At 43.8% G+C, this 129,265-nt stretch overlaps 1 protein-coding gene across 2 annotated transcripts; it reads left to right on the forward strand.

The window, feature by feature from the left end:
• Nucleotides 1–25,986: 25,986 nt before the first annotated feature.
• On the forward strand, nt 25,987–114,147 carry LOC122564566 (importin subunit alpha-7). Of its 2 annotated transcripts, XM_043719656.2 has the most exons (14): nt 25,987–26,701; nt 35,994–36,127; nt 36,821–36,916; nt 37,895–37,994; nt 63,370–63,464; nt 70,644–70,775; nt 84,831–84,919; nt 85,406–85,505; nt 85,712–85,875; nt 87,905–87,983; nt 88,273–88,398; nt 93,905–94,032; nt 108,079–108,257; nt 108,353–114,147. In XM_043719656.2, the coding sequence occupies exons 2-14, from the start codon at nt 36,029–36,031 to the stop codon at nt 108,538–108,540; spliced, it is 1,575 nt and encodes a 524-aa protein (XP_043575591.1). In that variant the 5' UTR covers nt 25,987–26,701; nt 35,994–36,028; the 3' UTR covers nt 108,541–114,147. The 2 variants fall into 2 exon arrangements, with proteins under 2 accessions (XP_043575591.1, XP_043575590.1); XM_043719655.2 differs by lacking the exon at nt 25,987–26,701 and having other exon boundaries at nt 35,975–36,127.
• Nucleotides 114,148–129,265: the final 15,118 nt, after the last annotated feature.

Genomic DNA, 129,265 nt, shown 5'->3' on the forward strand with positions numbered 1-129,265 from the left:
GGAGGGGAAGGGGAAGGGAGGGGGGGAGGGGAGGGGGGGAAGGGAGGGGGGAGAATGGAGAGGGGGGGGAGGGGGAGAGGGGGGGGGAGGGGGAAAGGGGGGGGAGGGGGGAAAGGGGGGGAGGGGAGGGGGAAGGGGGGGAGGGGAGGGGGGGAAGGGGGGGCGGAGGGGGGGAGGAGGGGAAGGGGAAGGGAGGGGGGGAGGAGGGGAAGGGGAAGGGAGGGGGGGGAGAAGGGAGAGGGGGGGAAGGGGGGGGAGAAGGGAGAGGGGGGGAGAAGGGAGAGGGGGGGAAGGGGGGGGAAGGGGGGGGGGAGAAGGGAGAGGGGGGGAAGGGGGGGGAGAAGGGAGAGGGGGGGGAAGGGGGGGGGAGAAGGGAGAGGGGGGGAAGGGGGGGGAGAAGGGAGAGGGGGGGGGAAGGGGGGGGGAGAAGGGAGAGGGGGGGAAGGGGGGAAGGGGGGGAGAAGGGAGAGGGGGGGAAGGGGGGGGAGAAGGGAGAGGGGGGGAAGGGGGGGGAGAAGGGAGAGGGGGGGAAGGGGGGGGAGAAGGGAGAGGGGGGGAAGGGGGGGAGAAGGGGAGAGGGGGGGAAGGGGGGGAGAAGGGAGAGGGGGGAAGGGGGGGAGAAGGGAGAGGGGGAAAAAGGGGGGGGGAGAAGGGAGAGGGGGGGAGGGGGGGGAGAAGGGAGAGGGGGGGAAGGGGGGGAGAAGGGAGGGGGGGGAAGGGGGGCGGGAAGGGGGGGGAGAAGGGAGGCGGGAAGGGGGGGGGAGAAGGGAGAGGGGGGGAAGGGGGGGGAGAAGGGAGAGGGGGGGAAGGGGGGGGAGAAGGGAGAGGGGGGGAAGGGGGGGAGAAGGGAGGTGGGGGGAAGGGGGGGAGAAGGGAGAGGGGGGGAAGGGGGGGGGAGAAGGAGAGGGGGGGAAGGGGAGGAGAAGGGAGGGGGGGAAGGGGGGGAGAAGGGGAGGGGGGGAAGGGGGGGGAGAAGGGAGAGGGGGGGAAGGGGGGGGGGAAGGGAGAGGGGGGGAAGGGGGGGGAAGGGAGAGGGGGGGAAGGGGGGGGAAGGGAGGGGGGGAAGGGGGGGAGAAGGGAGAGGGGGGGAAGGGGGGGGAGAAGGGAGAGGGGGGGAAGGGGGGGAGAAGGGAGAGGGGGGGAAGGGGGGGGAAGGGAGGGGGGGGAAGGGGGGGAGAAGGGAGAGGGGGGGAAGGGGGGGGAGAAGGGAGAGGGGGGGAAGGGGGGGGAGAAGGGAGAGGGGGGGAAGGGGGGGAGAAGGGAGAGGGGGGGGAAGGGGGGGGAGAAGGGAGAGGGGGGGAAGGGGGGGAGAAGGGAGAGGGGGGGAAGGGGGGGGAGAAGGGAGAGGGGGGGAAGGGGGAGGGGGGGGAGAAGGGAGAGGGGGGGAAGGGGGAGGAGGGAGAGGGGGGGAGGGGGCGGAAGGGGAAGGGGGAGGGGGGGGGAGAAGGGAGAGGGGGGGAAGGGGGAGGGGGAGGAGGGGGAGGGGGCGGAAGGGGGAGGGGGAGGGGGGGAAGGGGGAGGGGGAGGGGGGGAAGGGAGAGGGGAGAGGGGGGAAGGGGGAGGAGGGGAAAGGGGGGAGGAAGGGAAGGGGGGGGAAGGGGAAGGGAGAGGGGGGGAAGGGAGAGGGGGGAAGGGGAGGAGGGGGAAGGGGAATGGGGAGGGGGGAAGGGGAGTAGAGGGGAGGGGGGAAGGGGAGTAGAGGAGAAGCGGGGGGGTAGAGGAGAAGCGGGGGGGGTAGAGGAGAAGCGGGGGGGGAAAGAGGAGAAGCGTGGGGGGGGGCGAAGGAGAAGCGTGGGGGGGGGGGCGAAGGAGAAGCGTGGGGGCGGGGGCGAAGGAGAAGCGTGGGGGGGGGGGCGAAGGAGAAGCGTGGGGGGGGGGGCGAAGGAGAAGCGTGGGGTGGGGGGCGAAGGAGAAGCGTGGGGTGGGGGGCGAAGGAGAAGCGTGGGGTGGGGGGCGAAGGAGAAGCGTGGGGTGGGGGGCGAAGGAGAAGCGTGGGGTGGGGGGCGAAGGAGAAGCGTGGGGTGGGGGGCGAAGGAGAAGCGTGGGGTGGGGGGCGAAGGAGAAGCGTGGGGTGGGGGGCGAAGGAGAAGCGTGGGGTGGGGGGCGAAGGAGAAGCGTGGGGTGGGGGGCGAAGGAGAAGCGTGGGGGGGGGCGAAGGAGAAGCGTGGGGGGGGGGGGCGAAGGAGAAGCGTGGGGGGGGGGCGAAGGAGAAGCGGGGTGGGAGTAGAAGCAGGGGAGAGGGGGAGGGAAGAGAAGCCGGGAAGGGGGAGGAAGGAGAAGCGGGGGAGGGGGAGGAAGGAGAAGCAGGAGGGGGGAAGGAAGGAGAGGCGTGGGGGGGTGGAGGGAGGAGAGGCGTGGGGGGGTGGAGGGAGGAGAGGCGTGGGGGGGTGGAGGGAGGAGAGGCGTGGGGGGGTGGAGGGAGGAGAGGCGTGGGGGGGTGGAGGGAGGAGAGGCGTGGGGGGGTGGAGGGAGGAGAAGCGTGGGGGGGTGGAGGGAGGAGAAGCGTGGGGGGGTGGAGGGAGGAGAAGCGTGGGGGGGTGGAGGGAGGAGAAGCGTGGGGGTGGAGGGAGGAGAAGCGTGGGGGGTTGGGGAGGGAGGAGAAGCGTGGAGGGAGGAGAAGCATGGGGGGTGGGGGAGGGAGAAGCGTGCGGGGCTGGAGGGAGGAGAGGGTGGGGGAGGGATGAGAAGCGTGGGGGGGGAGAGGGAGGAGAAGGGTGGGGGAGGGATGAGAAGCGTGGGGGGGGAGAGGGAGGAGAAGCGTGGGGGGTGGAGGGAGGAGAAGCGTGGGGGGTTGGGGAGGGAGGAGAAGCGTGGAGGGAGGAGAAGCATGGGGGGTGGGGGAGGGAGAAGCGTGGGGGGCTGGAGGGAGGAGAAGGGTGGGGGAGGGAGGAGAAGCGTGGGGGGGGAGAGGGAGGAGAAGCGTGGGGGGGGAGAGGGAGGAGAAGCGTGGGGGGGGAGAGGGAGGAGAAGCGTGGGGGGGGAGAGGGAGGAGAAGCGTGGGGGGGGGGAGAGGGAGGAGAAGCGTGGGGGGGAGAGGGAGGAGAAGCGTGGGGGGGGGAGAGGGAGGAGAAGCGTGGGGGGGGGAGAGGGAGGAGAAGCGTGGGGGGGGGAGAGGGAGGAGAAGCGTGGGGGGGGGAGAGGGAGGAGAAGCGTGGGGGGGGGAGAGGGAGGAGAAGCGTGGGGGGGGGAGAGGGAGGAGAAGCGTGGGGGGGGGAGAGGGAGAAGCGTGGGGGGCTGGAGGGAGGAGAAGGGTGGGGGAGGGATGAGAAGCGTGGGGGGGGGGAGAGGGAGGAGAAGCGTGGGGGGTGGAGGGAGGAGAAGCGTGGGGGTTGGGGAGGGAGGAGAAGCGTGGAGGGAGGAGAAGCATGGGGGGTGGGGGAGGGAGAAGCGTGGGGGGCTGGAGGGAGGAGAAGGGTGGGGGAGGGATGAGAAGCGTGGGGGGGGAGAGGGAGGAGAAGCGTGGGGGGGGAGAGGGAGGAGAAGCGTGGGGGGGGAAGAGGGAGGAGAAGCGTGGGGGGGGGAGAGGGAGGAGAAGCGTGGGGGGGGGGAGAGGGAGGAGAAGCGTGGGGGGGGAGAGGGAGGAGAAGCGTGGGGGGGAGAGGGAGGAGAAGCGTGGGGGGGGAGAGGGAGGAGAAGCGTGGGGGGGGAGAGGGAGGAGAAGCGTGGGGGGGGGAGAGGGAGGAGAAGCGTGGGGGGGGAGAGGGAGGAGAAGCGTGGGGGGGGGAGAGGGAGGAGAAGCGTGGGGGGGGAGAGGGAGGAGAAGCGTGGGGGGGGAGAGGGAGGAGAAGCGTGGGGGGGGAGAGGGAGGAGAAGCGTGGGGGGGGGGAGAGGGAGGAGAAGCGTGGGGGGGGGGGGGAGAGGGAGGAGAAGCGTGGGGGGGGGGAGAGAGGGAGGAGAAGCGTGGGGGGGGGGAGAGAGGGAAGACAAGCCGGGGGAGGGGGAGGGAAGACAAGCGGGGTGGGGGGAGAGGGAGGGAAGACAAGCGGGGGGGAGGGGGAGGAAGGAGATGCGGGGCGGGGGAGAGGAAGGAGTGGCGGGGGGGAGGAAGGAGTGGCGGGGGGGAGGAAGGAGAAGCAGGGAGGGGAGGAAGGAGAAGCAGGGAGGGGAGGAAGGAGAAGCGGGGGGAGGGGGAGGGAAGTGAAGCGGGGGGGCTGGGAGGGAAGACAAGCGGGGGGGAGGGGAGGAAGGAGAAGCGGGCGGGATGGGAAGGGGAGGGGGAGGGGAAGAGAAGCTGGGGGGGAGGGGGAGGGAGAGGGAAGAGAAGCTGGGGGAGGGGGAGGGAAGAGAAGCGGGGGTAGGGGGAGGAAGGAGAAGCGGGGGGGGAGAAGCGGGAGGGGGGGTAGGAAGGAGAAGCGGGGGGGAGGGAAGGAGAAGCGTGGGGGGGGTGAGGGAGGAGAAGCATGGGGGGGGAGGGAGGAGAAGCGTGGGGGGGGAGGGAGGAGAAGCTTGGGGGGGGTGAGGGAGGAGAAGCGTGGGGGGGTGAGGGAGGCGACGCGTGGGGGGAGGTGAGGGAGGCGACGCGTGAGGGGGGAGAGGGAGGAGACGCGTGGGGGGGGGAGCGGGAGGAGAAGTGTGGGCGGGGGAGAGGGAGGAGACGCGTGGGGGGGGGAGCGGGAGGAGAAGTGTGGGGGGGGTGAGGGAGGCGACGCGTGGGGGGAGGTGAGGGAGGAGACGCGTGAGGGGGGAGAGGGAGGAGACACGTGGGGGGGGGAGCGGGAGGAGAAGTGTGGGCGGGGGAGAGGGAGGAGACGCGTGGGGGGGGGGAGCGGGAGGAGAAGTGTGGGCGGGGGAGAGGGAGGAGACGCGTGGGGGTGGAGGGAGGAGACGCGTGGGGGTGGAGGGAGGAGAAGCGTGGGTGTGGGTGAGGGAGGAGAAGTTTGGGGGAGAGAGGAGAAGCGTGGGGGTGTGTGAGGGAGGAGAAGCGTGGGGGGGTGTGAGGGAGGAGAAGCGTGGGGGGGTGTGAGGGAGGAGAAGCGTGGGGGGTGGAGGGAGGAGAAGCGTGGGGGTGGAGGGAGGAGACGCGTGGGGGTGGAGGGAGGAGAAGCGTGGGGGGAAGGGAGGAGAATCGTGGGGGGGGTGAGGGAGGAGACACGTGGGGGGGGTGAGGGAGGAGACACGTGAGGTGGGAGAGGGAGGAGACACGTGAGGTGGGAGAGGGAGGAGAGGCGTGAGGTGGGAGAGGGAGGAGAGGCGTGGGGTGGGAGAGCGAGGAGAGGCGTGGGGGGGAGAGGGAGGAGAGGCGTGGGGGGGAGAGGGAGGAGAGGCGTGGGGGGGAGAGGGAGGAGAGGCGTGGGGGGGAGAGGGAGGAGAGGCGTGTGGGGGAGAGGGAGGAGAGGCGTGGGTGTGGGTGAGGGAGGAGAGGCGTGGGTGTGGGTGAGGGAGGAGAGGCGTGGGTGTGGGTGAGGGAGGAGAGGCGTGGGTGTGGGTGAGGGAGGAGAGGCGTGGGTGTGGGTGAGGGAGGAGAAGCATTGCGAGGGGTGGGGGGAGGGGAGGGGGTGGGGAGGAGGGGGTGGGGAGGAGGGGAGGGGGTGGGGAGGAGGGGGTGGAGGGGAGGGGGTGGGGAGGAAGGGGTGAGGAGGGGAGGCGGTGGGGAGGACGGGTGCGGTGGGGAGGAGGGGGTGGGGTGGGGAGGGGGTGGGGAGGAGGGGTTGGGATGGGGAGGAGGCGGCGGAGAGGAGGGGGTGGGGAGGAGGGGAGGGGGTGGGGAGGGGAGGGGGTGGGGAGAGGAGGGGGTGGTGAGGAGGGGAGGGGGTGGGGAGAGGAGGGGTGGGGAGGAGAGGGGTGGGGAGGGGGGAGGGGGTGGGGAGGAGAGGAGGGGGAGGGGGTGGGGAGGAGAGGAGGGGGAGGGGGTGGGGAGGAGAGGAGGGGGAGGGGGTGGGGAGGGGAGTGGTGGGGTGGAGAGGAGGGGGAGGGGTGGGGAGGAGAGGAGGGGGAGGGGTGGGGAGGAGAGGAGGGGGAGGGGTGGGGAGGAGAGGAGGGGGAGGGGTGGGGAGGAGAGGAGGGGAGGAGGGGAGGGGGTGGGGAGGAGGGGAGGGGAGGAGGGGAGGGGGTGGGGAGGGGGTGGGGAGGAGGGTGTGGGGTGGGGAGGGGAGGGGTGGGAGGGGGGGAAGGGGGTGGGGAGGGGGGAAGGGGGTGGGGAGGGGAGGGGTGGGGAGGGGGGAAGGGGGTGGGGAGGGGAGGGGTGGGGAGGGGGGAAGGGGGTGGGGAGGGGAGGGGTGGGGAGGGGGGAAGGGGGTGGGAGGGGTGGGGTGGGGAGGGGGGAAGGGGGTGGGGAGGGGGTGGGGGTGGGGAGGAGAGGGGGTGGGGGTGGGGAGGAAGGGAGGGGGTGGGGAGGGGAGGGGTGGGGGTGGGGAGGAAGGGAGGGGGTGGGGAGGCGAGGGGGTGGGGAGAGGGTGGGGAGGAAGGGAGGGGGTGGGGAGGAGGGGCTGGGGAGGGGTGGGGAGGAGGGGGTGGGGAGGGGTGGGGAGGAGAGGGTGGGGAGGGGTGGGGTGGGGAGGAGGGGAGGGGGTGGGGAGGCGAGGGGGAGGGGAGGAGGGGGTGGGGAGGGGAGGAGGGGGAGGGGGTGGGGAGGAGGGGGTGGGGAGGAGAGGGGGTGGGGAGAGGGTGGGAAGGAGGGGGTGGGGTGGGGAGGAGGTGGTGGGGTGGCGAGGGGAGGAGGGGAGGGTGGGGGGGAGGTGGGGAGGAGAGGAGGGGGTGGGGAGGAGAGGAGGGGGAGGGGAGGAGGGGGTGGGGAGGGGAGGGGGTGGGCAGGAGAGGAGAGGGGAGGGGGTGGGGAGGAGGGGAGGGGTTTGAGGAGGGGAGGGGGGGTGGGGAGGAGGGGAGGGGGGGTGGGGAGGAGGGGAGGGGGGGGTGGGATGGAGGGGAGGGGGGGTGGGATGGAGGGGAGGTGGTTGGGGAGGAGGGGAGGGGGGTTGGGGTGGGGTGAAGGGGAGGGGGTTGGGGTGGAGGGGAGGAGGTTGGGGTGGAGGGGAGGGGGTGGGGTGGAGGGGAGGGGGTTGGGGAGGGGGGGTGGGGTGGAGGGGAGGGGGTTGGGGGGGAGGGGAGGGGGGTTGGGGTGGGGTGGAGGGGAGGGGTTGGGGAGGAGGGGAGGGCGTGGATGGGAGGGGGGTTGGGTTGGGGTGGAGGGGAGGGGTGTGGGGTGGAGGGAAGGGGTTCGGTATGGGGGGTCGGGTGGGGGGGGGTCCGGTGGAGGGGAGGGGATAGGGAGGCGGGGAGAGGAGGGTGTTGGGTTGGGGAGGGGGGTGTGGAGGGGAGGGGGGTGGGGAGGGGGTTGGGGTGGGGAGGAGGGGAGGGGGTTGGGGAGGGGAGGGGTTTGGGGAGGGGAGGGGGTGGGGAGGGGAGGAGGGGAGGGGGGTTGGGGAGGGGGGTTGGGGAGGGGAGGAGGGGAGGGGGGTGTGGAGGGGGTTGGGGTGGGGAGGAGGGGAGGGGGGTGGGGAGGGGGTTGGGGTGGGGAGGAGGGGAGGGGGGTTGGGGAGGGGAGGGGGGTTGGGGAGGGGAGGGGGGTTGGGGAGGGGAGGGGGGTGGGGAGGGGAGGGGGGTTGGGGAGGGAGGGGGGTTGGGGAGGGGAGGGGGGTGGGGAGGGGGGTTGGGGAGGGGAGGGGGGTGGGGAGGGGAGTTGGGGAGGGGAGGGGGGTGGGGAGGGGGTTGGGGTGGGGAGGAGGGGAGGGGGGTTGGGGAGGGGAGGGGGTTGGGGTGGGGAGGAGGGGAGGGGGTTGGGGAGGGAGGGGGGTTGGGGAGGGGGTTGGGTTGGGGAGGGGGTTGGGGAGGGAGGGGGGTTGGGTTGGGGAGGGGGGTTGGGGAGGGAGGGGGGTTGGGGAGGGGAGGGGGTTGGGGTGGGGAGGAGGGGAGCGGGGTTGGGGATGGGAGGGGGTTGGGGTGGGGAGGAGGGGAGCGGGGTTTGGGAGGGGAGGGGGTTGGAGTGGGGAGGAGGGGAGGGGGGTTGGGGAGGGAGGGGGGTTGGGGAGGGGAGGGGTTGGGGTGGGGAGGAGGGGAGCGGGGTTGGGGATGGGAGGGGGTTGGGGTGGGGAGGAGGGGAGCGGGGTTTGGGAGGGGAGGGGGTTGGAGTGGGGAGGAGGGGAGGGGGGTTGGGGAGGGGGTTGGGGTGGGGAGGAGGGGAGGGGTGTTGGGGAGGAGAGGGGGTTGGGGTGGGGAGGAGGGGAGGGGGGTTGGGGAGGGGAGGAGGTTGTGGTGGGGAGGAGGGGAGGGGGGTTGGGGAGGGGGTGGGGAGGAGGGGAGGGCATGGAGGGGGGTTGGGTTGGGGTGCAGGGGAGGGGGTGGGGAGGAGGGGAGTGGGTTGGTGACCGGAGGGGGTGGGGAGGCGGGGAGGAGGGTTGGGGTTGGGAGGAGGGGAGGGGGTTGGGAGGAGGGGAGGGAGGGGTGGGGTGGGGGGCGGGGAGAGGGAGTGAGGTGTGGGGGAGGGGTGGGGGGGAGGGGGGTAGGTGGGGGGAGGTGGGGGGAGGGGGGGCGGGGAGGGAGGTGGGGGGGAGGGGGGCGGGGAGGTGTGGGGGGGAGGGAGGCGGGGAGGTGTGGGGGGAGGGGTGGTGGGGGAGGGAGGTGGGGGGGGGAGGTGTGGGGGGAGGGGTGGTGGGGGAGGGAGGTGGGGGGGGAGGGAGGCGGGGAGGTGTGGGGGGAGGGGTGGTGGGGGAGGGAGGTGGGGGGGGAGGGAGGCGGGGAGGTGTGGGGGGAGGGGTGGTGGGGGAGGGAGGTGGGGTGGTGGGGGGAGGGAGGTGGGGGAGAGGGGGGCGGGGGGGGGGGTGGGGAGGGGTCGGGGAGGTGTGGGGGTAGGGGGGGCGGGGAGGTGTGGGGGGGAGAGGTGGGGGAGGGAGGGGGGGAGGGGTGGGGGGGGAAGGGGAGGGGTGGGGGGGGAGGGAGGGAGGGGAGGTGTGGGGGGAGGGGGGTGTGAGGGGAGGGAGCTAAGGGGGGAGGGAGGTATTGGGGCGGGGGGAGAGAGGGGAGGGGGGGAGAAGGGGGTGGAGGGGGGAGGGGGGAGGGGGGAGAAGGGGGTGGAGGGCGAGGAGGGGAGTGGGATGGAGGGCGAGGCGGGGGTGGAGGGTGAGGAGGGGGTTGGAGGGTGAGGCGGGGGAGGGGGGTGGAGGGCGAGGCGGGTGAGGGGGGTGGAGGGCGAGGTGGAGGGCGAGGGGGAGGAGGAGAGGGGTAGAGAGCGAGGAGGGGGGGAGTGGGAGGAGGTGGGTGGAGGGCGAGGGGTAGAGAGCGAGGAGGGGGAGGAGGAGGGGGGGGGAGGAGGGCGAGGGTGGAGGAGTGGGGTGCAGGGCGAGGGGGGGGAGGAGGAGGAGGGGGTGGAGGGCAAGGAGGAGGGGGGAGGAGGACGAGGGGGGTGGAGGGCGAGGAGGAGGTGGGTGGAGGGAGGAGGGGGATGGAGGAGGGTGGAGGAGGAGCGGGGAGGGAAGGGGGGCCTTGGGAGGAGGAGGAGGGATGAGGGAGGAGGAGGAGGGGAAGAAGAAGGAGGAGATGGAAGGAACTGGGGAGGAGGAGGGGGAGCGGGAGGAGGAGGAGGGGGGAGGGGAAGGAAGGGAGGAGGAGGAGGCGGTGGAGGGGAAGGAAGAAGGGGAGGAGAAGGAGGAGGGGGGAAGAAAGGGGAGTAGGAGGGGTAAGAAAGGGGGAGGAGGACGGTGGCAAGGAAGGCGGGGGAGGAGGAGGAGGAGGGCAAGGAAGGCGGGGAGGAGAAGGAAGGCGGGGAGGAGGTGGTGGAAGAAAGGCGGGGGAGGGAAGGAGGGGTGAGGGGGGGAAGGAAGGAATGGGAGGGGGAGTGGGATGGAAGGAGGGGAGGGGGTAGGATTCGGAGGGCAAGCGAAGGAGGCAGCTGAGGAGTGGGAGGGGGGAGGGCTGTGGGCAGGCAAAGGGTGCCTGGAAGGGGGTTGGGAGGCGTGCAAGGGAGGGGGGCGGTGAGGCGAGGGTGCAACAGAGGGGGGCAGGGACGAGGTGGCGAAGGAGCAGGGAGGACATGGAGGCGGGGTGGCATTGGGGTAGGTGGTGGGAGAGGTCGGACGGCGAGGAAGGGGAGCAGAGTGGTTGGAGGTGAGCGGTGTGGTGGATAGGGGGGTGAGGGTTGGAGGAGTGGTGTAACAGTTGGAAATTGTGCACTTCGGCAGGAAGGATAGAACAGTTGAATATTAATTAAATAGATAAAAACTGCATCCCTCGTCCCTCGTCCCTCGTCCCTCGTCCCTCAACAAACGAGCATTCTGTTCAGTGGTTGTTAAGAAAGAGAAATCGAATGCTGGCTTTTATTTCACAGGGAGTGGAATATAATGGTAGTGACAATGCTCAACCTATACGGAGCACAAGTAGGTCTCAGTTGAAATACTGTGAACAGTTTTAGGCCCTTTATCTAAGGAGGCGGTCTGGGGAAGGTCCACTAGGCTGATACCAGATATAGAAATACGTCTTACCTGAAAAGGCAGGATAGTACAGCTGAGAATTATAATCAGCCAGGATGTCATGGAATAGTGGAACTGACTCGATGTGCTGAATGGCCTGCTCCTGCATATTATAGTACTGTGGTCATAATGGGGTACTGAGCTGGTTGATCAACTATGATTTTATTTGATGATGGATCAGGCTGGAAGAGCCGACTGGCTTATTGCTGCTCCTGTCTTTCTATGATTCACTGAATTAGTGTTTTGTATGCACTTATGCATCTGTTACGCTAAAACAATTTCATTGTCGTTATTGAGGTATGCAACTTGCCAATCTTATTTATCACATTCTGTACACTTACAAACTTGTGCTGTAACCCTAGTTTATTACTTTCCTGCTTACAATGAATATATCTAATGTCTTTCTCTTACTCTCCCCTTGAAGGGTTGGTGTGGACTTGATGGGCCGAATGGGAATTTTATGATTCTCTGTGTTGGAAGGAATGCTTCAGATATCTGGATCATTGGGATGTCTTCTGGGGCAGGTGGGACCTGTACAATAAGGATGTGTTGCACCAAAATTGGATGGGCATCAATATCCTGACAGGAAAGTTTACTAGTGCCATTCAGTTTAAACTAGTGTACAGTGTGGAGGAAACAGATCAGTAGGTCAGCAAGTGAAATAACTGAGGAGGAGTCAAAGACTAAGGCCAGATTAGGCTTAGAGAAAGAGCAGTCAGGGAGAGGTTACTGAACACGGCAGGATTGGTCATCTGAAGTGTATATAGAACTTAGAAAAGTACGGCACAGAACAGGCCCTTTGGCCCACGATGTTGTGCCGAGGTTTAATCCTAATGTAAAATATAGTAACTTAACCTACGCACCCCTCAACTCACTGCTATCCATTTGCATGTCCAGCAGTCGCTTAAATGTCCCCAATGACTCTGCTTCCACCATCACAGCTGGCAATGCATTCCATGCATTCACAACTCCCTGCATAAAGAACCTACCTCTGACGCCTCCTTTATACCTTCCTCCTAATATCTTCAAACTATGACTCCTCGTACCAGTCAGTCCTGCCGTGGGGAAAAGTCTCTGGCTATTGACTCTATCTATTCCTCTCATTACACCTCGATCAGGTCTCCTCTCTTCCTCTTTCTCTTCAGAGAGAAAAGTCCGAGCTTATTCAACCTTTCTTCATAAGGTAAACCCTCCAGTCCAGGCAGCATCCTGGTAAACCTTCTTTGCACCCTCTCCAAAGCCTCTGTATCTTTCCTATAGTAGGGCAACCAGAACTGGACACAATATTCCAAGTGTGGTCTCACCAGGGACTTGTAGAGCTGCAGCAAAACCTCGCGGCTCTTAAACTCGATCCCCCTGTTAATGAAAACCAAAACACCATATGCTTTCTTAACAACCCTATCCACTTGGGTGGCAACTTTGAGGGATCTATCTGGGATTGCACACCCAGATCCCTCTGCTCCACCACACTGCCAAGAATCCTGTGTTTAATCCTATATTCAGCATTTGAGTTCAACCTTCCAAAATGCATCACTTCGCATTTATACAGGTTGAACTCCATCTGCCATTTCTCAGCCCAGCTCTGCATCCTGTCTATGTCGCGCTGCAGCCTGCAGTAGCCCTCTATACTGTTGATGACACCTCCAACCTTTGTGTCATCTGCAAATTTACTAACCTACCCCTCAACCTCCTCATCCAAGTCATTTATAAAAACGACAAAGAGCACTGATCTCCAGGCAGAATACTTTCCATCTACAACCACTCTCTGCCTTCTGTCAGCCAGCCAGTTCTGAATCCAGATAGCCAATCTCCCTGTATCCCATACTTCCTGACTTTATGAATGAGTCTACCGTGGGGAACCCTATCAAATGTCTTGCTGAAGTCCATATACATCACATCCACTGCTTGACCTGTCTTGACACCTCAAAGAACTCAATAAGATTTGTGAGGCATGACCTGTCCCTAACAAAGTCATGCTGAACTGCCTTTAATCACACTATGTTTTGCCAAATAGTCATAAATCCTATCCCTCAGAAATCTTTCCAAATCTGACTGGTCTGTAATAGGATTTCCCTATTACCCTTCTTGAAAAGAGGAACAACATTCGCCTCCTTCCAATCCTCCGGTACGACTCCCGTGGAGAGTGAGGAGGCAAATATCCTCGCCAGCGGCTTAGCAACCGCCTTTCTCGCTTCCTGGAGCAGCCTAGGATAAATCTGGTCTGGCCCTGGGGACTTATCAATCTTAATGTTTTCCAAAATTTCCAACACATCAACTTCTTCAATCTTGATCTGGTCAAGACTGTATCCCAGTTCCTCTAAGTTTTCATTTACAACAAGTTCCCTTTCCTTGGTGAAAACCAAAGCGCAAAACTCATTTAGGGCTTCCCCTATCTGCTCAGACTCCACACACAAGTTCCCTCCACTATCCCTGATCAACCCTACCTTCTCCCTGATCATTCTCTTATTCCTCACGTATGAGTAAAATGCCTTTAGGTTCTTCCTAATCCTTCTTGCCACGCCTTTTTCGTGCCCCCTCCTGGATCTCCTCAGTCCATTTCTGAGCTCCTTTCTAGCACGCCTGTAATCCTCTAAAGCTGTGCTAGATCCTTGCTCCCTCCACATTACGTAAGCTGCCTACTTCCTTTTGATGAGAAGTTCCTCTGTTCTAGGCAAGGAGTATACCAGGTAAGGCAGATGAGCTTAGAGTTTGGATATCTATATATATATAAAACTATGATAGGCAGTAATGCAGAGACTCGTAACAAACAGTTCTGCCAACCATCCAACCCAAACTTTGGGTCCACTACACGGATGTTACCTTTGTCATCACTAAACAAAACAAATTAGGGGAAACCTTCAAGACCATCAATAATACCCTTACTGGCATACGATTCACTAACTAGGAGGAAGCCAAAAACAAACTGGCATTCCGAGATGTCACAGTAGAGTGAAGAGCCAATGGGGAACCTCAAACCAATGTCAGCTGGAAAACAACATATATGGACCAAATACTGAACTACAAAAGCAATCATCCCAATACCCAACTAACAAAGTTGCATTAGAGCGTTATTTCAACGAGCCACCCCACACTACAGTGCAGAGGAACTATGAAGGGCAGAGGAAAATCACTTATACAGTGTATTCTCAGCAACATTCCTAAAGAAGCAGACTAACACGTCCAGAAACCCTAGTCATTCTCCCCTACATCAAAGACATCTCGAAAATGACTGCCAGACTACTCAGACGTCTTGGCATAGTGGTAGCCCACAAACCCACCAATGCACTAAAATAGCAGCTGATTAACTTGAAAGACCCCATACAGACAATAAGCAAAACTAATGTCATTTACAAAATACTTGCAAGAACTGTAACAAACACTACATTGGACAAACAGGCAGAAAACTAGCCACCAGGATGCATGTACATCAACTAGCCGCAAAAAGACATGATCCACTCTCACTAGTATCCTTACATACAGATGAGAAAGGACACCACTTCGACTGGGGCGACACATCCATCCTAGGACAAGCCAAACAGAGGCATACACAAGAATGCCTAGAAGCATGGCATTCCAACCGGAACTCTCTAACAAACACAATGACTTGGATCTCATTTACCACCCTCTGAGAAAAAGAACAGGAAATTACATCACCACAGGAAATTACACCACCAACCCAAGGAAACGTAAACACATAAATAGAAAGCGGGTCACTAACACCAGTGCTTCACCAGAGGCTCACTGATGATGTTACCTAGTATGATGATGAAATGTCTGAAAGTGAACCTTCTGGCTCAGTGAGCAAACTTACATCCAGAACCTCAGCCTGAGCTAGAAATCTTCTCAAAATGCAATAACTATGATGATGTAGGTATTACAGAGACTTGGTTGAGAAAGGGATGACTGGCAGCTTAATGTTCTGGGATTAAGGTGAGAGAGGGATGTAACAGGTGGGAGAGTTGTAATTGGAGAATATGACAGATGTAGAAGGGGAAGACACTTTGGATGGCTCATCCAGCAACGCCTTATGGGTAGAGCTCAGGAGTAGGAAGAGTGTAATCATTTTGGGATTGTACTATTGGCTTTCCAGCAGCCAGCAGGTGTTAGAGGAATGGATCAGTGGAGAGATTATGGAAATTTTTTAAAATACGTTTGTTGTTGTGTGTGATTTTTAACTTTCCCTATTTTGGCTGAAAATTATTTAGTGCCAGGGGCTTGGATGGTGGGAGGCAGTCAGAGGCGCAAAATTTGTTGTGTATCGAGTACATTTTTAAAAACAAGATATACATAGACCAACTAGGGAAGAGGCCGTATTAGATCTGGTATTACAGAATGAGCCCAAATGTTGAAATTTCAGAAGGGGATGATTTCTTGAACCTTGGATGACAAGAGAAATTGAGAGTTTAGTCAAAAAGAAAAAAAGAGGCATTCGGAAGGTTTAGAAAACTGAAGACAGACAGCACTTAAAGAATATAAAAATACCAGGAATGAACTCAAACAGGAATTAGAAGGACTAAAAGGGACCATGAAATGTTTTTGGAAAATCCCAAAACATTTTATACACATATAAGGAACCAGAGGGTAGCTAGGGAAAGGGTTGGTCCCCTCAAGGGCAAAAGACGGTATTAATATTTGAGGTGCTAGATGTCTTAAAATGCATGACGGTGGATAAAAAAGGTTACCTCCAAGCATAACATTGTTTAGCCACTGTGTGCAATTCTGGTCTCCCTCCTATGTTGTGAAAGGGTTCAGAAAAGATTTACAAGGATGTGGCACGGTGGCACAGTGGTTAGCACTGCTGCCTCACAGCAGTGCTTCGGTTTCCTCCCACAGTCACAAAGATGTGCAGGTCAGGTGAATTGGCTATGCTAAATTGCCCGTAGTGTTAGGTACGGGGTAAATGTAGGGGAATGTGTGGGTTGCGCTTCGGCGGGTCGGTGTGGACTTGTTGGGCCGAAGGGCCTGTTTCCACATTGTAATGTAATGTTGCCAGGGTTGGAGGGTTTGAGCTATAGGGAAAGGCTGAATAAGGTGCTGTTTTCCCTGGAGCATCAAAGGCTGAGAGGTGATCTTTATCGAGGTTTATAAAATGAGGGGCATGGATAGTGTAAATAGACAAAAACATATCGGCCAGACCAGATAAAGCTCCCAGATTCCCTGAAGGGCGTTCATGAATGAGATGGGTTCTTAATAATAATCAACAATGGTTGCTTGATCACCATTAGACGAGCTTTTTTATGCCAGATTTTATTAAATTTAGATTTCACCATCTGTCATGGAGGGACTTGATCCCAAGGCCCCAGAACATTTGGATAAGTACATGATTAGGAAAGGTTTGGAAGGATATGGCCAGGAGCAGGCAAATGGGACTAGTTTAGTTTGGGATTATGTTGAGTATGGACTGAAGGGTCTGTTTCCATGCTATATGACTCTATGAAATGAGAAATGAAATGCTGGAGGAACTCAGTTCGGGCACTTTCTGTGGAGAGAAAAACTGCTAACATTTTGAGTCTGATTACTCTTGTTCACCTGTTGTATCTGTAGAAGTAAAGTATGGTAGAGTACTGTACAGCAAAGAATTATTTTAAAAAATAAAAGTCCACAGCAAATCTTCTACTTGCTGGCAGCACAACCGGTGGGGTTTTTGCTGATGATGCAATGATGTAACTCTCGTGATGCCACGTGAGACACTGACATGAAATGTGCTCGAGAACTAAGGCATATTAAAATGGATGGTGACACTTTAAATGAGGAAGGATATACAAAAAAGAAACAACTTTGAAGTGAAAGAAACTTTAAAGGGGAAATTTTTTTAAAAGACCAGACTTCCATGTAACTTGAATTTCAGAGAATTGTACTGTTCTGTCATTAAAAATCTCTGTTTATTGCTAATAGTTCATTTAAATTTTGTGACCAAAGTAAATTTGAATGTCTGAAACTTTTTAAGGATCACTAATAAAACTTATCATCTTTTATGAAAAAAAACAAATTACATCCTCGTGAAATAATGCAGCCCCCATTGTAGTACATTACATTAGATTGTTGGTATAGCAGTGTAACTGATCATTTATTCTGCTTGAATAGGTGAGAGTGGGATTTGCCTGACTGACGATGCTAATGGTTAAAAAGAACATTAATAGCTACATGAAGTTTATCAGGAGAAAGCGAGAACTGTGGATGCTGGAGATCAGAGTCAAGAGTGCGGTGCTGCAAAAGCACAGCGGGTCAGGCAACATCCGAAGAGCAGGAGAATCGAGGTTTCGGGCATAAGCCCATCATCAGGAATGAGGCTTGTGAACCAAGGGATAGAGAGATAAATGGGAGAGGTTTGAGGCTGGGGGGGCAGTTAGCTGAGAGTGTGATAGGTAGGTGAAGTTGGGGTTAATGGGAGTGAGGTCGATAATGCTCTTTAGCGTATTCGATCCACTTCCTGCACCTCCGCCCTTGAACCTCACCCCTCCAACGCAACAAGGACAGAACGCTCCTGGTCCTCACCTTCCACCCCACCAACCTCCGGATACGTTGTGTCATCCTCTGCCATTTCTGCCACCTATAAATGGATTCCACCACCCTCCCCACGCCTAACTGCATTCCCTTCTCTCTTGTCAGGTCCACCACCGACCCATCCTCCCCATCTCGGCACCTTCCTCTGCCACCGCAAGAATTGCAAAACCTGCTCCCACACCTTTTCCTCCCCCTTCACCTGCATCCAAGGCTCCAAAGGAGCCTTCTGTGTCTATCATAGATTTACCTGCACTTCCACACACTGTTGCTTCCAATGCGGTCTCCTCTACGTTGGGGAGACATGATGCCTACTTTCAGAACGCTTCAGAGAACATCTCTGGGACACATGCACTGAAGCAACTGTACTTCGCCGTGGCCAAACACTTTAACTCCCCCTCCCACTCTATCAAGGACATACAGGCGGTGGGCCTCCTCCAGAACCAAATGCCTGGAGGACAAATGCCCCATCTTCCGCCTTGGGACCCTCCAACTGCACGGCATCATTGTGGACTTCACCAATTCTCTTCTCCCCCCACCCCCACCCCAGATCCAACCTTTTAACTCGGCACCGCTCTCATGACCTGTTCTACCTGTCTATATTCCTTCCCACCTATCTGCTCCACCCTCCTCTCCGATCTATCACCATTACCACCACCTTCATCTACTTATCGCACCCTTGCTCCCTTCACCCCCACCCCCTCCCATTTATCTCTCTACCCCATTGGCTCACGAGTCTCATTCCTGATGACTGGCTTATGCCCGAAATGTTGGTTCTCCTGCTCCTTGGATGCTGCCTGACCTGCTGTGCTGTTCCAGCACCACACTCTCTACGTGAAGTTTATCAGGCTATTTATTTTATGAAATACTCAGTCGCAACACAAGTACAGTGGGAGGAAAACATAACAGTCTAGTTTATTAAAGAAAGCAAAACTTGCATTCGTTTAGCATTGTATATGTCCTCATGACCTCACAAAGCAAACCTCAGCCAATGAGTTGCATTCAAAGTGTATCTCTGTTATGCAGGCAAGTGCAAAGTAAGGTCCCTGGGATGAATGACCAGTTAACCTGTTTTTTTGATATTGGATGCGGAATGAATGTTGACCAGGATACTAGAAGAAGTAACTTCACTTTTTTGTGAAAAAGTGCCATGGAATCTCGTGTATCAACTTGACCATTCTGACAATATTTTTATAGCAATCTTCAGAAGTGGCATTGCTGGGAAGGTTGCAATTTAATGCCCATTCTTAGCTGTCTTTGACAGGGTGATGGTGATGATCCTCCATGAACTGCTGCAGTCATGTATTTGAGGTACACTGAAAACGCTGTTTAGAAGGAAATTCTCAGATTTTGCTCCTACAGCTTTTAAAAGGCATCCGGATGGGTAGAGGTTTAAAGGGATAATTAAGGATATCTAGTGGGTATGGATGAGTTGGACCTAAGTGTCTGTTTCCATGCTGTCCATGTCTTATGATTCTGTGACTCTATAACAGTGTCCAGTGATAATATTATTAGTGCCTGTGTAATTTATCACAACCAGGAGGTGGGATTGCTTTATAACCTACATTTATAGAACTAGCATATTAACACAAATGGACATAGAGCTATTTGGGGTTAATCTAGCAGTAGTTGAAGAATGTATAAATGCTTCGTACACTTAAGTTGAGCCAATCAAAGTACTTTTACTTGTCTTTGGCAGTGCTTTGAGCAAATCTTTACCATAAAATGTAAAGATTAGATTTATTTTCTGGATAAATCCTTGCTGATTCAAAAAGCGTATGTAACCTTTGATGTAACAAGATTTAATCAAGGTATGGAAAATTATGAGGTTGGGACATTGTAAGTTGAGCAAAACTTCCTGTTCGTGGAAAGATTGAGAACAAGAGAGCACAGATTTAATATAATTGGTAAGAGAAATAGCAGAGATGTGCAGAGAGGCAATTGACAAAAGTAGTTGAGGCAAGAGTAGAAACGTTCATGCAGCAACTGGGGGTTAAGTTTTGGAAAGGCATTATCTAAACAATGGCTGGCAAACTTGATCTCTTCAGAAATGTGGAGCAGTCTTCCAACGGAGTCCATTACAGCACAGATGAATATTTTGGAGGTATGGGGTAGGGGGCTGGTGATTGTTTGGGAAGCTTGAGCAGTGTTCCCATTTTTATGCACTAGCTGTATTTTGGCAAGTCTTCATGACAAAATACTGAAAAGCTTTTGACTTTGTAAAACAGCTTTTCAATGCATCAATGAATGTGTAAGGAAGTTGAGTAGTCGTGCTGAAGTCGCATCATGTCATATAGTTGCACAGAAACATGGCAAGGATGTGGCCAGTTACATGGTTAACCACCTGATGTTCCAATCCTGTAGGTATAAAGGCCAGGATGTTGTTTTATTATTTTCTGTACCTATTCATATTTTAATGTATGTACCTGAATTTCCATGTGTCTTTGGACCTCTGATGTTCCAGCTTTTCATCATTTAGGAAGAACCTTGGTGTCCTTTGAGTAAACAGTGGATCACCTCCCCTGCTAAAATTGAAGTCCATTTGTCAACATCTTCCTTATTCACTTTTTCTCATCGTTTTTATGCTTCCATCTATTGCTTACAATATTGTCTGCCTTTGTGCCATTGGCAAATTTGGATAAGTGATATTCTGTTTCTTTATCTAAGTCATTCATGAATACGCTCAAGTAGTTGAGGCTGAGTACTGATCATCTTTGACTTCTATCACAAATGCCATATCTTTGCGAACAATCCTAATAAGAATTAATAACTTCCGTAGCAATCATTTTAGACTGTAGTTTTTTTTCTATACCCCCATTTGGCTAGAGATAATGAGAAATTGCAGAAAATTAATGTTAGTAAAATACTACTGGAAAAGGTAATGAGACTAAAAGTTGATAGATCTTTAGAACCTGGTAGTTTTCATTCAAGTGTAGAAGGAGTTGTCTACAGGGATGATTCATTGGGGATTATCTTTCAAAATTCTATAGATTCTCAGATTACTGTGGATTGGAATGTCACAGATGTCACCCCACTATTTAAGAAGGGATCAGAGAAAACATGAGCTGTAGGGAAAGTGCTAATGATCTGATTGACTACGGTCCTCGTGGATTTGTGAATGGAACATAGTGTTTGACGAACTTGAAGCTTTGCTCATAAAGGGACCCATTGGATGTAGTATATTCTGATTTTTAGACTATTATAAAATTCCCTACAGGAGGCTGGTTAGAAAGACTAAAGCAAATGAGATGGGGGTAGAGTATTAATGACTGGTCGGCTGACAGGCAGAAAGCAGAGAGGAAATAAATAGATGATTCTTGTGTTAGTTGGCTGTGACTACTTGGGTATTGCAAGGATCAGAGTTTGAGTCCAATATACATCAATAATTTGGAGATGGGGACCAAATGTAATACAATACTTCTAAATTTATGGTTGATAGAAAGCAAAGTGGGAATGTGTGTATTGTGAGGAAGATATAAAGTGGCTTCAAGAAGATTTGGGCAGGTTTTGTGAATAGGCAAAAACATGGGAGTCTGTCCACTTTTTGGTAGGAGAAAAACGATGTGCAGAGTATTTCTTAAATGGTAAGTGGTTGGGAAAGAGTAAATGTACAAAATGAGTTAGGTGTCCTTATCAATAAGTCACTGAAGGCTAGCACACAGGTGCAGCAAGCTAATAGAATGCTAACCTCTATTTCAAGACAATTGGAATACATGAGTAGTGAAAGTCTTGTGTCATTTCCATAGGAGGTTGGTTAGAACACAACTGGAGTACTGTGTGTAGTTTTAGTCTCATATCAGGTAATATGTTATTGCCATTGAAGGAGCACAGCATATGTTTATTAGACATGTTTCTGAGAGGATATCACTGTTCTTTGTAGAGAAACTGGGTCTCTGTACACTAAGAAATGTGAGGTGATGTCATTGAAACCTGCAAGATCAAATATTCTGAAGCTTGATCAAAGTTGTGCAGCTTAAAAATTATCTTAAAGAATTAGAAGTAGGGGAAATTAATTCATGTCATTTTTGCAGTTGAAAGTATGTCAGCCACTGATGGGCTAAAGGGAGGAGAAACACCAGCCAGAATCAATGGGCAGAAATTTTACAAGGGCAGGAAGCCTGGCAAGATTACAGAGCCAGTACGGGTTGAGGCCATAAAAGAAATTAAAAACCATATTAAGTAGCTCAATTCTGAAGCACTAGAATAGTGTGTTACATTCATTGATCAGCTTGGACAAGTTTGTTGTGTGAATGGAGCCAGGCCAGTTCAGGTAAGATAGAAGCGATAGAAATTTGAACGATTTGAAGTTTGGGAGGAAAGCCAAGGGATAATATGGGATAAACCATTTAAGACTGATAAGGAGACGTTTCCTCACCCAAAGACTGGTGAGCTTGTAGAATTCACTGCTACTGAAAGCAGTAGAGGCCAAAACTGTATGATTTCAAGGAGTTGGATGTAGTACACAGGCTAAAAGCATCCAAGGATATGGGCAAAAATGAAACAGACTTGTGTTGGATGATTCACGATGATCATAATTAATGACACAGCAAGTTCCAAGGGCCAAATAGCCTACTGCTGTTTTCTATATTTCCCTAACTGTGAAATTGATTCAGCTCAGCTCTGACATGAACAGAAAGCAGTCCGATTCCTTTGAAAGTTTCCTGGGGTGTTTTAACACCGAGTCAGGTTCCATCAAATCCAAATCCGACACACGAAGCGTGTAATCAACAAAGCTCAGTTCTTGTGCCTTGAGCACCTTGGTAGACTTTCACTCCCTTCTTCCTGAGGCATGAGCATCAAGGTAGCTACTTCTGTCATGTCCATCTCTGATTTTGAGGATTCAACAATGTTTGATGGAGAGAGTGAATCATTGGGTCCCTGCAGTATTTCTGAAGGCTCCAAGGGGCAGGGCAAGTTTTGCTCCCGCACAGTCACCAAATTTGCAGCTTTCAAATTATCCACGTGCTTATTCAAGACAGTTGCACCTACTCAAACTTCATAAGTCACTGTTCGTGATCTCAAGTATATCATGCCTGTTACGCATGCGGAGCTATTTCCATGAATCTTGGACCAAACTTTTCTCCCCAATATCAAACCGTCTCTTTGACTGGGGGAGTCTTGAGTGTTACATGGGACTTCCTGATGCTACGAGCAGCCCCAATCTCAAACCCTGCCCTCAAATTTGCCAGCTTTGTCTGGTGTGGCCTACATGTGATTCTACGAGGTAAAAACAATGAATGCAGATGCTGGAAACCAGATTCTGGATTAGTGGAGGTGGGGAGAAAGTAGCATGACTTGTCCTACCTGCCTATCTCCTTTTCCACCTATCCACTCCACCCTCCTCCCTGACCTATCACCTTCATCCCCTCCCCCACTCACCTATTGTAATCTATGCTACTTTCTCCCCACCCCCACCCTCACCCCCACCCTCCTCTAGCTTATCTCTCCACGCTTCAGGCTCTCTGCCTTTATTCCTGATGAAGGGCTTTTGCCCGAAACGTCGATTTCGCTGCTCCTTGGATGCTGCCTGAACTGCTGTACTCTTCCAGCACCACTAATCCAGATACATGTGATTCCAACCCATTGTAGTGTGGTTGACTCTCAACTTTTAGGGTTAGCAATAAATGCTGACCTAGCCAATAATCCCCACATCCCATGACTCAGTTTTTAAAAATGGGTGTTTTGGGACTGCTTTCCTTGAAGAGATGATTTGGAGATGCCGGTGTTGGACTGGGGACTCACACAACACCAGGTTATAGTCCAACAGGTTTAATTGGAAGTACACTAGCTTTCGGAGCGACGCTCCTTCGTCAGGTGATTGTGGAGGGCTCGATCGTAACACAGAATTTATAGCAAAAATTTGCAGTGTGATGTTACTGAAATTATCCATGAAAAATTGATTGTCTGTTAAGCCTTTCATCTGTTAGAATACAGTGATAGTTTCACTTCTTTCATGTGTAAATCACAAAACCCTTTTTTTTAAAGTTGCATTCTCGGGTTAGCTGTTAACAATGGTGATAGCTAGACAATATGTTGAAGGTGTTAGCCCCCTGTGTTCTCTGTTTATGACCTGATGTTTAGATTGATTCTAATCTAAAAAGTGAGATAACAGAGTTTTACATAAATTCATGCAGTTTTTGAGCTCAGAGTTCTACATGAATGTATGCAGTTTTTGAGCAAAGTGCAATGTAATTCTGTAAGTACAAATTCACCACATAAAATATATGTGTGCATGTGGGACTTTGTGTGTGTGTGTCTGTCTGTCTCGGGTGGGGGTTGTGAGTGTGCGTGTGTGTGTAGTGAGTGCAGAGTGTCTTAAGTCTGTGAGGGGGTGCATGTGTGGGAGTGTGTGTGTCTATAAGGGTGTGTGTGGGTGTCTGTGTGCGTGTCTGTGTGTATCTGTGTCTGTGTGTATGTGAGAGTGTGTGTGTGTAGAAATATCTGTGTGTGTATGTGTAGTACAATGGTGATCAACTGTAATGTGACATGAACCCAAGGTCCCGGTTGAGGCCCTCCCTATGGGTACCGAACTTAGCTATCAGCCTCTGCTCGGCCATTTTCCTCTGCTGCTTGTCCCGAAGTCCACCTTGGAGGATGGTCACCCGAAGGTCCGAGGCTGAATGTCCTGGACCACTGAAGTGTTCCCCAACTGGGAGGGAACCCTCCTGTCTGTTGATTGTTGTGCGGTGCCTATTCATCCGGGCTAACACCTTCAACATATTGTCTAGCTATCACCATTGTTAACAGGTAACCTGAGAATACAACTTTTAAAAAAAAGGGTTTTGTGATTTACACATGAAAGAAGTGAAACTCCCCTGTATTCTAACAGATGAAAGGCTTAACAGACAATCAATTTTTCAATGTATAATTTCAGTTACATCACACTGCAAATTTTTGCTATAAATTCTGTGTTACGATCGAGCTCTCCACAATCACCTGATGATTTCGGAGCGTCGCTCCGAAAGCTAGTGTACTTCCAATTAAACCTGTTGGACTATAACCTGGTGTTGTGTGATTTTTATCCTTGAAGAGAATAGGTTTGATAGAAATATTCAAAATCATCGGAGATCTGGAGTAAATGGAGATTACTGTTACTGGAAGGATTGAGATAGAACAAGTAGCAGTAAATCAGGGCTTTGGGGAGAAGACAGGGAGTGACACTAGGTAAATTGCTTCTCGTTTTAAGGAGTTTGAGAACATAAAGTGCTGTTGATTGCTTGACTTGTGTGTCAGAGCTGGCTTGGATAATTTTTTCAACCAATTTAAATGGTGCATTCAAGACCAACTCCAGACAAAGTGCAGTATTGTTAAATTTGAATTCCTTCAGATCAAATGTTAACAGAAGCAACCATCTGTCATTTCAAATGGCCATAAAACATTGCCTAGCACTATTATGTAAAGAACTGCAAAAGAGTTATTCCAGTGTCTTAGATAATATTTATCCTTCAATTGATATCATCAAGTCAGATGATGTGCCCATTTTCTCCATGTTAGTGGCACTTTAGGGTGAGCAATCTGTGAATGTATGAAAAGAAGCAGATTGATATATTTTAATTGGTAATATTTTGAGTGTAATTTGTAAAAGATTTGCAAACGAATTAACTGAAATATATTACTGCTATCCCCTCCCCTGTATTTCTTTTCCAGTTTGTGTCATGGTCAGAAGAGTTTGTTCGTTTTGGTGATAGTATAGAGGGATTTGCAATTGCTATTTTTCTCTGACCTCTTGAGTATGAACAGTTTGTATTGGAAGTAGTATGTGTACTTGCTAATATAAATTAACATCTGAAAACAAGTGTACTAAAAAAAAACACAGTTTCTACAAGGGTAGGTCAGAGGCTAGGAATATTGCAGCGCATCATTCTTCTCCTGACTGCCCAAAGCCTGTCCATCTACAAGGCAAAAGTTAGGAGTGTAATGGTATACTCCCCATTTGCTTGGATGGGTACGGCTCCAACAACCCTTAAGAAGCTTTACACCATCGAGGATAAAGCAGCCCGCTTGATTGGCACTACAACCAAAGCATCCACCACCAATGTTCAGTAGCAGTAGTGTGTACTTTCTACAAGATGCACTGCAGAAATTCATCAAAGATCCTCAGACAATCCCATGACCACTTCTATCCTGAAGAACAAGGGCAGCAGGAACATGGGAGCGCCACTAATTTCCCCTTCAAGCCACCCACCATCCTGACTTCATAATATATCTCTGTTCCTTCACTATTGCTAGGTCAAAATCCTGGAATGCCCTTCCTAACGGCATTGTGAGTCAACCCACAGCAGGTAAACTGCAGCAATTCAAGAAGGCAGCTCACTGCTGCTTTATCAAGGGCAACTTGGGATGAGCAGCAAACGCTGGCCAGTCAGCAACGCCCACATCCCATGAATGAATGTTTAAATAAAAAGTATAAGGTTCCATCTTGAAGACAGTATATGTTTCCAAAGTGAGAAAAGAAGACAATAATAGCTCATAGTTATAATCTAACCTACAATTACATAGGCAACTGTGTAAGCCAGTTACATGAGACCCGAAGACGGAAGTGATGGAGAACACAGTAATAATTCAATGAGGATGTAAGAGACATGAGAAAACAGAAGCTCATTTGTAGTCAAAAACAAAATAAGGAAAGGAATATAATTCAAGGTGACCACACATTTGGCAGCAGAGCATGTAAAAACCAGTGGCATTAGTAAGCATGTTGAATGTCTTTATTGAAAATACTGTACTACTGATGCTTGTGACAAACCCTGACCATCTATTACATTTACAGTGCTTACAAATTAAAGCATAAAAGATTGAATAAAATCTTAATTTCATCTTCAAATATAAAATCTTCTATTATTCAAATTTTGGCTGATAAAGAGACCAAGAAAAATTGTTACTCATGGAGGTACGGGAGGCTGATTAGTCTTTGAAGTTGGGAAAGGCATTATTTTGTCTCCAGAAAGTTAGTTAAGTAAAAATGATGGAAGTTGTGTTTCTGTTCCATTATGTGGATCGCAATCTGTCCGAACAGATTGTTTTTAAACTGTGTTTTGGTATGTAGTGGTGTTATTATGGGAGTGGTACCAAAATTCCCTATTAATTTATGTTGACCTTATCTTAGGAAGCGATCTATCTGGAGACCATGTGCTGCCTCCAGGGGGTTCCATAAGATCCATTGAAGTTGTTAAAGATAAGGAAGTATCAGCAAGATGAATGGACTTGGAGGAACATTTGCCTGACTTTGAATCTGTTGTGAAGAAGAATGGTTTGACTCAAATGGTGTCTGAACATTGGAAAACCCAGACTTCTGAGATTAAAAAGGCACTGAAGTATCAGATTGACCAGAAAGAGAATTTAAATTTAAGCCAAATGAAACTGAGCTCAAGCTACGTTATTTTCAGGAAATGCTTAAAGCAGCTGAAGAAGAACCTACGATTTAACAGGAAGAGAATGATTCAGCTGTTTGGCTGGCTGAGACTTTATTTTCTTTACTGACCTAGAGAATAAAAGGCCTACAGCCATGAAAAGAGCAAGGAAATCCAAACATAAAACCTGAATAAAGTGGTTTACCAACTGTGTTTAAAAGTTAGTGCCCTATTGACAATGTAATGTTTTGTTCTAAAGAAGAACTAAAGGACATACTGACAGGACATGAGAAGAGGAATTGTAATACAGGACTTTGTCTTGATGTACAGCTTTTGGCTAATGGAATAATCAATAATCATAGGGATTGTCTCTATCAAGAACCACACTGGTACTACCCAGACTACCATTTGTATAATCATTGAAGAATACTGGAAAACTGCAAAGTATAAAAGGTGATATTCTGTGATAATGGTGAACACAAAGCCACTAGCAGGAAAGCAAGTTCTTATTTACATGCGAGAGAATGTTAATGACCCAAATACGTCAAACTTCAATGCCAACTGTGGATTGTTGAGTGGTAATGGGTTAATCTGTGTAAGAATGTTGAAGTGAATTGTGAACCAGTGAGCTGGGAGGAAAGGTGGATTTAAATATATTATGTTTAGCACATTCATTGTTAAAATACATGGAAAGTTCTTAATCACATAACATCGGGTTATAGTCCAACAGGTTTAATTGGAAGCATTAGCTTTCTAAGCACTGCTCCTTCATCAGATGATTGTGGAGTACATAATTGTAAGACACAGAATTTATAGCAAAAGTTTAGTGTGATGTAATCAAATTATACATTGAAAAATACCTTGATTGTTTAAGTCTCTTGTCTGTTAGAATGACCATGTTAGTTTCACTTCTTTCATATCACATAACACCAATTGTTACAGTTAACCTGAGAATATAACTTTTCAAATAAAGTTGCATATGAAAGAAGTGAAACTAACATGGTCGTTCTAACAGACGAGAGACTTAACAAACAATCAAAGTATTTTTCAATGTATAATTTTGGTTACGTCACACTGTAAACCTTTGCTATAAATTTTGTGTCTTACAGTTGTGTACTCCACAACCACCTGATGAAGAAGCAGCATTCCGAAAGCTAGTGCTTCCAGTTAAACCTGTTGGACTATAACCTGGTGTTGTGTGCTTTTTAACTTTGTACACCCCAGTCCAACACCGACATCTCCAAATTATGGAAAGTTCTTAGTTTTGAGTAGTGTTTTTGGAAACCTGTCAGTTTGGTGATGACTTCTAATCTTCTGTTGGCATGGTGAGGCCTCACAAATATGGAATTTGAAAGGTTATTTATCTGTTTAATTTAAAGGAATCATGAGACCTGCTCTGAAATCTGCTTCACAACAAACTTGGGTGATTTGGTTGTTAAAGGGGAGCTTTTGCTGTGGTGTAGGATGTTCACACCTGTTAACCTTCAACACTATCAGAGAGGTCTTAGGAACGTTAGGTTTTTAATGTCTCTTTATTCCGAAATAAAATGGAGTTGCGAGCTTATAAGATAGGTAATCAGTATCTTGACCTTTATTACAAGGCTGATGTTATTGCCATGGAGTTGGACTTTTAGCAAGGAACATACCATAGAAAGCTATTGCTTACCAGATTGTCTTAAGATATCCCTGAACCAATTGGTCAGTATGCAGGATTCATGAGAAAGTGATAGAGGTAACCTATTGCTCTTCACCAAGGCTCCTTCAATAGCATCTTCCAAGCCCATGCCTTCTAAAACCTGGAAAGACAAGGGCAACAGATGCATAGAGCACCACCACTCTGCAAGTTCCCCTGCAAATCACACACCATTGTGACTTGGAGTCATTCTGCTGTTCCTTCACTGTTGCTGGATCAAAATTATTGAACTCCCTTGCTTCACTGCACTGTAGGTGTACTGGCTGCCATCTTTTCCAGAGCAGTTAGGAATGGGGAATAAATGCTCTTTAACCAGCAATGCCCACATCCCTTGGATAAATGAAATGGAAATGCAGGTGAGAGCTTGAGCTCAAATTGTAGAGAAAACAATTTGGAAGGATTTATGCATCTCTAAAATTTGCCTAGCTTTGGTTGAGTGAAAGGATCTCTGGGGTCACCCTTGTTGTAGAAGACAGCCTAGGGATAACTGGCTGGAAAAACAAGCAGTCATCTGCAGCTGTGAACAACTTTTGGACTGGTTCCTGAAGAATGAAATGTCCAGTTGAGGGACACAGGGGAAAGTGGGTACTGCAGATGCTGGAGATCAGAGTTGAAGAGTGTGGTGCTGGAAAAGCACAGTTGAATCGACGTTTCTGGGCACAAGCCCTTCATCAGGAATGAGGCTTGTGGGCCAAAGGGGTGAGAGATAAATGGGAGGGGGCTGGGGGGAAGATAGCTGGGAATGTGATAGGTAGATGAATGTGGGGTGAAGGTGATAGGTAAGAGAGGAGAGTGGAGCTGCTCCACTTTCCGACATATCACCTTCACCCCAACCTTCATCTACCTATCGCATTACCAAATACCTTCCCCTGAGTGTCTCTTCCTCCCTCTCTCTTCCCTTCCTTTCTCCGCCACCTCCCCCCCCCCCCCCCCCCCCCCCACGCCACACACACACACCTCTCATTTATCTTTCAGCCCTCTTGGCTCACAAGCCTCATTCCTGATGAAGAGCTTATGCCCAAAACATCAATTCTCCTGCTCCCCGGATGCTGCCTGACAGGCAGTGCTTTTCCATCACCATACTCTTCAACACTTGAGAGCCACAGTGAGCAATGAGGGGTTTTTTGGCCTTTTTAAATGTTAAATTGGAGAGCTTTTGTGGCAAACTGCTCGAAGGTCCAGGTTCAAGTCCCACCTACCCCAGACATTGTTGTAACATGTCTGAACAGATTGATTTAAAATATCTAAAAGTTAAATAGACACTTTCTGTAGTTTGGAGTACAAGCTACCTCTTGTACATTGTATAGGCAATATTCCTTTAACATGTTTATTATAGTAAAAGTCATAATTTGCTATCTTGTCATTTTTCATAATTGACTGAAAAGATAATCAGTCACCACAAGGATTGTAATATTTCACTGTGCCCATTGTAAATTAGCAACCATAGTCCTTTTGGACCCGTCTGCAGTGTTCAACATGGTTAAATCTCCATAGTGCCTCTCTACTATTACTTGTATTACTTGTATTACTGTCTAATTAGAGCCAGAGAATTATTAGCAATGGATTTTCTTCCTGCTTTGGCACTTTTGCCTCTGGTATCATCCAAGGATCAGTTCTTTTGCTATTTTCATCTATGTGCTACCAAGTTACAGTATCATTCTAAGGCACAGTGTAGATTTTCATATATGCTACCTAACCAGCACCATTCCCAACCATCTTTTTCCTTTATTTCTTTTTGTTTTCATGGGATGTAGGCGTCACTGGTAGAGCCAGAATTTGCTACCAAACCCTAATTACCACTTGCTAGGTCATGTCAGAAGGCAGTTGTGTGTCAACCACATTGTTTTGGATCTGGAGACGATACCAGATGACAGTAGATTTACTCAGACCATAAGACATAGGAACAGCAATTAGGCCATTCTGCTTAGCCTAGTCTGCTCCACCATTCAATCATAGCTGATAAGTTTCTCAACCCCATTCTCCTGCTTTCTCCCCATAACTCTTGATCCTCAAAAACCTATCTATCTCCGTCTTAAATATACTTGATAACCTGGCCTCCACTGCCTTCTGGGGCAATGAATTCTATACATTCACCACTCTCTCTGGCTGAAGAACTTTCTCCTTATCTCTAAAAGGTTTTCCCTTTACTATGGTATTCCCCCTGGTCTATCCAATCAATGGAAACCTCTTTCCAACGTCTACTCTGTCCAGGCAATTGTTTGAGCTAAGACTGTATTGAGGTCACGAATTGAGTGGCCCTGGTGGAACCCAAACAATGTCAATAAACAATCTATTACTAGGTAAGTGCTTTTTTTAACACATTGTTAAAGACACCTTCCATCATTTTTGTTTGATGATCAGTAGTAGACTGATGAGACAGTGAAGGACTCGTTTGGATTTATCCTACCTTTTTAGCATGCAGGATATACCTAGGCAAGTTTCCATATTGGGCAGATAATAGTGTTGTAGCTGTACTAAAACAACTTGACTAGTGACATGGCAAGTTCTGGGGCACAGGTCCTCAGTACTATTGTTGGAATATTGACAGGGTCTATAGACTTTGTAGTATCAACTCCTCAACTCAATTCTTGATATGGTGGATTGAATCAAATGGGCTGAAGGAGAAAGGGCAGTAAATGCTGGAGATAAGAGTCTTAAAATGTGGCGCTGGAAAAGTGCAGGTCTGGGAGCATCCAAAGCACAAGAGAGTCGCCATTTTTGGTGAGACATCAACTTTCTTGCTCCTCAGATGCTGTCTGACCTGTTGTGCTTTTCCAGCGCCACACTTCTCGACTCTGGCTGAAGACTGAAATCTTTGATGCTGGGACTTCTGGAGGAGGCTGAGATGGATCATCCTCCTAACACTTCTGGGTTAATATTCTTGCAAATGTTTCAGCCTTGTCCTTTGCATTGGTGTGTTGTGCTCCCAGTCATGGGAGTCGCTTCCTCCCATGAGTTGTTTAATTGTTCACCACCATTTGCAACCAGATGTGGCAGAACTATAGTGCTTAGATCTGAACCATTGCTTGTGGAATCACTTAGCTATGTCCATCACTTGCTGCTTATGCTGTTCACCATTCAAGTGGTCTTGTTTTGTAGATCGAACAGGTTAACACCTCACTTTTTAGGTGTGCCTTTTGCTGCTCATGGTATTCTCTCCTGTGCTTTTCTTTGATCCAGGACTGACCATCTGGCTTGATATGCCAGGCCATAAGGTTGTAGATTGTTTAACTCAAATTCTCATGACCCTGGTGTCCCACAGAAACTTGTTCAAAGTCGCAACACTATGGAGAAGTGCTCTACTCAATATAAAGACAATATTTCATCACTCCTACTGATCCATCAGAAACTAGATCTTAAAAAAAGCAGAGAGCTTAAATTTCTTGAGGGAGACTGACTTTTAAAGATTGCTTGTTTATGACTCCATGTAAATTGACATCTAGGTGAGTTGCTGCAAATTATGTGGGATGTTTTGGTTAAATCTGTCTCTTAATATGCAGTTTGTTCTGTGTTCAATCATAATTTGCATGTTAATTTTGGATAAAGGAATATCACTAGGGGCAGCACGGTGGCTCAGTGGTTAGCACTGCTGCCTCACAGGAGTTCTGTTCTCTCGGGCAACTGTCTGTGTGGAGTTTGCACATTCTCCCCGTGTCTGTGTGGGTTTCCTCCGGGTGCTCCGGTGGTTTTCCTCCCACAATCCAAAGATGTGCAGGTCAGGTGAATTTGCCATCCTAAATTATCCATAATGTTAGGTGCATTAGTCAGTGGTAAATATAGGGTAGGGGAATGGGTCTGGGTGGCTTACTCTTCGGAGGGTCAGTGTGGGCCTTAAGGCCTGTTTCCATGTTGTAGAGAATCTAATCTAATCTAGCATCACAATCACATAATTGTAATAATGCAAAACATATCCATTCAGCTCATTGAGCCTGCACCAGTTCTGTTACCTAGTGCCAATATCCTGCGTATTCCCATATCCTTGCACACCTTGTCTATCCAAGACCTTCTTGAATGCCTCAACGGAACCAGCTGTTTCCTACCTACTTGTGTGAAAATGCTTTTTTTCACTTTGCCCTTGCTTTGTTTGCACATCATTTTAAATCTGTTCTCTCTTGTTCTTTTTCCTTTTTGAGTAGGAACAGCTTCTCCTATTTACTATATACAGTGCAAGCATGATTTTGAAAACTGTCAAACCTCTCAGCTTTCTTCTTTCGAAGGAGAACATCCCAACTTCTTCAATCTATCCTCCTCACTGAAGTTTCTCATTCCTGGAATTATTCTTGCAAATCACTTCTGCACTGTCCAAGTGCATTCAAACCTTTCCTATAATGTGGCACCCACAAATGTACACCATACTCAAGCTGAAATCGAATGTGTTTTGTACAAGTTCAACATCACCTCCCTGCTCTTAAAATATATGCCCAGTTAATAAAACCAAAAACACAATATGCTTTAATTGGTCTCTGCACCTGTCCTGCCACCGTAATGATCTGTGCATGTATGCACCCAGGTACCTCTGCTCCTGTACCCCTTATTTTCTTTCAATTTTGTTCCGAACAAACTGTATCATCTCACACGTCTCTGTGTATTGAATCTCATTTGCCACCTATCTGCCCACTCCATTAACTTGTCAATGTCCTTTTGAGTTCCACACTGTCCGTTTCATAGTTTACAAGTCTTCCAAGTTTTATACTATCTGCAAACTTTGAAATTGTTCTCTGTACAAAAAGATCCAGATCATTAATACAAATTAGGAAAAGTAAGGGTCCCAATCCCAACCATTGGGGGACCCCACAACAAACCTTTCTCTAGTCCAGAAGATTGACCGTCTCTGTTTCCCCTCAGACAGCCAGTTCTGTGCCAAGTTGCCACTGTCCATTTTATTTCATGACCTACATCTTATCCCCTCAAGTTTGTTGTGTGGCACTGTATCAAACACCTTCTACATCAAATAGCATTTTTTTCATCAACCCTTTCTGTTATCTCTTCAGAAAACTCCAGCAAATTAGTTAAACACTATTTCACTCTTAGAAGTTGCGCTGAATTTTCCGAATCAACCCAACTTTGCCTTTATGACTATTAATCTTATCCAGAATAATTACATCTAGAAGTTTCCCCACCACCGATGTTAAACCAACTGGCTTCTAATTGCTGGGATCATCCTTACATCCTTTCTTGAACAAGGCTGTATTGTTTGCAATTCTCCAGTTTTCTGGCACCTCAAGTCTAAGGAAGACTGAGATCATGGCCAGTGCCTCTGAAATTTCTACCCTTACTACCTGCACAATCCTTGGATGCATCTCATCTGGCTTGGTGCCTTGTCAAGTTGAAGTGCCAACAATCTATTCAAGACTACTTGCTTATTAATTTTGAGCCCTTATAATGACAGTTGCCACGCCTCTCAATGACCTGAGTAGCAGCATCCTCCTTTGTAAAGTTAAGTATTGTTGATTTTCTACATAACTGTTTTCTGTACAGTTAAAACCTGTTCTGTTTTGTAGAATTTTGTGGCTTTATTCCATTAGTCAGTAATTGGGATTTATTGTCATGTGTATTTTAAACAATAAGTTTAGGTCCCTGCCCTGATCCTGTCCAAAGTTGGAAATCTGGTCTGGAAGCATAGCATAAAATATTTCTTCAGAATGAGAAGTAATATTGAAACATACAAGACTTTGAGTGTATTTGACATATAATGAGAGAATATGTTTCCTTGCTGGGTAGCCCAGAAGCATGGAGCACATTTTAAAAATGTGTTCCATTTACAGCAGCATGAGAATAAATATCTTCTGTGAGGCATTATCTTTGGAATTATCTAGCCCAAAATGTGGTGGAGACTGAGGCATTGAGTTTATTCAATAATAAGTTGATCAGATTTCTTATCTGGAAGGGAGTTGAGGGTCACATGGATTAGGGAAGGTGGCAATGGGGAAGATAAAGACAGGCAACTTACTGCTACTATTTTTTTTCCAGTTTTTGATTAAAGCAGAACAAAGAAACAATGCTGTTGAATTTCAGCAGGAGTTGTATTGATTTCAGGCTATAAAGGCACACATAGCAGTGGCTGGAGCTTTACATAAATCAAATTTGTCTGGTGAGATTCTGTCAATGCATTTTGCTATGACAGATTGCATTTCCCAATACAATAGGGTAAAACACTGTACCTTTACCCTATTGTCCTGCACATTTAGATGAACTCAGTATCAGCTACAGAAAGGTGAATGAGTTTTTCAAGATCGATTCAAAATTCACTCATCATTGAATACCTACTAAGTTCTTACTTGTAACTTTGCTGAAAGAAATTGTAACAGAGACATTTCCTTAATGTAATGAAATCAATTTTTAAATAAAAACTAGATTAGTCTATTTCCATTTTCTTTACTCCAATTCCTTATTTGTGCTGTTTATTGAAAATAATATTCTGTACTTTTAATATCTTCCATTGAAAATCTGTATCAAACTAATCCTTTATTTTCTTGACGGTTGAGAAATGGCATTTTGTTCTCTCTCTCGCATTCTCTCTCTCTTGCATTCTCTGTCTGTCTGCCTCTGTGTGTGTTTCTCTCTCTCTCTGGCATTTTCGGTCTCACATACGCTCTGTCTCATTCGCCCACACATACACTTTTGCTTTTCTCCTGTTTCTTTCCGTATAACATTATTTGGCAAATTCTGAGCCATTGAATTTTTACTACATTGCTTATCTTGTCAGTTATTTTATTAACTGTACTTCAGATTTAATATGTTTGCTAAATGTTGTGAAAAATAATTGATTTTCCTACAATACATTTTTTAGTGAAGTCCTTCAACTCAGATTACAGGGCATTCTAGTATAACATGATGGTTGTCTTCCTCTGCACCCTCACACTATGGGAAATCATATTCTGGGAAACAGCTATAGAAAGTTGCTGAAGAAGATCACTATTGCAAATCGTTAAACCCATTCAGGAGAAAGTTCGCATAATCCAAACAGCGTCCACAATTCCACGTTATAGCCAACTCGCGTTGATGAAATGCACATTATATCAGAACGACCTGAACTTCATTCCTACTACTTTCTCTTTTGCTATAATGAGATGGCTGTCCAACCTCTGGTTCAACAAAGGGCCATAGAATCCTGATTGGAGGAGTTCGCACATGGAATTATGGGAAAAATAGGCATGGATTTAGGATACCATCAGTTCAAAGACTGAACAGGAAAATGAGGTTGGAGATAGGTTCAGAGTCTACAAGGAGATAGATACTTTTAATCCCTGGAGCAGGTGGGACTTGAACCCACACTTTCTGGCCCAGAGGTAGGGACATTATTTATTGCACCATAAAAGGCGTTCCATTTCTATTCATAGATACTCCTCCAGAAGAACGAAGGGGATTTGATTGAGGTATATAAAATGCTAGAGGGGACAGTCTCAAACAAGAAGTCATGGATATAGAATGAGAGAAGTAGTTTCTGTTCATCTCAGTTTTGAACCTACTTCTCTCAGGGTTGTGAATCTGTGGAACTCACTCCCCCTGGGTGCATTGGAAATGTGGAATAAATCAACAGATTCAAGAAACAAATATTTATGTTTTTGATGAAAAGTTGAATAAAGGGTTATGAGGACAGGCAGGAAAGTGGATTTGAGACCAAGATAAGATCAGTCATGATCATGTTAAATGGCAGAACATGCTCAAAGGGCAGAATTGCCTTCTAATTTCTATTGTTTTATGTTTCTGTGTTCAAAGCCTACCTCACTGACCAACCTTTTCCAGCAATTTCTGCCTTTGTTTCTTTTAGTTAGCTGTTTTGCTTTCTCATTGTCAAATTTTGCTTTTGAAACTGCTTCTGTGAAGCACCCTGAGATGCTTTGCTACGCTGAAGGTAAAATACAAGTATTTTTTTTGTTGAATTATCTCTATGTTCGCTATGATGATGCATTGTTATTTTTCCAGCAGGCATAATTCTGAATTTGCCACAGTAAACTTGGGGGTACAGTAATGGCATTCTCGCATACATTTGTCAATGCTAATTTTGTAATGATGGATTTTACTGTTTAAGCATGAAACTTTTCTCTATAGAAACCACGGCTAGTCCAGCAAAAGATAATTGCAGAATGAATCGTTATAAGAATAAGGCATTAAATCCTGAGGAATTGCGTAGGAGAAGGGAGGAAGAAGGGATTCAGCTAAGGAAACAAAAACGAGAGCAACAGGTATGCACCTTTTGTTAGTTTGAGTCATTTTATTTCCAACTGTTTCAAAGTACAACAAGCCAATTTGAACATTGCTGGCTAATTGGACCTCAGCAATTTAACCTTGAGTTCAGTGACAAATTGACTTCTACCACCCAAAAATGTCTCGGAAGAATAGGCAAGTGTACAATCCAATTATTAATTTTTTTTGTTTGTGAAGAAAGTTGACTCCTGTTTTTGCAGATATAACAGTAATCAATTACTTTTGAAATCACTTGATTCTTAAAGTACTTGTAAGATGGCATAAAATGTGACATGGCACTGCATAACAGTTCATTGATTCCAAAAATCTAAGATGTCATGATTAGTTTAGTATTTCCTACTCAGTAAGAAACAATATTTTTTAAAACTGTTCTTTAATCTAATTACAGTTGGCATTATTATTGCCTACAGCTTATTTACAAAATGAAACAGAAGAACGTTGTACACGATAGTTGAGATGTTCTTGGGATTCTGGACTGCTTTTTGAAACTGTTACATCATTCTTTTGAAAATTATCGCATACTTTTATTTACTGTGTAACCATTTTGGATAACACGAGGTTATCAAACCATTTATGGAATGTCCACAGTTTAATTGTTGATTATAAAATGGTTATTTTATGGAAAAATGAGCAATATTAGAATTCTGATGCAAAGTACTGCTCTTTTCCAGCTATTTAAAAGGAGAAATGTGGAGCTTATAAATGAAGAATCAGCCTTATTTGAAAGCCCTCTCATGGATTCATATGTCAGTTCAACTGCAGCAGGGGTAGGAGCTATGTGATGAATGACTCAGTGTTAATGGATCATTCCAGTTTGTTTAAACAGTAGTTTCATGGTAAAGTTAAGAATTTTGAATTAACAACTTTGAGTGCAAAAGGAAAATTGGGAAATTGAGTTCAATAGATTTTGTAATTTGTAGACTAATGCATGAAGAAATGACAATCAAAACAGTTGTTGTCACTCAATAATGTTTCCTTTAAAGAAGGAAATCTCAGTGCTATGAGTGATCTACATAAGACTTTAGAGTATCTCCTAAGTCCATCCATCAATATGTCCACCACCATCAAATCTCCTCAACACTGACTTTAAAAGTGCAACATTTGTGCTGTAAATGTCATTTCTTTATTCAACTAAAAATAAAGGCAAGCATTAAGAAATGGTGACACTAGCGTTTGAACAATTTAAATTAATCTGGGAAGAGTCATGATTTAAAAGCATGTTTGTATTAAGAGATAATGGTAAAATATTGAAATTTATACTGATTAGTTATGTTTTTGTTTTCTTAAAATTCCAAATTGATGCAATTGAATTCAAATAAATGGTTAAAACATATTCATAATGCTTGAATTGTGTCAGCCATGTTTCTTGGTGAACTGCTTTATTTGGAGTTTCTGTCCTTCATATTTTTTCAGTGCCCAGCTGGATGCAAATCCAACCTTGCAAGGCTTTATAGTTGTAAAAATAAAACATGTTGGAAATACTCAGGATGTCTGCCAGCATCTGTGGAGTAAAATAACGGAGTTGATATTTTAGGTCTGAACTGTTAACTTTGGTTTTTACTCCTCACAGATGCTGCCAGATCTGTTGAGTATATCTAGCATTTTCTCTTACTGTAGATTTCCAGCATCCAAAACTTTTCTTATTGTATCACTAAAATTACTTTCCTGTGAACATTTATGTCTTTCTGGATTGTTACGAAAGAAATTGTACTATTTGTATCTTCTAAATTGTATTTTCAATTCAGGAGGGTGTGATCACAAGGGAAATGGTACAGATGCTTTTCTCTGATGATACTGAGCAGCAGCTAGCTACCACTCAAAAATTTCGAAAATTGCTTTCCAAAGGTAATTAAACTTCACTGAAAACTGAAGGAAACATGGATGAGGTCAAAAATTGCTAAATGAATGATAGTTGCAGGGCAGTGTCCCCTACAAAATGATGATCTGCCCTTTTAAGGCATTTAAGAGTGGAAGGCTGGCTAAATTTAATTTGATTGTTTGTATTGACGGACCAAAATTAATAATGGCACTTCATAGAAGATTGAAGGAGCACACACAAATTCACGTATTTCTAGCCATGCCACATGTATTATTATTGTCCAAAGTATTGTAAGTCAAACACCACTTTTCTTCTGAAATGGCAGTTTTCATAATCATAAGAGATATATTGTGGAGGCGAAAGCCCTTCCAGCCCTTCATTAATGTAGGTTCCTTACACTAACATTACAAAACTCATTCCATAATTTCATTTTCTCTCAATCATATAAAAATTTGAAATGCATTTTGTCACTTCTAACACTTGAATGCAGTTCTTGATTGCACATGGATTGTAGCAAATACTCCAGAACCCATATCATTAAAACAATCCTCTGGCCATCAAAACTGCTCTACCATTTTAATAAGATCATAAGTGAACTGACTGTGGCCTTAATTTCACTTCTTTCAACCTGCTGCTCATAATCCTGACTCCACAGTAGATAAAGATCTGTCGAACCCCACTTTGAATTTATCCAATAATTCAGCCACTACTGCTCTCTGTGGAAGAGAATTCGAAAGGCCAGATACCCTCTAGAGGATGAAATTTCTCCTAGTCTGTCTTTAAATAGGAGATTCCTTACTTTTTTAAACTGTGCCCTATAGATCACCAAATCTGACTAACCTCTGTTCCTACTCTATCAAACTTGGTCAGAATCTTATTTGTTCTAATAAGGCAATCTCTCACTCTTTCAAATGAGTACAGACCCAACTCTTTCATCATTAAAGAAAATCTTCATCCCAGGATTCCATCTGGTTGGACTTCTCATAAATCATAGAATCCCAACAGTGCAGAAGCAGGCTATTTAGCCAATTGAGTCCTACACTGACCCTCTGAAGAGCATTCCACCCAGACCCACCCTATCCCATGGCTAATCTGCCCAGCCTGCATATCCCTGGCAATTTAACATGGCCAGTACACCAAAACTGCACCACTTTGGGTTGTAGGAGGACACCAGAGCATCCTGTGGAAAGCCACACAGACGCTGAGAGCATGACCAAATTCCAAACAATTGCCTGAATTTCGAATCAAATTGGGATCCCTGGTGCTGTGAGACAGCAGTGCTATCCACTGAGCCATCATGCCACCTTCTTAGGATATATGCCTGTGAAGCAATACTTTCTTCAGTCAGTCATACCAATGTACTAGGTAAAAATAATGACTGCAGATGCTGGAAACCAGATTCTGGATTAGTGGTGCTGGAAGAGCACAGCAGTTCAGGCAGCATCCGAGGAGCAGTAAAATCGACATTTCGGGCAAAAGCCCTTCATCAGGAATAAAGGCAGAGAGCCCGAAGCGTGGAGAGATAAGCTAGAGGAGGGTGGGGGTGGGGAGAAAGTAGCATAGAGTACAGTAAATGACTGGGAGTTGCAGTGGGAGAGGGACTCCCTGAGATTCTTGTAGAGAGAGGAGGAAAAATTCTTCAAGGCAGGCATCCTTGCAAGAGGATTCGCATACCAATGTACTGCCCAGTTGAAGCAAAGCTTCTTTACACTCTATAGTCCTTTTCCTTTTTCAAGTTCCATTCCTAATTTCTTAATGTAAGTGTGTCCTAAATTTTCATACAGGTAGTTATAGAGTCATAGAAAAGTACAGCATGGAAACAGACCCTTAGGTCCAACTTATCCATGCCGACCAGATATCCAAAACTACTTTAGTCCCATTTGCCAGCACTTGGCCCATATCCCTTTAATCCCATCCAGAAGCCTTTGAAATGTTGTAATTGTACCAGCCGCCTCCACTTCCTCTGGCAGTTCATTCCATTCACACACCACCCTCTGTGTGAAAAAGTTGCCCCTTAGGTCCCTTTTAAATTGTTCCCTTCTCACCTTAACCTATGCCCTCTAGTTTTCGACTCCTCGACCACAGGCAAAAGACCCTGTATATTTACTTTATTCATGCACCTCATGACTTTATAAACCTTTTTAAGGTCACCCCTCAGCCTCTGAAGCTCCAGGGAAAACAGCCTCTCCCTGTGACTCAAACCCTCCAAACTTGGCAACATCCTTATAAATCTTTTCTGAACCCTTTCAAGTTTCACAACTTCATTCCGTTAGGAGGGAGACCAGAACTGTACACAGTATTCCAAAAGTGGCTGAACCAATGTCCTGTAGAGCTGCAATATGACCTCCCAACTCCTATACTTGACATTCCGACCAATAAAGGCAAGCATGCCAAATGCCACCTTCACTATCCTGTCTACCTGCGACTTCACTTTCAAGGAACTGTGAACCTGCACTCCAAGGTCTCTTTCTTCAGCAACTCTCCCCAGGAACTTACTATTAAGTATGTAATTTCTGTCCTGATTTGCCTTTCCAAAATGCAACACCTCCCATTTATCTAAATAAAACTCCATCAGCCACTCCTCAGCCCATTGGCTCATCTGATTACGATCCCATTGTACTCAGAGGTAACCTTCTTCACTGTCCATTATACCTCAAATTTTAGTTTCATCTGCAAACTTACTAACTATACCTCCTATGTTCACGTCCAAATCATTTATATGAATGATGAAGGTTGCGCTCTTGTGCAACCCCGCATTATAAAAAAAATCGCGCTTTAGAAGCAGCGCTTAATGTGTTAGTAGTGTAATCATGTTACAGCCAGCATACATTTTAAACGTTCGCTGTTTAAAAACAGTGTCCCCAATTCATCAATCGCATTGCAGCGAATTTGCATTAAGGGAAAATGTGTTATAACAGAGCGACCTGTATTCAAATATGAAAGCATCTAGATGCCTCTGGATTGTAGTATTCTGCAGTATCTCTCCTATAAAATAATTTGCTTTTCTATTCTTCCTACTAAAATACAATCAAATTTTCCCAGTTTATACTTCTGTACGCTCACTTAACCAGTCTACATTCATTTTTCAGACTCTTTGTATCCTTCTCTCAACTTGTTTTATTTTCTGTCTTTTGTACTGTCCACAAATTAGCTGCAAACATTTGGTCCCTTCATTAATCAAGAGTATAAATAGTTGACACCACTCATTGTTTACTTTGGTGATCCACTAATTAATTTGCTAAACTAAATATTATCTGTTTATCAAGAATCTGTTTCCTGTTAGCTAATCCTGTCTCTCTCATATATCAGCCCCAAAATAATATGCTATTACATTGTGAGTAATGTTTTTATCTGGCACCTTATCAATGCTATGTGGAGACATAAATGAAGATTCAAGCTTGCACTAAGTAATGTGCTTCAGGCCTAAATGGCAAAGGAACAATTTTTTTTTGATGTACATGGTCCTAGTGTGTTTTCTGTTCTATACAACACAGCAAGTTCGCTATGTAAAGTTAATACATAGTTTTATTACACAAATGAATATGTTCACCACTAGCGAATTGCCAGAGCCACAAAAAGGTGCAAATTGACTTGTCTGTCTGAAATAACAGCAGGTTTTGATTGGGGTGGGGTCGGAATTGTATATCCTCTACGCTCGTAATCTGCTTCGCATTTTCCAATGTCTGAAAACTTTTTAGTTCAACCATAATTCTACCTGAATCTTGCCCACATACCAGTCATGCCCATTTTTTTTTTCTCCCCTTCCCTTTCTCTAATCTCCTTTAACTCTACAATGCCCCTGAAGAAAAGTTTCAATTCCTCTGACTTTGGTCTTTTTTTAATTCAAATTTCCTCACTTTTACCCATTCTGATTTTCTGACCCCTACCTTCAGCCACCTAAAATCACTTGCTGGAAAACTCTTCTTCAATCCTCCATCTTTTGTATTCCTACAACTAGTTTTAAGATCTTTCATTTGCACTTTTTATCAAGTTTTTAATTGCCATTTGTAAGCTCTTATTCGATTTGTTACCTTTATTTTGCAGTGAACATATGTGGATGGCCTTGAGGTTTGCTTTGTTAAAACACTGTTATGAGCGGGTTGGAAGTGTGCACTGTCTCTCTATCTAATCTCATTACCCGACGGGTGACAAAAAGTTAAATGTTTTACCCAGTTACTGACCTGGCTATTTACATATTTGATATTAAGTTCTGAGTACAGGTAGTTCTTCTGTAACATGATGGTTGTATTCTTATGCAACCCCACATTATAGAAAAATCATGCTTTAGAAACAGTGCTTTAAGTGTTGGCGATTTAATCATGTTTCAGCCACCACATGTTTTAAAAGTTTGTGCTTTAGAAATAGTGTTTTACGGTTGTCAACCATGTTACAGCGAATTCACATTAACAAATGCGCGTTACAGCGGAACAAGTTGTAATAAGATATATTAGCCAAGTATCTTAACAGCAAAATTGTTATAAAAACAAGCCTTATTTGACAAATATGCAATTTTAATACTAATACAGCTGATTAATTTAGAGCTTGAAATGTGAAAATTTAAACATTTGTACTTCTAAATAACCCAATTGATGTATGCACAAACGCATATTAGAAGAAAATTTAAAGGAACTGTCTCTGCAGAAATGAACACTGGCCAAAACAGTTGTTAATCTTGGAGAATAAAAGTAAATGAAATGTTTCAGAGCTTTCAGTCCAGCGTCCTGGTACACTTAGATGGGCACTGCTAGAACACAGGCAAAAGTGAGGACTGCAGATGCTGGAGATCAGAATCAAGATCAGAGTGGTGCTGAAAAAGCACAGCAGGTCAGGCAGCATCCGAGAAGCAGGATAATCGACGTTTTGGGCAAAAGTCCTTCATCAGGAATGAGGCCATTCGTGATGAAGGGCTTTTGCCCGAATCGTTGATTATCCTGCTCCTCGGATGCTACCTGACCTGCTGTGCTTTTTCAGCACCACTCTAATCTTGACTGCTAGAACACAGACTGTTGTCACTGTGCTCTTCAAGTATAGTTCATTCAGGCAATGTCTAGATGAAGTCCTCTTAACCGTTTTTCAGGAAGAGTAGTTGTTTTGATTTTATTTTTCAGTTCTTGGACAGGATACTTAAGGGTTTCTCAGAAATTTAGCAAAGACTGAGCTTGGGGGTCTTATCTCTTCACAGACTGCGCCCCAGCTCAACTCCAAGCGGTACCATAAAGCCACATTTCTGACAATCATAAACTCAGACATGTGACTTCCAGTGAATCCAAGTCGTTAACTTAAGTCACATGGCTTTCAGTAACTTTTTTTTATCAAGTGTCCTATAATGTGCCTTCAGTGAATTTTAAAAATAAGGTCCAGGTATCTTTTCAATGCTCCAAATGAACCAACTTCCACAATTCTAAATATAAATGATTGCTGTTATTCAATTATTTGCAAATAGATATTAATTCTTGAATAATGCATGATAATTTAATATAGTTTAATAAATTACATTCCATGATTAACTTAATGTAGAGAAAGGGGGGAAGAAAGCATTCTTTTGTAACTAATCTTTGTATTCGTCAGAACATATTCACTTACAGTAAGAGGGCAGCCTTTTGCATCCTTGTGAAGTCTCCAGCCAGTTCCTTATTTTATTCATGGAATATGGGTCTTGCTGGAAACGCCAGCATTAATTGCCTAGAAAATTGTCTGTAAACTGCACGAATATGCACATGTGCAGCCGCTCCAACTAGTGTCAGCATTGATTTCGGTTCCAGAATTCTTTGCTGTGCATGGGCAATGGTGATTGCCTATCCCCAGTTTTGCCACAATTCAGTTCTCCTTTTTCCTTCTAGATAGTGAATGTCACTGCTTTAGTAGTGTTATGATAGTCCACATTTATCACTTTCAAATTTTAACATCAGTCATTTCAATGTTATGCTGGATGCCTTTGGACTAAAACCATGTTTGAAAAATGGATACTCGCTGACCTAAAATTGTTGCTGTGATTGAGATACATGGAATAAACAAAGACATCTGTACATAAATTAATGAAACAAGTCAGTGCCAAAAGGTTGCATCTTCTGTTTTAATTTTTTTGTTATTCATTGAGGGGATGTGGGCTTTGCAGGTTGGACTAGCAATTATTGTTTTCCTCGCCATCCCATCAGCATTCTGCTGAGACCATTCGATCCGTAATTCCCTCGTTAGGTCCACGTCCCCCACCAATCCACCCTCCATTCTTGGCACCGTTCCCTTGCTGCCGCAAGAGGTGTGAAATCTGTGCCCAGACCTCCCCCCACCTCTATCCAAGGTCCCAAAGGATCCTTCCACATCCGACAGATTTTTCTGCACATCCAAACACCTCATCTACTATGTCTGTTGCCCTCAATGTGGTCTCCCCTACACTGGGGAGACAGGACACCAACTTGCTTAACGTTTCAGAGAAGACCTGTCGGACACCTGCACCAAACAACTCCACCGCCCTGTGGCCAACCACTACAATTCCCCCTTACACTCAGCCAAGAACATGCAAGACCTGGGCCTCCTCCACCACCACCAAAGCCTAGCCACCCGGCACCTCATCTTCCGCCTTGACCCTCCAACCATACAGCATTGACATTGATTCCACCAGTTTCCTCCTCCCCCTTCCACCCTGCAACTCCGTACTGTTCTCTTCAACTGTCCTACTTGTCCATCTCCCTTCCCACCTAACTGCTCCACCCTTTACCTTGACCTATCATCATCACACCCCACCTGCACCTACCTATCACCTTCCCAGCTACGTCCCTCCCCACCCCCAGTCTAAGCTCACCTACCGCCCACATTCATGATGAAGGGCTTATGCCCGAATGCTGTTTGAATGCTGCCTGACCTGCTATGCTTTTCCAGTGCCACATCTTTCAATTCTGATCTACAGCATCTACAGTCCTCATTTCATCCAAGATTTGATGAGGCCACACATAGTAAAGTACAGCACAGTACAGGCCCTTCGGCCCACGATGTTGTGCTGAGGAGCGGCTCAGTGGTTAGCACTGCTGTCTCACAGCGCCAGGGACCCGGGTTCGATTCCAGCCTCAGGCAACTGTCTGTGTGGAGTTTGCACGTTCTCCCTGTGTTTGCGTGAGTTTCCTCCGGGTGCTCCAGTTTCCTCCCACAGTCCAAAGATGTGCTGGTCAGGTGAATTGGCCATGCTAAATTGCCCATAGTGATAGGTGTATTAGTAGGGAGTAGGTGAATGGGTCTTCGGAGGGTCGGTATGGACTTGTTGGACCGAAGGGCCTGTTTCCGCACTGTAGGGAGTCTAATCTAATCTAATCTAATCTAATCTAAAATAACCTAACCTATGCATCCTCAATTCACTGCTGTCCATGTGCATGTCCAGCAGTCGCTTAAATGTCCATAATGACTCTGCTTTCACCACCACCGCTGGCAGCGCATTCCATGTGTTCACGACCCTGCATAAAGAACCGACCTCTGACATCTCTATACCTTCCTCCTAACACCTTAAAACTATGATCCGTCATGGCAGTCAATCCTGCCCTGGGAAAAGTCTCTGGCTATCAACTCTATCCATGCCTCTCATTACCTTGTACACCTTGATCAGGTCACCTCTCTTCCTCCTTCTCTCCAGAGAGAAATATCTGAGCTTAGTCAACCTCTCTTCGTAAGACAAGTCCTCCAGTCCAGGCAGCAACCTGGGAAACTATCTTTGCACTCTCTGCAAAGCCTCTGCACTCTCTGCAAAGCCTCTGCCTCTTTCTTATAACAGGGTGACCAGTACAGGACACAATATTCCAATATTGGTCTCACCAGGGTTTTGTAGAATTACAGCAAAACCTTGCGTCTCTTAAACTTGATTCCCCTATTAATGAAAGCCAAAACACCATATGCTTTCTTAACAACCTTATTCACTTGGGTGACAACTTTGAGGGATCTGTGCACTTGAGCACCATGATCCCACTGTTCCTCCACACTGCCAAGAATCCTGTCTTTAATCCTATATTCAGCATTCAAGTTCAACCTTCTAAAATGCATCACTTCACATTTATCCAGGTTGAACTCCATCTGCCATTTTTCAGCCTAGCTCTGCATCCTGTCTATATGGATTAGTGGTGCTTTATTCCTGATGAAGGGCTTTTGCCCGAAACGTCGATTTTACTGCTCCTCGGATGCTGCCTGAATTGCTGTGCTCTTCCAGCACCACTAATCCAGAATCTGGTTTCCAGCATCTGCAGTCATTGTTTTTACCTATGTCACGCTGCAACCTGCAACAGCTCTTGATACTATCAACTGCACTTCCAACCTTTGTGTCATCTGCAAATTTACTAACTGACCCCTCAACCACCTCCTCCAAGTTATTTATAAAAATTACAGAGCAGAGACCCAAGAACAGAACCCTGCGGGACACCACTCACCACTGACCTCCAGGCAGAATACTTTCCATCTACAACCACTCTCTGCCTTCTGTCAGCCAACCAATTCTGAATCAAGAGAGCCAAATCTCCCTGTATCCCATACCTCCTGACTTTATGAATGAGCCTACTTTGAGGAAACTTATCAAATGTCTCGCTGAAGTCCATATACACCCCATCCACTTCCTGTCTCAACCTGTCTCATCACCTCCTCAAAGAACTGAGTAAGATTTGTGAGGCATGACCTGCGCCTCACAAAGCCATGCTGATTGCTTTTAATCATGCTATACTATTTCCAAATAGTCATAAATTCTATCCCTCAGAATTCTTTCCAAAACCTTGCTGACCACAGACGTAAGACTGACTGGTCTGTAATTGCCAGGGATTTCCCTATTACCCTTCTTGAAAAGAGGAACAACATTCACCTCCCTTCAATCTTCCAGTACAATGTCCATGGAGAGAGAGGAAGCAAAGATCTTGGCCAGAAGCTTAGCCATCTCCTTTCTCGCTTCTCGGAGCAAACTTGGATAAATCTGGTCTGGCCCTGGGGACTGATAAATCTTAATGTTGTCAAAATTTCCAGCATATCAACTTGCTCAATCTCGATGTGTTCAAGCCTGTTTCCCAGCACCTCAAAGTTCTCATTCACAACAAGGTCCCTTTCCCTAATGAAAACCAAAGCAAAAAACTAATTTAGGGCTTCCCCTATCTGCTCAGACTCCACGCACAAGTTCCATACGCTATCCCTGACCGGCCCTACCTTCTCCCTGATCATTCTCTTATTCCTCAAATATGAATAAAATGCTTTTGGATTCTCCCTAATCCTTCCAGCTAAGCCTTTATTGTGCTCCCTCCTGACTCTCCTCAATCCATTTTTGAGCTCCTTTCTAGTAAGCCTGTAATCTTCTAAAGCTGATCGAGATCCTTGCTTCCTCCACCTTACATACGCTGCCTTCTTCCTTTTGATGTGAAGCTCCTCTGTTCTCATCATCCCAGGCTCCTTAATCCCTTGCCTGTCTCAGAGGACCAGATTTGTGCATCATTTGCAACAACTGCTTCTTAACCAGTTTCCACATGTCTGCTGTGCCCTTTTTGTGGAACAATAGCTCCCACTCTGTACTTCCCAACTGTTGTCTGATAGTGTCATAATTTCCTTTTTTCCAATTAAATATCTTCCCATGGTAACTGCTTTCCCTCTCCATGGTGATGGTAAATTTGAGGTAGTTGTGGTCACTGTCACCAAAGTGTTCTCCCACCGCGAGATCTGACACCTGTCCTGGCTCATTGCCGAGCACCAAATCCAAATTGGCCTCTCCCCTCATCGGTCTGTCTACATACTGAGTAAGGAAACCCTCCAGAACACACCTGACAAAAACGGCTCCATCCAAACCATCTGCACTAAGGAGGATCCAGTCAATATTGGGAAAGTTGAAGTCACCCATAACAACAACCCTGCTACATTGGCAGATTTTGGAAAAATGCAAATCTATGAATTCTTCGATCTCCCTACTGCTAGAAGGGGGTCTGTAGAAAACCTCCAATGAGGTGGATGCTCCCTTGCTGTTCCTAACTTACACCCATACTAACTCAGTAGGCAAACCTTCCTCGACAACCTTCATTTCTGTAGTTGTGACGCACTCTCTACTAGGAATGCTATACCGCCTCCTCTTTTTCTCCCCCCTCCTTGTTCTTTTTAAATGTTCTAAACCTTGGAACATCTAGCAACCATCCCTATCCCTGTGAAACCCAAGTCTCAGTTATGGCCACAATATCATAGTCCCAAGTACTGATCCACGCTCTAAGTTCATCACTCTTATTTCGGTCACTCCTTGCGTTAAAGCAGACACAACTTGATCGATCCCTTTGTTTCATCACATGAAAAACCTCCCTGATAGATTCACTACATCCTGTCACTACCCTATCTACAACTGCCCGCCTCTCAGATATGTATCTCTGGTTCCCATCCTCTGCCAAACTAGTTTAAACCCTCCCGAACCACAGGAGCAAATCTCCTACCCGGGACATTTGTGCCCCTCCAGTTCAGGTGCAACCCATCCTTCATCAACTGGTCCCATCTTCCCCAGAAGGCATCCCAATGGTCCAAATATCTGAAGCTCTCCCTCCTGCATCAACTGCACAGCCATGTGTTAAGCTGCACTCACTGCCTGTTCCTCACCTCACTATGTCATGGCACTGGTAGCAAACCTGAGAACATTATTCATCCTGCACTTCAGCTTCCAACCTAGCTCTCTGTAGTCACTTTTCAGATGCTCAGTCCCTTTTCTGGCTATGTCATTGGTACCAATATGTATTACGATTTCTGGCTGTTCACCCTGCCTCTTCAGAATCTTGTAAACCTGGTCAGTGACATCCCAGACCCTGGAACCGGGGAGGCAACATACCTTCCAGGAATCCCATTCCTGACCACAAGGTCTCCTGTCAATCCGTCTACCTATTGAGTCACCTACCACTAGCGCTTTTCTATTCTCCCCCCCTTCCCTTCTGAGCCACAGTGCTATGCTCAGTTCCAGAGGCCTGACAACTATGGCTTTCCCGTGGTAGGCTGTCCCTGCCAGCAGTATCCAAAACGGTATACTTATTACTGAGGGGAACAGTCACAGGGGATCCCTGCTCTGTCTGTCAGTTCCCTTTCCTCCTCTTGACTGTGTAACCCAGCTGTTCTTATCCTGTGTCTGAGAAGTGACATTTCCCTGTACATCCTCTCAATGTTCCCCTCAGCCTCCCAGATGATCTGCAGTTCATCCAGCTCCAGTTTCCTAACTTGGTTTTCGAGGAGCTGGAATTGGGTTCATGTCCCGCAGATGAGGCCAGTGGAGACATGTGTCATGTCTCTCACCTGCCACATTCTGCAGGAGGAACATGCAACTGCCTTTTTCAGCCATATCCCACTAATCTAAAAGCCCACAATGGACTAAACAAGGAAGAGGGAAAAAAGAAAAGAAAACCTGAAGAACTTATCGAGTTTACAGACTCTTATTAAGGTTTGAGGAGTTGGGTGGGAGGGAGGCCTATACGATTTAGGGTCTCAGGTTTAACTCTCACCTACTTTAAAAAAAAATCACTTGCCCTTCCAGGCAGCCCTTGCTTCTCTCTGACCTCACTGCTCACCGCTTTGTAAAAAAATGGAAGCCCGACTCTCTAGGTAAGTCCCTTTTTTAAGTGGGAATGCTTACCCTTCCTGGCAGCCCTCTCTTCTCTCTGCCCTCTCTCCTTGCCGCTCTGCAAAAAATGGAGCATCTTGAGCAGTTTTGGTCCCCTTATTTAAGAAAAGGTATTTCAGTGGAGGCAGTTCAGAGAAGATTCACTTGGATGATCACTGGTAGGGAGGGATTGTTCTATGAGCAGGTTAAACATATCAAGTCTCTATTCATTGGAATTGAGAAGTGATCTCATTGAAACATACAGGATTCTTAAGGGACTTGTAGGGTACATTTTCCCTTATGGGAGAGTATAGGACCAAATAGCGTCATCTCAGAATTAAGGGCAGCCAATTTAAGACCTAGATAAGGAAGAATTTCTTCTCTCAGACTGTTGAGCGTCTTTGGAACTATACCCCACAGCTCTCTCTGGTAAGAAGTCCTTATGTATATTTAAGACTGAGATATACAGATTCTTGATCAGTAAGCGAATCATGGGTTATGGGGAAAGAGTAGGAAAATGGACGTGAAGAGTATTGAAACAGCCATGATCCTATTGAATGGTGGACCAGGCTTGAGGTAGAATCATCTATTTCTTATGGACTTCTGTTGTGTACACAAAACGCTGGCCAAATCCAACTTGACCGATTATCATTCCATCCGTCTACTCAATCAACAGTTTCATTCCTTTTCTGAGACTTTTTAGCAGTTTGATGCAACTAGTTACGTTCTGTCTATTTTTCCTTCTATGCTGACCTCCAGAGGTCTAAGACTGGAAGGCTACATGTCAGCATGCCAACCTGTGTGCAACCACACATCTGTGCAGTCTAGAGGGAATGTTGTAACTGAGTGGCATGCTAGGCCATTTGATTTGGTTTATTATTGTCACATGTACCAAGGTACAATGAAAAGTATTATTTTGCTTGCTAACCAGACATAAGTTTAAGGTGAAAGGGGAAAGATTTAAAAAGGACCTGAACAGTAACTTTTTCACACAGGGTGGTGCATGTATGAATGAGTTGCCAGAGAAAGTGGTGGAGTTGGGGGTACAATTACAAAATTTAAAAGACATCTAGATGCGTATTTGAAAGGATGGGTTGGAGGGATAAGTGCCAAATTTTGGCACATGGGGCTAAGTCAGATTGGGATGTCTAGTTGGTGCAGATGAGTTGGACTGAAGGATCTGTTTCCATGCTGTATGGCTCGATAACTCTCTGACTCCAAATCATACCTTACGTAAATACATCGGGGTAATAGAACAGAATGTGGAATATGGTGTTACAGCTACAGAGAAGTGCAGAGAAAGATCAATTCAAACATATACAAGGTCTGTGTAGAAGTCTGATAATAGCAGGGAAAAAGTTGAAAACGTTGACGTAGCAGGAAGTGTAGACTGAGTCAATGGAAGACTGGCTGTTTTTTGTGATGGACTGGGCTGCATTCACAACTGTCTGTAACTTTTTGCAGTTTTGGTTAGAGCAATTGTCATACCAAGCTGCAATGCATCTGGGTAGGCTGCTTTTTATGGTGCATCTATAAAAATTGGGAGGAGACATTGTGGACATACTGAATTTCCTCAGCCTTCTGAGGAACAGAGATGTTGGATGTGCTTTTTGACTGTAGCATCGACGTGAATGGAGCAGGATAGATTGTGGATGATATTTATTCCTAGAGCTTGAAGTTCTCGACCACCTCCACCTCCACCTCAGCACTATTGATACAGGGACATGTCCTCCATTCAACGTTCTGAGGTCAGTGACCTACTCCTTCATTTTGCTGACATTAAGGAAGAGATTGCTATCTTTACACCATGCCACTAAGATGTCCATCTCTTTCTTGTACTCTGGCATGTCATTGTTTTGAGATCTGACCCACTATGGTGGTATCATCAGCAAATTTGTAAATGGAGTAGAGCTGAATTTAGCCACAGGATATTTTAGAAACAACCAAATTTCCCACTACTTCAATTGTATCATATGTTGGGAGATGAAAGACTGTGTTACCCAGCTTTGAAAGACAGTGAAATTATCTGAATACAGACAGAACTACATTTGAAGCAGCATCTTGTTAGAGCAGGAGAGAGAAGATAAATGGATTTACAAGCAAAACTAAAAGGACCACACTCTTATTCCCATTTTTAACATTTTGAGAAAAGCACCCAGTGTTACAGTGCTGGAAATCAAGCCCCACTACTCTGGAAGTTGTCTCAAAGTTGAAGACTTTTCAAAGTATGCAAAGTTTCCCAATTTGCCTGACATTCAGATAGGTATCTTGTTCAGGCTGTGCAGAACAACAATGACTATTTATTAAAAGTAATCAAAGTCTTAAAAGTATTGAAACCTTATTTAAAGTGAGTCTCACTATAGTTAAACATTTATGACTCTTCAGCATGTAATATTACTAGTTAAAATTCTAATCCCCTTATAAATTTCCCCATTACATGCACAGACCAGCAATTAGAGGGGAAAAACTGGCAAGACTTCAAAAACTTTTCTTCCCAGGTACTTTAATAGAGATGATTTTTATGACTTTTCTGCTGGCCAGTAAATTGCTTTAAATGTCTCTCTCCAGGTACTTCCATTGTTTCATAAGAAACATAAGACAGATAGTCCCCTTATAAAAGGTTTCTGACTTATTAGTTAAAACTCACAGACAGCAGCTGTGGCAGGATAGATAAACTGGTTTTCTTCAGGCTTACAGTTAAATATAGAATAGAGAGCTGGGAAAGAACTGAACATTTCTTTCTCATTCTGTGACTTGTTCCCAGCTTCACACTGTTATAAAGCCATAGTCATACTGAATGAAAACAGACCCTTCAGTTCAACCTGTCTGTGCTGACATGCTAATCTGACCTAGTCTCATTTGCCAGCATTTGGCCCATATCCCTCTAAAACCCTTCCTATTCATGTACCTATTTAGATGCCTTTCAAATATTGTAATTTTACCCACCTCCACCACTTCCTCTGGCAGCTCATTCCATGCACACGCCATCTGCTTAATAAAATTACCTCTAGTTTTGGATTCTCCCACACAAGGAAAAAGATCTTGGCTTCTCACCTATCCATGCCCCTTAAAATTTTATAAACCTCTATAAGGTCACTCCTCTGCCTCCGATGCTTCAGGGTGAGAACCAATCACAATTGTTGACAGACAAAAAGGCCTCTATCATTGATAGTCCATAGACAACTCAATTTCTTGCCAACCAGAGCTGCATGTGTATACTCGCTTGGCTCCAAATTGTCTGCTGCTCAGCTTCAATCATGCTCGTTCAAACAAAGGTGGTACAGTGGCTTAGTGGTTAGCACTGTTGCTTCATGGTACCAGGGACCCAGGTTCGATTCCAGTCTTGGGCGACTGTCTGCGTGAAGTTTACACATTCTGCTTGAATTTCCGACAGGTGCTCCGGCTTTCTCCCACAGTCCAAAGATGTGCAGGGTTGAGAGTGTATTGCTGGAAAAGCACAGCAAGTCAGGCAGCATCCGAGGAAATCAGCTCTTCCTGATGAAGGGCTCTGGCCCCAGACGTCGATTCTCCTGCTCCTTGGATGCTGCCTGACCTGCTGTGCTTTTCCAGCAATACACTCTACTCTGATCTCCAGCATCTGCAGACCTCACTTTCTCTTCCAAAGATGTGCCATGGTTAGGTGGATGGGCCATGCTGAAATTGTCCATAGTGTTCAGGCATGTGTAGGCTAGGTGGATTAGCCGGGTCGATGTGAGGTTATGGGATACGGTGCGTGGTACTGGGTCTGGGTGAAATGCTCTTCAGAGGGTCAGTGCGAACTCAATGAGCCAAATGGCTTCATTCCACACTGTAGGGCTTCTAGTTGTTTATGTATTGTGCATAATGGGTGTCAGGTTACTTGCTTTCTCACTTCAGTCCCCAGTTTGTGAAAAAGAAAATATTAGAAAATAGTCCATACACCAGTGAGAGAGCAAATTGGGAAGATATTTGTGTAGATTACAACCAGTCTCGGATGTACACTTGTAGCTGCAGTGGTTTATTATGGATTCTCCAGGAAGTTTCCAGTCAATAATAATACTCCAGGATTTGATGGTGAAGGATTTAACAATGGTAATGATGTTGAAAGTCATTTGTGGATAATTGGAGTCTGTCTTGTTGGAGATGATCATTGTGCCTCGAGTGTTGCCCGTATCTAGCTCCCTGTAGATATCAACTGCTTCATTACCTGCTGATAATTGGACACTGCAATCATTAAAGAGTATAGAGGGAGTGTCATTGAGGTAGCTAAAGGCGGTCAGCCCGTGACAACAAGGCAATATTTAATGGAATGTGGCATCAAGGACCCCGAGCAATACTATTGCCAATGGAAAAGCAGGGATGTGTGGGTGGGGTGGATCTTCAAGGTTTGCGTAAAGATTTGTAGCTCTGGTACTGGTTGCCATAGTTGTGGGTATGTTCACCAAGCTGGGAAGTGTGATCAAGAATATACACCGGACTATCAACACCGTGCTCACAGGGATTACATTTTTGAGAGAGGAGGAAACTAACAAGCAAATTCCATTCCTGGATGTGATGGCAGAAAGAACACAGAACTGTGAATGCACAACAGAAAAGCCATACACGCTGACCAGATCCTGGACTACATCAGCAACCACCCAAACACATAGAAGAGAAGCTGCATTCAAACCTTGTTCAAAAGGGCTATAACACACTACAGCAGTCCCAACCTGAAAAGAGAAGTAAAACGTCTCTATTAAGTCTTTGCCAAGAACAGATATCCCCACAATTTCATCCACAAATGCCCAGCAGACAAATAACGCAACAAGGACATGTCACAACCTAACACACTAGCCACACTACCTTGTATAAAAAAATCTCTGAACTGACAGCCAGTCTTCTCCGGCCACTCGGATTCATGACAGCCCATAAACTGACCGCCACGCTCAGACAATAACTCACCAGAACAAAAGACCCTATCCCCATCCATGTGCAAAACAAACTTAGTTGACAAGATTCCATGCAAAGACTGCACAAAACATTATATAGGGCAGACAGACAACTAGTAATTCACATCCATGAGCATCAACTAACTCCTAAATGCCACAACCAGCTGTCCCTGGTAGCCATACACACAGATGACAAGAACCACAAATTTGACTGGGACAACACAACAATAATAGGAAAAGCTGAACAGAGGACAGTCAGAGAATTTCTACAGGCATGTTACTCGTCCATGGACTCCATCAATAAATGCATTGACCTAGATCCACTATACCAACCACTGCAACGAACAACGGGAACTGGCAACCAGAAGCAGCAGGAACAAAACCAAATAAATTCCAGAAGAGACAGTACAACATCAATTCACATTAAGCTCCAAAGCACTTAGGATGTCACCTAGAAAGGGGACAAAATGTCTACCAATCAACTTCCCAGCTCGGCGAGCTACAGGGTGGAGATCCTTCCACTGTTTGAAGTCATACCTGACAAAAGAAAGATGGGGGTTATAATTCTTAGAGGTCAGTCATCTCAGCTACAGAGCATCTCTGCAAGCGATCCTCACGGATTTCTTGGAGATCCTCTCTGACCAATTTGATTTTTTTTGAAAAGGTGGCTAAACATATTGATAATGGTAGTGCAGTTGATGTGGTTTACATGGACTTCAGTAAGGCATTTAGCAAGGTCCCACATGGAAGGCTGTTCCCAAAGGTAAGAGTCCATGGAATCTAAGGCAAGTTGGCAAACTGGATCAAAATTGGTTTACAACTCGGAGGCAAAAAATGATGGTGGAAGCCTGAGACCGGTGATGTCCCACAGTGATCAGTACTGGGACCATTGGACTATGTACATTAATGACTTGCATATGAATGTAGAAGGTATGATTAGGAAATTTGGTGATGACATGAAAATTGGTGCTGGTAGTGAGCAGGGAGAGTTTGGCTACAGTCTATTATTGATCAGCAGGTAAATTGGGCAGAGCAGTGGCAGATGGAATTTAATCCCAATAAGTGTGAGGTGAAGATTTTAAGACCATGAGACATAGGAGCAGACGTTAGACCATTCAGCCCATCGAGTCTGCTCCACCATTCAATCTTGGCTGATAAGTTTCTCAACCCCATTCTCCCGCTTTCTTCCCATAACCCTTGATACTCAATCTATCTATCTTAGTAAGGATGCCTGCCTTGAAGAGGTTTTCCTCCTCTCTCTACAAGAATCTCAGGGAGTCCCTCTCCCACTGTAACTCCCAGGTTATCTACTTTCTCCCCACCCCCACCCTCCTCTAGCTTATCTCTCCACCCTTCAGGCTGTCTGCCTTTATTCCTGATGAAGGGCTTTTGCCCGAAACGTCGATTTTACTGCTTCTCGGATGCTGCCTGAACTGCTGTGCTCTTCCTGCACCACTAATCCACTATCTATCTTGGTATTAAATACAATAAATGACCCGGCCTCCACATCCTTCTGTGGCAATGAATTCCATAGATTCACCACTCTCTAGCTGAAGATGTTTCTCCTTACCTCTGTTTGAAAAGGCTTTCCTTTTACTCTAAGACTGTGCCCTCTGGTCCAAGTCTGTTCTACCAATGGAAAGATTTTCGCAAACATCTACTTTGTCCAGGCGATTCAGTATTCTGTATGTTTCAATTAGATCCTCCCTCATCCTTCTAAACTCCATCAAGTATAAATCCCAGAGTCCTTTAACGTTCCTCATATGTTAAGCTTTTCATTCCTAGGGCCATTCTCGTGAGCCTCCTCTGAAAATGCTTCAGGGCCAGTACATCCTTCCTGAGATATGGGCCCCTAAACCCCACACAGTACTTGGTACGGCTATTCAGGGAAGGATATGCACAATGAATATTAGACCCCTGCGGAGTACTGAGAAACAAACCACCTTGGTATACAAGTCCATAGATCCCTGAAGGTGTCAGCACTGATAGACAGAATGATGAAGGAGGCAGCATATGGGATGCTTGCCTTCATTAGCTAGGGCATAGAAATAGACGCGAGGAAGTCTTGTTAGAGCTCTACAGAGCATTGGTTAGGTCATGGATGGAATGCCATATGCAGTTCTGGTCGCCACGTTGTCAGAAGGACGTGATTGAAATGGAGAGGGTAGAGAGCAGTTTTACCAGAAAGTTGCGTGGGATGAAAAGCCTCCGTTTTGAGGAGAGAAATGGATAGGCTGGGTTTGTTTTCCTTTGAGTCCAGGAGGCTGAAGGGGAATCTGATTCAGGTACACAAAATTCAGAGAGGTATAGACAGGGCACTGTTATGAAGATGTTTACCCTGTGTCATAACAACACATTTGTAAAAGTTTCTTCCCCATGGCAGATGTGTTTAAGACTAGATGGCCTAAATTTAAGATGAACAAAGAAAATTACAGCACAGGAATAGGTTCTTTGGCCCTTCAAACCTGTGCCAATCCAGAACCTCTACATAAACCTGTAGCCTATTTTCTAAGGATCTGTATCCTTCTGCTCCCTGTCCATTCATGTATCTGTCTAGATACATTTTAAATGACGATATCGTGGCTGCCTTTACCACTTCTGCTGGCAACGTGTTCCAAGCACCCACCACCCTCTGCGTAAAGAACTTTACACGCATATTTCCCTTAAACTTTTCCCCACTCACTTTAAACTCATGACTCCTAGTAATTGAGTCCCCACTCTGGGAGGGAAAAAGCTTCTTGCTATCCACCTTGTCTACACCTCTCATGATTTTGTAGACCTCAATCAGGTCCCCCCTTAACCTCCGTCTTTCTAATGAAAATAATCCTAATCTACTCAACCTCTCTTCATAGCTAGCACCATCCATACCAGGCAACATCCTGGTGAACCTCTTCTGCACCCTGTCTAAAGCATTCACATCCTTCTGGTAATGTGGTGATAAGAACTGTACACAGTATTCCAAATGTGGCCAAACCAAAGTTTTATGCAACTGTAACATGACCTGCCAACTCCAGTACTCAATACCCCATCCGATGAAGGAAAGCATGCCATGTGCCGCCTTGACCGCTCTACTGACCTGTGTTGCCACCTTCAGGGTACAATGAACCTGAAGACCCGGATCTCTCTGTACATCAATTTTCCCCACGGCTTTTCCATTCACCATAAAGTTCGCTTTTGAACTGGAACTTCCAAAATGCATCACCTCACATTTGCACCGATTGAACTCCATCTGCCATTTCTCTGCCTAACTCTCCAATCTATCTATATACTACTGCATTCTCTGACAGTCCACTTCACTATCTGCTACTCCACTAATCTTAGTGTCATCTGCAAACTTGCTAATCAGACCACCTGTACCGTCTTCGAGCTCTTTTATGTATATCACAAACAACACTGGTCCCAATACAGATTCCTGTAGAATATCACTGGTCATAGTTCTCCATTTTGAGAGACTCCCTTCCACTACTACTGTCTGTCTCCTGCTGCCCAGCCAGTTCTCTATTCAACTAACTAGTATAACCCTGGACTCCATGCAACTTCACTTTCTCTGTCAATTTACCATGGGGAACCTTATCAAATGCCTTACTGAAGTCCATGTATATGACATCTACAGCCCTTCCTTCATCAATCAACTTTGTCACTTCCTCAATGAGGAGCATATGTTTTAGGGGAGACCTGAGGAAAATTATTTTGCATTCATATATCTACCTGGATAAAAATAATTTTCTTATTCGTTTGGCTGAACTGGTCCTCACCCTCAACAATTTCTCCTTCGAATCCTCCTACTTCGTCCAGATGAAAGGAGTAGCCATGGACACTTGCATGGGCTCCAGCTATGCCAGTGTCTTTGTCGGCTATGTGGAACAGTCCATCTTCTGGAGTTACACCGGCACCACTCCCCCCCTCCCCCCCCCCCCCCCTCTTTTCCTCCGCTACATTGATGATTGCATTGGCGCCACTTCGTTCACCCACGAGGAGGTTGAACAGTTCATCAACTTCACCAACACATTCCACCCTGACATTAAATTCACCAGGACTATCTCTGACACCTCTCTTCCCTTCCTGGACCTCTCCATCTGCATGAACGGTGCCGACCCAACCCTCGCATACATCGCATCATCCTCCGCCATTTCTGCCACGTACAAACGGACCCCACTACCAGAGATATATTTCCCTCCCCACCCCATTCGCTCTCCATAAAGACCGTTCCCTCCGCGACCACCAGGTCAGGTCCATGTCCCCTAACAACCTACCTTCCCCTGCCACCGCAGCAACTGCAAAACCTGCGCCCACACCTCCCCCGCCCCCTCCATCAAGGTTTCACCTGCACTTCCACACATCATTTAGTGTATCCGTTGCTCCTGATGTGGTCTCCTCTACATTGGAGAGACTGGATGCCTACTTGCAGAGCGCTTCAGAGAACACCTCCAGGACACCCGCACCAATCAACCCCACCACCCCGTGGCTGAACATTTCAACTCCCCCTCCCACTCTTCTGAGGTCATGCAGGTCCTGGGCCTCCTTCACTGCCACTCCCTTGCCACCCAATGCCTGGAGGAAGAATGTCTCGTCTTCCACCTCAGGACTCTTGAACCCCCTGGCATGAATATGGACTTCACCAGTTTCCTAATTTCCCCTCCCCCCACCTTACCCCAGTTCCAACCTTCCAGCTCAGCACCGTCCTCATGACCTGTCCCATCTGTCAATCTTCCTTCCCACCTATCTGCTCCATCCTCATCTCTGACCTATCACCTCCATCCACCTATTGCACTCTCAGCTACCTTCCCCCCACCCCACCCTCCTCCCATATATCTTTCCACCCCCAAGGCTCTCAGCCTCATTCCTGATGAAGGGCTTTTGCTCGAAACATCGATTTTCCTACTCCTTGAATGCTGCCTGACCTGCTGTGCTTTTCTAGCACCACTCTAATCTTGACTGTGATCTCCAGCATCTGAATACTCACTTTCACCTAGATATATGAATGTGCTGCCAAAGAGAATGGTGGGGGCTACTACTCTATCAACATTTAAGAATCATCTGGTTACATACTTAAAATGCCAGGCCCTTATATGCGATGGACCAAGTGCAGGCAATAGGATTATTGTAGTTAGTGGATAAGAATTGGTTCAGTGAATCAGCCAAAATTTGACAGATGATATTTAATGTGGATAAGTGTGAGGCTATCCATTTTGGGTGAAGGAATAGAATTGCAACTTATTATCTGAATAGAGGGAAACTTCAGAGTGGTTCGGGGCAGAGGGATCTGGGTATCCTAGTGCATGAAACACAGAAACGTAGTACGTAGGTACAGCAGGTAATAAAGAAGGCATATGGAATTTTGGCATTTATTGCTCAAGGAATAGCATGTAAAAGTAGGGGAGTGTTGCTACAACTGTACAAGGCATTAGTGAGACCACACCTGGGTATTGTGTACAATTTTGATCCCCTTATTTGAAGGATATAATTGTGTTGGAGGCAGTTCAGAGGAGGTTTGATTCTGGAGAGGAGGAGTTTGTCTTATTGTTGAGCACTTTCAGTCCATACTGTCTGAAGTTTGGAAGAATGAAAGATCTAATTGAGGTATATAAGATGTTAAAGGGGATTGACAAAGTAGTTATAGAAAGAACATTTCTTCATGTGGGGTAATCTAGAACGAGAAGTCATAAGTTTATGATAAAGAGTAGCAGATTTAAAACCCAAATGAGAGCAAATTACCTATCTCAAAAGATCGTGAATCTGTGGAATTCACTCTCCCAGATTGTGGGTGATGCTGGGACAATGAGTGATTTTAAGAAGATAGGCAGACAGATTTTTTTTAAATCAGTAAATGGTTTAAGAGTTTAGATTAGATTACATTACAGTGTGGAAACAGGCCCTTCGGCCCAACAAGTCCACACCGACCCGCCGAAGCGCAACCCACCCATACCCCTACATTTACTCCTTACCTAACACTACGGGGAATTTAGCATGGCCAGTTCACCTGACCTGCACATCTTTGTGACTGTGGGAGGAAACCGGAGCACCCGGAGGAAACCCACGCAGACACAGGGAGAACGTGCAAACTCCACACAGTCAGTCACCGGAGGCGGGAAGTGAACCCGGGTCTCTGGCGCTGTGAGGCAGCAGTGCTAACCACTGTGCCACCGTGCCGCCCACAATGAAGAGCAGGCAGAAAAGTGGAGTTGAGGCCAAGATGAGATCAGTCATGATCATGTCAAATGGCAGAGCAGGCTCATGAGGTTGAATTCCCAATTTCACCTCCTAGTTCTTATGTTCTTATAAGACTTCAGCACTCTCCTAGGTTTCTGTTAGCACCTGAAGTGCTTTTTGCTGTGTTCAGTGCTCTCAGTAATTTCTTGATTGCAATAAATGAATAGAACAAAAGTAGAAATGGGTGAAGTTTGATATCCGAGATGGTGGTGGACCTCAGAAGAATGCTGAAATAGGTCTCCACCCAGTACTTCCAGTTGAACTTGGTTTCAAGTTCTTCAGTCCTTTTTGCATCCTTGTTGGGCTCTGCCGTCATTTAAAGAAAGGTCTTTACAATTTCTTTAATTGTTTTCTACCATTCATACACCTAGCACCCCGGAGAACTTTGACTTGATCTGTTTGTTATGAAATTTCTTAATCCTGTTTACAGCATACAAAGTGTGTTGTTTAGCATGCTTGTAGCTTTGGTGCCTAATTTTTAGGTATGCTGCGTGGTGCTGCTCATTGGGTTGGAAGTGTGGAACTGGGTCAGACAATTTCCTGATTTGTTGTTAGAACTTTTTGATGAGGATCAAACTAGACACTTGCCATTGTGGTAGTTATTAAGTGACTGGGAGAAAGTGAGGACTGCAGATGCTGAAGATCAGAGCTGAAAATGTGTTGCTGGAAAAGCGCAGCAGGTCAGGCAGCATCCAAGGAGCAGGAGAATCGACGTTTCGGGCATGAGTCCTTCTTCAGGAAGGACTGTCAACAGTTATTAAGTGACTGTCAACTGAGGGACCTCCTGCCTCTTACCTTAAATCTATGCCCCCTAGTCATTGATCCCTTCACCATGGGGAAAAGTTCCTTCTTGTCCACCTATTCATGTCCCTTGTAATTTTATGCATCTCATGTCCCGCCTCAGTCTCCTCTGCTCTAAGGAAAACAACCCCAGTCAAAGAAAATCTAGATTTATCACACATAAAATGATACAAAATCATAAACTACTTTATACTGTGTCAGAACTAAAAGTAATGGTCTTGCTATAAATTTAAAAAATCAGCCCTTTTACCCTCAAATACCTTACAGATACTCAAACCTCAATGAAGGGTTACCCTTCTTCCATTTTAAAATCCATTGTTTTGTGGGAATGGCTGTACTTGAATCTTCTGCATTGACTTGATCTATCTCCTTCAGTTAATGGCTCATCACAAGACCGTTAAACAGCTAACATAGGTTCTATTATTAAAATTGATTGCTTAAGTTCCTCTTCCATAGACCTTTCTCTGGAGCTTTCTATTAGTCACAGTAACCATTTCGGGACTTCTTTTCTTCTGCCTGGTAGCTCTGTCTCAGACCTGTTCTCTCTGACTAACAGAATCTGCACTGAGAGAAACTCTCTGGTTTGTCTTCCTGTTCTGTCCTCCTAAACAAACTAGGTTCTGTGTCTCATTTTTTATTAAATTCTTCTCACTGGCTTTCCTTTTAAAACCTAATTTAAATGCATGTAACAAAATTTCCAGTCAACCTGGCACCACTCTAAGAACTCAAATGTAATTAAGTCCTTATCTTAAAGTAGATTTTGAAATATAAATCAAATTTTAAATTATGGATGGTTATGTCCACTTTGGAATCCAGTTTTTCACATCTGCACCGAGGAGGCAATGGCTTCGTGTTATAATCACTAGACTATTAGTCCAGAAATGTTCTGGGGACCCAGTTCAGATCCCACCATGTAGATTATTGAGTTTAAATTCAATAGAAATCTGGAGTTGAGTTGAATGATGTCCATGAAGCCATTGTCGATTGTTGCAAAAGTCTATCTGATTCACTAATTTCTGTTAGGGAAGGAAATTGCCATCCTTACCTGTTCTAGGGTACATGTGATTCCAGAGCCACACTAAAGTGATTGATTGGTTCTTCACTTGCCTGGCCTAGCCAGCAATGCTTCCTGTGAATGTATTAAAAAAAATACAGTTACAACCTTTTCCTTCATTGTGCGTGTGTCTTGATCTTCAGCATGGCAACCTTGTATCAGAATACTCTTTGTTCTGATATCCTTTAACTCTAGAGTTTTGCATCTGGTAATTCAAATAGTTCAACTCATTGTTACAAGTCCTTTAGTTATTCAGTCCGTTGGTCCTTCAGTTCATTAGCCCTCACAAAAGAATCAATCGACTCTGATTGAGAGAGGTTTTCTCTTCTGCAGCCAGCTTTCTCTCCAATCTAACTGGCTTTGCACACAGAATCACAAACCTATAATTGACTTGAGCTTTTATTTTGTTTATCATTTGTCTCCCAAGCGACTTTGTGACGTGATGATTTACTGGAAACCGTGTGCTTCATCAGAAATCAAATTTGAAGGAAACCTTATTTTTCTTAGAAGGATTATTGCCTCAAGATAAGTTTTATTTTCTCTTGAGGTGCATGGGCCATCACAATATATTTACAGACTGAAGATTTGCAATGTAATTTCAACATCAGGTCCAAGTTCAATGAAAAGATGTAAGATACTTCAAATCAAACACCATTATGTGCATTTGAATTTTGAGAGCTGTTATTAAGGAAAATAGCATAGATGTTTAAAAATATTTGCACAATGTTTTTCTTTTTTTCTTAAATTGATTACATTGTGTAAAAGTTGCTTTAAAAGTTCGAATTGCATGTATTTTTCTCTTTTAAAAAAACTCCTGTTTAAAAGCCACAACTTATTTTGTCTTAATGTAATCTTATGTTTCTTTTTAGAGCCAAATCCTCCTATAGATGAAGTAATCAACACATCTGGTGTTGTAGAAAGATTTGTGGAATTCTTGAAAAGAAATGAGAATTGTACACTACAGGTAAATCTTTTGATGTTATTCTTTGTTAGCTGTTGTATTTGTTGGTTAGAAGCCAGCTGGCTCTGTGGCTCAGAAGGGAAGGGGAGAAAATAGGAAAGCAATAGTGATAAGAGATTCAAATGGTTAGAGGAATAGACAGGAGATTCTGTGGTTGCAAACGAGACTCCCGGGTGGTATGTTGCCTCCTGGGTGCCAGGATCAGGGATGTTTCGGATTGAATTTGCAGAACTCTTAAGGGGTAGGGAGAGCAGTCAGAAGTTGTGGTACAAATCCATACCAATTACATAGGTCAGGAAAGGGATGAGGACCTGAAAAGTGAATATAGGGAGTTGGTTGGAAGCTAAAAGGCAGGACAAGCAGAGTAGTAATCTCAGGATTGCTACCAGTGCCATGGGCTAGTGAGGCTATGAGCAGAGTGTGAGTGCAGATGAACACGTAGCTGCAGGGCTGGTGTAGGAGTGAGGGATTCAGATATGTGGACCATTCGGATACCTTCTGGGGTAAGTGGGACACGTACAAGGAGGACGGGTTGCACCTGAACTCGGAGGGCACCAATACCCTGGGCAGGAGGTTTGCTAGAGCTCTTCAGGAGGGTTTGGCAAGGCAAAGTTTCAGTCAGTGTGATAGGTTGAAGTGTGTCTATTTTAATGCAAGATATTTCAGGAATAAGGGTGATGAACTTGGAGCATGGATCAGTATGTGGAAATATGATGTTATGGCCTTTACAGAGACTAGGATATCACAGGGGCAGGAATGGTTGTTGAATGTTCCAGGGTTTAGATGTTTCAAAAAGGAATGGGGAGGGGCTGGAGATAAAAGAGGTGGAGGACTGGCATTGCTAATGAGGGATAGTATCAAAGCTATAGAAAGGGAGTAGTCAAGGAGGGTTTGCCTACAGAGTGAATATAGGTGGAAGTCAGAAACAGGAAAGGAGCAGTCACTTGGGAGTTTTCTACAGACCTCCCCAATAGCAACAGAGACATGGAGAAGCAGATTGGGAGGCAGATTTTGGAAAGGTACAGAAGTAACAGGGTTGTTATCATGGGTAACTTCAACTTCCCTAATATTATTTGGAGCCTTCTTAGTTCAAATAGTTTAGGTGGAGCAGTTTTTGTCAGGTGTGTCCAGGAAGAATTTCTGACTCAATATGTAGATATGGCCTCCCCTCTGGTCGGCCTATTTGATTTGGTGCTTGGCAACGAAACATGCTAGGTGTCAGGTCTCTTGGTGGGACAGCATTTCAGTGGTAGTAATCACAACTCCTTAAACTTTATTATGGTCATGGAGACGAATAGGAGCAGACGGTATACAAAAGTATTTAATTGTGGGAGGAGGGAAATTACAATGCTATTAGGCAGGAACTTGGCATCTAAATTGGAAGGAGATGTTCTCAGGAAGTGCATGACAGAAATGTGGAGGTTGTTTAGGGAGAACTTGCTGATACTGCTGGATAGATTTGTCTCACTGAAGCAAAAAAGGGATGGTAGGGTGAAGGAACCTTGGGTGACAAGGGATGTAGAACATCTAGTCAAGAGAAAGAAAGAAGTTTATTTAAGGTTGAGGAGGTAAGGATCACACATGACTCTAGAGGGTTATATAGTAGTCAGGAAGGAACTGAACAATGGACTTAGGAGAGATAGACAAAGCTTTAGTGGGTAGGATTAAGAAAAACCCTAAGGCATTTTACACTTTTATGTGAGGAACAAGAGGATGGCGAGAGTGAGGATATGGCTGATCAGGGATAGTGGCAGTACACTTGAGGATTTCACTTTTATTTCAATACGGCAATCTTTATTGTAAATAAAAGACTTGAATAAAACAAGCATTGTTAACTTAAGGTTTACTTCCTACTTCTCCCAAGAACTGTTTTAGGTGACACATCACTTTTGAATTTATTCCCTTCTGAAGGGACCACCCATAAATATGATACAAGGTTCTGGAGAACTTGCCTTTGCTCCAGCTATACTTAGAAGTAAAACTAATGTTTGTCCTCTCTTGACTTTGGATGTCTCAGTCTGATATTCTAAAAGCTACACTGGTTAATTTCTTTAGCATTAAGATATTTGAGGCCAACTGCAGATCTTGCTGTTAGCTCTTGTCTGTGCAGTCTTCCAGCTTCTGTTCCTCAGATTAAGGTATATCTGCCTTCCAAGTGGCCATTGGTAAACATATTATTCTGGTTAGAACACAGATCTATTTAATACTTCTTTATTTTATCTAACTTTTCTCTCAATGAACTGGAAAACACGCCCAAACTGCTATGAAAAACCTCTCTCAGCCTTCCTATCCTCCAACTAAGACAGTATAGCCTGCTCCAGACTGACCTTTTTAGATTAATTTCACCTCATTTACAATTTCTCCTTTGATCTAGTGAAGTAAACACATTTTATAACTTTTCAGGGTTTACTAGATGCACTTTCAACTAATTGAGCTCTAACTCACAAAGCAAAAAAAAAACTCTCTGGATTGCAGTTTCTTTCTGTAGACATACCTCCAGTTCTCCAGCTGAATAAGACCGCCTATTGTTATATGTTAGCGAGTTTTGAGAAGATTTGTAGCTCAGGTTGAGGTGCTGGATGTAAGTTTGCTCTCTGAGCTGGAAGGTTTCTTTTCAGACATTTCGTCGTCATACTTGATAACATCGTCAATGGGCCTGCAGTGAAGCACTGGTGTTAGTGACCTGCTTTCAATTTGTGTTTAGGGTGAGGGTTAATAAACACAAATTGAAAATGGGTCACTAACACCAGTGCTTCAACGGAGGCTCACTGATGATGTTACCTAGTATGGTGACGGAATGTCTGAAAATGAACCTTCTAGCTTAGCGAGTGTTTTTGTCTTTCTAGCTGTTTGTGTTTTAAAGCATCATGAACCCGACGTTTTTTGAGTGTAATAGACTCCAAACAGCATTAGTTTAATATATTCCATTTTCTGCTATTAAACTTAAATTCCTAAAGTGAAAATAATGCTCAAACACATGAACCATGTGTTAGATATTTGCAGTGCATGTAAAACATATCCATGAGTAAACTTTTCTTAAGTTATAATAAATCTGACAGACCCATACCTGATGGGTTGCACGCCAGGATATTAAAAGAAAGTAACTACAGAGATGCATACACACAGGAATCCTTAGATTCTGGAAATGTGTCGGAGGAGAAGAAAACTGCCAATGCACCACCCTTGTTCAAAAAGGGAAAAAGACAAAAACCAGGTAACTGTAGGCTTGTTAGACTAACACTTGCCATTGGGGGAAATAGTTTGAATCTAATAGAAAGATTGTAATAGCAAAACATTTAGAAATACATAATCGAGCAAAGTCAGCAAGAAAGGGAAATCGTGTCTGAAAACTTTATTTGAATTCTTTGAACAAGTGACAAACACAATAGTTAAAGGGGAGCAAGTAGATGTAAATTTTTGAATTCCAAAAATCGTTCACTAAGGCACCACATATTAGGCTAATTAGTAAGACCCCATGGTGTTAGGTGTAGTCTATTAGCACGGATAGAGAATTAGTTAGCTGTTAGACAAAGTTGGGACGTGGGGGCATTTTTATAATGTCAACCTGTAACTAATGGAGGGATACAGAGATTAGTACTGGGGGTGCAATTGTTTATAATATATGCTAATGATTTAGATTATAGAACAGAATATACATTTGCAAGTTTGTAGATTTACAAAAGAACTTGGAGGGTGAGTGTTGAGTATGTCAACTCTGTGTCAGTAAGATATAAACAGGTTGAGTGGGTAGAAGCTTAGATAAAATATATTGTGGGAAAACATAAGATTATTGTTGTGGTTCTGTTCGCCGAGCTGGAAGTTTTTGTTGCAAACGTTTCGTCCCCTGGCTAGGCGACATCATCAGTGCTTGGGAGCCTCCTGCGAAGCGCTTCTTTGATGTTTCCTCCGGTGTTTATAGTGGTCTGTCCCTGCCGCTTCCGGTTGTCAGTTTCAGCTGTCCGCTGTAGTGGTTGGTATATTGGGTCCAGGTCGATGTGTTTGTTGATGGAGTTTGTGGATGAATGCCATGCCTCTAGGAATTCCCTGGCTAGTCTCTGTCTGGCTTGCCCTATGATAGTAGTGTTGTCCTAGTCGAATTCATGTTGCTTGTTGTCTGTGTGTGTGGCTACTAAGGATAGCTGGTCGTGTTGTTTCATGGCTAGTTGATGTTCATGTATGCGGATTGTTAGCTGTCTTCCTGTTTGTCCTATATAGTGTTTTGTGCAGTCCTTGCATGGGATTTTGTACACTACATTAGTTTTGCTCATGTTGGGTATCGGGTCCTTCGTTCTGGTGAGTTGTTGTCTGAGTGTGGCTGTTGGTTTGTGTGCCGTTATGAGTCCTAGGGGTCGCAGTAGTCTGGCTGACAGTTCTGAGATGCTCCTGGTGTATGGTAGTGTGGCTAGTCCTTTTGGTTGTGGTATGTCCTCGTTCCGTGGTCTTTCTCTTAGGCATCTGTTGATGAAGTTGTGCGGGTATCCGTTTTGGCGAATACCTTGTATAGGTATTCCTCTTCTTCTTTTTGCAGTTCTGGTGTACTGCAGTGTGTTGTGGCCCTTTTGAATAGTGTCCTGATGCAGCTTCGTTTGTGTGTGTTGGGGTGGTTACTTTCATAGTTTAGGACTTGGTCTGCGTGTGTGGCTTTCCTGTGTACCTTAGTGGTGAATTCTCCGTCTGGTGTTCTCTGTACCATCACGTCTAGGAATGGGAGTTGGTTGTCCTTTTCTTCTTCTCTCGTGAATCGGATTCCTGTGAGTGTGGCGTTGATGATCCGGTGTGTATTTTCTATTTCCATGTTTTTAATGATTATAAACGTGTCATCGACATATCTGACCCAGAGTTTGGATTGAATTTGTGGTAGGACTGTTTGTTCTGTACAAAATACCATGCAAGGACTGCACAAAACACTATATAGGACAAACAGGAAGACAGCTAACAATCCGCATACATGAACATCAACTAGCCACGAAACAACACGACCAGCTATCCTTAGTAGCCACACACACAGACAACAAGCAACATGAATTTGACTGGGACAACACTACTATCATAGGGCAAGCCAGACAGAGAACAGCCAGGGAATTCCTAGAGGCATGGCATTCATCCACAAACTCCATCAACAAACACATCGACCTGGACCCAGTATACCAACCACTACAGCGGACAGCTGAAACTGACAACCGGAAGCGGCAGGGACAGACCACTATAAACACCAGAGGAAACATCAAAGAAGCGCTTCGCAGGAGGCTCCCAAGCACTGATGATGTCGCCTAGCCAGGGGACGAAACGTTTGCAACAAAAACTTCCAGCTCGGCGAACAGAACCACAACGACGAGCACCCGAGCTACAAATCTTCGCACAAACTTTGAACATAAGATTATGCGCTTTTGCAGAAAAAAATAGGGAAGATGAACATTATTTGAATAGAGAAAGACTCAGAAAGCTGCAGCACAGAGAATTTTGGGAGGGCAGTGTCCTTGTACATGAATTGCAAAGAGTTAACATACAAGTTGAACAGTTCAATGGCATGTTCGTCTTTATTTCATAGGAATTGGAGTGTAAAATTAGAGAAGTTTTGTTAAGGCTATGTTAAGCACAAGTTGGACCATCGCTAGAACACTACGAACTGTTTTGGTCTCCTTATCTAAGGAAGCTTATGCTGATGTTGGAGGAAGTCCATGGAAGGTTCACTATGTTGACCCTGGAAAGGGAGAGATTTTCTTATGAGGAGACGGTTGTGTTGGTTGGGCCTAAACTAATTGGTGTTCAACAGAATGAGAGGAAATCTTAGTTGATATCCTCAAGGGGCTTGAGGTAATAGGTGCTGAGAAGTTGTTTCCCCTGGTGGGAGAGTTAGAGCCAGAAGGCATAATCTCAGTGTAAGGGGTCGTTCATTTAAGACAGTTGAGAAGGAAGTCCTTCTCTTCAGCCAGCGGGTGGTGAATCCATGAAATTCATTGCCACAGAAGGTTGTAGAGGCCAGGTCACTGAATATATTTAAGACTGAGATAGATTCTTGAGTATGCAAGGTTACAGGGAGAAAGCAGGAGATTGGGGTTGAGAAACCTATCAACTATGATTGAATGGCGGAGCAGATTTGATGGGATGAATGCTTTAATTTCTACTCTTACGTCTGATGGTCTTACGATAGTCAATCTGTGAATTATTACAGACAGCAGTACAGATTCAATCGTTAAATATTTTCAAGGCCGAGATAGACAGATTTTGATTCAGGAAGGGAATCCATGGTTAACAGGGCAAAGATCACAAAGCAGAGTTGAGGTTTATCCAGTCAGCAATGATCTAATTGAATCAGGAAGCAGACTCAATGAACCAACTGGCAACCTCTGTAAGACTATAAGATATAGGAACAGATATTGAGATTACAATAGGTAATTGGTTTGATATTAGGTATTGTAATGCCTTTGATACTAAATATATTTTTAGCTCTTAACCATCTCAAAGTCTAACTGATTATCAACATTTGTGTGAATTTAGTGTTTTAAGGTCTCAGTAAGTTTAGAATTAAATCTTTTCCATTTTTAACAAAGTATGTCTTCATTCTATGCATCTTTTGAATTTGGTATATACTATTTACTGATGTTTTTGAGTACTGTAATTAAGTTTCATAGATCTAAGTCAAGGTGGGGGCGGTTTTTCTCCTCTCCACCCTTTTGCATGATTTATATGGAAAAGGGCATTGAATCATTTTCCTTCTTTAAAATTAAGTTCTCAAGACTGCAGAGAAATACATTGTATATTCATATTTTACAAAGCCACCCATTTGTTCAAATGAGTTGATTGCCAGGTAATGTCTTTTTTTGTATTGATGGTACAGAAGGAGGAAGAAAAGGAAGCATCAAATGTGCCAGGTTGAATACTACTTAACCAAGAGAATCTCAAAACTCACTAAGAATCTCCACAGTTTTGTTTACAATAAGTATGCATTATGTGAAGTGCACTTCTCTTCATATAGCTCATAGTACAATTTAACTAAATGACCTCTGTATCTGCGCTATTTTAGAAATAACTTAATGCATTGGTTCAGGGTAGATTGTTGGGTAGATATTCAGTCTGAAAGAACATTTCAACTTAACCATCCAGAATCATTCTTCTTTATCCAGAAGAAAATGTAACTTCAAATGTTACTTCAAACATTGATTTGTTTCTGTTCCCTTCCAGTTTGAAGCAGCATGGGCTTTGACAAACATAGCTTCAGGTACATCTCTCCAAACCAAAGTTGTAATAGAAGCTGGTGCTGTACCAATTTTCATTGAGCTGTTAAACTCTGAATTTGAGGATGTACAAGAACAGGTAAGAGGTCGTATTTAATTTTTAATTGTTCATCTCTTCCATGAAACTTTTGTAAAATATAAAGTAGAAAATGAACGACAGTGGACAATTTTTTGGTTTTTATTGAGTTTTTACATGTGAGATGAGTTTATTTTCTTTTCTGTGATGATTTCCCAATTTAAATTCTTCTTGCAACAAATGTTGTGAATTTTAAAATAAAGTAGATCAGTCTCTTATCACACTTGAATTAGATACTTTAACATGACATCTCATGCGCACACAAACTATAAGCAGATGAGGAGGAAATATCAATACAGTTGCAAGTTGTAAAAATTTGTCACTTTTGAAGTAAGCCTTTAAATTCTTAGCTAAATTGATGCTTTAGCTGGAGTAGAGATCTGTAAAAGTTGAACATTCTTGATAGGTTACTCAGGTAAACTGGAAGATTTGAACAGGTTTGGAGGAATGCTTCTCCTGCTTCGAGGTATAGCTGTTTTACTTTCTGTGTAGTTGTCTCGCAGCTAGTTTGATTGCTTTTCAGATGGTATTCGTTCCGGTGTTATTCATCACAAAAGTACCTAACTTTTCAAAGCTGGTAATAAAACCATGACCACTTTACTCTTGTGACCTGTTACAAGTCTACTTCCAAATTAAGTAGGTCATTAGTTAGGCAACCACTGATCCTGTTTTGGGATATTTTTCACATTTGAGAAGACCAAGGTCTTTGACTTTGAAATGAGGAACTATTATAATATAATGAAAATCTGAGATTAATTTCATATTTGTCTCGCATATATTAAACTTCAACATTTCTGTTGTCTGTGGTGAAGCAAAAAGACAAATTGGCTTTTTCCAAAAAAAAAGTCATTGTGGATATGAACCATTAACTCTATTTTTCACTCTACAGTTGTTTTCAGAACTGCTGAATTTCTCAGCACTTTTTTATTTTAAAAGCTGCTATGTCCGTTTTAAAAATGCAGCTTTAAAATTTGTAATATCTTCATGCCTGTGCTCGGCATAACAAACCTTTTTACATCTTTGTACCATAAAAACCGAGGTTTGCTTTTTCATTGCCAATATTCTTATCTCACTGGAGAAAAGGATTGCTAGAGGAATGTTCATTTTGTTGTGAAGAGATGTGGATCTTTTTTATTCATGTGGACTCCTATAAATAGATCGTGAACACTTTGCTTACGAAAAGGCACTGATTGCAACAGCAACAATATTGTACTTGCAAGGAGCAGGGAGCTTATGTGGAACTCTACAATCTGATGGACCTTCAGATAGGGGATTTGGCGCAGTTTGTAGGAGAGTAAGATTATTGCATTTTTTTACAAATTTCAGAGAGATTTTGATACATGTCTGAGAAGCAACAGCCCCTTGCTCTCTTTTTCCTTCTTTGCAACACTGTTTAGCCATGTTTGTGAGGTGAAAACCCACTGGAAGTCACCTTTACCACTTGGAGAGAATTCTGGAGTGGACTTATTGGATCATTTCCCAACATCCCAGCTACTAGGGCTATCAATTTTGTATGCAGAAAGCATCATTGTGGGCCAGTCTTTGACCTTTTCTTTTGTGCTTTTCAGTGTCATATGGCCAAATTACGTGAAAGTTAACACTCTACAGATTTCATTCACTTTAGACATGTGTGTATGCATATTTGGTTTGAAAAGGTAGATATATATGTATATATTTGTATAATTCAAACTTTGTCGGCAATAGAGTCATAGAGGTGTACAGCATGGAAACAGACCTTTCAGTCCATCTTGTCCCTGCCAACCAGATATCCTAAACTAATCTAGTCCCATTTGCCAGCACTTCTCCCATATCCCTATAAACCCTTCTTATTCATATATACATCCAGATGTCTTTTGAATGTTGTAATTGTATCAACCTCTACCACCTCCTCTGGCAGCTCATTCCATACATGCACAACCTCTTCATGAAATAGTTACCCCTCAGGTCCCTTTTAAATCTTTCCTGACTCACCCTAAACCTACGCCCTCTAGTTCTGGGCTCCCCCACCCCAGGGAAAAGACTTTGTCTATTTATCCTATCCATGTTCTTCAGGAATTTATAAACCTCTATAAGATCACCCCTCAGCCTCTGACACCTCAGGGAAAACAGCCCCAGGCTACTCAGCCTCTCCCTATAGCCCAAACCCGCCAATCCTGGCAGCATCCTTGGAAATCTTTTCTGAACTCTTTCAAGTTTCACAACATCCTTCCAATAAGAGGGAGACCAGAATTGCACACACTATTTCAAAAGTGGCTTAACCAATGTCGTGTACAGCTGCAACATGACCTCCCAACTCCTATACTTAATGCTCTGACCAATAAAGGAAACCATATCAAATGCCGCCTTCACTATCTCTTCTACCTGCAACTCCACTTGCAAAGAAGTTTTTGCATTTTTGAGCTAGTTTATTTTTGGTGGTAAACAGTTGTTCATTGTTGATTTAACGAAACCTGGCTAACTTGATCTTAGTACTGAACAAACAGTTCTTTGTTTGTGGATGTGGGTATTGCTGTATAGATCAGTATTTATTGCTCATCCTTAATTACCCTAGTGGGCTGCCTTCTTGAATTGCTTTAGACTTTGTGGATGTGGGGACATCCACAATGCGTTAAGAACGGTCATTCCACGATTTTGACCCAGTGACCGTGAAGAAACAATGATATGGTTTTAAGTCCAGATGATGCGTGGCTTGAAATGGAATTTGAGGTGGTGGTGTCCTTCTAAGAGATGACGGATTTGGAAGGTGCTGTTGAAGGAGTTTTGTTGAGTTACTGCAGTGCACCTTGTAGATGGTACATACTGCTACTGCTTTGTGCCGATGGTGAAAGAAGTGAATGATGGTGGTTGATGTGCTGTTAGTCAAGTTTGTCCTGGTTTGATGTTGAGCTTTTTGAGTGTTGTTGGAGTTACACTAATCCATACAAGTGGACTTGACTTTGATTTGTGTACTGCTGATGATGTGTAGGCACTAAGGAGACCCAGTGGTGACCTATTCACGACAAAATTCCCAACCACTTGTTAACCCAAGCCTGGATGGTATGACAGATATTTCTGTTCAGGTCCATGGTATACATGGACTTCAGTAAAGTCTTTGATAAGGTTCCACATGGTAGGCTGTTGAAGAAATTGCAGAGGCATGGGATTTACAGTAATTTAGCAGTTTGGAAAGAAGGCAGAGTAGTGGTTGATTGAAAATGTTCAGCTTGGAGTCCAGTTACTAGTGGTGTGCCATAAGGATCTGTTTTGGAACCACTGCTATTTGTCATTTTTATAAATTACTTAGACACAGGCATAGGTGGATGGATTAGTAAATTTGCAGATGACACTAAAGTCGGTGGAGTGGTGGACAGTTTGGAAGAATGTTACAGGGGGACTTGGATAAACTACAGAATTGGGCTGAGAGGTTGCAAATAGAGTTCAATACAGCTAAATGTGAGGTGATGTCCTTTGGGAAGAATAACAGGGAGGCAGAGTACTGAGTCAATGGAAAGATTGTTGGTAGTATGGATGTGCAGAGGGATCTTGGAGTCCATGTACATAGATCCCTGAAAGCTGCCACCCAGGTTGATAGTGCTGTGAAGAAGACATACGGTGTGTTAGGTTTCATTGGTAGAGGGATTGAGTTCCAGAGCCACAATATCATGCTGCAACTATACAAAACACTAGTGAGGCCGCACTTGGAATATTGTGTACAGTTCTGGTTGCCATATTTCAGGAAGGATGTGGAAGCATTGGAAAAGGTACAGAGGAGATTTACCAGGATGTTGCCTGGTCTGGAGAGAAGGTCTTATGGGGAAAGGCTGAGAGACTTAGGTCTGTTCTCATTGGAAAGAAGAAGGCTAAGAGGGGACTTGATAGAGACATAAAAGATGATCAGAGGATTAGATAGGGTAGACAGTGAAAGTCTTTTTCCTAGGATGATTATGTCAGCTTGTACAAGAGGGCATAACTACAAATTGAGGGTTGATAGATTTAAGACAGATGTCAGAGGCAGGTTCTTTACTCAGAGAGTGGTAAGGGCGAAGAATGCCCTACCTGCCAATGTAGTTAACTCAGCCACATTAGGGAGATTTAAACAATCCTTGGATAAGCACATGGATGATGATGGAACCAAAAGAGAAAATGCTGGAAAATCTCAGCAGGTCTGGCAGCATCGGTAAGGAGAGAAAAGAACTGACGTTTCGACTCTAACTGACCCTTTGTCAAAGCTCGTGGTATACATGGACTACATGGATGATGATGGGATAGTATAGGGGGATGAACTGAGAATATTCACAGTTCGGAGCAACATCAAGGGCCGAAGGGCCTGTTCTGCATTGTATTTTTCTATGTTCTATGAAATGTTTCAATATTTGAGGAGTAAGGAATGATACTGAACATTGATGCAATCATCAAAGAACATCCCCACTTTTGACCTTTATGATGGAGAGAAAGTCATTGAAGGAGCTGAAGATGGTCAGGCCTAGGACATTACCTCCAGAACCTCTGCAGAGATGCCCTTGGATGAAATAATTGACCTCCAACAAAGACAACAATCTTCCTTTGTGCCAGGTATGATTCTAAACAGTGGAATTTTCTCCCAGATTCCCATTGACACCAGTTTTGTTGGCTCATCCATATTAGAATTAAAATTAGAATCCATACAGTGTGGAAGCAGGCCATTTGGCCCAAGTACACACTGACCCTCTGAAGAGTATCCCACCCAGACCCATTCCCTGCCCTATTACTCTACATTTCCCCTGACTAATGCGTCTAACCTACACATCCCTAAATGCTATGAGCAATTTAGCATGGCCAATTCACCTAACCTGCACATCTTTGGACTGTGGGAAGAAATGGGAGCACCCGGAGGAAACCCACACAGACATTATAAAACAAGTCAAGTGGAGTTGCAGTGTGTTCCAATGGAAGTGGTCACCCTCACCAGTCTGGCTGAGCTTGGGGGACACCACTTGAGTGAAGGCAATTGCATAGCTTTACTCAGGACACATCCTGACAGAGGGACTCTTTTTATTAGCCATACCATAACCCCCAAACAAAGTCAAGCCTTGGCCAAACAGTTAAAATTTTCTTCAGGATCTGGGGCGTCAATCCATTGTAGTTGCTGCCAGTATATGGACCTGTGACAGCAAAGCAGTCCTACTAGACCTAAATTGACTAAGAGAACTCATGGCCCCTGTCCAGGAGAGTGCATACCTTGGATTTGCATAATCATCTGAGATAGACAAGTCTCTAATCTTGCTGAGAAATTATTGTAAGTCTGTTACCTACATGTACTTCTCTCTCCATTGACTTAATTCCATCTGAACTTAGTAAGTATGCTCAATGTGGAGCAGCTCTGTGTCACCATTATAAGGTTTATTCAAGATCCTAAACACTGCAATAGACACAGTCCAGTTAGAAAAGTAAGGAAGATTTAACTTCCAAGAAGGTTTGGATAGCTTCTTCCAGAGACTAGGAAAAATCACAGACAAATCCTAAAGAAAAGGATGATCTTACCACAGATGATCAACAGGACCTATTAACTTCATATGGTACAAACACTCTAAATATACACGTGACAAGTAAACGCAAAAAGTAAGCACAATATTAAATATGAAGAATCCATCTCGGAGCTATGGACCAAAAGCAATACCTTCTCTGAATTGCTTCCTGTGAAATAATGTATTTCCTTTTAATAAGGGGAGCAAAACTGCACCATCACCTTTACAGTGTAAGACTTCCTACTCTTGTACTCCAGATACAGCTTCAGGAAATGACTAATTAAGCATAACTTCTGGACCAATCCAACAAAATGGTGCAGGGCCATGGATCCATTTTAAATGTATTCTAACAAATCCTAGCTGGGAAATCCATCCCACATCCACTGTTGATGTGACATAAGGACAGGGACAGGTCATTCATCCAGTTAAGCCTGCACCACCATTCAATGATTGAACACATCAATGCCTTTTACCCACCCCACCTCTATACACCATTGGTAATCAAAAATCTATAAGTCTTGACTTAACTATTCTCAAAAACTGAACATTGACAGCCCTGTGGGATAGAGAGTTCCAATGGTTCACAAGCCTCTGAGCAAACAAAAAGTCCACTCATCTTGGACCTAAGTGTCATTGTTTTTAAATTGTGCCCCTTTGCTTTTGACTCTCTGCATCAATTCTGTCTATCCCTTTTAACTATTTTGTAAGTTTCAATGAGATTATCCCTGATCTTTCAAAAACTCAAGTGAAAACAGGCCCAGTTTCCCCAATGTCTCATAGTCTCTTAGAATTAAGGGATTTAATGCCAATTTAAGACTAAGATCAAGAGGAATTTCTTCTCTGAGGATAGAGAGATTTTAGAACTTCTTGCCACAGAGTCCTTGAGTATAGGAGTCCTATTTTGCCAGCAATAAGTCTGATGAACATTTGTTGTACTCCTGCTATGACTGTAATATCATTTGTGAGGTAAGAAGGCCAAAATTGCAATCAGCATTCCAGGTTTAGAGCAACCATACGATTGAAGCAAGACTTCACAACTCTTGTACTCAAATTCTCTTGTGATGAAGATTAACGTTCCATTAGTTTCCTAATAGCCTATTGTACCTACATGTTAGCCTTCAGAAACTTCTCTGGAAGGACATGTGGGTCTTTGTGTACCTATACATTTTACAACATCTTTCCATTTAATAAATACTCTGCACATCTGTTTCTCCTCTCAAAGTGGATAACCTCACATTTTTCCATATTATACTCAATCTCTCATGTATAATGGTGATGTATTGGACATCCATGAAGGGATTTGGCTATCTTTGTACACCAATTAATAAATATGCACAGGAAGGTGCAGCAAGAAATTAGGAAGTGAAGAGGATTTTATTCTGCAGTAGGCAATTACTACGCTGCAGTCAGAACTAAGAACGTATAAACTTGTTGATACAACCCAACAGAGAGGATTTTATCTCTGTGCTGTGCCCTTGTAAAAATTCAATCAAATCTGAATAAACCCATTAGCACTGACTGAACACTCACCATATCACATGATTCACCTCTTAAAGAGCCACTGACCCCACTTGACATACACCAGCAACAATAACAGACTTGAATTCAAAATTAGTGATATCTTACTGAAGTCAAGTAGGGCTACATTGAAACCACACCTGGAGTAATGTTTGCAGTTTTAGGTTTGCTTCCTAAGAGAGGATATACCTGCCATTGAGCAAGTGCAGCAAAGGTACACTAGGCTGATACTGGGGATGGCAGGACTGTCGTGTGAGGGGTGATTTGTTTGACTGAACCTGTATTCTCTAGAGTTTAGAAGGATGAGAAGGGATCTGATTGGAACGTATAAAATCTTAACAGGGCTGAACTTAAAGAACCATTGATCCCCATAGGAATAATATGGGAAGTGACCTATTTATGTTTTGCAGATAACCTTACTGTATTGCGTTAAAAATCACACAACACCAGGTTATAGTCCAACAGGTTTAATTGGAAGCACACTAGCTTTCGGAACGATGCTCCTTCAGGTGATTGTCACCTGTATTGTACTGTATTGCTGTTGACTATTTTATAGTGGTTTGAAGTACAAGATATTATGTACTACTATTGTTATGGACCAGGCCATACAATCTTAAAATATTTTAAGAAAGTAGCCTAACTTTTATGTAGTTGTTTTTAAGGAGGTGTAAGTGGATATTCCAGGAGTGATGCAGCTGACGCAACCACTTAGTTTTAAATAAAACAGAATTTATTTGCAAGATTACTGAATGAAACACAAACAAAAGAAACCAGAATATAGAACAACTTAACTATTAAAAAACCCAGTTGACTCTCTTGCAACTTAATGATGCTGTTTCAAATACTTGCAAATTCCCATAAACACCCCCTTGGCAAAAAAGGTAAATTCAAACACAGGTTCTTACAGAAGAAATGTCAGAGAAAGAGAGAGAGAGAGAGGATCAGCATGAAACAGTTTCCTGGACCAGCAGCCTAAAAAACGACAACTGACCGCTTGCTAAAACCAAACCAACCCCAGAGATAGCTGAGCTGGGAGAACTGGCCACTCCCCTTTCATTGTACAAGTGTTGTTTTGTTTAAATTTGAAAACCTTTTGCCTGAGGCAGTATCTGCTAGCTATAATCAAATTGGTCCTGAAACCCATCCAAACCAGATACAGAACTTCTGCGTTTACGACCCCTCTCAAAAAAGAAACCAAGGACAGAATAACCTTGTCAAATGAGCAGCATCGTTACACTGTCATAGCCACATTGTCAAGGTCTTCAAGAAATGTTCACTGTGAGATCCCGCATGCTTCTATCTGATAATAGACCACATTTTGCTGACTTGTCTTTCAGCCAATTCGCAGTCACTTTCAGATTTTAAAATATGAACAGTTCATGAAATATCCACAGTCAGATAGAGAATCTGGTATATACAGATGGACAGCATTATTTAGCAACATCTATTACCAATCCATCCTGATCCACCAGACCACACCTGGAATATTGTGTGCAGTTTTTGTCCTATATGAGAAAGGATGATCTTTCTATACAGGGAATGGCAGCAAAGGTTTACCAAAATAATTTCTGGGACGGATGGCTTATGAGGAGAGAGTGAGTCAGTTCGGATTGTATTTATTGAAGTTTAGAAGAATGAGGGGAATCTCATAGAAACAAATATGCTTATGGTCAGGTGGCAGTACACACTTTTCACTGTATTTTTATATTGAATATATGTGATAATAAAGGATATTCTATTTAATTTTAACAAGATGAGACCGGTTCAGTGCAGGAAGGGTGTTCCTGATTAACCTGTTAGGATAGAGATGAGGAAAAAATTCTTCACCCAGAGAGTTGTGAGCCTATGGAATTCACTGGCACAGAAGGTGGTTGAGGCCAAAACATTGTGTTTTCAAGAAGGAGGTAGACATAACTGTTGTGACTAAAGGGATCAAGGAATATGGAAGGAGGGCTGGATTAGAGTATTGAATTTTGAGGCGCATGATCATATTGAATGGTGGTGGGGATGAACAGCCAACTTCTGCTCCTATATTCTGTTTCAATCCATTGAAATTTATTGCAGTCAGATTTACTGATGGTTAGAAAAATGAAGGTACAATTCCCTAGTTAACCAAGGGACAGAGTGATTTCACATTTGAGTCTATAAAAATGTTTCTAACAAGGAGCTGTCTTATCAATAGTGCAATGGTTACCACAGCTAGATCAAAGGCAACATATATGAATAAATCTGGGTCCACTACGTACATGACACATTTGTCATCACAAAATGAAACAAGATAGAAGAGACATTTAACATCATCAACAACACCCTCACAGGCATAAAGTTCACCAAGGAGGAAGAAACCGACAACAAACTCGCATTTTTGGACGTCACAGTCGAAAGAAAGGACAACGGAGAACTACAAACCTGCGTATACAGAAAACCGACAAACACTGACCAAATACTTAACTACATCAGCAACCATCCCAACACACACAAATGAAGCTGTATCAGAACACTATTCCAACGAGCCACACATACTGCAGCACAGACGAACTACGTAAAACAGAGGAGAACCACCTATACAACGTATTCAAGAAGAACAGATACTCAAAAAATATAGTGCGCAGATTCCTCAGGAACAAACCACAACAAGCAGACCAAACACAGCCAGAAACCCTAACCACCTTGCCATACATCAAAGAAGTTTCAGAAATGACAGCCAGACTACTAAGACCCCTCGGAATCCTAGTAGCACACAAACCCACCAACACTCTCAAACAAAAACTAACAAACTTAAAAGACCCAGTACATCCCATGGACAAAACCAACATCATCTACAAAATTCCATGCAAGGACTGCCACAGACACTACATAGGACAAACTGGAAGAAAGTTAGCCACCAGGATACATGAACACCAGCTAGCCACAAAAAGACACGACCCTCTCTCCCTTGTAGCCCTACACACGGATGAAAAAAGCCACCATTTCGACTGGGACAACACATCTATCCTGGGACAGGCTAAGCAAAGGCATGCCAGAGAATTCCTAGAGGCCTGGCACTCCAACCACAGCGCCATAAACAAACACACAGATCTAGATACCATCTATCAACCCCTCAGAAAACGAACAGGAAATGACATCACCACAAACCCCAGGAACCCCATCCAGGAGAAAGATATAAACAGAAAGCAGGAGACAACAGCTTTGCTTCACTTGGAGGTCGCCACTAATGATGTTACCTAGTCAGGTAACGAAACGTCTGGATATCAAACCTACAGCTCAGCGAGCAAACCTACACCCTATATATGAATAAAGGACTTGAACAGGAAGAGTACTGTTGTTCAACACTTAGCAGACCGCCAACAATTCCACGTTGTCTGTACAGCAGAGTTGTACGGAAGAACTGTCGGAGCATTGTCTCACTGTACAAGCATTGCCCGTTAATATTTCACTGGGGTGAACTCAATGAAGAATGTGAAGACAATAATGGTTTACAGACTCGAGATAATGTTTGCCGTCAAGGCCAAGAATCATCAAGCCAAAAATCCTGCTAATCCTCCAACTGTGAAATTAGTGCATTTGGAAGAAAGCTCAAACGACCAGTTCACTTAGTCATAACAGCATGAAGGAGGTCCTTCGGTCCAACCAGTACATGATGACCATGTTCCCAAACTAAACATGGCCCACCTGCCTGCACTTGGCCCATATCCCTCCAAACATTTCTTATGTATGTACTTTTATCCAAATGTCTTTTCAATGTTGTAACTGAACCCGCATCCACCGCTTCTTTGGGAAGTTAATTCTACACATGAACCACTCTTTGTATAAAATGAAATTAACTGTCTCCATGTCTTTTTAAAAATCTTCCTTCTCTCACCTTAAAAATGTATCCCCTAGTCTTGAAATCCCTTACCCTAGTGAAAAGACATCTGCCATTCACCTTGTATATGCCCCTTATGATTTTGTAAACCTCTTAGGTTTACAAAACCCTCAACCTCCGACACTCCTGTGAAAAATGTCCCTGCCTATCCAGCCTCCCCTTATAACTCAAATCCTTCATTTCTAGCAACATTCTAGTAAATCTCTCCTCAAACCCTCTTCGGCTTAATAATATCCTTCCTATAACAGGGTGACCAGAATTGGACACAGTACTCTAGCAGAGGCCTCACTAATCCCATGTCCAACCTCAACATGACATCCCACTCCTATACTCAAAGGTCTGAGCAAGAAGGCAAGCATGCTAAACTCTTTCTTAACAACGTATCTATGTGTGATGCAAACTTCTACGAATTATGTCCCTGAACCTATTGGTCTCCCTGTTCTACAACCCTACTGAAGGCCCTACTTTTAATTGTTTAAATCTTGCCTTTGTTTTGCCAAAATGTAATACCTCACATTTATTCAAATTAAACTCCATCTGAATTTGGGAAATCAGAAACGAAGGGAGAAGAGAGGGTGGTGCTAAATGTTGCATTGCTTTTTATCATTGGTTAACCAGCGGGGTGGGGGTGGATGGAGGTGTAGCTTGCAGGGAAATATTGTAGTAGATGACAGATATAAAATAATCAGATCAGATAAACTGAAATTCTGCCAATCATGTATAGCATTTATAGACTTTTGTAATTAGAAACTGTCATGTTGTCTTCTCCTGTTGTCACCAGTATAATGCAACATGTGAACAGTTATTTAAGTGTGAAAAACCCTACCTGTGTAACATTCCCAGATCATAGTCATAGAGATGTACAGCATGGAAACAGACCCTTTGGTCTAACCCATCCATGCCGACCAGATATCCCAACCCAATCTGGTCCCACCTGCCAGCACCCAGCCCATATCCCTCCAAACCCTTCCTATTCATATACCCATCCAAATGCCTCTTAACTGTTGCAATTGTACCAGCCTCCACCACATCCTCTGGCAGCTTATTCCATACACGTACCACCCTCTGCGTGAAAATAATTGCCCCTTAGGTCTCTTTTATATCTTTCCCCTCTCACCCTAAACCTATGCCCTCTAGTTCTGGACTCCCCGACCCCAGGGAAAAGACTTTGTCTATTTATCTTATCCATGCCCCTCATAATTTTGTAACCCTCTATCAGGTCACCCCTCAGCCTCCGAAGCTCCAGGGAAAACAGCCCCAGCCTGTTCGGCCTCTCCCTGTAGCTCAGATCCTCCAACCCTGGCAACACACTTGTAAATCTTTTCTGAACCGTTTCAAGTTTCACAACATCTTTCCAATAGGAAGGAGACCAGTATTGCATGCAATATTCCAACAGTGGCCTGACCAATGTCCTGTACAGCTGCAACATGACCTCCCAACTCCTGTACTCAATACTCTGACCAATAAAGGAAAGCCTACCAAATGCCTTCTTCACTATCCTATCTATCTGCGACTCCACTTTCAAGGAACTATGAACCTGCAGTCCAAGGTCTCTTTGTTCAGCAACACTCCCTAGGACCTTACCATTAAGTGTATAAGTCTTGCTAAGATTTACTTTCCCAAAATGCAGCACCTCGCATTTATCTGAATTAAATTCCATCTGCCACTTCTCAGCCCATTGGCCCATCTGGTCCAGATCCTGTTGGTAATCTGAGGTAACCCTCTTAGCTGTCCACTACACCCACCAGATCATCAAAATTATTTTATGGTCTGGCCAGGACTCAGTAACTTTGATTTTTAAGAGATTAAATCTACCAGATTCCATAACTTTGAGCAAACAACAACAAACTTTTACATTACAATGTTAGGACAGTAAAAATCTATAACATATTTAGAACTTATTTCTGACACAGAGTTAGCATGTGGTAATTATAGGTAATTGACCATGATCAGTCACCCTATAGTGTGCATGTAACACAGATCTTTAAGATTTCTCAACAATCTCCACATCCCTCCTCCCACATTAATGACATAATGAGTCATCAAATCTCGTTAAATTTCACAAGGTATTACAATTCTTCATGTTTTCCAACCTGGTTTTTAAGCTCCCCCTCAAAAATCAGTCCATAATGTATGTTTCGTTAACTGCTTTCATTCTGGTCCATCAACTCCCTGTCTTAGGTCTACAGTCCCCTGGATTCTGAAGCTGCAGTCTTACTACAAGCTTAACTTGGGTCTTCACTGATAGCTACCCAAATCAAACCAGTCCTGTCCTTTTTTCTTTCTCCTCATTTCAATCTTGTTCAGTTGCATCAGCCAAATATTCATGCAGGATTTTTAGCCCTCACCTTTTTCTTATGTGCACTGAAGTATTAATGCTTACCAACTTCTTTCAAGCCTCTTGGGCATTCTCTAAATAGAACAATCCTCCTACTTCCTGAGTCCTGATTCCAGCACTTAAATGCTTACTAAGTGGTAAGACTACCCTCAATCCGAACGGCGCAAAGCTATCCTGCTGCTTTTGATTCCTCACTGACCCCCCTACTAGTTCAGCTGCTTTTGCAGTCTTCCCTGCCTTCCTTTACTGACCAAGTTGACTGCAGTAATTGTTGAATTGTCCTGCATGACCTACACAAACGTTGCAATAAACCTGTCCTCTGTTGCTGGGTAGAAACATATATTGCCACATAGAAATTCTCAGAGCTGAGTGTGCTCTGAAACTCGCAGTTACTGGCTTCTGAGCACAAAATCCTTAAAAAGGAGGATTTGTCTCACTTGACTTGTGCCTCTTCTGCTGAAAATTATTTGTGGTACATCAACTACACCTTATAATTACTATTATAACAGCTGTTTTTGAAAAAGATTGATTGAAAATTTTGTTTTAAATTTTTCTTAGCCTCTGCCTGAAGGATAACATCACTTGCTTCTCTAGTCTTTTTACCTAATTGAAATCATTCATCTCTGTTGCCATTCTATAAAAGTCTAACAGTACTCTTTCTTAAGCAAGACAATGTATTTCCTAAAATTGTGATCTTGTGCTGAAGGAATAAACTGATTTCGGCATTCTCTTTAGCCTCTGTATCTTTTGTTGGAAAGAATAAGTCAATAATGGTTTAGTTGCTACAATTTTATTGGATGTGAGTTAATTTGAAATAAGTGTCTGTGCTTTAAAGTTTAAAATGTTTTTTCTAGGCTGTATGGGCTTTGGGAAACATTGCAGGTGATAGTGCAGTATGCAGGGATTTTGTCCTCCACTGTGCGATTCTTCCACCATTGTTACAGTAAGTCTGTGAATTTTCAGAGATATTCATAATTGTATTAAAGTGTACATCATGAGCATTGAAAGAGGAGAAGAAAGGTTTGGATTTGCTTAGGCTGATAAATCTTTTTATGGAATCTATTCCACTGAAATAAATATTGCCATTTTAGTAGTTTGGGTGCACAATAACTCTGGCATGTAGAATAATGATTATGGATCAATATCAGTTGTACTTTGACAAATTATGGTTAGATACAAATACTTAACATATATTCTTAATTGTCCCCTCCCTCAAATGCTATTGTATGTTAAACTATTAATATTAATGGATAAACAGCTGTTATAATTTTTTAAGCATATGCATTGTTAAATTGGAAAAGTTGTTTGAGTTAGAACTATACGTATGACTTGGTCTAGAGCACACTATTTACTTGTTATCTGATTATATATTGAATTGGATTCAAGCATTCATCTGGTATTTTGTTTTAGATTTGTGCTTTTCCTGTAGGTTATTAACAAAGCCTAATAGGCTCACAATGACAAGAAATGCTGTATGGGCACTGTCCAACTTATGTAGAGGCAAAAATCCGCCTCCTGATTTTGAGAAGGTAACTGTCTTCTGTTATGTTGTCTGTTACACTTGTGTTAAGTATATATCACTGTGATCTTTAGCCTCAATTAGTTGTAATGTTTCTGTTTTTCACATATTGATTTTTCTGTACAAAAATGCTATGCTATGAGGTGGATAGGTTGAAATCAATAAGTTTAGATGTTCATCTTTAATTTGCGGATCTCTACCTTTTCTTATTTACAGGTATCCCCCTGTTTACCTGTGTTGTCCAGGCTACTGTTCAGCAGTGATCCTGACTTGCTTGCTGATGCTTGCTGGGCATTATCTTACCTGTCAGATGGACCCAATGAAAAAATTCAGGCTGTTATTGACTCTGGGGTTTGTAGGCGATTAGTGGAACTCTTAATGTAAGTATATTTTGATATGGAGGTGGTCATCTTTGTTTCTTATTTGTTGTGGATTTGAGAGATATACCGAGAGGTTGATTCAACCCTTTATAAGCATTTTTGAAAGTTTGAGGTTTTTGACCAGGTGAGATGAGATGATTTGGCTCCTGCTTTTATCTCCTTTTTGTTTTTTTTTAAGCATGTAGCTATCACACTTCAAGATTTAGTTAAAAATGTAGTTAACAAGATGAAAATGAACAAGACAGTTACAAAGATTTTCTTGCGTGAAAGAAAGAGGAATTTCATTATCTACTAGCTCCAAGAAAAATAATAAAAATATAACAAAGTCTACGCAATCTGAAAATCCTTGGAGTCTTTGTGGTGTTAGTTTATTTTAACCTCAGAGCACATTAGTTTAATCATTGATTGGTATCCTCAGCAGTGGGTGTAGTTTGTAGACATCCATGAGTTTTCAGTGTACAGTTGTTTCCCAATTTGTTTTTTCAACAGGCACCATCTTTTGAGATGATGAGCAACAGGGAAGAGAACATTTCCTTGCCCTTACCAAATCAAATTTTTTTCTCTCTTTTTAAAAAATTCCATTCAAGAGATTTAGGTATTGCTGGCTGGGCAATCATTTATTGTCCATCCCTAGTTCCCTGCAGAATGTGATAAGCTGCCATCTTGAACTGCTGCAGTCAATTTGGTGTAGGTATATGCACAATGCTGTTAGGAAGGGAGCTCCAGGATTTTGATCCAGTGATACTGAAGGAGCAACAATATATTTCCAAGTCAGGATGGTGAGTAGTTTGGCAAGCAATTTGAAGGTGGTGGTGTTCCCATATATCTAATGCTCTTGTGCTTCTAAATGGAAATAGTCATATCTTTGAAAATGTTATGCAAGGACCCTTAAAGAATTTCTGCAGTGCTTCTTATAGGTGATACATTCTGTTCCTGCTGAGTGTTGGTAGTGGAGGGAGTGCATATTTGTAGATGTAGTCCCAATCAAATGATCTGCTTTATCCTTGATGGTAATAAACTACACTATCCCGACAGCACTCACGAAGTTTTACTGTTGAAAAACAACTGTTGAAATATAGTTCAGTGTGTATTCCGGAGTCTGGCTCCATTGTTTCAAGCTGACTAACTGTTAGGTGAATCTTTCATTCTGCTAATATATGAAATAACCATACAATTGTATATTAAACCAAGCAATACAGATGTGATTTCTTGAAGCCTGATTCAGTTGCTTTATTTTTGATGTCTTTTGATAAAATGTTAACTTCAGTCCAGATAATTAAAAATCACACAACACCAGGCTAAAGGCCAACAGGTTCATTTGGAAGCACTAGCTTTTATCAGGTGGTTGTGAAGGAGCAGTGCTCTGAAAGCTAGTGCTTCCAAATGAGCCTGTTGGACTATAACCTGGTGTTGTGTGATTTTTAACTAGAAATTGATGGCTTCAATTTGCCACCATTTGTGACAACAATAGGCTAGCCAAAGGTTTGAATTTGAATGTCAATTATTAGACTAAATTAGAAGTTTACAAGGAAAAAAAACATCATTGTCACTGTACGTAACTGTTTTCCTGACCATTTTCATCAATGTATAGTTGCAAAACAGATTCTATTTCTAACATGTTGATTTGTAGAGGTATATTGTCTATTTTTCTGTATTTAATCTATAAGTGTCGTGTCCTCTCTATGCATAGGTGGTCAAGAGATGGTTTGCTTTATTGCTGCCAGTTTTGATGAGGTATAGATCAAGGATGGTTTCTGATGAAGCACCTTCCTTCTCCTCAACATCTTCCTTAGTGATACAGAACTTGGCAATTTTCCCACTTTTGAATTGACCTGTAGCTTGGTGTTGGAACACTAAACTGCTGTGCTGAACTCCCATTACTGTGGACATTTTTTAAACAATTATTCTAAGGAGTATTTCTGAACAAAGCGTGTTAAATCACAGAGAACAATTTTATGTAAAATAACTATTAAAGGTGATATGTTGGAGGTATAATTTCTGATCAGTTGTTTTGTCGATTTCTTCATAGGCATAATGATTATAAAGTTGCATCACCAGCATTAAGAGCTGTGGGTAACATAGTTACAGGTGATGATGTCCAGACGCAGGTAAGTGCAGCAATGAGTTGTGGATCTGGAGTCAGTAGTAAATCAGTTATTTTCTCTGTTGGCTTTAGTTTAAATTAATTGGCATTTTTCAGTTTACCTAATGTGAATGAAACGCTGAGGAAGCAAACATGTTGTAATGAAGTTGTTCTACCGAAGCTTTAGATTGCAGAACCTTTCCCCCCTTCAATTATTTTAAGTTAATTATTTTAAAACAAAATAATTTACTTCAAATTCACTGAACTTTATTGCAAAATATTGTTTAAAATCTTAATTTTTGTCTTTTATCCAGGTCATATTAAATTGTTCAGCCTTGCCATGTCTTCTACATTTATTAAGTAGTCCTAAAGAATCCATAAGGAAGGAGGCCTGTTGGACTATTTCAAACATTACAGCTGGAAATAGAGCACAGATTCAGGTATAGCAAAACTAGTTTCCACTTGGAATTAAAATATATAATTAAAGACTGTGTTCAACATCTGTTTGAAGTAGTTAATTTAAATGTTGCATATTACTTGAAGCTGCCATGCAGCGCTTTGCCAAGTGGCAGGAACATTTTGATTGATCAAAAACATTTAGCGCACACTTACTGTCAGTGAATTTTAAATTCTGATGAGGGTGCAGTTTGTTTCAAACAAAAAAATCAGATGTTTCCAAAATCCTATTACAAACTTTCCTACTTCAGTGCATTTCTCAGTAATATGCTAGTAAAGAACATCATGTAGTCTACATTTCACAGAAGCTGAAAAGGTTCCATGTGTGTAATATTGTGGAATTGCTAAGTAGAGCCATTCAGAAAAAACATTGCATTTAATACCTACTTACTTCTGAATTTTTAGGTTTCTACCATGTTACAGTGTTCTAATTAAGTTCCTGTTTGTCTTGTCCAGAGATGGCATTGTTGATATAGGGACTTTAAAGAACACTTTTTCAAAATTACCAGATAGTATTGTGATAGTGTCAGCTCTGGATCAAAGGTAGACCTGAATCTACAAGTTGTCATTTTGTAGATTCAGATCCCACTCTAGCACTGTGAGCACAAGAATCAAAGCTGGCATTCACCTTCAGTGCTGAGAATGTGTTGCAATGCCAGAAGTCTCATCTTTTTGATGAGGCATTCTGCTGAGGCCCTGTCTGCCCCTCAGGTGGACATAAATGTTACCATCTCTCACTTTGGAAGAAGAATAGGGAGGTTGTGTCCATTGTCAGCAAAGATGCCCCAGAGCTTACAACTGCTTGCCATTTCAACACTCATCCGGCTTAGTGGCTCAGTGGTTAGCGCTGCTGCCTCACAGCGCCAGGGACCTAGGTTCAGTTCCACCCTCAGGCAATTGTGTGGTGTTTGCGTATTCTCTCCTGTCTGCATAAGTTTCCTCCAGGTGCTCCGGTTTCCTCCCACAATCCAAAGATGTGTAAGTTAGATGGATTTACCATACTAAATTAGCCATAATGTCCATGAATGTGCAGGTGAGGTGAATTAGCCATGGGAATTGCACGGTTACAAGGATAGAATAGGGGGTGGGTCTGGGTGGGATGCTCTTCAGAGGACTTGATGAGCCAAATGGCCTGCTTCTACACTGTAGGGATTTATGATTCTATTCTGTGTTCCCTGGCCAATATTTCTGTCTCGGGCCTGCAGCAATGCTCTAACGAGGCTCAGCACAAACTGGAAGAGCAGCATCTTGTTTTCTGCTTGGAGCTCGCAATTCTTAGGGCTCCACATTGAGTTCAATAGTTATAGAGCCTGAACACCACTACCACCTATGTTATTTTTATCCGCTTCCACACTCCAGGTCCTATCATGATGCAGCTCACTCCAGTTACATGCTCCGCCCCCACTCCCAGCTTCACACCTATATCAGGTCCTAGATCCCAGTCCTGCTGGGATTTTCACTTTTTCCCCCCCCCAGACCTCCCCCTCACTGAGGACGAATGATGAGTCCTCAGCAAAGGCCTTAGCTTCATCCCCCTCCCTCCACACATCAACGAATTCAATATGCGTCATGACGTCAAACACTTCTTCCACCACCTCCACCTCCGAGCTTACTTTTTTAATCACGACTCCCGCCCACCTTCCAAGGAGCTCTTCACTCACCTCCAACACACTTTATTCACCTGGACATCCTGTGCTGGCCTATTACCCACCCTCGATCTCTTCATTTCCAAATGCTGCCAAGACATTAACTGCCTCAACCTGTCTACTGCCCTCCCCCGCTCCAACCTCTCATCCTCACAACGCGCAGCCCTCCACTCTCTCCGCTCCAATTCCAACCTCACCATCAAACCAGCGGATAAAAGGGGTGCAGTGGTAGTGTGGCGCACCAACGTCTACACTGCTGAAGCCAGGCACCAAACTCAAAGACACCTCCACCGACTGCCCCCTCAGCCATGACCTCACCACCCCATCATCAAACCATCATATCCCAGACCATGAGCAACCTCATCACCTCAGGAGATCACCCACACACAGCTTCTAACCTCATAGTTCGGGGACCCTTCCCTGCCCGATTCTACCTCTTTCCCAAGATCCACAAGCCTGCCCATCCCAGCTGACCCATTATCTCAGCCTGCTCCTGCCCCACTGAACTCATCTCCACCTATCTCGATACTGTCCTATCCCCCCCCAGTCCAGGAACTCTCCACATACATTCGAGACACCATCCACACCCTCCACCTCCTCCAAGACTTCAGTTTCTCCGGCCCTCAACATCTCATCTTCACCATGGCCATCCAATCCCTCTACACTTCCATCCGCCATGACCAGGGCCTCCAAGCCCTCCGTTTCTTCCCCTCCCAATATCCCCACCAGTACCCTTCCACTGACACACTCATTCGTTTGGCTGAACTGGTCCTCACCCTTAACAACTTCTCCTTCGAATCCTCCCACTTCCTCCAGACGAAAGGGGTAGCCATGGGCACCCGCATGTACCTCAGCTATGCCTGTCTCTTTGTTGGCTACGTAGAACAATCCATCTTCCATAGTTACATCGGTACCACTGCTCACCTCTTCCTCCGCTACATTGATGACTGCATTGGCGCCACCTTGTGCTCCCGCGAGGAGATTGAGCAGTTCATCAACTCCAACACGTTCCACCCTGACCTTAAATTCACCTGGACCACCTCTGACACCTCCCTCCCCTTGCTGGACCTCTCCATCTCCATCAATGACGACTGACTCAACAGTGACATTTTTTTTACAAACCTACCGACTCCCACAGCTACCTGGATTACTCCTCTTCCCATCCTACCTCCTGCAAAAATGCTATCCCATGTTCCCAATTCCTCCGCCTCCACCGTACTCCCAGGAGGACTAGTTCCACCACAGAGTACACCAGATGGCCTACTTCTTTAAAGACCATAATTTCCCTTCCCACCTAGTTGAAGATGCCCTCCAACCCATCTCATTCACATCCCACACCTCCGCCCTCAAACTCCACCCCTCCAAACACAACAAGGACAGAACCCCCTGGTCCTCATCTTCCACCCCAACAACCTCCACATAAACCGCATTATCGACCGACATTTCTGCCACCTCCAAACGGACCCCACCACCAGGGATATATTTCCCTCCCCACCCCTTTCCGCTTTCCTCAAACACCGTTCCCTCCGTGACTACCTGGTCAGGTCCAAGCCCCTCCCCAACAACTCACCCTCCCGTCCTGGCACCCTCCCCCGCCACCGCAGGAATTGCAAAACCTGTGCCCACACCCCCCTCTCTCACCTCCATCCAGGGCCCCAAAGGAGCCTTCCACAGCCACCAAAGTTTCACCTACACATTCACAAATGTCATTTATTGTATCCGTTGCTCCTGATGCGGTCTCCTTTACATTGAGGAGACTGGACGTCTTCTCGCAGAGCACTTTAGGTAACATCTCCGAGACACACGCACCAATCAACCCTATCGCCCCATGGCCCAACATTTCAACTCCCCCTCCCACTCTGCCAAGGACATGCAGGTCCTGGGCCGCCTCCACCCCCACTCCCTCACCACCCGACGCCTGGAGGAAGAACACTTCAATCCAGGGCATCAATGTGGACTTCACCATTTTCCTCATATCCCTTCCCCCCACCTTACCCCAGTTCCAAACTGCCAGCTCAGCACCGTCCTTATGGCCTGTCCCATCTGCCAATCTTCCTTCCCACTTATCCGCTCCCACCTCCTCTCCGACCTATCACTTTCACCCCCACCTCCACCCACCTATTGCACTCTTAACTACCTTCTCCGCAACCCGACTCCCCCTCCCATTTATCTCTCCACCCCGGAGGCTCCCAGCCTCATTCCTGATGAAGGGCCTAGTTTTCTCCTGTTCCTCGGATGCTACCTGACCTGCTGTGCTTTTCCAGCACCACTCTAATCTTGATTCTGATCTCCAGCATCTGCAGTCCTCACTTTCGCCACAGCTCACTTTCAATTTTCAACAACTTATGATCCCCATCACCAGCTTTTCTTTCTCCCTGGCATACTATCAAACATCTCTTAGCCTAACTGATGTTCTCTCCATCTCCATTTATCGGCTCAGTCCTTTTACCCTGCACCCACCCCACGTCTTCAGTATATCTGCTGCCTTTTCCTAGCTACTGTCCATTCAAAAGAAGGATCACAATGTTAATTCTGCTTTCCTTTCAGAGATGCTGCCAGACCTGCTGAGTTTCTCCAGCAGTTTCTGTACTTTCTTTCAATTTCCAGCATCCACAGTTTATTGTTTTATTTTGAAGTATATTTCCAATATCCTGGCTAATTACATAAATTTCATTCACAGATGTGACCATCACTGGCAAAATTGAAAATCACGCAACACCAGGTTATAGTCCAACAGATTTAAATGGAAGACACAAAGACTCACATGCACACATATACATATACATTTGTGGGGTGAATTTGTACTTGCAGAGTTACATTGTACTTTGCTCAAAAACTGCATGAATTCATGTAAAACTCTGTTATCTCACTTTTTAGATTAGAATCAATCTAAACATCATGACACAGACAGAGAACACAGGGGCCTAACACCTTCAACATATTGTCTAGCTAACACCGATTGTTACAGTTAACATGAGAATGCAACTTTTAAAAAAAAAAGTTTTGTGATTTACACATGAAAGAAGTGAAACTATCATGGTATTCGAACAGATGAAAGACTCAACAGACAATCAAGGTATTTTTCAATGTATAATTTCAGTTACATCACACTGTAAACTTTTGCTATAAATTCTGTCTCTTACAATTGTATCCTCCACAACCACCTGATGAAGGAGCGATGCTCCGAAAGCTGGTGTGCTTCCAATTTAACCTGTTGGACTATAACCTGGTGTTGTATGATTTTTAACTTTGTACACCCCAGTCCAACACCGACATCTCCAAATCATGATCACTGGCAAAGGCAGCATTTATTGCCCTTCCATAGCTGCTATTGAAAGTTGGTAATGAGCTGCGTTCTTGAACCACTGCAGTCCATTTACTCTAGGGAGACCCACAATTTTCTCCTTTCTAGCAGTTGATACAACTGAATGCTTGCTAGGCCATTTCAGAGGGCAGTTAAGAGTCAAACCACATTGCTGTGGGTTGGGAGTCACATATAGGCCAAACTAGGTAAGGATAGCAGTTTCCTTCCCTAAATGATAATAGTGAATCAGATTGTTTTTTATGACAATTAACAGTGGTTTCATGGTGATCATTTGACTTTTAATTCCAGATTTTCATTTTGTATCTCTCCCAATATCACAGAGCAGATTATCTGGTCAGTTGCTGTTTCTGGAATCTTGTTTTGTGTAAATTGGCTGCCATACTTCTGACTTTGGACTAGCACGTACACTTCAAAATAACGTCTACTGCTGTAAAGTACTTTGGGATAGCCTGTGATCATGAAAATGCTATGTAAAAACATGTCTTTTTGTTCACTTCTTTGAAACATTTTATTTTCAAGGCTGTAATAGATGCAAACATCTTTCCAGTGCTAATTGACCTTCTTCAGAAAGCAGAATTTCGGACAAGAAAAGAGGCAGCATGGGGTATCACAAATGCAACTTCTGGAGGAACACCAGAACAAATTAAGTGAGTAAAATAAACACTTCATTTGTGTGCCTTTTATTCACTGTTTCTGTTCAATTTTTTAAAAATAAATTGTCAAGTATTTTTCATGTTTTTACTACTTAAATTTTGTAGTTTTTAATGTTCATTTCCCATTCAAGGGATCTAAGCTTTCTCCTTTTTGCAATGTTGTTTTGAACATACAAAATAAAAGCAGAAGTAGATCGTTCACCATTAAATAAAATCATGGCTGATCTGTTTGTGTTTTGAATTCCCCATTCCTATCAATAACTTTTGATTTTCTCTGCCTAGCAATCTATCCATCCCTGTCTTAAAGATACTCAGTGATCCTGGTTCTATCATCTTCTGAGGCACAGAGTTCCAAAGTTGCACAGCCTTCTGAGAAAAGATTTCTCCTAACCTCTGACCTGAAAAGGCAACGCCTAATTTTAAAACTATGCCCCCTAGTCCTGGACTGACCCACAAGAAGAAATGCCTTTTCCATACCCAACTTGTCAAGGTTAATTAGGACCTTATACACCTCAGTCAGTTTACCTCTTACTCTTCTGTATTCTAGTGGAATCAAGCCCAACTTGTCCTAAATATCCTCCTAAGATAACCCACACATTCCAGGTCAATCTAGTAAAGGTTCTCTGCATTATTCCCAATGCATTTACTTGCTTCCTTAAATAAGAGACTAAAACTGCACATATTACTCAAGACATGATCTCACCAATGTTTAGGTGAAGTGTAGATATTGTAATAAAGGATAGCATCCTATTAACTTTCTTGATTATGTGCTGTACTTGCATAGTGCCCAAGAGTCCAGCACAGACAAAGATCAGTCCATCACATCAGAAACAACCACCTATTCAACTCCCATTTTTTCAGAGTTTGACCCGTCGCCTTGTATGCCTTGGCATTGCAAGTACACATCTAAATACTTCTTAAATGTTGAAGTATTCTTCCTCTATCACCCTTACAAACAGAGAGTTCCAGGTTCCCACCACCCTGTGAGTGAAAAAGTATTTTCCTCACAACTCCTCAAAACTTTTGCCCATTAACTTAAAACTATGTTCCCTGGTCATTCACCCCATTCATTCAAGGGGAAATGTTTCTTCCTGTCAACCTTATCTATACCCTTATAATTTTATGCATCTCAATCATATCCCCTGTCAATCTTCTCTGCTCTGAGGAAAACAACCCCAGTCTGCCCAATGTCCCTTTATAATTGAACCTCTTCAGCCCAAGCAGCATCCTGTTAAATCTCGTGTGCACCTTCTCCAGTGCTATTACATCCCTTGAAAAATATGGACTCCAGAATTGCACACTATCTACTTGCTGTGGTCTAACCAATGCTTTATACACTTCCGGCATAAACCCCCTGTTCTTAAACTCTATGCTTCAACTAATAAAGCAAGTGTTCTATTTGCCTTTTTAACTACTTTATCCACCTGTTCTGTTACATTATGAGTCTAGTGTACATGCACACCAGGGTTGCTGTGACCCTCCCAAGGACCCTACCATTCTTCATACATTCACTTGCTTTGTTTGTCCCACCCAAGCGCATCACCTCATTTATATCAGGATTGAATTCCATTTGCCACTTATTAGCTCATCTGACCAGCCCATCTATGCCCTCTTGTAGTCTAAGGCAATCCTCCTCACTATTTACTACACCACCAATTTGTGTATCATAAACTTACTCATTTATCTTCCTGCATTCAAGTCTAAATCATTTATATAAACTACAAATAGCAAGAGCCATGATACTGACCTCTGTGGAACCCCACTGAATGCAGACTTCCACTGACCTCTCACCATCACCTTCTGCTTCCTGCCACTCAGCCAAATGTGGACCAAATTTGCCAAATTTCCTTGGATCCCTTGGGTTCTTATCTTTACTATCAGTCTCCCATGTGTGACTTTATCAAAAGCCTTGCTGAACTCCAAGCACTGCATCAACAGCAAAATTCAATCTAGTTGGTCAGACATGACCTCCCCTTAACAAAATGATTCTGACTGTCTTTGGATTAATCACTGCCTCTCCAAATGCAGATTAATTCTGTCCCACAGAATTGCTTCCAATAGTTTCCCCATCACCAAAGTTAGACTAACTGGCCTGTAATTTCCTGGTTTATCCCTTTCTCCCTTAGAACATAGAACTGTACAGCACAAGAATGGGTCCTTTGGCCCATGAAATTGTATCAAAACATTACACCAAGTTAAACTAATGCCTTTAGCCTGCCCTTGTCTATATCCCTTCATTTCTTGCATATTCATGTGCTTATCTAAAAGTCTCTTAAACAGCCCTAATATATCTGCCACCACCTTGACCCCTGGCAGTGTGTTCTACACTCCTCATGCTCTGTGTTTTATTTTTAAAAAATCCCCCCCCCCCACCCCCGTCCCAATGTGTCCTTCTGAACTTGCCCCCATCAGCTTAAATTCATGCCCCAGGTTTTAAACATTTTACCTCCGGGGTTAGAGATTCTGACAGTCAACTCTATCTATGCATCTCGTAATTGGGTTCCATATTGGTTGTCCTCTAGTCCTTTCACACCTCTCGTGTGGCAAGAGAGGAATTGAACGGTTTTGCAAGTGCCCCTGCTATTTTTTCCCATGCCCCTTCTACAACCTGCGGTATATTTCATCTAACCCTGGAGACTTAGGGTCATACAGCATAGAAAACGACCCTTCAGACCAAGCCAATCCAGACCAACCATAATCCCAAACTAAGCTAGTTCCACCTGCCTGCATTTGGCCTGTATCCCTCCAAATATTTCTTATTCATGTTTTTATCCCTCAACTTCTTATGCTGCAGTGAGAAAAGCCTCAGTCTATCCTGCCTCCCCTTATAATTCAAACCCTCCATTCCAAGCAACATCCTGGCAAATCTCTTCTGAACTGTCTCCAGCTTTAATAATATCCTTCATACAACAGGGACAACCAGAGCTGGACACAGTACTCCAGAACCAGCCTCACCAACATCTTGTACAACCTCAACATGACTTTCCAGCTCTTATATTCAAAGGTCTGAGCAATGAAGGCAAGCAAGCTAAACGCCTTCTAAACCACCCTATTATATGTGACACAAACTTCAAAGAATTATATGCCTGAACCCCTAGGCATCTCTGTTCTACAACACTATCCAAGACCCTACTTTTAATTAAATAAATCCCAACCTTGTTTGTTTTACCAAAATACAAAACCTCACACTAATCCAAATTTAGCTCCCATCTGCCACTCTTCAAGCCCATTGATTTAATTGATCAAGATCTCTTTAGATAACCGTCATCACTGTCCACTATAACACCAATTTTGATGTCATTCACAAACTAACTAACCATGTCTTCTACATTCTCGTCTAAATAATTTATATAAATGACGAACAAAAATGGACCTAGCACCAGTCCCTGTGGAACACTGCTGGTAACAGGCCTCCAGTTCAAAAAACAATGCTCCACCATCACCATCTGATTAAGCATTAAGCAATTTGCATGTCTCAATTTATATAAAAGTTAAAATCTGACTTTCTAGATACTCCGCAGAGGTTAGGGAAGCCCATAGCAAAGGCAATCAAACAGCCCACTATTCAGCTGCCACTGAAGTGCCTATACACAACTCACACTATGGTCTTAAATCTCTTTGTATTAATTTTTGCTAATACATTTTCTGTTTCCGACTTATCCCTTGTTATTACACCACGTCAACTACCCTACCCTCATCCACCTGTTTGGTCAGCTTCTCAAAAAACTCAATGAGGTTTGCGAGGCTTGACCTGCCCTTGACAAAACCATCTTGACTATCTGCAATCAAATTATTGCTTGCTAGATTATAAATGCTATTTGTTATAATCCTTTTCAAAACATTTTCTCCAATAGATGTAAGGCTCACTGGTCTATAATTACCTGTGTCATCTCTACTGCCCTTCTTAAACAAGGACACAACATTTATAATCCTCCAGTCCTGTGGTACTAAACCTGTAGACAATGACAACCCAAAGATCAAAGCCAAAGGCTCCAACACCACCTCCCTAGCCTTCCTAATTACTGACTCAACCTGCAAGTTTACCTTAAGAAAACCTGGACTAGGACTCCTAAGTGCCTTTGTATTCCAGATTTCTGAAATTTCTCACCATTTAGAAAATAGTCCTTGTCTTTATTCTTTCCACCAAAGTGCATGACCTCACACACTCCCACATTATATTTCATCTGCCACTTCTTAGCCCACTCTCCTAACCTGTCTAAATCTTTCTGCAGCCTCCTAACCTCCTCAATGCTGCCTGCCCCTCCACTAATCTTTGTATCATCTGCAAACTTAGCCAGAATGCCTTCAATTCCTTCATCCAGAGCATTAAGATATAAAGTGAAAAGTTGTGATCCCAACACTGAACCTTGTGGAGCACTACTAAGTCACCGGCTGCCATTCTGAGAAAGACCCTTTCATCCCCACTCTCTGCCTTCAGCCAGACAGCCAATCTTCTATCCATGCTAATGCCTTGCCTCTAACACCATGGATATTATCTTACTCAGCCGCCTCCTGTGTGGTATCTTATCAAAGGCCTTCTGGAAGTCCAGATAGATAATATCCATTGAGTTTCCTTGGTCTAACCTGCTTTTTACCTCCTCAAAGAATTCTAACAGATTTGTCATTCAGGATCTCCCCTTGAAACCATGCTGACTTTGCCCTGTTTTACCATGCATTTCCAAGTATTCAGAAGTCTCATCCTTCACAATGGATTCTGAAACCTTACCAACGAGTGAGGACAGACTAATTAGCCGATAATTTTCTGTCATTTTGCCTTCCTTCCTTCTTAAATGGGGGTGGGGGGGGGGTTACATTTGTACTTTCCAGTCCTCTGGGACCCTCCCTGACTCCAGTGATACCAGAAAGATCACTACTAAAGGTTTCACCATCTCTTCACCTCTCTCCTTCAGAACTCGAGAATGTAGCCCATCTGGTCCAGGTGATGTGTCCACTTTACAGACCTTTTGGTTTTTCAAGCGTCTTTTCCTTGTTGATGGCTGCCATACTGTGTTCTGCCCCCCAACTCTCTTGAATGTTTGGAATATTACTCATGTCTTCCATTGTGAAGACTGACGCAAAGTACTCATTCAGTTTCTCAGCCATTTCTTTGTTCCCATTACGAGTTCTCCAGCATCATTTTCCAGCAGCTCAATGTCTACTTTTGCCTCTCTTTTGCCCTTTATATATCCAAAGAAACTCATGGAATCATCCTAATATTACTAGCTAGGTAATATTACTAGCTAGCTTACCCTCCTATTTAATCTTCACCTGTATAACAAGTATACCATTTTGGATACTGTTTGGGGGGACAACTTACCAGGGATAAACTATGGGGTACAGGTCTCTGGCACGTAGTCTGTTCCTGTTGTTCAGAAGGGAAGCGGGGGGAGAGGAAGAGAGCATTATTAATTGGGGACTCATAATTAGGGGGCCAGATACAAGATTCTGTGGAAACTAGAGAGACTCGCAGTTGGTGTGTTGCCTCCCAGGTGCTAGGGTCCATGATGTCTCGGATCGTGTTTTTGGAATCGTTAAGGGGGAGGGGCAGCAGCTCAAAGTCGTGGTCCATATAGGCACCATTGACATAGGTAGAAAAAGGGATGCGGATGTAAGGCAGAAATTCAGGGAGCTAGGGTGGAAGCTTAGAACTAGAACAAACAGAGGTGTTATCTCTGGTTTGTTACCCTTGCTACATGCTAGCTAGGCGAGGAATAGGGAAAGAGAGAGCAGTTAAACAGGTCGCTACAGGGATGGTGCAAGTGGGAGAGAGAGATTCACATGCCTGGATAATTGGGGCTCATTCTGGGGTAGGTGGGACCTCAACAAACAGGATGTTCTAAACTTGAACCAGAGGGGTACCAATATCCTGGGGGGTGATATTTGTTAATGTTGTTTGGAAGGGTTTGAGCTCATTCAGCAGGGGGATGGGAACATAAACTGTGGCTCCAGTACAGGAGGTTGAGAGTAGTGAGGTCAGGAATAAGGTTTCAAGATCGCAAGAGTGTACCAGTAGGCAAAAAGGTGGTTTGAAGTGTGTCTACTTCAACACCAGGAATATCTGGAATATGGTGGGTGAACTTGCGGGTTGGTACCTGGGACTTTGATGTTATGGCCATTTTGGAGACATGGATAGAGCAGGGACAGGAATGGTTGTTGCAGATTCTGGAGTTTAGATGTTTCAGTAAGAATAGGAAATGTGGTAAAAGAGGGGGAGGTGTGGCATTATAGTCAAGGATGGTATTATGGTGGTAAAAGGACGTTTAAGAACTCATCTACAGAGGTAGAATGAGCTGAGGTTAGAAACAGGAAAGGAAGAGGTCACCCTGTTGGGAGTGTTCTATAGGCCTCTGAATAGCTCCAGAGATGCAGAGGAAAGAATTGCAAGGATGATTTTGGATAGGAGTGAAAGTTAAAGGATAGTTGTTATGGGGGCTTTAACTTTCCAAATATTGACTGTAAGCGCTATACATCAAGTACTTTACATGGGTCAGTTTTAGTCCAGTTTGTGCAGGAGAGTTTCGTGACACAGTGTGTAGAGTCCGCATTGGATTTGGTACTGGCTAATGAACCAGACCAGGTGTTAGATTTGGAGGTAGTTGAGCACTTTGGTGATAATAACCACAATTCTGTTACGTTTACTTTAACAATGGAAAGGGATAGGTACATACTGGAGGGCAAGAGTTATAGCTGGGAGAAAGGCAATTATGATGCGATTAGGCAAGATTTAGGATGCATAGGATGGGGAAGGAAAACTGCAGGGGATGGGCACAATTGAAATGTGGAGTTTTTCAAGGGAACAACTACTGCATGTCCTTAATCAGCATGTACCTGTCAGGCAGGGAGGAAGTGGTCAAATGAGGAAGCCATGGTTTACTAAAAAAGTTGAATCTCTTGTCAAGAGGAAGAAGAAGGCTTATGTTAGGACGATTCAGAGATGCCGGTGTTGGACTGGGGTGTACAAAGTTAAAAATCACACAACACCAGGTTATAGTCCAACAGGTTTAATTGGAAGCACACTAGCTTTCGGAGCGACGCTCCGAAAGCTAGTGTGCTTCCAATTAAACCTGTTGGACTATAACCTGGTGTTGTGTGATTTTTAACTACGTTAGGATGAGATGTGAAGGCTCAGTTAGGGCTTGAGAGTTACAAATTAGCCAAAGAGGAGCTAAAGAGAGCTAAAGGAGCTAAAGAGAGAGCTAAGAAGAGCTAGGTGAGGACATGAGAAATGTTTGGCAGTTAGAATCAAGGAAAACCTCAAAGCTTTCTATAGGTATGTCAGGAATAAAAGAATGACTAGAGAAAGATTAGGGCCAATCAAGGATAGTAGTGGGAAGTTATGTATGGAGTCCGAGGAGATAGGGAAAGCGCCAAAAGAATATTTTTTCGTCAGCATTCACTCAGGAAAAAGACAATGTTGTCAAAGAGAATACTGAGGCTATTTGACTAGATGGAATTGAAGCTCATAAGGAGGAGCTGTTAGCAATTCTGGAAAGTGTGAAAATAGATAAGTCCCCTGGGTCAGATGGGGCTTAACCTAGGATTCTCTGGGAAGCTAGGGAGGAGATTGCAAAGCCTTTGACTTTGATCTTTATGTAGTCATTGTCTACAGGAATAGTGCCAGAAGACTGGAGGAAAAGCAGATGCCCCCCTGTTCAAGAAGGGGAGTCCAGACAATCCTGGTAATTATAGACCAGTGAACCTTACTTCTGTTGTGGGCAAAGTTTTGGAAAGGATTATAACAGATAGGATTTATAATCATCTAGAGAACAATAATTTGATTAGTCAGTATGGTTTTGTGAAGAGTAGGTCGTGCCTCACAAACTTTACTGAGTTCTTTGAGAACATGACCAAACAGGTGGATGAGGGTAAAGCAGTTGATGTGGTGTATATGGATTTCAATAAGGCGTTTGATAAGGTTCCCCACAGTAGGCTATTACAGAAAATAGAGAGACATGGGATTGAGGGTGACTTAGCAGTTTGGATCAAAAATTGGCTAGCTAAAAGAAGACACAGGGTGGTGTTGATGGGAAATGTTCATCCTGGAGTTCAGTTTCTAGTGGTGAACCGCAGGGCTCTGTTTTGGGGCCACTGCTGTTGGTCATTTTTATAACTGACCTGGATGAGAGTGTAGAAGGATGGATTAGTAAATTTGCAGATGACACTAAAGTCGGAGTTGTGGATAATGCAGAAGGATGCTGCAGGCTACAGAGGGACATGGGTAAGCTACAGAGCTGGGCTGAGAGGTGGCAAATGGAGTTTAATGTGGAAAAGTCTGAGATGATTCACTTTGGAAGGAGTTACAGGAACACAGAGTACTGGGCTAATGCTAAGATTCTTGGTAGTGTGGATGAGCAGAGAGATCTCGGTGTCCACATGCATAGATCCTTGAAAGTTGCCACCAGGTTGATAGGGTTGTTAAGTAGGCGTACGGTGTGTTCGCTTTTATTGATAGAGGGATTGAGTTTCGGACCTATGGTTGCAGCTATACAAAACTCTGGTGCGGGGGCCGCACTTGGAGTATTACATACAGTTCTGGTTATCGCATTGTAGGAAGGATATGGAAGCATTGGAAAGGGTTCAGAGGAGATTTTCCAGGATGTTGCCTGGTATGGAGGGAAGGTCTTATGAGGAAAGGTCTTATGAGGAAAGGCTGAGGGACTTGAGGCCGTTTTCATTAAAGAGAAGAAGGTTAAAAGGTGATTTAATAAAGGCATACAAGATAATCAGAGGATTAGATAGGGTGGACAGTAAGAGCTTTTTCCTCAGATGGTGATGGCTAACATGAGAGGAAATAGCTTTAAATTGAAGGGTGATAGATATAGGACAGATGTCAGGTAAGTTCTTTACTCAGAGTAGTAAGAGCATGGAATGCCCTGCCTGCAACAGTAGTGGACTTCCCAACATTAAGTGTATTTAAATGGTCATTAGATAAACATATGGATGAAAATGGAATAGTGTCGGTTAGATGAGCTTTAGATTAGTTTCACAAGTCAGTGCAATATCGAGGACCGTAGGGCCTGCACTGCTCTGCAATGTTCTATGTTTTACCTCCTCATTTCTTGCTTCGTTGTCCTCTATTGGTCTTTGAAGGCTTCCCAATCCTCTGGCTTCCACTGCCCTTTGCCACATTATATGTTTTCACTTTTCAAAGTTTGGGTGAAGATTTGTAGCTCGGGTGCTCGTTGTTGTGGTTCTGTTCGCCGAGCTGGAAATTTTTGTTGCAAACGTTTCGTTCCCTGTCCAGGTGACATCCTCAGTGCTTGGGAGCCTCCTGTGAAGTGCTTCTGTGGTGTTTCCTCCGGCATTTAGAGTGGCCTGTCCCTGCCGCTTCCGGTTGTCAGTTTCAGCTGTCCCTGTAGTGGCCGGTATATTGGGTCCAGGTCTATGTGTTTGTTGATGGAGTTTGTGGATGAGTGCCATACTTCTAGGAATTCCCTGGCTGTTCTTTGTTTGGCTTGCCCTATAATGGTAGTGTTGTCCCAGTCGAATTCATGTTGCTTGTCGTCTGCGTGTGTGGCTACTAAGGATAGCTGTTCGTGGCGTTTCATGACTAGTTGATGTTCATGGATGCAGATCGTTAGCTGCCTTCCTGTTTGTCCTACATAGTGTTTTGTGCAGTCCTTGCATGGGATTTTGAACACTACATTAGTTTTGCTCATGCTGGGTATCGGGTCCTTCGTTCTGGTGAGTTGTTGTCTGAGGGTGGCTGTTGGTTTGTGTGCTGATATAAGTCCTAGTGGTCGCAGTAGTCTGGCTGTCAGTTCTGAAATGCTCCTGATGTATGGTAGCGTAGCTAGTCCTTTGGGTTGCGGCATTTCCTCGTTCCGTTGTCTTTCCCTTAGGCATCTGTTGATGAAATTGCGTGGGTATCCGTTTTTGGCGAATACCTTGTACAGGTGTTCCTCTTCCTCTTTTTGCAGTTCTGGTGTGCTGCAGTGTGTTGTGGCCCTTTTGAATATTGTCTTGATGCAACTTCATTTGTGTGTGTTAGGGTGGTTGCTTTCATAGTTCAGGACTTGGTCTGTGTGTGTGGCTTTCCTGTATATCTTTGTAGTGAATTCTCCGTTCGGTATTCTCTGTACCCTCACGTCTAGGAATGGGAGTTGGTTATCCTTTTCTTCTTCTCTAGTGAATCGGATTCCTGTTAGTGTGACGTTGATGATCCGGTGTGTTTTCTCTATTTCTGTGTTTTTAATGATTACAAAGGTGTCATCAACATATCTGACCCAAAGTTTGGGTTGAATTTGTGGTAAGACTGTTTTGTTCTAACCTTTGCATTACTGCTTTTCTCTTTTGCTTTTATGCTGTCTCTGACTTCCATGGTCAGCCATGGTTACCTCATTCTCCCTTTCTCCTCAGGATGAATTTTGCTGTGTCTTCCAAGCTACTCCCAGAAACTCCTGCCACTGCTGTTCCACTGTCTTTCCTGCTGTGCTCCTCACCCAGAGAATTTTGGCTAGCTCCTCCCTCATGCCTCTGTAGTTGCCATTGTTCAACTGTAATACAGTTACATCTGATTCCACCTTCTCCCTCTCAAATTGCAGAATAAATTCTATCATATTACGGCCACTGCCTCTGCCTCATTGCACAACACTAAGTCCAAAATTGCCTCTTCCATAGTGGGCTTCAGCACAATCTGCTGCAAAAGGCCATCTCATAGACATTCCACAAATTCCTTTTCTTGCGAGTCCCTGCCAACCTACATATTGAAATCCCTCATGAAGACAATAACCTTGCCTTTCTTGCAAGCCTTTTGTATCTCTTAGTGTATCTTGTACCCCAATCCCAGCTACTGTTTGGAGGCCTGTAGATAGCTCCCATTATGGTTCTTTTACCTTTTGCGGTTCCTCAACTCTACCTACACAGATTCTACGTCATCTGACCCTATTTTGTTTATTGTTATTAATTTAATTTAATTTCATTTACTAACAATGCAACACCCCCCCCCCCCCCCCCCCCCGCCCACCGACCTGTCTTTTCAAAAGGAAATATATCCTTTGATATTTAGCTCCCAGTCCTGATCCTCTTGCAGCCACATTTTCATAATGCCCACCACATCACACCTGCCAATTTCAATTTGCCTCCAGCTCATTTACCTTATTCCTTATACTGTGTACATTCAGATATTGACTGTCCCTCTTTTCATTGTTATTCATTTATCCAGTGAGTTTGAAGTTTGATTCCTAACCTTTCCAAACACTCTGTCCTTTATTTTAGATTAGATTACTTACAGTGTGGAAACAGGCCCTTCGGCCCAACAAGTCCACACCGACCCGCCGAAGCGCAACCCACCCATACCCCTACATTTACCCCTTCACCTAACACTGCGGGCAATTTAGCATGGCCAATTCACCTGACCCGCACATTTTTGGATTGTGGGAGGAAACCGGAGCACCTGGAGGAAACCCACGCAGACACGGGGAGAATGTGCAAACTCCACACAGTCAGTCGCCTGACCATTATATTTACTCATTGCGCTAAAACTCTGACCCTAGCTTGGTTCACGTGGAGGTTGTTCCAACACTGATGCCAGTGCCCCATTAAAAGGAGCCTCTCTTTCCCGTACCACTCTTTTAACCACATTTACTTCCCTTATTCTTGTGTCCCTATGCTAATTTGCACATGGCTTGAGCAGTAATCTGGAGATTATGAAGCTTGCGGGCCTGTTCTTCAATTTTGTTCCCAGCTGCTGATAATTCCTGAACAGGTCCTCTTTCCTAGTCTTCTAGGAGAAAGTGAGGACTGCAGATGCTGGAGATCAGAGCTGAAAATGTGTTGCTGGAAAAGCGCAGAAGGCCAGGCAGCATCCAAGGAGCAGGAGAACCGACGTTTCGGGCATGAGCCCTACTTCAGGAATGAAGAAGGGCTCATGCCCGAAACATCGATTCCCCTGCTCCTTGGATGCTGCTTGACCTGCTGCAGTTTTCCAGCAACACATTTTCAGGTCTTTCCTAGTCTTGTCTATGTTGTTTGTCCCGACATGGACCACAACAACTGGATCCTCGCCCCCCCCCCCCCCCCCCCGCACTCCAATATCCTTTCAAGCTGGTCAGAGATGACAATGCCACTGGGGAGGGAATTCCAGGATTTTGACCCAGCAATAGTGAAGGAATATATTTCCAAGTCAGAATGGTGACTGGCTTGGTGGGGAAGTTGCAGGAGGTGGTGTTCCCATGTGTCTGCTACCCTTGACCTTCTAGATGGAAGTGGCCATAGGTTTAGAAAGGTGCTATCTGAGGATCTTTGAATTTTTGCATTGATGTTTGTAGATAATAGCAATGTGTACTGAGTTTTGGTGGTGGAGGAAGTGGATGCTTGTGGATGTGGTCCTGATCATGCAGGCTACTTTGTACCCGATGGTGTCAAGCTTCTTGATTGTTGTTGGCACAAATCTCATTTGCCACTTGTTAGCACAAGCCTGGATATTGTCCAGATCTTGTTGCATTTGAATATGGACTGGTTCAGTAACCTGAGGATTCGCAAATGGTGCTGAACGTCCTTCATTTCTGGCCTTAAGATGAATGGAAGGTCATTGATGAAGCAGCTGATGATGGTTGGGCCTAGGAAACTACCCTGAGGAACTCCTAGGGACCACTTGTGGCACAGTGGTGGTGTCCCTACCCTCTTGCACAGGAGGCCTGTGTTCAAGCCCTTCTACTCCAGAGGTGTCTAATAATATCTCTGAATAGAAAAATATGCTAATTTTTTTTAAAAGACCTTGAGGAATTCCTGCAGAAATGTCCTAAAGCTGAAATGACTGACCTTCCATCAACACAACTATCTTCATATGTGCCAGGTAGAACTCCAACCAGTGAAGAGTTTCCCCTTGATTCCTATTGATTCAGTTTTGTTAGGGTTCCTTGATGCCACACTCAGTCAAATGCGGGCCTTGATGTCAAGGGCTGTCACTCTCACCTCACCTTTGGAATTCAGCTTTTTCATCCGTGTTTGAACCAAAGCTATAATGAGGTCAGGAGCTGCAATAGGCCTTGGTGAAACCTAAACTGGGCATCGCTGAGCAGGTGCTGCTTAAAAGCACGGCTAATGACACCTTCCATCACTTTACTGATGATCGAGAGTAGATAGATGGGGCTAATTGGCTAGGTTAGATTTGACTGGCATTTTGCATACAAGACTTACCTGGGCAACTTTCTTCTTTGATGGATGGATACCAGTGTTGTAACTGTACTGGAAGAGCTTGGCTAGGGCAGCAGCAAGTTCTGGAACTCAAGTCTTTCAGTACTATTGCTGGAATGTTGAATTGATTTGGATTATAGTTACTAGAATTGAAAAGAATAGGGTGTGGAGGTGATAACGTAGAAACTATTAAATTCTAACAGGATATGACAGGTTAGATGTAGGAAGGGTGTTCATCTTGGTGGGTGAGTCCAAAACCAGGTGTCATATTCCTAGATTATGGAGTAAACCATTAAGGACTGAGGTAAGGAGAAATTTCTTCATCCAGAGAGTGGTGAACCCATGGAGTTTACCAACACAGGAAGCAGTTGTATGGTTTCAAAGGAATTGGATATATCACTTGAGGCTAAAGGGATCAAAGGATATGGGGGAAAAGCAGGAACAGGCTATTGAGTTGGTTGATCAATCACAATCATAATGAATGGCAGAGCAGGTTTGAAAGGCGAAATGGCCTACGTCTGCTCCTATTTTCTATCTTTCTACATTAGAAAGAGAGGATAACTTGTTGTAAGAATTCCTGTTAAAGGATGAACAAGGGTCTGCTGTAGTTCAGCCGTTTAGAGCAAAACATACCCAGATTGAACATGAATTATATTGATTTTTTTCTGCAATTAACATATTGGAATTAATAATCTAAAATAGAACTGTTTAAACTTAATAATTGCTTGATTAACTTCAACAAAATGAGACATCATCTGACCCAGACTTCCTTTGGATAATTTGTATGGTTTGAATACAATTCTGGAGATGCTAATATATGATCCATCACTGTAGAAATTTTATATTATTATTCTGTAGAAGAACTTTGCACATTTTAGGAAGTTTTCTTCTTTTGTTTTAAAGGTATCTTGTAAACCTGGGTTGTATTAAGCCATTATGTGATCTACTGACTGTGATGGACTCAAAAATAGTTCAAGTTGCCCTAAGTGGGCTGGAAAACATCTTGAGACTTGGAGAGCAGGAGGCTAAACAGAATGGAAGTGGAATTAATCCATACTGTAGTCTTATTGAAGAAGCTTATGGTAGGAGAAGTGATAAAAATTGTATATTTTTTTCATAAATTTTATTGATATTTATAAAATGTCTTAAATTAATTAGTGCTGTCCCTTCATCACAGGTCTCGATAAAATTGAATTTTTGCAGAGCCATGAGAATCAAGAAATCTATCAGAAGGCCTTTGATCTCATTGAGCATTACTTTGGGGTGGAGGAAGAGGACAGTAATATTGCTCCACAAGTCGATGAAACTGCCCAGCAATTCCTCTTTCAGCAACAGGAAGCCCCAATGGAGGGTTTCCAATTGTAAAGTCTGCAAGAATTAACAAACAACTACATGCCCAACCCCACTGCCCCATCCCAAACACACCTCCAGTTGAAAAAGAGTGACAGGAAACTTTATTGTTTTCAAACATTTTCCCCCGAAAGGAAAAAATAGTTTTGGTACAAGAAGTTTTGCTCTCTATTTAAGTTTGAGTGGTAGAGTTGTGGACTAACTGTTGCACTTTCCCTTTATGTTTGTTTGCTATTACACCGGAACTCAATATTTTTCAATTTGTGTGCTGTGGTGCACCTGTAAAAGGCAGTTCTCCCAGAAATAAAGCTAGAGAAAATTCCGTATACGTTAAATTTAATTCTGATAGTTTGAAATATCCATGTAATGCTTGCAAATTGTTTTTTCCACAGAAGTGACAAATTTTGCAGTGGGAAGTTTGAGTTAGCAGTCAATTGATGTAACTAAATCCATAAAAAGATTGCTTGTGTAGATAATTGAGACAGCCCTCGGGGCATGTTGCCGTTTATGAATGACTACTATTTTATTCAGCAATTTGAACAATTAATGGTCAAATGTATAAATATTGGAAACAATTGTCTTTTGGGTGGATTTGATTCTGGATTTATTGAGTTATGGGGTGGGTGGAGTGAGAATGCTTAAAATATTTCAGTGAATATATAGAAAAATGTATCTTTTCAGAGATTTAGTCCTAAAAGTTTCAGCAGGTCTTATAATGAGCAAGCTGAGTTATGTGCTAATTCTGAATTCAGTAAATTTGCAGTTCTAATTATTTGCTTGGTTGCAATTAATGTCAATCAAGAGTAGAGCCAACGTTCTAATTAGGAATTTCAGAGTGTTGTATTTTGAAAGCCAGGGAGCATTCAGAATTGGCACAATCCTTATTTGAAGATTTTAAATGTATATTTGCTACTAGTAGAACTGTTAAATGTTGAAAAGCAGTCAATTTTGTTTGATTATGGCTTAATTTAAATATTCAGATTTGATTTCTATATTTTCCTCTAAAAAGGAAGGGGAAATTGTAATTTTTGGTAATAGTTTGGGAAACTTAGAAGACTTGATGCGAGCTGATACAGAATATGGGGAGAAGTTATAAGCTGTGTGCTGTGTTAATGAAAATTCAAGTATCTGGCCTTCCCAGGTGTTTCTCACAGCAGCTATTGATCATGTATTAATATTAAAAAAACAGACTTGATCTGTCTACAAATTTGAGAATATTTAATCTGTAAATTGGAATGCTGTACAATGCAAATCTATAAATGTCAGTCATTACTTATTTCACATGTTATTTTAAATATTAAATGTATTTGTCCCTTACCAAGCAGCTGGAGTAAAACCATTGAAAACTATAGTTGCCGAGCTGCCAAGTTTTATAGCATAATTGGACAGTGATTCTCTATCTGTAAACTTATTCAAGTTTCATCAGCAACTGCTTCTTGCACATCTAAACTCCATGTTTGTTTCCAGAAAATCTGCTACTGAAACCAATTCAGTTGGCTGTAATTGCTCCCAACTTGTAAACAGTTTAACTGGGCAATCGAATTTGATTCAGAATCTCACTAATATTTACATTTACCTCCTTGCTGAAACAACAAGAAATAATTTCTGCACAGTGTTTGGTTAGGGTGCTGGCTGTCACTGTAAACCAAACCAGTTTGATTTAGTTTCCATTGTTTTGAATCAATTTGTAATTGGTAATAGATAGAAGTACTAAACTCTAAAATGAGAATTGAGGCATTTATTGAAATTGCATTTGGTTGCAAAATGACTTGGAGAATAGAATTGCATTGCTTCACCCTTTAGGATGTAAAATGCACTAAGGATAGAGGAAGCAAGCTTGCTATAGAGAAATAATAAAGAAAACTGAACAAACTTGAAGCAAGTTTGCAGATCCAAGTCAACTTTATTAAGGAAAAGGAAACAATTTTTGCTATGAGCACTTTTAAAATACTATTGATAACCTCATGATTTGGCAAGGGAACAGTTTGTCATTACTTGCACATATTATCACATACATACCAGCATACTGTTCTACGTACTTTTATGTCTACAATTTTCAAGGAAATGACGTCCATAATGAATTCTGGTATACAGAACTTTATAAAAAGTTGGGTTATATTCTATGAGCAAAGAGACTGCATTAATTAGACAAACTGTGATAATTAATTATTCAATCCTATTAAACATTGAAAAAGAAGCTATTTTTCTCCACTTCTGCAATTAGCCTTGCTTTGGGATTGATAGAAAGATCATAGGACAGACATTATAGATCTGTGAAGTAGAACCACTGTGAACTGAATAAGACCATTCAGTGATTATTATTCTCCTCACTCTGAATTTGGGATCTTTATAACCTAACTTTGCTATTAGTTTTGTTGCAATTAGTATCTTTGTTATAAAAGTGAATGCACTGAATTATTCTTGCCAATTCATTAAAATGAGATCAACCGATAATTACAATAATTTAATGTACAGAGATTAGGGAGCTTCTTGTTTCAAGTGCATAAATTCAATTTTGAGAGAGTTGGGCACTGGTATTTGGGTTGGGTGGTGGAATTTATAGAATGAACTGCATATAGTAATTACTTTATTTGGGGGAAAAGGTGGAGAGTTAAGTAACCTAAAAGATTAGAGCAATGGATACTGCAAGTGGAAAAAATATGTATTATTCACATAACACCCCAAAAGGATCTTATTGAGATAGTCCTAACTTTATTTATAATCTAGCCAGCTCCAGTTCAGCTTGGTTTTATTTTTGTATGTCTCTAACAGACCAGTGTGATGCTGACTGACTGAAGATGTGTGATGTGATGCAGAGTTTGAATTATACACTTGCCATTGCTTGAAGGAAGACTAAGTTCTGTCTTTCTGCTGTATACTTAGTCCAAAAGTAGGAATGACCTCCAAACCAGACTTTCTAAAGCTATATTCACTTACTCTAAAATTTTTGTAATATAATTACTACTAGAAATGAGCAAATTTTTGGTTTCCAATATCATATACAATGTTTGCATACTTTTCTTACAGTATTTTTGCAATAACTTAATTGTACATCTTGAAAAATGTTTGTTAAAAAGGTATATGTCATTTTGCTTAGTTATCAGGTTCCTGCATGCTTTGCAATATTTCTTTAAGTTGAAGTTCGTTTTGCATCCAGGCATGATGAAACATTTGTGTTTTGCTCTCCTGTTAGTTAAAATTATCAAAAGTGCATTTTGTATCTTCAACTAGAATGAAATATTGTGATGATCTTACTCCCTGACTCTTGCTGACAGAGGTTGTGGTAGAGCAATGAAAGTTTGGGGAAGGGAAAAAAAATCCACATGAATATTTAATTTTTAAAAAAATTCCTTGGATATTAATGTAACATTTCTGTTTACAAAACCTAAATGAACAAACCTTTCCTATTCTGTTGTACCACTGGAATTCCACAAAACATTTCTAAGGCTCTGTGAAATGATGTGCTATGATCTGAGCAGAAATATATTTCACCACTGTTAAACTTTAGAAGATCTCTGTCCTCATTAGATAAAAACAATTGTATAACATTCCTCTCATCCAAGCACCTTCTTTAAAGTAGAATGTTGTGCTGGAAGCAAGACTAAATTTTTGGCAAGTTAAGCAGCTAGCTCTTTTGGAGGATAGGATGGGGAGAATTATTTTTTCCAAAGTCTTGAAAGCCTTTTTAAGAATGGCTGGCTAGGCCAGTAGTTAATACTTCTAATCCTTTAACTGACATAAACTAAAAGCAGACTGGTTCCTTGATAATTTGGTATTAAATTCTCTTCCCAGAATGTTGTTGTAGCTGCTTAAAATTTGTTGTAGGAAGAGAGTATGTAACCAGCAATGAGGATTTGCCTGAACAGCTTTTCTCATGCATCATTATAAAAGATGAAGTTATCCCAACAAGTAAAACATTGAGCTATATTTGGAATTTTAATAAACTCTGTTGAAGGGAATAAATAGCTTTTAACTATGCAATGCACTTTAGTCTTCAATTTCAATAGTAAGCAATTTCACCAGTACTGAGAGAGGATTAACTTTGTAATGCTGAACATACCTTTGCTGGCAAATTATTTGCAGATGTATCTGATATCTTGACTATGTTTGAACCAGTGAAATTGAAGAAGGCCTAGAGTATAATTCATTTACCTTTTGAAATATACTACAGTTTTTTGCTTCCAATGAGCACGGTGAAGAGAAAACATTGGAGGAAGGTTGTTTCTGTGCTGTTCACTTAACACTATGTTTGTGGCAGTTGTAAATCATTTGATAGTTTAGATTTTCCTATAATCCTTAGACATACTGCAGATAATTTTCCTAAAGGAATGTGGTGCATAAATTCCACACAAATCAATAAATTAGTCCTAATGTAATTTCGTGCTATTGGTATATTGCTGTCAATATGTAGAGCACTTCCATTTGCCAACTATGCAAATCATTTTGCTGGAGGCCTTCTCACCAAGGTTCCCCCATCTTTACGTATTTCTAAATGCCTCATACAGCTTTTTGTCTAGAGGATTTTTGAACAGTTTTTTTTTACTGATATTTGATGTCTAATACTGAAAACATGCAATTGGGCTGGGTGAATATTTGAATTTGTATTAATTGGAGCTGTTAATTTAAAATATTGTTATTGGAAATTGCTGGGAATAACACTGCTGTAGGCTTAGAACATGCCAGTAATTAACAAGTTAAAAGCAAAGCGTAATAAAGCTGCTACACCTTATGAGACTTCTGTATTTTTAAACTTGTAATTTTGACATTTATTTTACAGAAGTTTTTTTTTGCTTCCTTTACTTCATTTGTAGCCTTCTTCAAAGTTTCAACATCAGACTTTCTATGGAACAAGAAAGCAAAATTGCAATGCGCTCCTGTTCTTTACTCACTTAAGTGCCAGCCTGACCATGAGTTCGTGAAGATTTGTGTTAATCTTCTTGGTCTGAAATAATTTTATTTTACTTGAATGTGCACATTTTTTGTGGATTTGTGCAAACATGCTGCTCTTTATTTTTCACCCTTCCTTATCTGCCACAATTGCATTATTTAAGTCATGTTAACAGTGGCAATAATTAATATTACATGCACTGATCCATTAAATAGGTGGGGAAGGCGGTGAAGGGGGTCAGAATATAGATAATAATTGACCACTAGCTTGACAATCCAGCTATGGATGCCCTCGGCCCCAGGTTTCATTTGTTATTTTGCAAACAAATGTAGGAGGATTAAAATTTTACAAGATTTTTTCTTGAAGATATAGCTAAAAAAATTGCATAACCAAAAATGCATTCTATTTATTTTCATATGTGATATGTTATACGATAGATTTTTTTACTTGCTCTTCTACGATGTTTGCAAATTTGATGTATCTGTTCAAATTGCTGTTCCTTAAAGCTTACATAAATCATTTTTTCCCTTTTAATTTTGGGAGTGTGTGTTACTACCCTTAATGTTTTATGACAACTAATGGAGTTGACAGATAACTGTATGAATGTGTAAGATGACGGAAACAGACAGCACAAACAGAACATGGCACATAACACAAAAGTAATTACAAGTGCTGTTCCTTTGTTTAAAACACTGGAAATGTACAAGTATGAAATAAATCTTGTTGCAAATCTACATTTTGTGTGTTACTTACTGAGAGCATTAAGAAATTCAAAATTTTATGTAACAAGCATTTTTTACAAAACCTAATGAACTTTCTTTGAACTGCCTGTAATGACAGCATATCTTTTCTTAGATAAGGATTCCAAACTACCAGTGTTCCAATTGTGATCTGACTATTGCCTTGTATATTTTTAGCAATATCTTACTACTTGTGTACTCCATTCCCTTTGAAATAAAGTCCAACAATCCATTTGCCTTCCATTTTACCAACTGAACTTGGATGCAAGTTTTTTTGTGATTCATGGACAAGAGTTTAAACTTCCTGTTCGGTAGCCTTCTGCAGTTCATTCTGCTCCTGCATTCTGACTGCCAAAGTTCATAATAGTACATTTCCCCATGTTAGGAACATTTGCTTAACCTGTCCATATTCCACTGCAGACTTTGTGTCATTTTCACCATGTGCCTTCCCACCTGTTTTTGTCATCCACAAACTAGGCTATAGAAGATACACTTTCCCCATCCATGCCATTAATATATTGTAAATAATTGAGGCCCAGCACTGATCTATGTGACACTAGTTACAGGTGTCATCCCTGAAAATGCCCCCTCATCCAACTCACTGTCTTCTATCAGTTAGCTAATCCTCTATCCATGCTGATATACTACTACCAACACCTGGCTCTTAAGTAGACTAATGTGTGATATTTTATCAATGCTTTCTGAAAATCCAAATATATTATATTCAATTTTTTTCCTTTAACCTGCCTGAAACCTTCAATAAATTTTTGTAGATTTGTGAGAAATTATTTATCCTTAATGAAGCCATGCTGACTGTATTTGACCATATTATATATTTCTAAATGCTCTGTTATTACTTCTTATTTAATAGGCTAATGTTTTCTCAACAACAGACATTCAGCTAACTGGCTTATAATTGCCTGTTCTTTGTCCCCTTTCTAAATAAAGGTGTTAGGTTGGCAGTTTTCCAATTCTCCAGGTCTTTTCCAGAATCTACAAACTCCGGAAAGCTACTGTCAGTGCATCCATTCCCCAAAGTATCATAGAATTAATGATGACATGAAGATTAGTTTGTTCATTGACATTAATGAAGCCTTTGGCCTATCAAGTGTGCATTGACAAAACTGCTTTACACTAGTCTCATTTTTCAGCACTTGGTCTACAGACTTGTGTGTTATGACATTTTTAAAGTTCTCATTCAATTAATTCTTAAAATGTTAAAATTTGTTACCTCAACTACATTCCCAGGCAGTGTATTCCAGATTCCCACCACCTTCCCAAACCCTCTAAACATTTCATCTTAAAATTACTCCTTGATATTGACCTTTCAATTAAGTAGAATAGCTGCTTTCCATAAATCCTGTCCAGGACCATCAATCTTATACACCTTAATCAGGTCCCCTTCAGCCTTTTCTGCAGTAAAGAAAACAAAGGGCTTATCCAGTGTCTTCACAGCTAAAGCATTCTATCCCAGGCAACATCTTGGTGGATCTCCTGTGCATCCCTTCCAGTGCAATCACATTCTTCCTATAATGTGGTGACCAGAAATGCATACTGTACTCCAGCTATGATATAGAAAAAATCTTGTACATTTCCAACAACCTCACCACTCATCATCTAGTACCATGACTGATGAAGGCTAGTGCCCCATATGTTGCCTTAACAACCTCCTTTAAAGCATCCTGCATATTTTTAACTTCTGTATTCGTCTGAGCGTCCTAGTGTTCTACCATTCTTTCAGGACATGCTGATCTTATTCCAAAGTGCATCATCTCAGATATATCAGGATTAAATTCAATCTGCCCATCTGAGTAATCCATCCATATCTTCCTGTAGCTTGGAGTTTCTTTATCACTGTCAATGAACAATCTAATCTTCATATCATCAGCAAGCATCCTTATCATTCTTTTCCAAATCAATTTTTTTTGTTTATCACAAATGATAAGTGACCCAACACTGATTCTCATGGTATGCCCCAAAGCACCAGCCTACAGTCTCATGAACAGCATTCTACCACGGCCCTCTGTCTCCTGTAACTAAGCCAGTTTTGGATCCACTTGCCATGGTACCTCTGATCCCAAGAGCTTTTTAGCTTTATCAGTGTTTCTTGTGGACTCTTGTCAAAGGTGGATGTACTTGGTGAATTTAAATTCTTCAATACTGACTGGGACTCGCTTCATTCTGGAGTTTAAATGGGGCAGAATTTGTTAAGTGCACCTAGGACAGTTTCTTCAAACAATGTGTAGATAAGGAAAGAGCCATATGAGACTTTGTAATTTGGGAATGCACCTGGCCAGGTGATTGTATTTTCAGTGGGGAAGCATCTTGGAAACGTGATCATAATTCCATAAGTTTTAAGATGGTTATGCAAGTGGTTAAGACTGGTCCTCTTGTGAAAGTACTAAATTCCCCAAAGGCTAATTAGAATAGAATTAGGCAGGAAGTGGAAAAGATCAATTGGGGCAGCTGTTTGAAAGTAAATCCAAATCTAATGTGGGAGTCTTTTAAAAGCCAGTTGACCAGAGTTAAGGACCAGAGTTCCTGTGATGATGAAAGATGAGGATGGCAAGATTCAGTAACATTCGTCGATGAGAGATGTTGTAAGTTTAGTTAAAAAGAGAAAAGAAGCCAATGTCCTTTCTCCAGGAAGTGGAACAGGGATAATCCAGGAAATTATAGACCAGTGAGCTTTATCAGTGGTAATAAAATTATCAGAGAAGATTTGTAGGTGCAGAATTTATTTCATGTAAGGTTTAGGAAGCAGAAAAGAGCTTATAAAAAGAAGTTGGAGGGCATAAAATGGCTTTGGCATATAGGATTAAGGAAAATACCCTGACATTTTATACGTCAACTGGAAGCAAGAAGGTAACTAGGGAAAGGGTAGGTCCACTCAAGAATAAAGGAGGGAATTTTCGTGTAGAACCAGAGGAAATGGATAAGGTTCTTAATGACTACTTTGTTTCAGTCTTCACCAAGGAGAAACACATGGATTTTGGTATGTTTAGAGATGGGTTTGTTGATACTCAAGGCATGTTGATATTAAGGAGGATGAGGTGTTGGGTGTGTTGAAAAGCATTAAGGTAGATAAGTCCCCAGGGTCTGACAGGATCTCTCCCAGAATACTGAAGGAGGCAAGGGAGGAGATTGCTGACGCGTTGGCAGGGATCTTTCATCACAGGTGAAGTCCTAAAAGCCTGGAGAATAGCCAATGTTATTTTATACAAGAAGTGCAATAGGGATAATCCAGGAAATTATAGACCAGTGATACTATATTAATGGTAATAAAATTATCAGAGAAGATTAATAGGTGCAGAATTTATTTCATTTGGAGTAGAATGGACTTATTAAGAGATAGTGTGGCTTTGTACAGGCAAGGTGTTGATTCTCAAATTTGAGTTTTTTAAGGAAGTGACAAAGATGATCAATGAGGGTAGGGTGGTGGATGTTGTCTACATGGACTTTAGTAAAACATTTGACAGGATCTTCATGGTAGGCTAGTCCAGAAAAAAACAAATTTCATGGGATCTGAGGTGAGTTGGCAAGTTAGATACAAAATTGGCTTAGCTACAGAAGTCAAAGAATAGTTCTGGAGATGTATTTTTCTGGCTGATTGTGACCAGTGGTGCTCCACAAGGATCAGTCCTGGGACATCGGTTGTTTGTGATATATATAATTTGGATGAAAATGGTGGTCCAATTAGCAAGTTTACAGATGGCCTGAAAACTGATGAAGGTGTGAATAGTGAGGAAGGATATCGAAGGATGCAGCAGCATGTGGATTAAATGGAAAGTTGTGTGGAGAATTGGGGGGTAGTTTAATCCAGACAAGTGTGAGGTGATGCACTTTGGGAGGTCAAATGCAAGAGGAAAAATATAGCTAGTTTTGAGAAGATTTGTAGCTCAGGTTGAGGTTTTGGGTGTAGGTTTGCTCGCTGAGCTGAAAGGTTCATTTCCAGACATTTTGTTACCTTACTAGGTAACATCTTCAGTGGACCTCATGCAAAGCAATGCTGAAAATTCCTGATTTCTATTTATATGTTTGGGTTTCTTTGGGTTGGTGATGTCATTTCCTGTGGTGATGTTATGTCCTGTGGTTAAGTCACTTCCTGTTCCTTTTCTCAGGATCTTGGGAGCCAAGTCCATAGCTCCCTGAAAGTGACAAGCCATTAGACAAGATGGTAAAAATGCATACAGGATGCTTGCCATCATTGGTTAGAGCACTGAATATCAAAGATGTCAAGTCATGTTGCAACTGTATAAGATTCTGTCAGGCTACATTTGGAGCATCATGTGCATTTCTGGTTGTTACTCTGTAGAGAGGATGTGAAGTCTTTGAAGAGGTTTACCAGAATGTTGCCTGCATTGGAGTGTATTAGCTATAATGAGAGAGTGGACAAATTTGGACTGTTTTTGCTTGGATGTCAGAGGCTGACATGACCTGACAGAAAGTGAGAGGTATGGATACAGTGGAAATGTAAAATACTAGGGGACATAGGTTTAAAGTGAGAAGGGTAAAGGTTAAATGAGGTAAGAGAGGCAATTATTTTACAGAGAGGGTGGATGGTGCCAGGAACACACTGCTGGGGAGATAGTAGATGCAAATGAGAGCAGAGTTTAAGAGGCATTTCGTCAGACACTTGAACGGGCAGGGAATAGAGGGATACAGTCCATGTGAGTGAAGATGTGATTAGTTTGGGATAGTATCATGACAGCACAGACATGGTGGGCCAAAGGGTCTGATCCAGTGCTGATCTGTTCTATGCTCTAAATGAATTCAGTACCTACATCCTCCTCCAAAGTGAAGACAGATGCAAAGTACTTATTTGACACCAGTGTCCTGTAGCTCCATCCACAGATTGCCTCCTTGGGTCCTACTCTTTCTCTGGTTATCCTCTTTCTCTTTATGTATATCTTTCTGATATATTTATTGAATTTCAAGAGATTCTCCTTAACATTACCTACCAGTGCTTTATCATGCCTATTCTTTGCTTTCCTGATTATTTTCTTAAGTTCCCCTTGTACTTTCTGTACATGAATATGCAAGTAATAGAGGGATATGGACCAATGACAGGCAGAAAGTATTAGTTTAATTTGGCATTATATTCAGCATAACATCGTGGGTTAAAGGGCCTGTTCCTGTGCTGTACTATTCTATGTTCTAATCCATTTGGGCCTCCATTGATTTGCTCCCTTTGCACCTGTTAAAAACCTACTTTTCCTTCTTATGCAGTCCTGAATATTTCTAAACATCCAAGGACATCTGGGCTTGTTGTTCCTACATTTCACCTTAAAGGAAACATATTGGGTATGTACTTTCTGCAATTCAATTTGGACTCCCTGCCCCCCTTTTCTGCCATAGATTTACACAGACATAGTCATTTTGACTGGAAGCTGCCTTTTTTTAACAAACTCTTCCTTCCATAATCCCAAGCCCTTTTTGGCAGGTCGTCTTCCTCTTTTTCCAAAGCAACTTAAACATATTGTGGTCACTGTCACTAAAACACTCCTCCCCGTCACCTCAAACACCTAACTGGCTTCATTCCCCAGAATTCAGTCCAACATTCTCTTGTAAGACCATCTACATATTGACATAAAAAGCTCTCCTATATACATTTCAAGAAATCTGCTCTCTCTAAACCCATACTATGGTTATCCCAATTAACATTGGGGTGGTTGAAATTCCTTCACATAATCGCTATTATTGTTTTTATATCCCTCAGTGAACTGCCTATGTATTTGTTTCTCAATTGCCTGCAGACTCTTTGGGGGCCTATAATATATACCCAGCAGTATGACTGCTCCCTGTTTATTTCTAAGCTCCATACACAAAGCCTCAAAATTGAAGACCCTTCTAAGATATAATCGCTCTTTATTGCAGTAACTAGCATCTTTTTTACACTTTCCCCTAGGATGCAGGCACAGATGAGGAAGATGTATTCCCAGAGCAGGGCACCCATCCCTCTGTACTGTCAGCCTTGCAATGGAGGGACTGCACCCTTCATATATTTATGCCCAATTGTATATGGTAGTGACAAAATTGTATGTAGAAGCAAAAAAGATGAGGTGTCTAGTAGATACCAGAGTATGCTGAATGGTTCTACACTTACCTACAGGGATACCTCTCTCGCGCGGTTTACTAGATCAAAGGCTATATAGGTGATTTAGCAATGGAAAGCTATTGAGAGTCTGGATGGCATCCTTTGAGACTCAATGTGAATATGTGAATAAAACTGCAAGATCTAACCCCATGAGTGTATTGAACACAGATGTTGGCTCTTGCTCACTGCTTAGCAGTGGATATGACTGATGCCTGCCTCTGGGGCAAAGTGATGGAAGAACCTGCAATCCTAATGATCCCTCATGTAGCATGGGAAGCAGGTGCATAATTGTTATGAAATCATATGACATACAGGAATTTTTGACAAGATACTAATGTCAGGTCCTGGAGAATAGACGCAACAGAACCGCAGGAGGATCCAGTCTAGGGAGGTGCATATAGATGGGTGACCACATGTCTGAACCTGAAAGATAGTGTCCCTTCCCAAGAAACAGTTAAGGATTTGGAGACTGTTGAAGGGTCATTGGTTGAACCTAATACGTTACACACCAATTTGTCCAGTAAGGGAACCTGATAGTCTGCTTCAATGATTATCAACTATTTGATTTGTTTTATTATTGTGACATGTACTGAGATAGTGAAGAGTATTGTTTTGCATGCTAACCAGGCAAATCATATCTTACATATGTAATAGAACAGGATGCAGAATATATTGTTCCAGCTACAGAAAAAGTGCAGAGAAACACCATCTCTAATATATGAGATGTCCATTCATAAATCTGATGACAGTGGGAAAGAAGCTGTGTAATTATCATTATTACATTATCATGTAATGAATGAGAACATCCTAGTCTGTGCACCCATGTGATAGCAGTGGCTAAGTTAATAGCAGCTCGACCCAAAGAAGCTAAGATTTTCATGGTATTATACATTTCTGACTGCTTTTGGTTCATACTAGCAAAGAAAGAGGTCCAGTGCAAGTTTGAGTTTGGAAAGGGTCAACAGTATAAGTGAAAGATAGTGGGGGACTGCAGATGCTAGAGAAATCAGAGTTGATAAAGCGTGGCATTGGAAAAGGCACAGCAGGTCAGGCAGTATCCAAGGAGTGATAGAGTTAACGATTTGAGCAGAACCCTTCTTCAGGTCTAGGGAGGGGGAAAGAGGGGGAGAGATAAATGGAGGGAAAGGGAGGTGGGGCTAGGGAAAAGGTAAGCAATAGGTGGGCAAAGGTAGGAGGTGATAGTGATAGGTCGGTGGGAAGGGTGGAGTGGAAAGGTGAGAAGGAAGATGGATAGGTAGGTCAGGTCAAAATGGGAAATTGAGTCAGAGGGTTGGATCTGGGATGGTGTTTTAAAAAATTCTCAAGGTCAGGTTCGTAGGAGAGTAGTCTGACACAGAACAAACGACCAAGAGGCTAGTCTGCTAGAATATGAGCATTTTATTCCCCGCAGCGTCGCCACAACCAGGTCTCATACTTACAACGGGTCTGGCTTATACTCACTCTACATGTTACCGGAACTGGGAGCCGTCAGTTCTCGTAGAGCGGTTGCCAACAACCCACGCTCGGCGGTTAAACGTAACCCCGGAGCAGACTCCCGGGTCTGGCTTATACTCACTCTACATGTTACCGGAACTGGGAGCCGTCAGTTCTCGTAGAGCGGTTGCCAACAACCCACGCTCGGCGGTTAAACGTAACCCCGGAGCAGACTCACCGAACTGGAGACTTTTCCAGCTGATATACTCTTTTCCAGATATAAACATTCATGTGAACAGCAGAGCAAGGCTAAAAAACACATTCCATTCTGGTTACATACAGATAAGAAGATTCACACGGGGAGGTGTGTAATAAGATTCACATGGGACTAAGCAACACCTCCATTCCGGTTAGATTCACACATGTATTGGGACATAATTTTTAACCGTTTCACCACATTCCACTGCTTGGCCCAATACATGTGTTACATTATGATTCACACATGTATTGGGACATAATTTTACACCACATTCCACTGCTTGGCCCAATACATGTGTTACATTATGCTTAATTCAGTTCAATTCGTTTCAGTTAATTTCAGTTCAGTCAATTCAGTGTAGTTCAATTCAGCTCAGTTCAGGTCTGTTCAGTTCAATTCAATTGTGTTCAATTCAGTTCCGTCCATTTCAATTCAATTTAGCTCAGTTCCATTTTGTTCCGTTCAATTTGATTCACTTCAGTTCCACTCAGTTCAGTTCAGTTCAATCCCATTCAATTCTGTTAACTCCGCTTCAGCTTTTTGGACATGCCCACATCCTCCGCTGTACCCCAGGCAAGGGGTTCTTCGGCAGGACTGGGATCCTCTCAAGGGTGGACAGCAGCGACCCTGGGGTTCCTCCGGTCGCCCCCCACCATTTCTCAAACAAACTGCCACGTCATGCCACGGTCCATGCCATCCCGGGACGGTCGGGACCTCCACAGTTTGTTCTTCTGGTTTCTTAGTCTTTTTCCAAAACATTGTTCTGTATCAAAATCTCTCCTCAATTGCGATTGACCCTGCTCGCAGCGCCAAAATGTTTTAAAAAATTCTCAAGGTCAGGTTCGTAGGAGAGTAGTCTGACACAGAACAAACGACCAAGAGGCGAGTCTGCTAGAATATGAGCATTTTATTCCCCGCAGCGTCGCCACAACCAGGTCTCATACTTACAACGGGTCTGGCTTATACTCACTCTACATGTTACCGGAACTGGGAGCCGTCAGTTCTCGTAGAGCGGTTGCCAACAACCCACGCTCGGCGGTTAAACGTAACCCCGGAGCAGACTCCCGGGTCTGGCTTATACTCACTCTACATGTTACCGGAACTGGGAGCCGTCAGTTCTCGTAGAGCGGTTGCCAACAACCCACGCTCGGCGGTTAAACGTAACCCCGGAGCAGACTCACCGAACTGGAGACTTTTCCAGCTGATATACTCTTTTCCAGATATAAACATTCATGTGAACAGCAGAGCAAGGCTAAAAAACACATTCCATTCTGGTTACATACAGATAAGAAGATTCACACGGGGAGGTGTGTAATAAGATTCACACGGGACTAAGCAACACCTCCATTCCGGTTAGATTCACACATGTATTGGGACATAATTTTTAACCGTTTCACCACAGATGGGATGGGGGGAGGGGAGATTTTGAAACCGGTGAATTCAGTGTTCATGTTCATGTAGGCTCCTGAGGCGGAAGATGAGGTGTTCAAGTGGACATATTTGCCACAAAGATTCCATACTAGTCCATCTATTCGCCAATGCATAGCAGAGGGACCAGAGAAGTTCAGGTCACTTAGCCAGTTAATACAAAACATGGTTGATTTGTTACTGTTCTCATGATTGAAGAAAAACACCTAAATCTCCTGAGTGAGTTGCTGCAATTATTGTGGAATATGAAATTGAAAATTAACCCTAGGAAAGCTCAAATTGGACAGGAGAATGTTCAACATTTGACATCTGATCCAGAGAAACATCCATAGAGGAGATGAAAAGTAAAGTGGAACAGGAATGAATCCAATGTCAGCTGTCAATCCTGGTTTAAAAAAATACTTGGAGGGTAGGATATAATGTTGCTGCAGCTTCTCTGCTCTGTGTGGGACTGAATGGAGGAATTTAAGAGTGCTTTTATCCAGCTCTGATCTGCAAACAGTACTGGTGTTGGAAAAGCACAGTAGGTCAGGCAGCATCCGAGGAGCAGGAAAATCGACGTTTCGGGCCAGAGTCCTTTGTCAGGAAAAGGGAAGTGGGGCTGATGTCCTTAAACATCGATTCTCCTGCTCCTCGGATGCTGCCTGACCTGCTGTGCTTTTCCAGCAACACACTCTCAACTCTGATCTCCAGTATCTGCAGACCTCATTGTCTCCTTGTGTTAGAAACTCTACTCTGGAGCTGCCGATCTTTGACTGTATTAGGGCAGCCTGATACAGGAGGTGCATGGTCATGCTCAGTCACCTATGCCTCCTGTATACTGTCTGATGTGGACAAAGCATATTCTGCCTGTGAATCACATCTCTTGCCATCTCTTGGGCTTTAAAAGACTTTGCAATATATAACACATGCATGATATATTCTTGACTCTTCAACTTAGCCTTGTCCCCTAACAAAGCTCTTGGTGGAAGGGAGGATTAAGGATAGCAATGTGATCTGCACTTGCGTGCTCTGTCAGACCTGATGATAAAGCCTTTGACAGAGCCAAAGCTGGCAGGGAGTGTGGTTTATGAGGGTGAAACATAAGCATCTTTGAGGGAATACAAAACAACAGGAGTGGTATGTACATGGGTGTACACCTAGAGTGATGAGGCATCACTGTGAATGGCTCAAATTCTGTCCTTAACGAGGAAAGGAATTAGCACTGAAGCTACTCCTGACCATGAATATCCAATATTGGCAGTAATGTATGGTCATCCATCACCAAGAATGCCATATGTCTTATACCATTTTCAGTGGAAGAAGTCTTTGTTTTCTTTCTTGGGCTGATGGAGGGAACTCCCGATGATCTTCCAAGGAGTTGGTAGACCATTTCTCTAAATCTTTGTGTCTCTCACTTCCCACCCATCCTTATTAGTATATCTCTGGCAATTTCTGCTTGTCAATAACCTGTTGGAACTCTAAAATAAAACAAAAAACAGTGGATTACTGGAGACCTGAAACAAAAACAGAAATTGCTAGGTCTGGCAGCATCTATGGAGAGAAAGCAGAGTTTTTTTTTTCAAGTCCAGTTACCCTTCATCAGAAGATGAAATTGGTTCCCTAATTTCGTGATTATACCCATTAGAACCCTTTTGGTAAATAATCGTGGGCAGCTGCTCATGATGCTGAAATGATCATTCTCCTCTTGCCACTTCCATCTTAGGGTTAATTTACTTTTCTTTATTAGAACAAAAACATCTTATTTTCACAAACATTACATTGATAATAAGGGATAAAGGGCATTAGATAAATTGTTGATGTTATTTCAATGAGGCACCATGATCTTAATGATTCTTGTGACGTTTCCTTGTGTTTTCAAAAACTATAAATTTGAAAAGATAGTTACTTCTGTAACAGCAATTAAATGAAATCTCATGCTTCAAAGTAAATACTAGGATAATTCAGTTTTAAAGGGACCTATCTATACTCATGTTTTTTGAAATTTTCAGCACATGCTCCTTAACATCAATCTGTTTGAGCCTATCAGCCAGTTTCACACTGTCCTCACAAATGACAAGGTCCCTCTCACTCATGAATACTGAAGCAACGTATTCATTAAGGACCTCCCCTACTTCCTCTGACTCCAGGCACAAGTTCCCTCCACTATCCCTGTTGGCCCTAGCCTCACCTTGGCCATCCTCTTGTTCCTCACATAACTGTAGAAATCCTTGGGGTTTTCCTTAATCATGCCCACCAAGGCTTTTTCATGCCCTCTTCTAGCTCTCCTAAGTCCATTCTTCAGTTCCTTCCTGACTTCCGCATCTCTTGTCATCCAATGTTCCCTCATCCTATCATCCCTTCCTTGCCACAGTGGCACAAACCTATCCAGCACACAAGTGCTCCCTAAACAACCTCCACATTTCTGTCATGCGTTTCCCTGAAAATATCTCCCCCCAATTTATGCTCCACAGTTCCTGCCTGTAATTCCCCCTCCTCCGATTAAGCTCTTTCCCATACCATCTGCTCCTATCTCTCTCAATGTGTATAGTTATGGTGAGGGAGTTGTGATCACTATCACTGAAATGCTCTCCCACTGAGAGATCTGATATCTGACCTGGTTCGGTGCCAAGCAACAAATCCAATATGGCCTCCTTTCTAGTCAGAGTATCTATATATTGAGTCAGGAATCCTTCCTGGACACACCTGACAAAATCTGCTCCATCTAAACTATTTGACTAAGGAGGTTCCGATCAATATTAGGCAAGTTGAAGTCACCGGTGACAACAGTCCTGTTACTTTTGCACCTTTCCAAAATCTGCCTCCCACTATTAGCAACACTATTGAGGGGTCTATAGAAAACTCCCAATAAAGTGACTGCTCCTTTCCTGTTTCTAACTTCCAACCATAATGACTCAGTAGACAAATCCTCCTCAATGACCTCCCTTTCTGCAGCTGTGATACTATCCCAGATTAGTTATGCCACCCCTTCACTTCTTTTACCTCCCTCCTTATTCCTTTTGAAACATCTAAACTCCGGAACATCTAACAACCATTCCTCCCCCTGTGAAATCCATGTCTCTGTAATGGCCACAACGTTGTAGCTCCAAATACTGAACCATTCTCATCACCCTTATTCCTGACACTTCTTACATTTAAATAGATACACTTCAACCCATCACACTAACTGCAACTTTGCCCTAACAAATGTCTATCCTTCCTCACAGACTCTCTGCACACTGTATCTGCCTGTTCACCAGCTACCCGATCCTCTAACTCCGGTTTCCCCAGCCAAACAAATTTAAACCCTCCCCAAAAACTCTTGCAAACCTCCCACCCAGGGTATTGGTGCCCCGTCCTCCTTGTACAGGTCCCACCTTCCCCAGAAGGTATCCCAATGGTCCACATATATGAATCCCTCCATCCGACACCAGCCCTGCAGCCACGTGTTCATCCGCACTCACACTCTGCTCATAGCCTCACTAGCCCATGGCACTGGTACCAATCCTGAGATTATCACTCTGCTTGTCCTGCCTTTTAGCTTCCAACCAACTCCCTATAATCACTTTTCAGGTCCTCATCCCTTTCCCTACCTATGTCTTTGGTACTAAAATGTTACACGACTTCTGGCTGCTCACCCTCCCCATTAAGAATCCTGTTGACTCAATCTGAGACATCCCTGACCCTGACACATGGGAGGCAACATGCCATCCAGGAGTCTCATTCACAACCACAGAATCTCCCATCTGTTCCTCTAACCATTGAATCTTCTATCACTATCGCTCTCCTATTCTCCCCTCTTCCCTTCTGAGCCAAAGAGCCAGGCTCAGTGCCAGACACCTGGTCATTGTGGCTTTCCCCTGGTAGGTCACCCCACCCCAACAGTATCCAAAGCAATATGCTTATTATTGAAGAGAACAGCCACAGGGGATCCCTGCACTGGCTGCTTATTCCCTTTCCCTGCCCTGCCGGTCACCCAGCTACCTTTATCTGTAACTTCGATGTGACTACCTCCCTATAACTCCTCTCTATCACTCCCTCAGCCTCCCGAATGATCTGAAGTTCATCCAGCTCCAACTCTAGTTCCCTAATGTGGTCTGAGAGGAGCTGGAGTTGGGTGCACTGCTTGCAGGTGAAGTCAGCAGGAACACCAATGGTGATCTTACCTCCCACATCCTGCAAGCGGAGCATGCAACTGCCCGAGTTTCCATCCCCTTTTGCCCTAAGTTGCCGATAGAGATTGAATTAAACCTTACCTAACCAACCCTCCATGCAGAGTCTTTTTTTTTGGTTAGAGGAGGAGGATGGGTGGAAGACACTGCACATGTGGTGTTTCAGGTTTAGCCACTGCCCAAATATATTAGTTCACTAACCCAGCAGGCCCCGTGTTTACTTCCACTCCTGTTCAGCCTTCACTCCACTGATTCACAAGGTAAGTACTTAATATTCAAATTTACCGGCTTGTGCTCTCTTGACGCCTGCTGCTGAAATGGAGTTGCTTCCTGCTACTTTGGAAGATGATTCCCACCCACCTCTCCATAATGACTTTGAAACTTACAGAGTTATAGTCACTATCTCTAAAATGCTCACAACTAAAACTTCACACAATTGACTGGCTTCATTCCATAGGTGTAGACGTTTTGGACATAACCCTTCTTCAGGACTGGGGAGGGGGAAGGGGGCTGAAAGATAAATGACATAGGGAGGCAGGGGGCTGGGGGGAAGATAGCCTGAGCACAAACTCACGGAATGGTTAAGGGAACATCTCTGCTCCATACACACCAACTAACTCCACCTTCCTGTGGCCATCCACTTCAACTCCCCATCCCACTCCCCTGAGGACGTATCCATTCTGGGCCTCCTCCACCGCCAACACAAGGCCACCCACAAACTAGAGGAGGAACACCTCATTTTCCGCCTCTGGAGCCTACGACCACATGGCCTTAACACTGAATTCACAGTTTCCAAATGTCCACTCCCCCAACCCATCCCATCCCATCCCATCCCATCCCAGATCCAATCCTTCAACTCAGATCCACCCTCTTGGCCCGACCTACCTCTCCATCTTCCTTCCTATTATCCACTTCATACTTCCCACTGACCTATCACCATCACTTCCTACCCTCATCCACCTATCACCACCCCACCTACCTTTCCCCTTGCTCCACACCCTCTATTTATCTCTCAGCCCCCTTGCTTCTCCCCAGTCCTGAAGAAGAGTTATGTTCCACTCTTGCTCCTTGGATGCTGCCTGAGCTGCTGTGCTTTTCCAGTGCCACACTTTATCAACTCTGATTCTCCAGCATCTGTGAGGATCTAAAATTTGAATTTAGGCAACAATTATATGTAGATTTTTATTTACTCAAAATGGTTTCTCAATTTAAAAGAATACTATAAAATGGCCTGTGAACCTGTACTGCTGATTTGCAGAACTAAGCTGAAATTCAAAGATAAGAGGACAATAGAGTTTTCAAAAGCTGAATACTGACACATTAATTGACCATTTGAACTAACCTTGAACTCCTGGCCCCGATGGACTACATCCTAGAGTTCTGAGCGAGGTGGCTGAGGAAATAGCGGAGGCGTTGGTTGAGATCTTTCAAAAGTCACTGGAGTCAGGGAAAGTCCCGGATGATTGGAAGGTCGCTGTTGTAACCCCCATGTTCAAGAAAGGATCAAGACAAAAGATGGAAAATTATAGGCCAATTAGCCTAACCTCGGTTGTTGGTAAAATTCTAGAATCCATCATTGAGGATGAGGTTTCTAAATTCTTGGGTCGGATTAGAACAAGTCAACATGGATTTAGTAAGGGGAGGTCATGCCTGACAAACCTGTTGGAGTACTTTGAAGAGGTGACAAGTAGGTTAGACCAGGGAAACCCAGTGGATGTGGTCTCTCGAGACTTCCAAAAGGCC

This window comes from Chiloscyllium plagiosum, unplaced genomic scaffold, assembly GCF_037043375.1.
Source record: "Chiloscyllium plagiosum isolate Xiang-an unplaced genomic scaffold, Cpla_swu_hap1 HiC_scaffold_30, whole genome shotgun sequence".
NCBI classification, from domain to species: domain Eukaryota; kingdom Metazoa; phylum Chordata; class Chondrichthyes; order Orectolobiformes; family Hemiscylliidae; genus Chiloscyllium; species Chiloscyllium plagiosum.

Excerpts from the sequence above, each read along its gene's own strand:
- LOC122564566 (XM_043719655.2), top strand. The coding sequence starts at position 35,975 with ATGAAACTTTTCTCTATAGAAACCACGGCTAGTCCAGCAAAAGATAAT. Across the intron at positions 85,876-87,904 it reads CGATTAGTGGAACTCTTAAT|GCATAATGATTATAAAGTTG; the intron begins GTAAGTATATTT and ends ATTTCTTCATAG. Across the intron at positions 87,984-88,272 it reads GTGATGATGTCCAGACGCAG|GTCATATTAAATTGTTCAGC; the intron begins GTAAGTGCAGCA and ends TCTTTTATCCAG.